Source organism: Tamandua tetradactyla, chromosome 1 (assembly GCF_023851605.1).
Source record: "Tamandua tetradactyla isolate mTamTet1 chromosome 1, mTamTet1.pri, whole genome shotgun sequence".
Classification (NCBI taxonomy): Eukaryota; Metazoa; Chordata; class Mammalia; order Pilosa; family Myrmecophagidae; genus Tamandua; species Tamandua tetradactyla.
Genome location: NC_135327.1, coordinates 170,204,274 through 170,337,665, shown reverse-complemented (window position 1 = coordinate 170,337,665; position 133,392 = coordinate 170,204,274). Strand labels below are relative to the sequence as shown.

The 133,392-nt window shown below is 52.2% G+C and overlaps 5 protein-coding genes, 1 long non-coding RNA gene, 1 other non-coding gene and 1 pseudogene across 12 annotated transcripts; 1 reads left to right on the top strand and 7 right to left on the bottom strand.

Moving 5' to 3' along the window:
* The first annotated feature begins 12,182 nt into the window (after positions 1–12,182).
* On the top strand, positions 12,183–38,171 carry KCP (kielin cysteine rich BMP regulator). Its single transcript, XM_077158929.1, has 42 exons — positions 12,183–12,261; positions 14,199–14,363; positions 14,458–14,553; positions 14,613–14,779; positions 15,323–15,512; positions 15,596–15,672; positions 16,393–16,477; positions 19,859–19,941; positions 20,187–20,280; positions 21,185–21,267; positions 22,582–22,675; positions 22,836–22,915; positions 22,992–23,085; positions 23,369–23,454; positions 23,531–23,612; positions 23,862–24,014; positions 24,097–24,203; positions 24,281–24,374; positions 24,997–25,170; positions 25,292–25,374; positions 25,544–25,643; positions 25,745–25,933; positions 26,091–26,261; positions 27,475–27,651; positions 28,388–28,473; positions 28,695–28,785; positions 28,927–29,009; positions 29,116–29,209; positions 30,779–30,952; positions 31,194–31,276; positions 32,008–32,128; positions 32,661–32,740; positions 32,946–33,045; positions 34,340–34,428; positions 34,775–34,883; positions 34,966–35,102; positions 35,374–35,546; positions 35,631–35,742; positions 35,832–35,933; positions 36,653–36,817; positions 37,251–37,557; positions 37,713–38,171. Exons 1-42 carry the CDS (start codon positions 12,183–12,185, stop codon positions 37,979–37,981), a joined length of 5,178 nt encoding a protein of 1,725 aa, XP_077015044.1. The 3' UTR covers positions 37,982–38,171.
* Positions 38,172–43,290: 5,119 nt separating this feature from the next.
* On the bottom strand, positions 43,291–45,203 carry LOC143655231 (uncharacterized). The gene is made up of 3 exons (XR_013162132.1): positions 44,510–45,203; positions 44,116–44,407; positions 43,291–44,024 (listed from the first exon to the last, which is right to left on the bottom strand). It is a non-coding gene; the product is annotated as an uncharacterized LOC143655231 (long non-coding RNA).
* A 959-nt stretch (positions 45,204–46,162) lies between these two features.
* Positions 46,163–48,803, bottom strand: SPMIP1 (sperm microtubule inner protein 1). The gene is made up of 2 exons (XM_077126604.1): positions 47,974–48,803; positions 46,163–46,434 (listed from the first exon to the last, which is right to left on the bottom strand). Exons 1-2 carry the CDS (start codon positions 48,392–48,394, stop codon positions 46,325–46,327), a joined length of 531 nt encoding a protein of 176 aa, XP_076982719.1. The 5' UTR covers positions 48,395–48,803; the 3' UTR covers positions 46,163–46,324.
* Positions 48,804–48,908: 105 nt separating this feature from the next.
* On the bottom strand, positions 48,909–51,730 carry ATP6V1F (ATPase H+ transporting V1 subunit F). The gene is made up of 2 exons (XM_077126640.1): positions 51,433–51,730; positions 48,909–49,401 (listed from the first exon to the last, which is right to left on the bottom strand). The coding sequence occupies exons 1-2, from the start codon at positions 51,588–51,590 to the stop codon at positions 49,200–49,202; spliced, it is 360 nt and encodes a 119-aa protein (XP_076982755.1). The 5' UTR covers positions 51,591–51,730; the 3' UTR covers positions 48,909–49,199.
* A 3,480-nt stretch (positions 51,731–55,210) lies between these two features.
* On the bottom strand, positions 55,211–84,192 carry FLNC (filamin C). 2 transcript variants are annotated; one of them, XM_077126508.1, is made up of 48 exons: positions 83,807–84,192; positions 79,247–79,495; positions 77,705–77,802; positions 77,406–77,556; positions 77,196–77,314; positions 76,876–76,953; positions 76,522–76,684; positions 76,145–76,345; positions 74,608–74,745; positions 74,144–74,270; positions 73,876–74,012; positions 73,438–73,631; positions 73,228–73,341; positions 72,026–72,169; positions 71,699–71,822; positions 71,359–71,519; positions 71,003–71,093; positions 70,754–70,923; positions 70,453–70,570; positions 70,099–70,361; positions 69,086–69,683; positions 68,255–68,428; positions 67,979–68,141; positions 67,547–67,707; positions 66,553–66,720; positions 66,347–66,470; positions 65,675–65,831; positions 65,409–65,598; positions 65,177–65,200; positions 64,818–65,065; positions 64,262–64,360; positions 63,840–63,939; positions 63,378–63,518; positions 62,965–63,093; positions 62,688–62,861; positions 61,884–62,045; positions 61,565–61,768; positions 60,904–61,056; positions 60,704–60,826; positions 60,360–60,599; positions 59,905–60,174; positions 59,663–59,800; positions 59,256–59,371; positions 57,903–58,035; positions 57,626–57,802; positions 57,207–57,425; positions 56,298–56,507; positions 55,211–56,150 (listed from the first exon to the last, which is right to left on the bottom strand). In XM_077126508.1, exons 1-48 carry the CDS (start codon positions 84,159–84,161, stop codon positions 55,963–55,965), a joined length of 8,178 nt encoding a protein of 2,725 aa, XP_076982623.1. In that variant the 5' UTR covers positions 84,162–84,192; the 3' UTR covers positions 55,211–55,962. The 2 variants fall into 2 exon arrangements, with proteins under 2 accessions (XP_076982623.1, XP_076982668.1); XM_077126553.1 differs by lacking the exon at positions 64,262–64,360.
* Positions 84,193–90,435: 6,243 nt separating this feature from the next.
* CCDC136 (coiled-coil domain containing 136) lies at positions 90,436–116,271 on the bottom strand. Of its 5 annotated transcripts, none has more exons than XM_077126398.1 (18): positions 116,199–116,271; positions 115,335–115,442; positions 113,494–113,745; positions 113,336–113,410; positions 108,327–108,650; positions 106,075–106,186; positions 105,343–105,511; positions 104,933–105,073; positions 104,429–104,587; positions 103,979–104,149; positions 103,410–103,595; positions 101,633–101,827; positions 100,765–100,998; positions 98,838–99,344; positions 98,227–98,448; positions 96,794–97,078; positions 95,789–96,103; positions 90,436–90,769 (listed from the first exon to the last, which is right to left on the bottom strand). In XM_077126398.1, the coding sequence occupies exons 1-18, from the start codon at positions 116,254–116,256 to the stop codon at positions 90,659–90,661; spliced, it is 3,624 nt and encodes a 1,207-aa protein (XP_076982513.1). In that variant the 5' UTR covers positions 116,257–116,271; the 3' UTR covers positions 90,436–90,658. The 5 variants fall into 5 exon arrangements, with proteins under 5 accessions (XP_076982513.1, XP_076982593.1, XP_076982606.1 ...); XM_077126470.1 differs by lacking the exon at positions 90,436–90,769 and adding an exon at positions 95,382–95,474; XM_077126478.1 differs by lacking the exons at positions 113,336–113,410; positions 113,494–113,745; positions 115,335–115,442; positions 116,199–116,271 and adding exons at positions 110,559–110,638; positions 110,879–111,010.
* Positions 116,272–122,224: 5,953 nt separating this feature from the next.
* Positions 122,225–126,644, bottom strand: LOC143681672 (large ribosomal subunit protein uL6 pseudogene; annotated as a pseudogene).
* Positions 125,055–125,126, bottom strand: TRNAP-AGG (transfer RNA proline (anticodon AGG)). The gene has a single exon. It is a non-coding gene; the product is annotated as a tRNA-Pro (tRNA).
* Positions 126,645–133,392: the final 6,748 nt, after the last annotated feature.

The window sequence follows — 133,392 nt, the reverse complement described above, 5'->3', positions numbered from 1 at the left end:
TTGGGCCAAGATTGCCCAGACACCTTGGCCATGGAGTGGGGTCTCCTCCGTGGGGGCGTCCTCCACAGCAAGCGCTGTCACTACGGTAAGCCACACAGCCGGGCTCCTGTCCCCACCCCACCCCCAGGTAAGAGAGTCCCCAGCACCGTCCTGGCCCCTGCACCCTGCCACCCCTCCCATCCCCCACCCCCCAGGTCCACTGACCCTTCAAGTGTCTCAGCACCAGAAGACAGAAAATTCCGCTGCGTTGTGGCCTGTAGTAATTTCCTAGGGCTTCCATAATAAATTATCACGAACAGGCTGACTTAAAACCGTACTAGAGGCCAGAAGTGTGAAATCGAGGCATCAGTGGGCCATGCTCCTTCCTTGCCTCTTTTAGCTCTGGTGGGTGCCAGCAATCCTCGGTGCTCCTTGGCTTGCAGGCACATCGCTCCAGTCTCTTCCTCCCTCTTCACATGGCCTCCTTCCCTGCCCCCACCCATGCTCTCTGTGTCTGTGTGTCCTCCCCTCTTCTGATAAGGACCCCAGTCATAGGGGATTTAGGGCCCACCATGCTCTGTATTTATTTAACTTGCTTATATCTGCAAAGACCTTATTTTCAAATAAAGTCACATTCACAGGTACCGGGAAGGTAGGTCTTACACACAGCTTTTTCGGGGTCACAGTTCAACCCACGACATGGCTCTATCTTAGACACTGCTGCCTGGTCCTTGGAGCATCTGTCCTAACCCATAAAAGCTGAGATGATCCCGAGGGCTGTGCAGTCCCACAAAGCTCCATCGAAGTTACAGCGTCCGTATAGCTCACTGGGGCCACCCTGTGGCCATCTCAACATGCTAGCCCTCCTCCCTGTGGCTCCTTTGTCCAAACTACCCTTCTTCAGGCAACTTCCCTGCCGCACCCTGCAGAACCTTTCCTGGAGAAACGCATCCACACTCTCTTCCTGTCCCAGTTAGGTGGCCCCAGGCATTACTGCTTCTGAGCAGAGCTGCCCCAGCGGGAAGCTGCTCTGCCCAGCTCAGCACAAAGTCTCCAGCACAGGAAGGCTGCCTCACCGACCCTGCCTCTTCCCCGACACACACTCCCACCTCGAGATTGGGGCCGCTGAGGCAACGGAGGGAGCGGGGTGACGTGGGCCTGTTTGCGAGTGTAGGCTCCGGCCTGCAGCACAGGGCCTAGGCGTTTCTCTGAGGGCGCTGGAGAAGTGGCTGCTTCTTCAGCCCAGCTGCTGGCAGCTCCCATTGCTCCCTGCTCCCCCCTTCCCCCACCCTGGCCCGCTCGGGTTTTTGGTCCTCTCTCCAAGTCAGTCTCTCCTCCGAGTCAGACTCCTGAAACTACTCAGGAGTCAGTGAGGACAGGCCTGAGGGTGGGTGGAGACTCCCAGGGGGGTGTCTCTGACCCTGGAGGAGCCGCGGGGCCTGGACCAACAGGTCAGCGCCTGGCACTGAGCAGACAGGGCTGGGGATGCCTGAGCCTGTGGGGGTTGGAGGCGGCGTCTGCACGGGTGCTGAGGTGTGAGGGGCTTCCATCCCTGCGAGGAAAGAGGGGCTACCTGTGCACAAAGTGGGAACGGGGTGGGCTCAGGGACCCCCTGCACACTCTGCCTGGAGTGGGGAGAGTTGGGGTGAGGAGGGGGGCCAATGAGAGTGCAAAGGCCAGTGTAAAGTACTCGGGCTCTGAAGTTTGGAAGGGGCCTCTCCTCCACTGCCCTTCTAGAAAACCGACCAGACTCCTAGGCCTGAGGTAGGTGCCCCGTTTATATTCCACACCCCCTGGCGAAACCCATTCTCATCGTGATCCCAGGCTGCCGCGTGTCCCCGAGTCTGGGCAGGGGACAGATGCAGCTCTCCTGGTCGTAGGGACTTCCTGGGCCCCATTTGTGAGGCTGGACAAAAGCGTATGATGTGAACCAACACAGTTCCACACTTGCTGGGAGGCTGAATTCTTGGGAGCCCTGCAAGTGGGGGCACGGTGGGGGTGGGAGTCGTGGGCCCCCAGCCACAGAAAGAGTGGAGTGGACTGGTCCTGGGTAGAAGGGCTGGTCTTGGGCAGCTGGACAGGGCCAAAGAGTCAGTCCAGGGTTGAAAATGATGAGTCTGATATATCTTTCCAGGTACTAGGGAATTTCCCTTCCCTTTCAGGTTGTAGTTCCTTTTTATCAAACGCTAGTAGTCTCACAAGATGAAAAATTGTCCCATTTAAATTAAAACTCTAATCAGATTCCCCTGAAGACCCCAACCCTTCCCTTAACCCTTCCCACTCTCCTTGCTTGGTCCACCTAGGAGGTGGGGGCAGGACAGGACCTTCCCCAGTGCTCCTTCCTTGCACCCCATCCTAACTTACACAAACACCTGTGCTGGAGTTTCTGGTTTATCTGCTCTGAGCAGACCAGTGGGGAAGCCCTAGGGTCCTGTTCTCTCTCAGCTAACATGAGTGGTAAATACTCAGTGTGAGCGTCAATGCCCCTCCTCTCTGGTGCCTATGCTATGGAGAAAGGGGTGCCCCCTACCTTTGCAGGGGTGTTGCATCTACCCCACAGTCTTCTCTAACTATCCAGAGACTGGCTCCATGCTCTCCTACATCCAAGGACACTCCTTAGGTCATTCTGGAAAGCTGGGACCTGGGTTCCTACCTTTTTGCCTCGATTTCCCCAGGTCCTCTTAATTCCACCTTAGTAGAAATTGTAGATCTACCAGTGACCTTCTGAAAGGGAACCTGAGATGGTTCTATATCTCCACTGGAATTAAAGTAGTATAATCTGAAGTAGATTCTGGTAAGTTAAGATGTCAATAATAAGTAATATGGTAAGCCCAAGGAAACCACTAAGAAAATAACTCAAAAATATAGTAAAAAAGTAATTAAAGGAATTAAAATGTTACAATAGAAAATATTCATTTATTGAACCTTAAGATCCTGGAAAAAGGAAAGAAGAATCTAAGCTCAATGGATTCAGATAGAAAGAAACAAAGACAAAGTTGAGATAAACAAAACAAATAAAAACAATGTGAAAATGAATGAAACCAAAATATTGTTGGTTCTTTGAAAGATAAATAAAATTGATAAATTTTTAACTAGACTATCCAGAAGGAATAAAACAAAGCAAGAGTGAGAGAGAGAAGCAAAATAAAATCAGGAAAGAGGGGACATTATTAACCTACAAAAATAAAAATGACTATATAAGAATGCCATAAACAACTGTATGCCAATAAACTAGATAACCTAGATAAAATGAACAAAGTCTAAAAAAAATTTTTTTAAATGCTTAGAGTCTTAGAAAGACACAAACTACCAAAACTGACTCAAGAAGAAATAGACAATCAGAATAGATCTTTAACAAGTAAAGGGATCAAATTAGTAATAATAAAAAAAATAATTACCACAAAGAAAAGGTCAGGCGCACATGCTTTCACTGGGTAATTTTACCAGAAATTTAAAGAAGAATTAATACCAATTTATCACAAACTCTTCAAAAAAAAAATAGGAGAGGAAAAAACATTTTCTAATTCATTCTATTAGGCCAGTGTTACCCTGATACCAAAACCAGCCAAAGACATTATAAGAAAAGAAAACTAGAGACCAATACGCCTATGAATATAGATGCAGAGGTTTTCAACACAATGCTAGCAAACCAAATCCAACCACACATAGAAAGAATTATATACCATGACCAAGTGGGATTTGTCCCAGAAATGTAAAACTCACTTAACATCTGAAAATCCAATAGGATTTCATGGTTAAAAAAAAAAATTCCACAATCTGGGAATAGAAGGGAATTTCCTCAACCTAATAGAAGGCATTTATGTAAAACTCAAGTTCACATCATATTTAGTAGTGAAAGACTGAATGAATTCCCCCTAAGATTAGAAATAAGACAAGGATGCTTGTTCTTGTCATTTCCAGTCAACATTGTATTGGAGTTCTAGCCAGGTAATCAGGCAAGAAAAAGAAATAAAACACATCCAGATTGTAAAGGAAGAAGTAAAACCAACTCTATTTGGGATGATATGAATATAGAAAATCCTAAGGAAGCCCTAAAACACTATTAGATCTAATAAAGGAGTCCAGGAAGATTTCAGGATACAAGATCAATATGCAAAAATAAATTGCATTTTTATATACTCATAATAAACAATCCAAAAATTAAATTTAAAAATTCCATTTACAATAACATCCAAAAATAAATAAAATACTTAGGAATAAATTTAGCAAAAGAAATACAAAAGTTATACTCTGAAAACTACAAAATACTGCTCAAAGAAATTAAAGAAGATCCAAATAAACAGAAAGGCGTCCCAAGTTCATGGATCGGAAGAATTTACACTGCTAAAATGGCAATACTACTGTGATAGATTAAATGATGTCTCCCACAAGAACATGTTCAAGTACTAAGCCCTGGTCCAGTGGGTATGGCCTCATTTGTAAATAGGATCTTCAAAGACTCTCTTAAGATGCAGCCAAATTGAATGAGGGTGGGCTTTAATCCAAAATGACAGAAGCCTGTATAAGCAAAGGAAAGTGAACACAGTCAATCACAGCGGATGGGCTGTGTGAAAGGGACAGAGATGCATCCACAAGCCAAGGAATGCCAAGGATTGTCAGCAAGTCACCACCGGGATGTTACAGACTTTGGAGAAAGCCCGATTCTGCCAGCACCTTGACTTGGGATTAGCTTCCAATCTGTGGGCTAATAAATTCCTGTCATTTAAGCCAACCAGTTTGTGGTATTTTATTATAGCAGTCCTGGCAAACTAAGATATTCCCCTAACTTATCTACAGATTCAATGCAATCCTTATTAAAATCCCAGCTTGCTTCTTTGCATAAATTGACAAGCTGATCCCAAAATTCATATGGAAATTCAAGAGATCCAGACTAGCCAAAACAACCTTGAAAAAGGACAAAGTTGGAAGACTCACATTGCCTAATTTCAAAACGTACAAGGATTGTTTATGTAAAGGATTACAATAGTAATCAAACAGTGTGGTACTGGCATAAGGATAGACATATAGACCTGTAGATTAATGAAATAGAATTGACGGTTCAGAAATAAACCCATACATCTATGGCCAGCCAGTTTTCAACGAGGATGTCAAAACCATTCAGTGGAGAAGAAATAGTCTTTTCAAAACATGGTGCTGAGAGAAAAAAAAAAGAAAAGAAAAAAAATGGTGCTGGATGATTGGCTACCAACTGCAAATTTTGGACTCCTACCTCAAACCCTATACAGAAATTAACTCAAAATGGATCAAAGACTTAAAGACTTAAATGTAAAAGTTAATAATATAAAACTCTTAGAAGAAAACAGGAGTATACCTTCATGACTTTGGATTAGGCAATGGTTTCTTAGATATGCCACCCAAGGAGCAAGTGATGAAAGGAAAAATAGATGCATTAGACTGCATAAAAATTAAAAACTTTTGTGCTGCAAAGGACGCTACTAAACACATGAAAAGGACAACCCAAAGAATGAGAGAAAATTTTTGCAAATCATATATCTGATAAGGGACTTGTATCTGGAACATATGAAGTATTCTTATAACTGAATAATAAAAAGATAAACCAATAAAAAATGGTCAAAGGACTTGAGTAGACATTTCTCCAAAGACATATAAATGGCTAATAAGCTCGTGAAAAGATGTTCAACATCATTAGTCATTAGCTGGCAAATTTCCCTCCTGGGCTGCAGAACCTGGAGGCTTGGAACTCTCTCTGGGAGCTTAACCCAAACGTCTGTGCCCACCCCTCAGGCTGGGGGCTCTGATATGGGGGTTCAGTCGCAACCTCTGCTCTGATCGCATTGGTCTATCGCAACAACAAAGCTAAACTGAAAAATGTACATGCACACTTAAAATCCCAGCAGTTTCGATCCCACAGGGAAGCATTAGGTTTCGACTGTGTGTAAACCTGTGAGCACTAACAGGTCAGGTGTGTGGCTGCCGTTGTGTGTGCCGGCTGGAGGGCTGTAGCTTGGCATACTGCTGGAACATCATAGGGGCGGCTCTGTCTGTGTGGGCACTTCAAGGTCCAGGAAAAGGGCCCCTTCCTGGAAGGGCACTGGTGGGTGACCTAATCCAAATCTGGCGGAGGCGTGGCCAGGGCTCTGGGATGTGTGCTGAGGAATTAGAATCTCAGATTTATGAAGAACAGCATCTTCCCTACCTCCGAGAGGCAAATTGCCAAGGGTTGTGGAGGTGTGAGCAGGTATCTTGCACAGCCTACTCCAAAATGCCGTCTCTTACCTCAATCCCAAGGTGTACACAAGTTGTGTGTGGCTGTGTGAGCCAGGGGAAGGGCATGGGAGGATTCCCTTTGATTACATCGGGGTCCGGGCCCGGTGGACCTGGAAAGGAGCTGGAGCAAACATCCCGATAAGCTTTGCTTTCATTCCTTTGCCGTACTTTACTTCATTTGTCACAACTGTTGTAATTTGAAAAAATATCAAATGAAGTACGAAAGTTTATTTACCAACCCCTTCTCTCCTTCCCTCTCCATAGTGACCTTTTGTTCCCAGCCAGCAAATCCAGATAGAAGCAACCTGCTTCTAATGACAACCTGAGGAGGTAAGGAATGGGAAGTGACTTACGTGACTCACACTGGGGCCAGGTGCCATGCATATACCAGGCACATGCTATGCATGCCTTGTCTGGTTGAACCCTCCCAGCAGAAGTGTGTTGACTTGAAACTGTTTTGTACCCCATTCAATATTGCTGGGTGGAATATTTTTGGTTAAGTTGTTTCCATGGAGATGTGACCCACCCAATTGTTGGGGGGTAACTTTGGATTCATTGGTTTCCATGAAGATGTGTCTACCTATTCAAGGTGGTGTTTACTGGAGCCCTTTAAAAGGGAACCATTTTGGAAAAAGCTTTAGAGCCCACACTGCCAGACCTTTGAAGATGCAGAAGAGGGAACCTTATGAAATGAGGAGAGAAAGCTAGCAGACCTCGCCATGTGCCTTCCCGGCTGACAGAGGTGTTCTGGATGGCATCAGCCTTTCTTGAGTGAAGGTAACCTCTTGTTGGTGCCTTAATTGGGGCATTTTCATAGCCTTAGAACTGTAAACTTGCAACTTAATAAATTCCCTTTTTAAAAGCTGTTCTGTCTCTGAAATATTGCATTCCAGCAGCTTTAGCGAGCTAAAACAATAAGGCAGGCATTTTAACTTCATTTGGAAAGTGTTGGCTTAGGGAAGTTAGGAAACTTTGTAGAGTAAGTGGTTAAGGTTGGCCTATAAGCCAAGGACCCACCAGAAAACAGAGTTTCCCTCAAAAGGCCTTAGCTAAAGAGAATTTAAAGAAGGGACTATTTACAGATCTCCAGACATGGTTAAGAGAATCAACAAGGGATGCTGAGGTACCCGGAGATTAACAAGAGCAGAGGAGCACAAAGCCTTGGCCACCCCTAGGGCCAAGGGGACAAGAGAAGGATAGTATGACCACAGGTGCCCAGTGAAAGCAGGAGGAGGCCGGGGGACCACTCTGCGCTCCTGCCCTCCGGTCACCTGCCGCTCCCTCTCATTGGCTGAATGACAGGAAGCCAGGGGACAAGCAAACCCAGGGATGCAGCCCACAGGGGGCAGAAAGGGATGGAGAATGAAGCGGGAGAGGAGTAAAAGGAGAAAGCCAGCACAGAACAGTGGTGAAACAGGAATTGAAGCGATAGCTGGCTGCCTTGGAACCCCGGGCCCTTTCTGCTGCTCCTCATAGGGTCACACGCTCCCCTGCCCATACATGTCCCTTTGGGAAATTTCAGTCTCCTTACAGGAGGCCATGTGTGCCAAGTGAGAACCTCAGAGGCGTTCAGTTCTTTCTGTAGCTCAAATGTCCCTCTTGTAAAGAAAGTACTGCCTCGTGCTCAGGAGGCTGCGTATGGAGTATTGGCCCAGCAGAGAAAGGTGAACCCTTTATTCCAAGCCAGCTACACCCCACCGCCATGTGCACCTGCAGGCCTGTGCTCACACCCTTCCCTCTGCCAGGAGTCCCGCTGCCCCTGCCCTTGGCCTTCTCGGGGTATCCGGGAAGAACCATGTGATGCCCAAGGCTGTGTCCCCGTACCTAGCATGGTGTCTGGCACAGCAGAGGCTCACTGTGAACCCTTGGCTGTGGAACTCAAATGCACTGCAAAATAACACCCTTTCCTCAGGGCCCTGGGGTTTTATGTCATAGAGTAAATTTTCCAGAAACTTCTCTACATTTTGTTGCAGATAAAGGAATGTAATTATTGGCTTTTCAATTTTCACCTCAGGGAGAGATGATGATTATGATAATAAAAAAATAATAATATATTTTGGGTGCTTAAAATGTGCCAGGCACCATAAAAAGGTTTTACGTGCCTTATCCCATTTAACACCTTGTGTTGGAACCTCTTGTGCAAACTGTCTCCGTTGCACCTCTTATTCCAGGTCTGTGCTGGCTTCAGGCAGCTCCACCCAGGGGCATCCCAGCAGCGTCTGGCCTTGGGCTCTGGCTGCAAACCGCCTTTCCTGGAGTTGTCTATCCCATGGCACTGGACGCCCATGGATACCCACGTGGGTGCTCACTCATGCCTAACTGGGGCCAGCTCTAGCCCACCTGGACCAAGGGGGCACAGATGCCAATGGATAAATGCTTCTACCTCCGCCCCTGGTGGACAGTCCTGGGCCGCTTTTGCTCGGTCCTTTCAGGGTGTTGTGGGGGGACCGGACAATCAGATGCCCACAGCAGTGGCCAACTCCATAACAAATCCCTTTATTGGCTCTCCATCCTTCCCTGTTTCTCTCTCCCTATCCCTCATTCCTGCTCCCTGGGTTCATATTTCAAAATGCTTTTGCATGAAAGCCTTTGTCCCAGGCTCTGCTTTCTGAGGAACCCGGTAAGACAGCCCTACAACAACTCTGGCAGAGACCCTATGATTATCCCCATGGCACAGCGGAGGGACCTGAGGCTTTGAAAGATTAAATTCCTTGCCAAGATCACAGAGCAGGAAAGGAGCAGAGCCACTGAACAGCTCAAGGAAGAAAGAGAGGGGGTGAGGTGGGAGTGGGAGAATGAATTGACCGGGAATTGTAATAGGACACCCGGCCAATGTTAAGTGTCCCTGGAGGTCTGTGGCTGAGAATTTGAGGTGACAGCTCACCAGGTGGCGCTGTTTTCTCCAGCAGTATTCCAGTGCTGGGATGAAGGCTTGGAGAAGTGGGTGGTAGGGCTGTAGCGGACGCTGTAGGAGGACAGGGGGATGGGCACATTAAGGGATCCCCAGAGCAGTAAGCAGCTGAGCTCAGGGTGAGGAGGGGTGGCTGGGAACCCTGGGCTCCCAGGAGTGATAAAGTTTATAGGGAGGCAAGTCCCCACAAGTTCTCCACCTTTGACTCCAGGAAAGAATGACCCCCGAAGCCACTGACAGCGCAAGCACCCTGTCTTGGAGGTTGAGTAGGGGAGTCTGGGGTGGGGTGAGGCTGTGTGGCCACGGGTCAGTGTGGACAGGACCGGCCAGCCCTGGGGTCCCAAGGACTTGGCACTGAATCCAGGCCCCAGTGCGACTTGAGCCTCTCTCAGATTCCTCCTCTGTGAAATGGGGAATAAAGGGACCCTACCCTGTGTGGTTGGGTTGAGGATTAGAGATAATACAAGAGAAGTGGTTAGAACTCATTCCTAGATGCCAGGTTTAGGCATGAATTTATATGAGCCCCACAAGCCTGCTATGAGGTGATGCTGTCAGACCTACACGCCACAGCTGTTTTCGTTTGCTAAAGCTGCTGGAATGCAATATGTCAGAAATGGGATGGCTTGTAAAAAGAGAATTTATGAAGTTACAAGTTTACAGGTCCAGGGCCATAAAAATGTGCAAATTAAGGAAACCAGTCAAGATGCCTTGACTCAAGAAAGGGCCAATGATGTTTCTCTATCAGCTGGGAAGGCCTGTGGGGATGGCTGCTAGCCTTCTCTCCTGAGGCTTTCCCAGGACCATTTTCCTTCTGCATCTCCAAAGTCTTTGGCTTTGTCCAAAATGGTTCCCTCTTAAAGGGCTCTAATAAGCAACCCTACCTTGAATGGATGGAGACACATCTCCATGGCAACCAGCTAATCAAAAGCCCCCCCCACAATTGGGTGGGTCACATCTCCATGGAAACGAACCATCAAGAAGATCCCACCCAGCAATATTGAAGGAGGATTAAAGAACATGGATTTTCTAGGGTACACAACAGTTTAAACCGGCACAACAACAACTAAGGTGAATTAGCCCCTGTGTTAGATTTAGTTGTCAACTTGGCCAGGTGAGCATACCTAGCCTTGTTGCTGCGGACATAAGCCAATGGTACGTGAACCTCATCTGTTGCTAATTACATCTGCAGTCGGCTAGGAGGCGTGTCTGCTGCAATGAGTGACGTTTGACTTAATTGGCTGGTGCTTAAATGAGAGATCGCAACGTAGCACAGCTAAACAGCTCAGCATACCTCATCTCAGCACTCGCAGCTCAGCCCAGGCCTTTGGAGATGCAGAATGCAGTCACCCCGGGGAAAGTTGTTGGAACCCAGGGGCCTGGAGAGAAGACCAGCAGAGACCATCCTGTGCCTTCCACAAAAGAAAGAACCTCAGTGGAAAGTAAGCTGCCTTTCCTCTGAAGAACAAACAAAACAAATCCCCTTTTATTGGAAGCCAATCCGTCTCTGGTGTGTTGCATTCTGGCAGCTAGCAAACTGGAACAGCCCCTGAGACGCTAACTGACCTGCCCAGGGCCCCGCAATGAGAAGCAGCAGGCCCAGCCTTACCCTGGTGCCCGCATCAGAGTCTGTGCTCTTCAGCTCGCCACCCCCAGCCTCCGGGGGCTCTGGCCTTATAACAGGCGCCCAGTAAGCAGAAACTCTTTTTTCTTAAACCCGGTGGGCACAAAGCTGCCACTTCTTTGTTCTTTTTTTCCAGTCGGCTGGCCCTAGGCTCTCCCCAGTTCCTGTGACCCCAGCTCGGGGTCTCAGGTTTGAGTCACAGTCATCCCTCCCCCTGCCACCAACTGCTCAGGCTGCAGATATTCCCCAGACTCCCTGGGAAGAGAAGCTGCCCTCTCTTTGCAGAGGCCGTGAGATGCCTGAAGCTGGGCTGAGGGAGACCTTTAGTCCCCACCTGGGCTGGGGGAAGGGGTGGTTTCGGAGCTTCTGGCCTGGGAGGTGCGGAGGGAGGCTACTTTAGCAGGGTTCTCAGCTCCGCCCTCCAGGGCCCTCCCGGCCTGGGAGCTGGGGCCCCTCTCCCGACCTCCCTCCGCCTCCCAGCTGCAAGGATGAGTTTCCCAGCCTCAGGGCCCACGTGGACAGTTTTCCTTACTTCCTCCCTTCGGCCCCTTCCTCCAGCTGAGTCCAGGGCCCGGCGCTGCCCTCTGCCCAGGCTCATCCCACAGGCCAGGCCCGAGCACTGGAGTCGGAGAATCACACTGGGACCAGCCAGTGGAGGGAGGCCTTGGCATCTAGGGTCGAGTCTGGGCTGCTGAGGCGAATAGGGGCGAGATGGAGCCCAGGAAAGAAACTTGAAAGTGGAGAGAGATGGAGTACTCTCGGTGGCCTGGATTTCAGAGACCCGGAGTAGCAGCTGGTGCTACCGGCTATTCATCATCATTTACTGAGCGCTCTCCGTGGGCCGGTCAACACCCTAAGTTCTTTATATGCACAATCTCACCTAAATGTCAGCCTAGAGGTTGGTAGTGTGGTCCTCAATTTACAAGCAGAGAAACCAAGGCTCAGAGAAGTTCTGCGTCTGTCTAAGCACACTTAGAATTGGCTGAGCAAGTTATTTGCACTCAGCTCAATCTGATTTTCTTGCAAGGTGAGAGCAGGGAAAGGTTGAATTGGGAACCTCGGCAGGGGTGGGGTAACAGAGAGGGGTAGGGAGACCAGCTGGCTGTCCCAAAGCCTGGGAGTGCAACTTTGTGCTTGTTTTCAGGTCTCCTCCTGGATCGTATGCAAGAGACCTCGCTCCCCCACCACCACCACCACCCCACTGCAGGGCTGAGCTGCTCCCAGGGGCTGCAGCAGGGCTGGGGTCAGACCAGCCAGAGACAGGGGCAGGGGCTGTCTGAGGCGGGCACCTCCAGCACGATGACAGCCGCCAGGCGCCCTCCCTGAACAAAGACTGGGTGGGAGGCGGCCTGGTATCTCCCCACCCCCCGCCCAGCGCCTGCTGAGCCGAGACCACAGACAGCGAGGCGAGGCGGAGCGAGCATGGCGGGAGCTGGGGCCGCTCTGCTGCCCCTAGTCCTGCAGCTCGGGAGTCTGGCGCTGGCCCCGGGGCCAAATGGAGGTGAGTCCAGTCGCCGAGGTCCTGGGGACCAGCCAGCGGGAACCCCACCTCTTGCCCAGCACAGGCTGAGGGAATGAGCTGTGGCCTGGGCTTCTGTTCCCAGTCTCTCAGCGCCAACCTCAGTCTACCCCCTGATTGGAGGGAGGACGGCGGTGGGGAGCAGGGGGGCTAGGACAGGGGGTCCAGGAGTGGGAGGGGCTTCCTGCTATGGACCTGGTTGGAATTCCTGCAGGCAACGGTGGGGGAGAGGAGTCCTGGAATCTGGGAATCTGAAGTTAATTATTTGTCTTGAGAAAGAGGGAAAAAAGGGAGGCTGGCTGTGGGAGCTGACTTTGAGTCTTCAGGCCTGGCCCTCCCCTGAGGTGGACAGGCAGGATCTAGGGGGTCAGGGGTGGGGTGGGGGGATATGAGAGGGCAGCAGAGGACAGTTCCACAGGAAGCGAACAGCCCTTGCGCCACCTTCAGGAGCTCTTCCTGCACATTTCCCCAGGCAAGAGTCTGGTCCCATCTTCATCTGAGGGTCCCAGAAGACCCCCCAGCTTCTCCCTGATCTCCTTATTGTGTCTGCTTCAGTTGTGGCCTGGAGAAAGGATCATTTGGAGGGGTGGGGGTGGGCATGGGGCCAAATGGGAGTTGAGCCTGGGTGGAGGGTTTAGGATGCAGAGACTCCATCCCTGGACATCCTGCATCTGATCAGGAAGGAAACTAGGTGCAGGGGCCAGAGATCTAGAGACAAATTACATTCCAGCGGACCAGGTACCCTGTGCAGGGGAGGGAGGGAGGAGCATGCACACTGGCTTTGAGTGTATGGTTGGGGTGCTGGGATGCCGGATGTGGGGCAGTAGGCAAGGCAGGCTGAAGGAACAGGGCTGCACTTGTGAAAGGATGCATTGGTGCTTGCACTGGGGAGCCTTCAGATGTGTGATTCCTAAAGGTTCCGCTGAGGGCAGAGGCGCAGATGGAGGCAGGGAGGCTGGGCAGGGAGCTTTGTCTTCAGCCTCCTGAATGGAGACAGAGGGGAGAGGAGAGGGCAGGGGAGGGCAGGGATGGGTAGGGAAGGGGAAGGAAGTGGACAGATTGGGAGACACGATGGAATTTGGGAGAGGTACAGAACAGGGCCGCTGAGCCCAAGGTTTCTGACTTGGGAAGCGGGTTGGGGGAGATGGCATTAACCAGGCCTGGGGATTCGGGACAAAGCAGGTTTGGAACCCAAACCTTATAGTGGGGGAAGGAGTGCGTGACACTGGCTCTCTAGCCCACAGGCCTGGGGTCTTTGGGAAACCCTTCCAGCCACCCCAAGCCTGGCTCACTGATGCGCTGCCTCTGTGGGAAAGGCCCTCTCCTCTGCCTCTGCTTCTCCTGCTGTCTCTCACCTCCTCCTCCAGGCCCTCCACCACCCTGCCGCACCCGCACTGAGGCGTGGCTGTGGGGGAGTCTATCCCCTCCTTGCCTCCTCGCCTTTGCTTTCCCGACTCTGCAGAAGTGAGAGAGTGAGAGGGGCCCTCCCGCACCCCCAGGCCTGAATGTCAGTTCAGAGGCCCTCTCTTCTCTAAGAAGCTGCCTTCACCTGGTCTGGGGTATGGAAAGCAATGTGGAGGCCCTGTCCAGCCCCTCCCCAAATCCTTTGGGAAATGCAGCCAAGACCAAGTTTTTAGAACCAACGCCCCATCTAGGTGGGCGCCCCAGGCCAGGAAAAGGGACAAGATTTGGGCCTGGGAGCAAGGAGAGCAGTTGTTCCCCCCTGTGCACATTCTCCGAAAGGGTGCCTTTCCTGACAGGCCCAGGTGGGCAGTCGGGGGGCATGCTGGCCCATGTGACCCCTGAAACGCCCCTCAACCCAGACCCCAGGCACCTTAGAGCAGGCCTGCCTTTCCCGTCTCTTACCCTCCCCTGCACTTCGGCCTGCAGCAGCCTTCTGTGCCCCCTGCACCCCCCAGGACGGCATGTTAACTCTCCCGGTGGTCCCCGGCCAAGAGCGAGCTGGATGGTCCTGACCTGCTACCCCCACCCCCACCCGACCATGCTTGGGGACCCCTGCAGGGTTTCGGGCTCTGGGGAGAGCCTGGCCTGGATCGTGTCCCCTTTCCCCAACTTCCCAGCGGGTCAGGGGAGCCCTGTGATGGGCCTGGGGCTCACACCTGACAAGGAGGTTCTCGCTCCTTGGGGAAGCTGGACTGGGCCATTTTGTCCCTTCAGGGCTTCCTCCTCCGGCTTCCATGTCCCTCCAGCTTTCACCCAAGCTTGCCCACGACCATGTCTCCTTCCCTGGCAGTGGGCGGACCGCGGATGAGGGTGAGGGCAGCGTGACACTCCTTCCCCGCAGGCCCACACGGGCTTCTTGTGCCCCTCAGGTGGGACGCACCCCCGGGAGCCCTCTGGACCGGCCGGCACCCATGAGTACCAGCAGCCAGCCCCAGTCCAGTCCTCAGCCCATGCTGGGGCCCCCCGAGAGCAGTGGCGCCCCCTGGAGGAGAGGCTGGGACGGCTGGAGGCGGAGGTGGCGGAGCTCAGCGAGCAGGTACCACTGAGGCAGGGTGGGGGTGGGGCCGGCTGGTGGAGGGGGACGAAAGGAGAGGGCGCCCTGAAATAGAGACTTGTGTTAAATGTGCAGGGCGTGCTCCTCTCTGAACAGGTCTTAACCCTGGTTCTTTCATATAAATGAAGGACCCTCCGGGGCATTTGGTTTGTCAGGCCAGATCTTCACATTCTTTCAGTTGTCTGGCTAACAGATGGAGCACCTACTACGTGTAAGGTAGCCTCGGGACAGATTTTGGACGACTAAAGGAAGCAGTCTTTAGCTTTAAGGGCTGTAGAATCCCCATGTGTCCAAAGGAAAGGTGGGAGCCCCATGCTCCCAAACATTCTGTCCACCTCTGAGGCACTGACCACGGTGACTTTGTTTCCAGCTGAATGCTGACCCGGGTGAGGGGGGACCTTCCTCAGCTCTGGAATTGTCAAATTTCCTTCTTGTCCTGCCCCCGTTTCCACACCCCCCACAAATCCACAGGAGATGGTGAGGGAAGATGAGCCAGCCCCTGCCCTCCCTGCCTCCTTCCCCCAGAACAAGGACCTGCAGGCGAGGGTGAGGCAGCTGGAGTCCTGCGCGTGCCACCCAGCCCCTCCCCACTGCTGGGGCCTGGGGGGCGCCTGGCCCGAGGGGGCTCGCTGGGAGCCTGACGCCTGCACAGCCTGCGTCTGCCAGGAGGGGGTCGCACGCTGTGGTCCCAAGCCTGGCCTGCCCCAGTGCCAAGGTGAGTGTTATCCCGCGTGGGGCCACCTGGGGCCTGGAGATGAGCCCCGGGGGCGCTGAGTGACGGTGCTACCTGCTCATCAGGCTGCAGCCATGACGGCCGGGCCTATGGCAACGGGGAGACCTTCTCCCCAGATGCCTGCACCACCTGCCACTGTCTGGTGAGTCCCCATGACCTGCCCGGATGTCCCACATCTGTCCCCCTCACCTGTCCGGCTCACTTCAGCTACCTGTCCCTCCAACCTGGGGTGTTGAACACCATGTAATAGGTTCTGCCTGCCCCTCACCCCAATCCTTGCCACCGTTGGCCCTCAGTGGATTCCACGTAGTTCTACTTTTTGAGCTCAATGTCCCTGGCACACAGCGGAGACCCCTTCAGGGCTCTCTGGACCTGACAAAGCAGGCTGGAGAGCGAGGAGGATGTAGTTGCTTCTTCCTACATCACCCCCCTCACCTGTGTGATGCTCACTGTCCTCACTCACCCATCTGCCCTGCATCCGTGTACGTGTCTACTGCAGACCCTCCCCGGTCTGGCTGTTCTCTGCCAACTGGTTCCACTCCCACCTTCTTCAGATCTTTCCTTCCTTAATCCTCCATTGAGGAAGCCCTGGATCTCTTCCTGGATAGCTGCACACTGGCATACTAGGGGAATTTGCCCCCACCTGGAAGAACTGACTTCCAGGGGCCAAGCATAGCAGGAGATGATGGGGTGCGGGTAGGATGTGTCTTTTCTGCTTTCAGACCAAGGGTAGCCCATGCACCCAAGCCAACTCAGCCTCTTGCTCGTCTGACATGTCCCAGCCTGGGGTGAGGTTTCAGTTCTGGAGACCCCCCATGCCAGGGTTTTGATGCTGTGCAGCCATCAGTCTGCTTCCCCACAGGAAGGGGCCATGACCTGTACCCTGAAGCCATGTCCAAGAGGACCCTGCCCCGAGCCAGGAGCATGCTGCCCACACTGCCAGCCAGGTTAGCCCCCTGCCGGTCCGGCCTCACCTCCTGCACCCATTCAGGTGGAGCCTGGTTGTGGGTGTGGGGTGCATGCCCAGAGGGTACCTGCCTGCCATCTCCTACTGGGGCTCGGGGAGTCCAGATCTGGATGTACGGGTCGACTAACATTGATTCTGGCCTGAGACTGAGCCAGAGGCTATAAGGGAGATAAGCACATCATCTTTTTCCTGCCCTCAAGGAGCTTTTAATCTGATTAAGAGGATAAGTTTATAGCTAACGCAATACAGGATTTAAGATCCAAGTGACACAAAGAAGGAGGTAGAAAAGCATAGCTTGTGGTTAGTTGCCAGGGGAGAGGCCAGTGGAAGCCCCAACCCCACCCACCGCCAGAGTAGGCAATCAGGGTGGGCTTCACGGACCAGAAATCATTTGAGCTGGCGCTTCCAGAGAAAGTGGGATTTCCCCAGCAGAGGGAGTTCCTGAGGGCTCTCTGGGCACAGGGACAGGGAAACGTGCTGCAGGAGATCTATTTGGGAAGGTCAGTGGGGAGGGGGCTGCAGTAAGTTTGCAGTTTGAACTTTCCTTCTGTGGGCTATGGAAGGTTGAACAGCTGGAGTGTGACATATTCAAGGAGGTGTTTTAGGAATATGCATCTGGGATGGGCTAAGATAAACGTAGACCAGTTAGGGGACTGCTACAGTAATTGCTCTAATATGGAGCCAGCAGTAGCAGGGGGCTGCAGAAGAAATGCATCTAAAGAAAGGCAGCACAAAAATAAAAATAAATTAAAAGTAAAAAAAAAACAATTAAAAAAATATATAGGCAGCAGCCGGTGACTGTTTGGATTCCATGGACTAGTGGAGACCTAGCTTGGGAAACTAGGAGGGCAGAGGTGCCAGTGGCGTGGAGAAAGCTGGGAGGGAGAGGAGGCAATGGTTCTGCTAAGGGGGGTTCCTAGCTCATAGACAGGGAGTTAGAGTTGCCAAACTTAGCAAATAAAAACAGAGGATACCCTGTTACATTTGAACTTCAGATAAACAACACCTTTTTTATTATTAACTTTTTTTATTGTATAGTATAACATATATAATAAGCAAAGAAAGAAAAAAGCAACAGTTCTCAAAGCATTCCTCAACAAGTAGTTACAGGACAGATCCCAGAGTTTGTCATGGGCTACCATACCATCAGCTCAGATCTTTCGCAGCAACGGAATGGCTTTTAAAAGGGGAGATTTAATAAGTTGCAAGTTACAGTTTTTAGGTCTATGAAATTGTCCAAACTAAAACAAGTCTCTAGAACTGTCCAATCTAAGGCTCCCAGGAGAAGATACCTTGGTTCAAGAAGGCCGATGACGTTCAGGGATTCTCTCTCAAGTGAGAAGGCACATGGCGAACACGGTCAGGGCTTTTCTCTCGGCTGGAAGGGCACGTGGCGAACACGGCGTCATCTGCTAGCTTCCTCTCCTGGCTTCCGGTTCATGAAGCTCCCGGGGAGGCGTTTTCCTTCTTCATCTCCAAAGCTCGCTGGCTGGTGGACTCTCTGCTTCGTGGTTCGGCGGCCTTCCCTGTTGGGGCCCGCTTGTGGCTGCTGCCCTTCCCTGTTCTCTCTGAATCTCCATCTTTCTCCAAAATGTTTCCTCTTTTATAGGATTCCAGTAAAGTAATCAAGACCCACCTAGAACGGGTGGAGACACGTCTCCGCCTAATCCAGTTTAACAACCACTCCTGATTGAGTCACATCTCCAGGGAGATGATCTAATTACAGTTTCAGACACACAGTACTGAATAGGGATTAGAAGAAAAGGCTGCCTTTACAAAATGGGATTAGGATTAAAACATGGCTTTTCTAGGGTACATACATCCTTTCAAACCAGCACAAGGAATAAATATTTTTTTATCATCACAATTGATTTTTTTTTCTTTTTTGTGATGAATAACATATATACCAAAAAAAAAGCAATAAATTTCAAAGCACAGAGCAACAATTAGTTGTAGAATAGATTTTAGATATGGTATGGGTTACAATTCCACAATTTTAGTTTTTACTTCTAGCTGCTCTAAGATACTGGAGACGAAAAGAAATATCACGATAATGATTCAGCAATCATTTGTTCGTTAAACCCTACCTTCTCTGTAAAACTCCACCATTACCTTTGATTTTTCTCCCACTCTTTAAGGGTGTTTGGGCTATGCCCATTCTAACTTTTTCATGTTGGAAGGGACTGTCAATAATATGGAATCGGGAGATGGAACTGGCTGATGTTCTGGAGAGGATGGGCCCTGTAGGTTTCCAGATTTATCTGGTCGAGGGACCCATCACTTTTTTGTTTTGTTTTGTTTTTTGGTATAAGTATATTCCATGCAATTCTTGGGATAAACTTATACTAAAAAATGCATTTTGTTATTTATCTGAAAATTTCACATTTAACTGCGCATCCTTTATTTTATCGGGCAACTCTACATGGGGAAGAATCTCGGCTGGTATTGAGAAAAGTAGGATGGGGCTCAGGAGAGCAGTAAGGTCTGGAAATAAAGCCTGGAAGTCTCAGCCAGAGATGAGGGGTGAAGTGCTGGAAGTTGATAGCTCTCAATGGGACACACACACACGCACGCAGTTTTCAGGACACGTGGTGCTTCAGAGCCACTGCTAAAATACATGATGCCTTTAGCAAAGTAGAAAAAGACACTCCCTTTTCCAGATACTTGACTCATTAATCTGTTGTCAAATGATTGAAATGTACTGATTACGTCAGCGTCAGTTACTGCCATCTGCTGGAAAATTACTGTAGTAAATATAAAAATCTATGATGTCTACCATGTGATACTGCCCTTTTGATGTGGCTCCTTCCTAGAGGGCTTTTGCCCCAGTCCTCTGGGTCTCTTACTTGGGGACTTGACTTTGCAGGCTGTGCTGGGGGCCACGGGGCTGGGGAAACATGGCACCCGGAGCCCTGTGTCACCTGCACCTGCCAGGTAAGGGCGTTGGGCCCTGGCCCCAAACAACATCCAGGTCCCTGCTGCTCAGCATCAGAGGGCAGAGGGCACTGCTGCTGCTGCCCCGACACTGGGTCCTGGAGCCTGCTAGGCCAGCAGAGAAATGTGGCTCGGGCAATGGAGAGGGAGGAAGACAGGGCTCAGTGTCGGCCCTACAGGCAGGGACCGTGCGGTGCCAGGGGCCCTCATGCCCAGAACTCAACTGCCTGGAGAGCTACACCCCACCGAGAGAGTGCTGCCCCGTCTGCCGGCCAGGTGACCACCCCCCAACCCCACCCTGTCCTGCTCCTCCATCCCCCCAGCCCTAGAAGGTCCAGTACCCACTTAGGGTCATGCCTTCCCTTGGGTAATGGCCACCCACCCGGCTCCCTGATGACCTGCCTGTCATCGTGGCAACCCTCCCCAGGCTGCGAGTACGAGGGGCATCTTTATGAGGAAGGGGCCGACTTCCCATCCAGCTCCAACCCTTGTCTGCAATGCTCCTGCCTGGTGAATGCCCCGCTCTGCCCAGGCCCTGCTCCTCCTTGGACATCCCCACCCCACCCTGGGCCGCGCCTGCCACTCTTTCAGCCTCCTTGATGCCTGCCTAGACAAGATGCCCTCTGAGGCACCCCCTCCATCCCAGCCCTTTGCACACTCCCGCCACCACCCCCGCAAGGGTGCCCGCCACCTGCCCGCCCCGCCCTTTCTAGGAGCCCCGATCTGGGGGCGTTACAGCCCTGGGTGCTTTACAGAGGGGCCGAGTTCACTGCGTGCCCATGAAGTGCCCGCCCAGCCCCTGCCCTGAGCCAGTCCCAAGACCTGGGCACTGTTGCCCAACCTGCCAAGGTGAGAGTCCCCCACCCGTCCCTCTGAGGCAACCATGCCATTTCTTGAACTCTAGGGTCATCCCGGCATAGTCTCTGACCTGGAGGCTGGGTCAGTGGGGGAACCATGAGGGCCAAGCCTGCCCTGCAGCTGGAATGCCTGAGCTCAAATTCTGCCTTTGTCATATGGTAGTTGTGTGACTCCGAGTCAGTCACCCTCTGTGCCTCCGTTTCCCTGTTTGTAAGGTGGAGATGATATTCTCGACCTCTCAGTGCTGCTTAGTCAGCTGCTCAGTGCAGCATAATCACTTATGCTGTGCATCTCAGACACACTAAGACGAGGGTCTGCTCTCAAGGCTGTTCATTAGAGGGTGACACTGACCCAAACCCATATCGGAAAAGAAAAATAAGGCCGCAGAGGTCTTCAGAGGAGTAGACACCAGGTACTATGGAAATTCAGAGGAAGGAGACCTAATCCAACTTGGGTGCTGAGGGAAAGCTTCCTGGAGGTGGTGTACCCTGAAGCTAGCTTTAAGGATGAATAGGCATTAGTGAGGTGAGAGGCTGAAAAAGGGAGAGGCACTCTAAGAAGAGGGAACAGTCTTGGAAGTGACACAGTGTGAGGTGTGTGTGTGTTTGGTGGGGGTGGTACAAGCAGGCACCAGTGGCTTGGATGGCTTAAAGCGAGAGTTGAGAAGTGGCCAGAGATAGGTGGGGAGGTGGGTGCGGCTGTGCTGGGCCATGGAAGGCCTTGACAAGCAGACTAAGGAGCTTGAGCCTTACCCCACCTGGGGCAGTGGGGAGCCACTGAGGGATCTAGGCAGAGACATGGCCTGATATGGTCTGGGTTCCGGAAGGAGCCCTCGGAGGGCAGGTGGAGAGGGTTGGAGGAAGGCTGCCATCGGCCTCCTGTCCACCCTCCTCAGGCTGCACGGAAGGCGGCTCTCACTGGGAGCACGGCCAAGAGTGGACGCCCCCTGGGGACCCCTGCCAGATCTGTCGGTGCCTGGTATGTCCTAGTGCTGCTCCTGGGCTGCCCTTGATCTTCCCTGCCTGCCGTATTCATTCCTCAATTCTGATGTACACACTCCCCGGGACATGGGAGGGGACAGAGAGGGGAAACCTAATCCTGGGTGCGCGAGGGCAGGGGCCGGGCCGTGATCCTCTGTACCCCCAGCTCTGCACACAGTAGGTGTTCAGCATGGGCAGAATTTGGCGAGTGGCAAAAGCTTCAGGGAGGGGCAAATGCAGTTTGACTCAAGGCAGCTAGAACTGTACTGTCCAATTTGGTGGTCACTGAGCACATGCTATGTGGCTGGTTCCAATTGAGATGCGCTGTAAAATGCACCCTGATTTCAAAGACTTAACATGAAAGAAAAAAGAAATGTAAAATATCTCAGTAATAGCTTTTCAGATTGCAATGATAATTAAATTCCAAGGCTACTGCAATGATACTTTGGATTTATTGCGTTGAAAGGAATATATTATTAAAATTCATTTCACCTGTTTCTTTTTTGCTTTTTAAAATTTGATCACTAGAGAATGTAAAATTCCCTATGAGGCTTGCATTTTATTTCTATTGGGCAGTGCAGATCTAGGAAGTCTCCATGGAGGAGGTGTTGTTTACCTAGGCCTTAAAGGGTGAGTAGGACTGAGCCAGGAGAAATGGGGAAAGACACTTCAGGGAAGGGAATAGTAAGGGTAGAGCCTCCGGAGATAAGGTTAGGGGCATGAAGACCCAGTGACCAGGCGGGGTGCACACTGAGGGGGATTGGTTTCACAGGGACTGCAGCCAGAACCAAGGAGCTTCTCAACAGCCTGCTAAGGGCCAGGGGCTGCCTTGTGAAGGCCATGGGGTATCCCCCACCCTGCAACTGCAGCCAGGGTCTTCCCCTCCCCATTCATGCTGACCAGACCTCCCACTCCCCAAATATGAGAAGAATTACAAACTTCCCAGGAGGAGGAAGCCACTTATGGGCAGCCCAGAGATGTAGGGGTGAATGTAGGGGCACGGGGCGGCGGGGGGGGGGGGGATTTGGGGCTCCATTTTGGAAAGCCTATGGGGGAATAGCAACACTCATATTCAGCAGCAGCTTTCAGAGGTGGATACCACACTGGGCATCTTATTTCATTTAATTTCCATCACGGTCTTATGAGGCTAGTACTATTATTGTCCCCTTTTTCAGATGAGTACACTGAGTCACGGGGAACTCAAGTGACATGCAGGGTTACATATCTAAAGCGCGGATAGTTGGGCCTCACAGGCTCTATCACTTGGCTGAGCCCAGACATCCCCTGCCCCTGCCCACCCCACCCCCACCAGGAGGGCCACATCCAGTGTCACCAGCGAGAATGCGCCAGCCTGTGCCCCTACCCTGCCCGGCCCCTCCCGGGCACCTGCTGCCCCGTGTGTGATGGTGAGTCAGTGGGAAGGCAGGGTCCCCAGCACGACCGGGAAAAGCGAAGTGGTTCAGGAAGCTGGTGGGAGGGCCCCGCTCTGGTCTCCTCCGTGCAGGCCGGGACGTGGGGGTGCTGCGGGGTCCCTGAGGAAGGCCTGAGACACCCTCTTCCCAACAGGCTGTTTCCTAGGCGGGCGGGAGTACCGCAGCGGGGAGCCGGTGGGCTCCGGGGACCCCTGCTCGCTCTGCCGCTGCGCTGTGAGTGCGGCTCCCGGCGGGGGCGGGCCGGGGCTCGGTGCCTGCCTCTCGGGCGCTGACCGGGCCCTGTTGGCAGAATGGGAGCGTCCAGTGTGAGCCTCTGCCCTGCCCACCTGTGCCCTGCAGACACCCAGGCAGGCCCCCCGGGCAGTGCTGCCCAGTCTGCGATGGTGAGTGTGGGGCAGCGTCTCGGGGAGAGGGGCAGGCACCGGCAGGAGAGAAGCCCCCCGCCGGGTGTCCCACGTGAAGTCCCGGGGGGAACCAAACTCCTGGAAAAACCCTTTATAAACCTAAGCTCCTGTCACCACAGGTGAGGGGCCGAGTCCTCACCTCACTTGCTCATAGCAAACCGGGTCCTGGGGTGGGGTGCAGGCTTCTGTGGAGGAGATGGGTGAATGCCTGGGGGGCCCAGCAGCCTCCAGCCCTGGCCCCACGCCCCATTCTCCCGTCCAGGCTGTGAGTACCAGGGACACCAGTACCGGAGCCAGGAGACCTTCAGACTCCAAGCAAGCGACCGCTGTGTCCGCTGCTCCTGCCAGGTTGGTGGCCCTGGCTGTAGGAGGCTCCCAGCTCTGCCCAGCTCCCCGAGGGCCTCTGATGCAGCCTCCTTCCTAGGCCGGCGAGGTGTCCTGTGAGGAGCAGGAGTGCCCAGTCGCCCCCTGTACCCCGACTGCCTCGGGCTCCCAGCTGTGCTCAGGTGCGTGTGTGTATGTATGGGGAGGGGGCATCCGGGAAGGGGTGCTGCCTCTACCGCAGCTGGATATGGAGGGCTTTTCTTTGCCAGGGAGGTGGGAGGTTGCTATGCCCATTAACCTTTCTGGACTGGGTTCAGAGGCTGCCACAGAGCTGGCAATGCGAGGGGCTTCTGTGGTACGGGAAGGACCGGGCTGGGTGGAGAGCTGTTCCAGTTGCCATGGTGACAGCCCCCCCCGCCCCGCCCCCACAGCCTGCGTGCTTGATGGAGAGGAGTTTGCCGAGGGGGTCCAGTGGGAGCCCGACGGTCAGCCCTGCACTGCCTGCTCCTGTCAAGGCGGGGTGCCCACGTGCAGGGCTCTGCTCTGCCCCCCAGCCCCCTGCCAGTACCCTGCCCAGCTCCCTGGTGAGTGCCCCAAACCCCATCCTGGTCTGCTTCCCTGCCTCCTTGCCCAGCTTACCTGGCCCAGCCTACCTGCCCCAACCAGGTGCCTGCTGCCCCAGCTGCGAGAGCTGTAACTACCATGGCCGAGTCTACGCCAACGGGCAGAACTTCACAGACGGAGACCACCCATGCCAGGCCTGCCACTGCCAGGTACCTCCCTGAGGCTCGCCACTGCCCTCCCACCCACCGCAGGACCCGCCCCCATTTGCCCTCTCCCCTGCTCCCAGGATGGAACTGTGAGGTGCTCCTCGGTTGACTGTCCTCCCACGACCTGTGCTAGGCCCCAGAGCGGACCCGGCCAGTGCTGCCCCAGGTGCCCAGGTGCGTGCTTATCCGGGCCCTGTGCAATAGCCACCGTAGAAAGCACTGGCCTTCTGAATTGCTTTCAGCCTGACACAGCTTGGAACTTCCTGGGAGTACAAGGTGTGGGTTGGGGGGAGAGTCCAGATTTGCCTGTCTCTTCCTCTCCCTGTGGCATCCTTTCCTTCCATGGCACATTTTCCCCTTTCCCTCTACCCCCCAGCTATATTCCTAGGTCTACACAGCCTTATACCACAGACACTGAGGTTGCAATGTAGGGGACTGGGTGCTGGGCTACAACACGGCATGAGCCCTGCCTCATAGAGAATCTGTGCGAGGGTGTGTATTGCAAACACACGCACACGCTGGATAAGCTCCTCCCCTCTTCACCCTCAGAGGCACACATAGGCCTGCAGGTAAATGGGTTCAAATACACACACACACACACACACACACACACACACACACAGGCCTGTGCAGAGAGAGCTGCATGCCTGCGTACCTGTGTGCAGATGTTTCTACACACATACCCTTTTCTTCTCTCCCTCTATGGGACACTTCTGCAGTGGTTCTGGCTGTCAACCTCTCATTCCTGGTGCTCTCAGTTTCCCCCTCATTCCTCTTCCCACTGCCCACTGCCCAGACTGCATCTTGGAGAAACAGACGTTTGTGGATGGTGAGAGCTTCTCCCATCCCCGAGACCCCTGCCAGGAGTGCCAGTGTCAGGAAGGCCATGCACACTGCCAGCCTCGGGCCTGCCCCAGGGCCCCCTGTACTCACCCGCGGCCTGGCTCCTGCTGCCAGAACGACTGCAATGGTGAGGGGGATGATTTGGGATGGGATGTCTCCTGGGGTGGCTTAACAAGACTCTGCAGGCATTTGGGGCTGGGAGGGGGTTTAGGGCTCTCTCCAGGGGCTATAGCTGCGCTCTGCTCCAGGCTGTGCCTTTGGTGGGAAAGAGTACCCCAATGGAGCCGACTTCCCCCACCCCTCAGACCCCTGCCGCCTGTGTCACTGTCTGGTGAGTCTGCAACCTGGGGGTCCTGGGGTGGGGGGGAAAGGAGCCCGGAGGAGAGGGAGCAGGACTGGAGGAGGGCAAGCTAGGTCCGCCAAGATGGGGGCAAGGTGGGAGGGTCCCCTAACCTCCCAGCACTGATCAGACCTGGCGTTGTCCTTATATCCATCTGCAGAGCGGCAACGTGCAGTGCCTGGCCCGCCGCTGCCCCCCGCTGCCCTGTCCAGAGCCGGTCCTGCAGCCGGGAGAGTGCTGCCCACAATGCCCCAGTAGGAGCCTCACCCCTTGGGCCCCTCCACCCCGCCGGGCGAGCCCTCTGACCCGCCTCTCCCTGCGCACCCCTCACCCGTGTTCTCGGCACGTGCTCCCCTCTCAGCTGCCCTTGCCGGGTGCCCGCAGCCCGGGGACGCGCCCCCTGCCGGCCACCAGGAGCACTTCTCCCCGCCTGGCGACCCCTGCCGCCGCTGCCTCTGCCTCGACGGCGCGGTGTCCTGCCAGCGGCTGCCCTGCCCGCCCGCGCACTGCGCCCACCCGCGCCAGGGATCCTGCTGCCCTTCCTGCGACGGTAATGCCCTGAGCGGCACCACCTCCCTCCCGGGGTACCGCCCCCGCCGCCGGGGGGAAACAGTGCCCAGTCGGCAGGGAAGTAGTGGGCCCCAGCAGACGGCCACCACGGTCCCCCAGCCCCTGCCCGCCTCTGCCTACCTTTCTTTCCCCCTTAGGCTGCCTGTACCTGGGGAAGGAGTTTGCCAATGGAGAGCGCTTTCCTTCACCCTCTGCCCTGTGCCATGTCTGCCTCTGCTGGGAGGGAAGTGTCAGCTGCCAGCCCAGGACCTGTGCCCCTGTGCAGTGTCCCTTCCCTGTCAGGGGTGACTGCTGCCCTTCCTGCGATGGTAAGGCAACAGGGAGGAGCCCAGGAGGGCTGGGTCAGCCTTATCTTTACTGTCCTAGGGTGGGTCTAAAATATTACAGTAAGAAAAAGCACTGGAGTAAAGACTGGATTTTTCTCCAGCCTCTAAAGCTGTTTGGCTGTGTGATCTTGGTCAAGTCAGATAACCTCTCTGGGCCTAATTTTTATTTTTTTTTAGCTAGGATATAACATTTACTAAGTAGCTATTTTATGACAGGCACATTTTACTGATGAGGGAACTGAAGTGGAGGGAAGGGGGATAGTAACTGATCTGGAAATAATTTTAATTCCTGAATTAAAGAGGGTTAAACTAAATCCAATTTCCTAGTCTTCTGTCAATCTTACACTGTACTGTCTTCACAACTTTTACTTTTATTTTTCTGTTTTCACAATGTTTACTATGTATATCTTCTACCATGTGTTTTTTGTTTGTTTTTTAGCATTTTTCTTTAAATCGACTTACTTTTTAATTTAAATTTATTTAAAAAGGAGGTTTTGTATATCAGACTATAAATGGAAAATTAAATTTATTTGGCAGAAATAGATTATCATATAAAATGAATACAATTCTTTAAATATATTAAATTCTAGTCACATAGGTTTGCCTGCTGAGGCTCTGACATTGTGACTTGCCTTGCCTTTGTTAAAAAGGGAGGTAGGGGGTGGGCCACCGTGGCTCAGCAGGCAGGGTCCTTTCCTGCCATGCCGGAGACCCAGGTTCGATTCCCGGTGCCTGCCCATGCAAAAAAAGAAGAAAGAAAGAAAAGGGAGGTAGGCTAACAGCCCGCCCCACCACCGCAGGCCCCTCCCCCTCCATGATTCATCAGAAGGCTGGAAAGAGTATTGGAAAAGCAACTCCTTGCACCTGCACCACCTAAAGTCATTTTGGGCTTCCCCAGCTCCGCCTGGGTTGGGAAAATTGCTGCCTTCTGCCTGTGGCCTGCCGAGTATTTGGCCCTTGGGGTAGATTCCTTGTGGGATTTTTCCTTTAGATTGGACAGGAAGATTTTTGCAGGCTGAGGAGGTTAGCCCATCCAACCCCTGTATGCAGCCTCCTTTGTGCACAGAGCCATTCCCCAGCTCCCAGTTGCTGTGTCTTGGGGCCTTGGACTCAGGCCAGGCCCAGGCTCAGAGCCAGGTGACTGCCCTCCTGTTATCCTTTGTTGCTCCTTCTCCCTGCCTCTCCTCTCTTGAAGGCTGTGAGTATCTGGGGGAGTCCTATCTGAGCAGCCAGGAGTTCCTGGATCCTCGAGAGCCCTGCCACCTGTGCACCTGCCTTGGAGGCTTCGTGACCTGTGGCCGCCACCCCTGTGAGCCTCTGGGCTGCAGCCACCCGCTCACCCCACCTGGGCACTGCTGCCCGGCTTGCCAAGGTAGGGCACTCCCTACTGTAGCTTGAAGGGGCTGCAGCCTCTGGGAAGCCCTGAGCCACCCTTATCCCTCCCCTGAGATAGACACACACAAACTCACATTCTTGTCTGTTCTCGTTTTTCTTCCATCATATCCATGCACTCCTCTCTGTCCCTGCCATCACCTCACACTAGACTGATGTACGCATCAAATCCTTTTGCTGCCAGAACTTCCTACTCTTTTTTTTCCCCATGAATGCTATGTTTAGAACTTCCTACTCTTGAATTGTCCCTCTGCTTCCCAAAATATGTCACCAGGCCAGGGCCTGCTTGAAACCATTACCCTTGAATTACGAGAGAGCAGACGCCCCCTCCCAGCTCCCTTGGCCCCGCCCTCCCGAGCCCAGCTCCTCTCTTTACTTCATTTTCAGCTGTGCTGATTTTCCTCGCTGTCTTCCTCCTACCCTGCGTGCACACAGTCAGTTCTCAGTAGCCCACCTCCTTGCCCACGCTTCTTCTGGTCTCCCTGCCTGGAACGCAGCCCTCCACCCCTGCACGCACGCGCAGGTCTCTCCCAGCTGCAGCCTGGCCATAGGCTCTGCCCCCACCCTTCACCTTCCAAGCCACTCCAGGCCACCCTCTCTGGCTCCCTGAGCTTTTGTAGAAATTCTCCCCACCTCCCGGGGTGGCCCTCCGTGTGTGCATGGGCGGGTGGGCGCTGTTGACGGCAGCCCTTCCAGTCCTTTCCCGGCCCTACCAGGATGCCTCTACCACGGGGTCGCTGCTGCCACCGGAGAGACCTTTCCCGACCCGCTCGAGCCCACCTGCTCCCTCTGCACTTGCCAGGTGAGGCAGCCCACTTGGGAATTTGGTAACCTTTCACCCCTTGATCCTTTGCTCTGTCCAGGAAGGGGTTGTCTCCTCTACCCATGTCTCAGGGGGATGTGGATTGGGTTTAGGTTTCCTGAACCAAGGGGTCTGGGAGGCTAAGACAGAAAAGGCTGGTTTAAGGATGTGATGGAGTCACAGAGGAGTGGAGAAGTGGCAGTGTGACCTCTCTCCCCCAGGATGGCTCTGTTCGCTGCCAGAAGAAGCCATGTCCGCCAGCTCTTTGCCCCCACCCCTCTCCAGGACCCTGCTTCTGCCCGGTTTGCCGGAGTGAGCCGCCTTCTACACGTCTCAGCTCCCCGGGCCCTTCCCCACCTTCCCCTCATCCCCTTCCCTCCCTTCTTGCCAGGCCTGAGGTTGGGCAGGGCAGGGTAGCACAGTCCCCCCACCTAGGGAGTGTGTCCCCCACAGGCTGCCTCTCCGGGGGCCGGGAGCACCAGGATGGGGAGGAGTTTGAGGGGCCTGCGGGGAGCTGTGAACGGTGCCGCTGTCAGGTATGCAGGGAGGGGGCAGAGGGGGCTAAGGGAGGGCTGGATTGCGGGGCCTCTGGGGTGCTCCAACCTCAAGAGAGCAAGTGACTGACCCGGCATCTCCCTGCAGGCCGGCCAGGTCAGCTGTGTGCAGCTGCAGTGCTCCCCGCTGCCCTGTGCGCTCCAGGTCTCAGAGCCTGGGAGCTGCTGCCCCCACTGTAGAGGTATGCCCAGCCCGTCACTTCAGCCCCCTGGCCCAGTGCCACCCCTTCCAACCTCCTTCTCTGGGACCCTTCACCTTTCTGGCCCTCTACACCTCAACCCCTGGAGCTCTCACCCTTGCCCACCTTCAGCTCTTCCCTGCCTCTCCCTGCCCCAAACCATGTCCATCCTTTCCATTTTCCCATTGTTCTCCCCTCAGAGCCGCCTCCCCCTTACCAACTACATCTCATTCATGATTATAATGAGAATTAACATGCACTGAACACATACTACGTGCCAGGCACTGAATTAAGCACCTTACACATATTTCAGCTTCACAACAATCTTGGTAGATGGAAACCATCACTCCTGTTATTTTACAGATAGGAAAACAGAAGAACAGAGAGTGTTCTAGTTTGCTAGCTGCCGGAATGCAATATACCAGAAATGGAACGGCTTTTAAAAAGGGGAATTTAATGAGTTGGAAGTTAACAGTTTTTAGGCCATGGAAATGTCCCAATTACAGCAAGTCTATAGAAGTGTCCAATCTAAGGCATCCAGGGAAAGATACCTTGGTTCAAGAAGGCCAGTGAAGTTCAGGGTTTCTCTCTCAAGTGGAAGGGCACATGGCGAACACGGCGTCACCTGCTATCTTCCTCTCCAGCTGCCCGGGAGGCATTTTCCTTCTTCATCTCCTGAAGTCCACGGAGTGGACTCTCCGCTCCGTGGTTCTGCGATGTTCTCTTAGATTCTCAAGCTTTCTCCAAAATGTTTCTTCTTTCATAGGATTCCAGTAAAGTAATCAAGACCCACCTAGAATGGGTGGAGACACTTCTCCACCTAATCCAGTTTAACAACCACTCTTGATTGAGTCACATTTCCAGGGAGATGATCTAATTAAAGTTTCAAGCATACAGTACTGAATAGGGATTAGAAGAAATGGCTGCCTTTACAAAATGGGATTAGAATTAAACATGGCTTTTCTAGGAACCATACATCCTTTCAAAGCGGCACAGAGAGATAACACGACCTGCCGGTGGTCACTCAGCTAGTAGGTGATAGGGTCAAAACTCGAATCGGAGCCATCTGGCTCCAGAACAGCGCATCACTGGGCCTCTGCCAGCCCCCTCCCTGCATAGTTTGCACAGAACTGTCACAGCGTCTTGCTTGACCTGTGAGGTAGGCAGGACAGACAGAATCCCCACTAACAGATAAGAACGCAGAGGCTTGGAGAGATCAAGGGACCTTGGGCGCACAGGGCCGGATGGTTAGTGAAGGAGCTGACATTCACCCCCCCGCATGCATTAAATGCCCGCACGTGCCCGGCACTGCTGCCTGGGCTGGGCTGTCGCTGGCAGTGCTGCACCTGGTACCTGGCTAGCAAGCAGGCAGACAGGGAGACAGGGAACCCAGGCGTCCCGACCCCGATCCAGGGCCCCCTCTGCACACTGCACACCCCACCCCCTCCATAGAGAAGAACTCTGCCCCCACCCACCTTCCCATCTCAGCCCCGCTGACATGCAAGGCGGGGGGCCAGGGCTGGGCGGGTGGGCCTCAGACTTCAGGCTTACCCCTGCCCGCTCGGACCACAGGCTGCCGGGCTCATGGGGAGGAGTACGCTGAAGGCAGCCGCTGGGTGCCCCCTGATAGCCCCTGTTCCTCCTGCGTGTGCCACGAGGGTGTCATCACCTGTGCCAGCATCCAGTGTGTCAGCTCCTGTGCCCAGCCCCGCCAGGGGCCCAGTGACTGCTGCCCTCAGTGCTTAGGTACAGGAAGCCCAGAGTGGGGAGAGGGGTGACAGGAGGCAGCACCTCCACCTCTGGGTCTGCCCCAGCCCAGCCTCCCTGCCTTTGTACTGGGCGGACGTCTCCCCTTCTTGTGCACACCCCAGTTCCTAGGGGCTAGGGGTGGGGCATGGAGGTCTCTTCCCTGTACCCCACCCTGTTCCCAAGAGGGCTGCTAGCCTGATGGCTCTCTATCCCCGCGCCACTCTTACCCTACCCCAAGACTGTGAGCATGAGGGCCGGAAGTATGAGCCAGGGGAGAGCTTCCAGCCTGCGGCGGACCCTTGTGAAGTGTGCATCTGTGAGGTAGGGTGGGGGCTGGGCACCGGCAGGGTGGGGGAGGCAGCAGAGGGAGGGGCTCCACCCAGCTGGATCCTGCCTGGAGCAGGCACTGTGTGGGGCGGTGGTGGGGTGGGGGAATGGGGTGAGAGGTGGGTGGCAGAGACAGGAATGTGTCCCTATGGTCAGGAGGGGTGGGGACTTAGGGCCAAGAGCCAAGACATGGGCTCAGTTCCGGGTGGAGGGCAGGCAGTGGGTGGGCCCTCCTGGCTGGAGTATGGGGTGGGTGTGTCCAGGAGGCAGAGGGGGAGCCACCTGGAAGTGACTGGGACCAAATCACGGCAGGCTAAGTGTCCATTCTGTTGGAAAGGTAATGGGGAGCCACGGAAGGGCTTTGAGCCCAGCTGCCATCACTGCTGGATTAGGCACTGAGGGTGGGGAGGTGGGTGGCTGGATTTGGCAGCTGATTACATGTGGCCTCAGGCAGGAGAGTGCAGAAGAGTGAAAGGTCATATGAGGGTTCAGGCCCAAGTGGCTGGAAGGAAGAAGGGACACCGGCTATCCTTAGGGCTTAGGCCACAGAGCCAGGAGCAAGTCTAGGGAGTTTCTCATTAGACTTGCATCTGATCTGCCCAAGGCATGTCCTAGGGAGAGGTGCAGCAGGCAGAATAAAGGAGGCCCTGGAGTCCAGCAGAAGAGGGGGGTTCTCAGCTCTCATGACTGGGGACCCAGCCACTGCTTATTCATTCTTCTTGTAGCTGCAGCCCAAGGGGCCCCCCAGCCTGCGCTGTCACCGACGGCAGTGTCCCGTCCTGGTGGGCTGCCCCCCCAGCCAGCTCCTGCCTCCTGGTCCCCAACACTGCTGCCCGACCTGTGCCCGTGAGTCCCTGGGTAGGGGGGGTAGGTCAGAGGATAAGATTGACCCCCCACCCCCACCCCCACCCCCACCCCCACCCAAGAGTGACATGGAAGAGCCAGCCCAGTTCTCCTCCCCAGCTCTTTCCTGCCTCCAATGGCCTGCTCTGGAAGCCCATTCCTGACCCGTGAGGCAGTGCCCCAAGGGACCCCTTGCCTTTGTGCAGCTGGGTGCAGTTTGTGGAGCAGCCTGCCCAGCTGTGCCTGCTGCTGGCTTCTCAGGGGTAGGGGATGGGGGGGGGGGGATGTTACAGATGAGGTTGAGGAAGCCACGCCTTGCCGGGTGCCAGGCTACCCACTTTGATAACCTAGCAAAGTACCTTTTCAAACTTCTTTTTGCTGTACCAAAAGGAAAGGGGATTTCTCCTTCCTGACATCTAGGTGCTAGGGATATGGGTATGCCCTGGATCCAAAAGGTCTGGGGACACAGTGGGTAAGTGAGGACAGCTGAGTTTTCTACCCTTGCTGCCCCGTACACCGTGTCTTATCTTCACAGAAGCACTGAGCAACTGCACAGAGGGCCTGCTGGGGTCTGAGCTGGCCCCACCAGACCCCTGCTACATGTGCCAGTGCCAGGTGAGCCCTCCCTTGTAGACCCCTCTTCTTCCTCCTCTGTGGGCTGTGGCCCCCAAAGCTCCGGGGGCCCCCACTCACCACAGAATTCACCCATTCATTCTGCATGTCAGATCCCCACCACGCTGCACTCCCACCTGTGCCCTGCTCCCTGCTGCCACCCCTCTCCCCCAGCTGCTAACTGTTGCGTTCGAACCTGAACCCGCAGGATCTGACATGGCTCTGCATTCATCACGACTGTCCCAAACTCAGTTGTCCCCCGTCAGAGCGCCATACCCCTCCTGGGAGCTGCTGTCCCGAGTGCCAGGGTGAGTGCCCAGCCTTGCTCTGCATCCTCAGCGCATGAGCCCAGGAGGGAGTCGGAAGGGGAAACACCCATGGGCCCAGACAGCAGCTTGGGGGATGGCACCCAGAATGCCAGGCTCGCTCTTCTGTAAAAATGAAGGGGTGTGGTGGCGTGGGAGATGACTCCCAGGGATGAACGTGGCCCTGGCACCAGGGGATCAACAATTCCATCCTGACCAAAAGGGGGAAGAGAAGTGTAACAAACAAGGTATCAGTGGCTGAGAGACTTCAAATAGAGTCAAGAGGCTACTCTGGAGGTCACTCTTACGCAAGCTTCAGTTAGACATTGCTACCTATCATAACTTGCCGACCCCCAACTACGACCATTCCAGCCAATCCTAAAGAACGCCTGGGGCACTATATAAGATTCTACAAAGGTTCCATGCACTAGGGTAACTTCCCAGAAATCTACAACCTCCAGATGGGTCCCTGGACCAGATAAGTCCTGAAATGCAGAGGGGCCATCCTCTCCAGAACATCAGCTAGTTGCATCCCTTTATCCCATATTACCAACAGCCCCTCCCACTTGAAAAAGTTAGAATTGGCATATCCCAAATACCCCTAAAGAGTGGGAGAAAAATCAAAGGTGATGCTGGAGTTATACAGAGAAGGAAGGTTTAACAAATGAATATGATTGCTGAATCATTTATTGATATTTCTTTTAGTCTCTAGTATCATAGAGCAGCTAGAAATAAAAACTTTAAAGTGTGGAATTGTAATCCATAGCAAACTCTGAAATCTGTTCTACAACTCATTGTTGCAGTTGAAATTTATTGCTTTTTTGTATATATGTTATTTTATATATACAGTTTTTTTATATACAAACAAGTCGATTGTGATGATAAACGCATAGCTGTATGATGATGTTGTAAACCGTTGATTGTATACTTTGTGCTCTTTGGATGATTACATGGTATGCAAATATATAAGATCTATCAATAAAATTATATAATTATTTTTTTAAAAAGTGAAGGGGCTGCTTGTTGGAGTGGAGAAGGGCCCAGGAGGCAAGGAATGAGGGTGCTTGAGGCCTGGCCTGCGGCTTCTCAGTGGGCTCAGAGACCCTAGACCTCCCCGCAGAGGCACTGTCCTGCTCAGATTGCTTCCTAGTCCCGGGGAGGATGCCAGCCTCCGGCCCTTAGGGCTTCCAGGGCCCTGCAGACATCCTGAGCACTGGAGTAGGGCCTGGCGGCTGGTAGGCCCTCTGGAAATTGGGTGAAGAAAAGAACTCTCCCATTCCCATTTCTTCCCCTTCAGAATGTGTGGTGGAGGCCGGAGGCCAGAGAGTGGCGACCGGAGAGAGCTGGCGGGACCCCAGCAATGCCTGCATCATTTGCACCTGCCGCGTGAGCTGGAATAGGGGTGGCGGGGGGAGAGGACGAAATAGATAAATACACAGATGGATAAAGAGGAGTGTCAGGGCCTCTCCACTAGCATAAATGGGGTTTCTGCACTAATTAGAAAATGGCTCACCCTCTGGGGGAGGGGGGCAGATGCACCCCAGGGTTGAGGCAAGGAACTGAGCTTGACTAGGCTTCATTCCCCACTGGAACCATGAGAAATGGGTGTTCTTGTGGTGGGCAAGGGCAGAGAGAAGGGGCTGTTGGCTCAGGCCAGTGAGCCCCCAGGGGGGAGTGTGAGGCCAGGGAAATGCTCTGAGGAAACTCCCAGAGCAATGCAGTATTTACCCAGCCGGGCCATGTCGAATGCAACCTGGAGGAATGCCAGCCCCTCACCTGCCCCGACGGCTGGACACAGGTGCGAGAGACTGGCAGCTGCTGCCCGCGATGCCAAGGTGCGGGCCAGGACCTGGGGGGCGGGCGAGATCCAGTGTGAGCGGTGGGCGGCTGACCCTCCCCCATTCCCCATCCCCCGCCCCACAGCCCAGTCGTGCGTGCACCAGGGCCGGGAGGTGACCTCGGGGGAGCTCTGGGCCGTGGACGCCTGCACCAGCTGCTCCTGCGTGGCCGGCACCGTTCGCTGCCAGAGCCAGCGCTGCCCGCCGCTCTCCTGTAGCCCCGTGAGTGCCGCGGACTACCTGGTGGGGCGGGAGCGGGGGCGGGGCACGCGGCAACCACCTGGAGGGAGGCCCAAGGGCAGTCCCGGGACTGGGGATGGTGCTGTTCCCGGCGCGGCCGCGAGGTGGTGCTCTGGCCCCGTTCGCGATCAGCCTGGGAGCCTGGAGTAGGAGCCCCTATAGATTCCCCGGAGATCTTCACCCTTAGGGAGGGGTCGGCGTGGGGCGTGCGGGGAAGGGCAGTGTGTCCGATGGTGTCTGGGGCTGAGGCCAGGACGAGGCCCCCGCCCTGAGCCCCGGCAGCTGCTGTCCCCGTTGTCTGCCACGGCCGGCTTCCTGCATGGCCTTCGGAGACCCACATTACCGCACTTTCGACGGCCGCCTGCTGCACTTCCAGGGCAGTTGCAGCTATGTGCTGGCCAAGGACTGCCGCGGAGGGGACTTCAGGTGGGCAACACCCTCTCCCTTCTCCCTAACCTCCTATGTCGCTCCATGCTGACCCCTGGTTCCGGGGCTCCCTCGCTCCCACAGCGTCCATGTGACCAATGACGACCGGGGCCGGAGCGGCGTGGCCTGGACCCAGGAGGTGACGGTGCTGCTGGGAGAGGCTGCCGTGCGCCTGCTGCAGGGCGGGGCGGTCACGGTGAGCAGCATCGGGGGGCCAGGGGAGAGTTGGTCCTTGGCTGTGCTCCCGGCCTGGACATCGCCCTTTGTCCCTCCTTTCTCCTCCAGGTGAACGGGCATTCGGTGGCCTTGCCCTTCCTGAAGGAGCCGCTGCTGTACGTGGAGCTGCGAGGACGCACTGTGATCCTGCACGCCCAGCCCGGGCTCCAGGTGCGGCGGGCCGGCCAGGTGGGGGTGGAGCCGGGGACTCCGCCACCTGCAAACTCGGGAGCCTCGGTCCTGTCCAGGCTTCTGCATCTGTGAAGGGAGTGGGGATACCGGGTCAGAGAGGCTGCAGAGGTGAGAGAGTTGTGCAGGATTCCGAGGGGAGGGGCAGAGGCCTCCTGGGCAGGGGAGGAGTTCTCAGTCTGACTTCTTTCTTTTTTTTTCCCCCCTCAGTATGGTTTCTAATCTTGGCGCAGACATCTACACACTATGGTTCTTTAGGCTAGTCACCAACCCTCTCTGGGCCTCAGTCTTCTTATCTGTAAAATGGGGGAAGGATTCGTGATAGGTGGTGGGGATAAACTAAATATGGCCTTTGAAGTTCCTTCCAACCCTCAGTTGAAGAGTAACTCCCTCACTCCCAACAAGGAAGAACAATTTGTAAATTCATGAAATAAGGCTTATCCACGCTTCTGATATGGACTCTGATCATGTTTGTGTGAACTGGGCTGCTCTGTCCCCTGTGAGGCCTGGGTGCCCATGAGAAAGTGAATCTCTGAAAGTGGGTTGATTTCACCTGGGAACCCAGTTCAGGGATGGTGACAGGAGAGGGTGCCCTGCCTCAGGAGCTTTTGCCTGATGCAGTGAAGGGGGCCATGATAGATCCTGGGCTTCTTGGGGACCCCACCCTCCTCCACTCTCCAGTGCCAGGCCTCTCTGCACAGGTGCTGTGGGATGGGCAGTCCCAGGTGCAGGTGAGCGTGCCCGGCTCCTACCGGGGCCAGACCTGTGGACTCTGTGGGAACTTCAATGGCTTTGCCCAGGATGATCTGCGGGGTCCCCAGGGGCTGCTCCTGCCCACCGAGGCTGCATTTGGGAACAGCTGGCAGGTGAGTGGGCACAGGAGCCGGGGTAGGGGTGGGGTGGAGAGGCACCCCTGAGTGTGTCTTAGAGAAGTCTTCTGGTATGGAAGGCGGTGGTGATACAGGATGGGCTTTGGGGCTTTCAGGAAGGTTTGGAGGCTTCTTGCGTGTCGAGGCAGGATGGTCTGTTGAAAGAGGCTTCATCACAAAAATCCCCTAGCCTAGCCCTGCTTTGCCATTTTCTGGCTCTGTGGCCTTGGAGAGTCACTTACCTGCTCTGGGTATTGGTTTTTCCATCCGTAAAATGGGGACAAGGAAAAGGCAGATGATGCTTTCTTTGCCATTCTTGTGGGGAGAAATACTTTCCTAAGTATTTGGCGGAAAGTGCTTTGAAGAATGTAGCATGCAAAGGCCAGCTTCCCAGCGATGCTGCCACATCAGGGTCTCTCTCCCCTTCTAGGTCCCAGAGGGGCCGGGGCCTGGCCCGCCCTGTTCTGCAGGCCTCGAGGTAGATCCATGCCGGGCTGCAGGTTACCGTGCCAGGCGAGAGGCCAATGCCCGGTGTGGGGTGTTGAAGTCAGCCCCCTTTAGTCGCTGCCACGCGGTGGTGCCCCCAGAGCCTTTCTTTGCTGCCTGTGTGTATGACCTGTGTGCCTGTGGCCCTGGCTCCTCGGCCGACGCCTGCCTCTGTGATGCCCTGGAAGCCTACGCCAGCCACTGTCGCCAGGCAGGGGCGACGCCTGCCTGGCGGGGCCCTACACTTTGCAGTGAGAGGGCAATGCTGGGTGCAGGTGGAAAAGGTCTGGGGCAGGGGGTGGCATGGAAGGGAAGGTCAGCCCAGAGGGGCTGGGTCTGGACAGGGCTGGCACAGGGAGGCCCACGAGGGGTGCACCCATAACCCTACCTTCTGCTCTGCCTGCAGCAATGGGCTGCCCCCTGGACCGTGGCTTTGTGTTCGATGAGTGTGGCCCACCTTGTCCCCGCACCTGCTTCAACCAGCACGTGCCCCTGGGGGAGTTGGCGGCCCACTGCGTGAGGCCCTGCATTCCCAGCTGCCAGTGCCCTGCAGGGCTGGTGGAGCACGAGACACACTGCATCCCCCCTGAGGCCTGCCCCCCAGTCCTGCTCACCAGGGACCAGCCACCCAGCGCTCGGCCCAGCCCCAGTCGGGAGCCCCCAGGAGCATCCTGAGCTAGGACAACATCCAGACCAGGACTTGTCAGACTGGAAGTCTCCCCTCAGTGCTCCCTGTGGCTCCTCCAGAGACCGGCTCCACCCCTGGCCAGAGCTGCAGGAAGAATGCCCTGTACAGGCAATGGCAGCCTGGTCCCTTGTCCTGCAAAGAGTCCAGTTTATTGAGTCAGAAGCAGTAAAGTCTAGGCCTGCCCTATGACTTCGTGTATGTGTGTTTCCTTCTGGAGTTGGGGGGTGGCAAGGGCTGCTTGCGGCATAGGCTTCAGAGTCAGAGAGGTGGGAGGTAGAGGGGGCTCGGCCCTGGACCTTGCGGGCCTTGCACCTGCACCTCTGGGTTGTCCCCACGTGCCACACCCTGGCGCTGCCTGGGGCACGCACAGTGGGCAGATGGGCTTGAGGAGGACCCAGGTGTCCTGGTCCCAGCCCCACGCTCAGGCTAGGTAGTATGGTCCGTGCTCCCCACGTGGGACCCTCTGTGGGGCCCTCTGGATCCATGTGGGTCCCTGCGGGAGCCGAGGATCCACGGAGAAGAGGCTCAGCCCATGCACAGAATCCCCTTCCCTCTAGGTTTAGAGGCGCTATCTGTCTGCTCTGGCATGAGAGCTGGTGAGGCACATACCCCATGCTTGGGGCGGGGGCATGAGGAGGCAACAAACTGTGACAAAGTACGGACATGTGCGCGCGCACACACACGCACACCTCCGAACCCAGAGGCATGACACGTGCATTCATTCAGCCACACAACCCGAGGGAGGCACGGGCAGAGACACACATACCGGTTGTGAAGACGTCATTAAAGGGTAAGGAATTTGGGGCTTGAGATGGGAGAAGCCCAGAAGTTGAGTCTTCTCTTTGATACCCCTCAGCTGTGTGATCTTGGTGATTTAGGGACCTTGACTACAAGCTGAGGGGGCCTCCATTCTCTTTGCCAGGCTCTAATAGTTCAACAAGTTTTTATACGGCAGGGACTGAAAGGCTCAGTGGGCCAGGACAGGACACCTGCACTAAGGGTTTCCCACCCACCCCCCTTGTTGTCTTTAGCGTTGCCTTTAATGGGAGCTGCGTGCCCCGCTCGCTTAGCTCTGTTGCGTGGGGCTTTTCTCTTTCCTGCCCAGAAAGGAGTTTCCTTTGCTTTCTTCATGCAGTAGCTGGGCAAAGCATTATCATGACCACAGAGGAAAGCAACATCATGGTCTCATCTATTCATTCCCTCCCTTTAGTATAACTTGTGCAACTTGCTTCCTCATCTGAGGATAATAACATTATTTCATAAGCCATGAGGAGTAAGTGGGCAGCACTCAGCTTGTGACAGCGTGGAGCAAGCCACTGAGCATTGCCAGCCAGCGGGTCACCTTTTATTGCCTGTAATTGGCATAACCCAAGCTCAGGGACCCACATTTCCCCAGAGCCCTTTTACTGCCATCTGTCAGGGCAAGTGACTCTCTGGGGCCCAGCTTCCTGATCTGTAAAATGGGGGGTGGGGGGTGGGCGGTGATAATAGTACCTACTGCACAGCATTGCTGCAAGGAAGAACTACACATACGGAGCACGTGGGGAAGCTGTTGGTGGCTGCTGCTGCTGCTATTACATGCCCATCGCATGCAGTAACAAGCTGATGCGTAATGCATATGCTCATTCAGGACTGCAAACAAGCACACACTCTCACTCTCTAGCAGGGTCAGACTCCTCACCCACCACTGCCACTCTCATCACCAAGAAACCCGTATCAGAGTCAGGCTAGAGTGTCCATGGGCTTGCCTGCTGTCCAGGCCCTGGCTCGGGTGTCAGGACCCTGCATTATTGAAATCAAGAGCCTTTGTCTCCTCCTCGCACCTGACCCTCAGCTCCCAGGCCGCAGCCCCTCTCAGTCTCCAGTGGCAGCTTGAGAGAGGAAGAAGGCACAACTGCCCTGGCCTGCGCACCCATGCCCCATGGAGCAGGCAGCCACACCTGGGGGCCTAGGGCTCCCGTGTATCCCCTGCAGGCCTGGGCCAGCTCTGGGCTGTGCTGTGGCAGGTGAGGAAGGGGGAGTACTGTCTCCAAGGGGGGAGGTGGAGACCTGACTCTACCTTGCCCCTCCAGGTCCAAGAGGACCAGGGCTGTCCCCAGGGGCTGGAGCTGCCCACTGTGCTGTTGGAGTTGGAGTGGTGCCAGTGGGCCCAGGAGCAGGCAGGGCCTGGCCAGGGACAGCACATGGCATAGGGCAGGGTGGGTGCCCCCTCACGCCCTGGCACCCTAACTTCCTGCAGCTCCTGTGGGACTTGGAGCTGCTGACTGGGGTGGGGCTGAGCCTCTTCTGGCCCCCCTGGGCCCCGTTCTGCAGCCCGAGGGACCAGGCCTAGCATGCATGGAGCCAGCGTGGCAAGCCCTATGGCAAGATGGGCAGGAACTCTGAGCAGCTGAGGAGCGCGGTGAACAGGGGCAGAGCTGAGTGTAGGGGGCGAGGCTGATCGCAGTGGTGAGGCAGCATGGAAGAAGTGTGGGCTTCAGAGACAGGTAGATCCAGGTGCACGTCTCAGTTCTGATGCTCCCTGGGGAACCTCAGCTATAAAGCGGGGGACGATAATACGACATGCCTTAGCGAGCAGGTGGGCGGATGAGGTGAACCCATCTGTGTAAAGGGGTCATCCGCATGTGGCACACTCACACGCATCACAGGCTTCCTGTGCCTGGCACACTCATGCTCATCGTGTACCTGCTGCTTTTATTCCATATTGAGCAGCAGTCTAGGTCAGACCAACTGCCTGGTGATATCCCAGAAGCCTTTCGACATGACAACTGCCTGAGAGGAAGGCAGGCCCGTCAGGGTCCCAGAGGGAGAGGCTGATGCCCTCCCCGTGGCTGGGCTGACTCCTTCAAGGGAGTGGGGGAGGGGTGGGGGTCTCTGGTGACTGGCCCCTGAACTGAGACCCAGGGATGTGCATCCCTGTACCGGTTCCGCCCCCAGTGGCCAAGTCCTTTTCAGCTGTGCCAGAAGTGATGGTAATGGTGACACTAAGGAAGTGTCCAGCAATGCTGACAACCAAGACTTCCAACTGGGTCAGTGTGAGGAAGGGGCTGTGCCTCCCTTTCTCCAGATTGGCCCAAAGGGATGCAGAGTGGATGGAAGCTAGGAAATTAATTCCTTGGGTATTGGTTATCTATTGCTGCATAACAAATTACCCTACACTCAACAGCTGACAAAATGTTTAGTCTCATGGTTTCTGTGATTTAGGAATCCGGGAGTGGCTTAGCTGGGGGCCTCTGGCTCAAGGTCTCTCCTGTGGTTGCAGTTGAGTTGACCAGAGCTGCATTCTCATCTGAAGGCTCAACTGAGGAAGAGGGATCTGTTTCCAAGCTCATCCAAGTGGGGGGTTGAGGGAGAGATTACACAATAAAATCTAGGAGGTGGGAATTACTGGGGCCATCTTAGAGGTTGCCCACCACACTGGGGGATGATGCCCTGTGGCCTCTGATGGCCGTCAACCCTTCCAGAGTCCCAGGCTGTGCCCTCCGCCCCAGGCTGGGGGCTCCATGAGCCAGAACCATCAGCTTTCAGAGGGGTAAGTCTTTCTCCCAGGGAATCCTGACTATCTCTTCTGCATTGCTATACAAAGCATCCAAGCACTGGACCTTTTTTTTTTTAATTAATTAAAAAAAAAATTAACACAACATTTAGAAATCATTCCATTCTATATATGCTATCAGTAATTCTTAATATCATCACATAGATGTATGATAATCATTTCTTAGTACATTTGCATCGATTCAGAAAAAGAAATAAAATGATAATATAGAGAAAAAAATAAAAATAAAAAATACAAAAAAAAAAACAAACTATAGCTTGGACCATTTTTTCTGCTTCTCTCCGTGTCGTGTCTCAGAGCCCTCCTCCATGGGCCCTCACTCAGTTGTACCTGTGGTTGCTCCTTAGCCCCTGGAAAGGGTGATTTCTGAATTCCAACCCCTGGGACTCCTGTGGTGGGTGTAGGGGGTGGGTGAGGCCATACTGAGCACTGGGGCAGGGGAGGCTCAGCAGCCTGCTGGAAGCTGCAGGACTGGCAGACAGACCCCCTCCCTACTCCAGAGCCCACAGGCTCCAAGAGGCCCTGAAATAGCCTTTGCACTTATGCAGGAGGCCGGCGGTGGGCAGACGCGGAACTGGGTGAGGCCAGGAGTGATGTCAAGCCAAGGTTGAAGAGCCCAGGCTTGCCTGCATGGCACACCCCCCGTACAGTGACAGGAGGGTGGGGCAGTCAGGAGAGCAGGGAGCCCCTGGCCCTGGGAGAACCAGACTAGATTGGGGTGGGGGGCAGGAAAGGCCTCACCCGAAGTCCAAGGTCTTCAGTACACTTTTCTTCACTCATTCTTCATCTCATACCTTTTCATAGAGAGCCAGGGGTACCCAGGAATGGCAAAGAGGTTTGTTTGTGTGTGTGTTTGTTTTTTATTAATTTTTAAATGTTTTTTTAAAATATCAAAAAACACCAAACAAATGCAAACATTCTTAACTTTTGAACATTCCGTTCTATATATATAATCCGTAATTCACAATATCATTACATAGTTGCATATTCATCATCATGATTTCTTGGAAGATTTGGCAAACAGGTTTTACTTTACATGCTAATTTCACCTGATTGGTTCCAACTGTCCCAGGCATTATGTCCAATAGGACTCTGAGGCTACCTGGGGCTTAGGAGAGAAAGTGCAGGAAATAACTGTCAGTGGTTGCCCAAGGAGGGGGAGGGGAAGAGCAGCTGCATGCCACCTATGTGCCACCCCTGTGCTGGGCACTGGGGAGATACAGGGAACAAGACAGGCTGTCCTCCCTGTCCTTGAGGAGATCACAGCCTAATGAAAGTGACAACAAATAGGCATTAGAATTCAGGGGCATGGATGCCGTGAACCTTGAACCTGTTCATTTAAATGAAACAGACTCAAACTATTTGGTAAATAATAAATCTAGCAAAGCCATAGACTTCAATTTTTCTAACATGCATGTTGAGATACGAGTTAAGTGCCAGAGATTATTTTCTGATTGACAGAGTTTAACTTATAAGTATTTTGTTTTGGGGGGAGACAAAGATATCAAAATTATTACTAGAAAAATAAACTATGTAGTAAGAAGCACATCAGAATTGAAGAAGAGTTTGGCAATTATTTCTGAAGGCTTGGGAGTCTCATAAGACTCCTTTGTTCAAAAAACTCTTCAGGGCGGGCCACTGTGGCTCCCTGGCAGAGTTCTGACCTGCCATGCCGGAGACCTGGTTTCCATTCCCAGTGCCTGCCAGTGTTAAAACAAACAAACGAACAAAACTCTTCAGAACAGCTTTATTTTCACAGAGAACATATCCATACTGGAAAATTCACGTGAGTCTCTATGTTGCATAAGAGAGCAGAATGGAATAAGACCTTATGAAATCAGATTCTTTTAACTTATTTTATGGATGTAGGATGACTCTCCTTCCTGCACAGCTGCAGGGAAGCAGGAATATCTTCATCTCTTTTTTTAGATTCCTTTTGTTAATTAGGAAGACTTGCAGTCTTTCTAGGCCAGACCCTGCCCTAAAATTTCATTTCTCAGACATCATTTGATTTTGCTCTCAGAAACAAAGAAGGGGCTAAAGGGGATTTCCTTAACAACAGTTAAGTAAAGCACACATATTGGGGTTCTTCTTTTGGCCTGAATTGGTCACGGTGGGGGGCCCTTATGGTGAGGGACTGATGGTCCTGGCAAACCGATCCCTCCTCCCCCTGAGCATCCTTTGGGGGCTTTGGGAAAGAGGGTGTAGAGGTTCCTTGGGGTGGCCCCTTTGACTGGGAGCATGAGGAAGACAGGGGCTGACTGTGGCAGGCAAACCAGACAAGCAGGCACGTAGCAGGTGTGTGGATACGGTAGAATGGTGAACTGTGACAGCCTTGAAGGTCAAGCACCAGCCCTCAGGTCACCCATATACCCCTATGCTCAGGGGCTGCGACATGAGTAGAGAAGCCCCCAACACTGGTCTTTCTCCCTCAGGTTGCTTGGAAGGGCTGAGCCCCAGCACCAGCAGTATTTCTGGGGAACCAAGAGCACAGAGTTAAAGGTGAAAGGGTTGAGGGCCCTGACTAAGGCCTGTCAGACTGGGGGAAGTCGGATTAGAACTTGCCTGCGGTGAGACTGGGGAGCACAGATCCATAACCTCTTCCAGCCGGGTGGAAGAAGCGCCATTTATACCACATAAAGTGGGTTCAACAAATTCAGGAATCAGGCAAGAGCCACCAGGGCGTGGTCACCCGCTGGCTTCTTGAGGTCTCCCTGGGGGCAGGGGTCCTGGCGTGGGGATTCCCTCACAAACGTAGGCCCAAAGTGCTTTTCCTTTCCAGGACTGGGCCCAGAGGGAAGAGACGAGCCAAGCAGAACCCAAGAACCAAAGACCCCTTCGACGGCCATCCAGGAGCCTACAAGGGAAAGAGCGAACTCAGGGAGCCACAGGACCCTTGGGTCTGCCCTCCCAGGGCCTGCTCGAACCCCAAGAACCCCCAGCCAGGCTGGGTTCGAACCTAGGCCAGGAGAGAGCAGAACTTCTCAAAGCGCTGAGGATGGAGACACCACAGAGTCAGAGACGAGAGACCCCTCAAGATCAGGAATTAAGGGTCTCTCAGGGTCAGAGGGGGGATGGCCCGCAGAGTGAGAACAAAGCTCTTCAGAGTCAGGGAGAGAAGATATGCCAGGGTGAGAGCAGGGAGACCACTCAGGGTCAGAGCGGACAGGCCCCTGCAGCTGAGAACAGAGAGGCTCTTCAGGGTGACAGAGGAAACAGTCCTCAGTGTCAGACTGAGGAGACTCCTGACGGTCAGGGAACGAAGGCCCTTCCGTTTCCCAAAGGCCCTATCCCACAAGCCTGGCCAGGAGAGGCGCCCACACGGTCCCCAGAGGAAGACCCCCTGGACCATTCCAAGGGCTTATGCAGGCCCCTGGAAGAACAGATCCCACAGCCTGAGGGAAGGGAGAGCCCAGGCTGCGGGAGGACCACCCAGCTGATGCAGGGAAAGACAGACCGCCAGAGACAAGAGTCCACACAGGCCGTAAGAGTGCTGAGAGCCGCTGGGGAGAAGCCCTGGGCTCCTCTTCTGCTATCGAGGCCCGAATCCCTGATTAGACCGTGGTTCCCAGGCCCAGGAGCGTCCATGCTGGCGGCGCTCAGCCCCGGGGACTCTGGGCTGCCCGAGCTCTCTGCAGCTCTCCCGGGGGACCCAGGGCTGGTGCGCGATCTCCATGGGTTGCAGGAAGCAGAAGGCGGCTCCAGCCCTGCGGAGAGCGCCCTCGGAGAGCGGAGGGGTGGGGCTGAGACCCCCCAAGCCCTCAAGGGCCGCACGGCCGGAGCCCGGGGGCAGGGAGGCGACGTCGGCGGGGGTGAGCGCGGTGCAGCAGGAGACGGCTCTGCGGCGGCTGCGGGAGCTGCTCCTCACCGCCCGGCGCCGCCAGCAGCAGGACCGCGAGCGACAGCGGCTCCGGGTGCGCCCCCGCCGGGCCGGGGCTGGGCTGGGCTGGGCTGGGCTGGCCTGGCGGCCGGCTCTCGGAGGGACGGCCGGGTCCGCTGACAGCCGCGTCCCGCAGGTCCTGGAACGCCTCTGCATCGCCAGGAGCCGCCACTCCCGGATTCACCCCCTGGGCCCCTCACCCAGCCCCGCTCAGCTCCTGCCACAGGCAAGATCCTGAGGGGAAGGGGGAGAGGGGACGCGTGCACCTCCCACTTGCAAGGAAAGGTTACGAGGGCAGGGCAGGCGCGGGTCTACCCGGTTGCTGGGCCCTGCTCGCTCCATCAAGCCCGGGGGCGGCAGGAGGTGTGGGCGAAGGCGCTCAGCGCTCTGCCCTGCCCCAGGAGGACGCGGCTGGGCAGCGACGAGCCCTGTGAGAACAGCTGCTGCAAGTGCACGGGGAGAGGACACGCGCCTGCGGGCCCTCAGGGCCAGGTGAGGGAGCGCACGGGGGTCGGGAGGAGTGGTCCTCTTCCCTGGAATCTGAGATGACAGGCCTCTCTTTTCCCAGGAACACCCACAACTTCCAGGAACTGCTGTGGTCCCCTGGCACTGAGGAGCCCGCCCCCGGGGAGTACAGCTCATGCTTTCCAGCCCCCTTCTAGTCAATACTGGACCCTCAGAGGCATCACTGAGGAGATGAGTGTTAAGAAAAAGCAAGAGGGCAACCTGGAGTTCAGGTTGACAGCCAGTCAGAGTAGTTTTCACAAAGGCCCAGAATGCAGCCCGAAGGGCTGGAAGAGACAGATATGCAGAGCAGCTTTGTCCCCACCAGGACAAAGAGACAGGACATTTCTTCTTGCCTCCCCTGAGCCAACCTGTCCTGCCCATGCAAGGTCAGAGGGCCAGGTCCTGGGGGTCAAGCAGTGCAAAGGCCCCGTTCTTGCGGAAGAATGAATCAATGCGGCACATCTTGCAGGAGACTAGTTTTTGCTTCTCTGTGGGGCCTGGGGAGAGACATTCAAGGGCAGGAATAAGTTTCTGAGAAAGGAACTTAGGGAAAAGCAGAGTCCTGACTGCCTGCATAGCTCTAGTAATTTGCTCATGTTGTATCCACTTTGCAAGTGTGAAGAAATAAAAAAAAAAAAAAAAAGAAATATTTCTGAGGAGCAGGGGCTTCAGGAGAGTAGAGAGCTGACTGGGCATCCAGACATAGTGACAGCAGAAGCATGGTCAGCCATCCACAATCATTACCCCCAACCCCAGAATCCTCTGCTCCCTGAGGCCTAGTCCTTTCTGTCACAGGGACAAAGCTAGACTTGTATGGGTAATGGGGCTTCCTTCTACCTCTGCTCCTCTTCTGGGGCTCTTTTGTGTGAAAGTTGCTCCCCTTATTCCCCCTTTAGGGCCCTGAGGAAAGTGAGGAACTTGCTTGGCAAGACATCAACTGTGACTTCCACCATGCACCTTTCCTGTACCTGAATTCAGCAGCTGGAAAAAGACAGGACTGACTAGTCTCACTTTAAATTCATGACCAAGGGGCATGCAGTAACACCAAGCAACCCTATACTCCCAGCATATTCCTTTCCTCCCATTTTACTCACCTCAAACTACCTCACTGCCTCTGCTTCTCTCCGTCTCAGCTGATGACCCTGACTCATCCTTTTAAACTCAGTTTGGTCAGTCTTCCTGCCAATGGAATTCCCCTGCCTGCCTCTGTGCTCCCACCTCCCTCCAGTCAAATTCCAGCAGTGTGTGCTCCCCTAGGTGATCTCACCCAATCTCATGGCTTTCAACACCACCTACATTCTGATGCTCCCACAAATTGGCATCTTTGTCTCAGACCTCTCCCCTTAGGTCCAGACTTTTATACATAGCTGTCTCACCAACATCTCAAGCTTAACATGGCCCAAACTAACCTCAGCTCTCAGATATCCTCCAGCCCTGCTCCTCTCCCAGTCTCTCCTGCCGCAGCCACTTCAGCCCCAAAACTTACTCTTACATCCAGTACATCAATAAGTTCCACTGTTTCTTCCTCCAAAACATTCTGAATCTATTTTCAGCTCTACTGCTAATCACTCTAGCCCAAACTGTCACTGTCTCTTGCCAGGATAAGATAGACGCTCAACTCATGTCAGTTTCTACTCTTTACCCTGAAAAATATATTACTTACAGAACAGTCAGGGTAGTATTATTTTTTTTAAAGTAGTCAGCATCATTCACCTGCTTACAACCCTCCACTGACTGCCCCTTGCACTTAGCATAAAATCCAAACTCCTCCTTCTTGTCATTAAGGTCTCAGCATAAATGTCACCTCTTCAGAGAAGCCTTGCCTGACAATTCAATCTAAAGAACCCCCCACCCCAATCACTCTGCAGCTTCATCACAGAATGTGTTCCTCTCAGACATTTTCTGGCTCTTATGTTTCTGGTCCGGACCCTCAGCACACTGAAAGTTACGCTCCACTAAAGGGCCTGGTCCCGACTACAGCCTGGCACACAGCAGGTGACTAACAGGTTGATGATTTCCAGGAGGTTGGGGCTCACCCAGCTGCCAGCCATATGTGAAGTTGGTGGTGATGGGGAAGCAGTAGCGCATCTCTGGCCTGTCCAGTTTTCGGGTGTTGAGGTAGCAGTGGCGCCCCTGAGAGTCGTGGGAGATGCCTTCGTACAGCAGGGCCCGCGTGGCAGATGGTACTGGGTACATTTCTGACTGAATAGGAGTCTCCAGGACAGGGCTGGAGGGCTTGGAAGGGATTACTTTGGGGGCAGGTGGGGGTGAGAGCGGGGCTTTGGGGTGCAGGGTGGGCAGTTTGAGGGGTGGGCGGGCAGCAGCCTTAGCCTTCTGCTTGGCTTTCACCAATGACCCGTATTTGCAATGCCACTCACAGCGCAGCCTCTTCTCCCTCAGATACTCCTCCTTCCAGAAGTTTTGCCGCAGTGTGTCCATGTTGAGTTGCCGCGACATGGTGGCAGGGAGAGAGCAGTACCAGGGTGGTCACAGCTGAGGGGTGAGCACAGCAAGGGCAGGGGCTTTCCTTCTGACAGCCAGGGTCGCTGCCCAGGGACAGTCACCTGGCAACTAAGCCTCACCTCACACAGGGCCAGGGTTCTACTTGCCATGCCTTCAACAGAGCTCACAGGCCCTGCTTTCTGAGGCAGCCTCAGGCCAGGGCCCATTGATATTAAGAGATCTGACGCCCAAACCCCTTGCAGGACCCAGGCTCAGTCCCTAGTATGACAAACTTCTGGGGTTCCCATGCTTTCTGCTCCACTACCTTGGGGTTAGGTCCCCTCATCCCCTCCTCACCCAAAGTAGACTGAAGTAGGGGGGACCATCCTTGAGCTCTGGCCTCCTGCACAATCTTCCTGGTCCAATTCTTCCATGTTTGGGTCTTTAATATAACCTTTTTCATTCTTGCCAATCTAACCTCCCACAACAGCCTCATCCTATATACGTCCTTTCTAGCACCAGCCCTCGGTTTGGAGAGAAGCACGAATATTACTTTAATTTAACATCAACAATGACACTGTGTGACAGCACAGGAAAGAGGTAGTGGAAGAGGGGAGATGGTCAAGCTTCCTGTTCCCTGATCAGCCTTGATTTTATTGGCAGAGTCCCAGCAACCTACAGCACCTCACTTAGCCTCTCAATGGAGGGGGAAGGGGCAGGGAGTTGGAAATCAGAGGCTGGAAATGCAGAGAAGGGCTGATGGCAAGACCAGGGGGAGGCCCGGAAATGAGAGAGAGGTTGAAGGGCTGTGGGGAGTCCCCTAACGCAGGTCTTCGGCAGTAAACATGCCCCTGGCTCTGCGCAGGATGGAGTCCTTGGTGGCATCATACGGGTGCTCCTTGGATGGGATCTCCAGAACGGCGGGAATGGAGCGCTGGTGGGCGTCCAGTACGTGCCGCACCATCTCTGCGATGTATTGGTTGATGAGGATGATGCCAATGTCGTCCCGGTTTAGAAACTGCCTGTTGGAAGGAAGAGGAAGTCCAGGGCAACTTTCAGGGCTCCTGCCTCTCTGCTGCCCGAGCAGCCCACTCTGGGTTGGTGGGGATGGACTGCAGAGGGAAAGGAGCAAGGCCCAGAGAGCAGAGGATAAGGGCGAAATGTTACTACACTAAACTCTAAATTCTATCAAGAATCTATCTTGACTCTAAGGCTAAGAGCCATGTCTCTCAGGGTGTGCATATACCTCCCCTGCTTGGAGGGCTTCCAAGTGAACTGGTAATGAAGATTCAGGAGCATGCCAATGTATTCCATATGCTGCCTTTGTGTAAGGAATGGGGAGGTTAAGTATATATGTGTGTATTCCCTTGTATTTGCATCAAGGAATACCCGAAAGATAAGGAAGAAATTAACTACAGTGGGGAGGGGGCAGATAAAGAGGTAGAAGACGACTTGAGCAGGAGACTTCTAAAGGTATACCTTTTTAAAATTAATTTGCAAGCCACATAAACACATTAACTTTTCAAAGGAAAACAAACTTTTTTTAAAACAGGGACTGAGGAAGGCGGTGCGACAGTGGCTCAGCTGGCAGAATTCTCATTTGCCATGCCGGAGACCTAGGTCTGATTCCCAGCACCTGCCCATGAAAAAAAAAAAAAAGGACTGAAGGCTTCAGGACTATATCGATGAGGATGGGAAGTTTGGCAAGAGAAAAGAATACAAAAAAGGAAGAGGAAACTCAGTAATGAAGGAATCATACTTTCCATACAAACAGAACCTGGCTCTGAGATTATCCTTTCTCGTGATCAACTCTTCACCCCACCCTCACCCCGCCATTCATTAATTTATTCATTCATTAAGAACTATTTACTGAGCAGCTACTCTAAATCACTAGGCTTGGTGAGGCTTGATAATCTCCAAGGTCTCTCTAAGGTCTCTCTTGGTTGGAAATATGGAAAATTCATGACAAACTTAGTCTGACAGACTGCTTAGAGATCAGCAGATGGCATCCTCCCAGATCAGGGACTAACAGACCTCAGACAGCAGGAACCAGCCTCAGCAGGCAGCTCTGGGCTGGACTGTTTAGGAAGAAAACAGGTGGGAGTGGTTTACCCTGAGTCTTGGCCAGGGGCTCTAGAGAAGGGGTGAGAGTAAAAGTAGGAGGCTAGAACCCTCCATTCTAGTCTCCAGGGGATACCTCTTGGATTAAAGATCATGCCTGCAACCACATTTTGAAGGTGTCACTCTTTACCCAGGGCAGGAAATGAGGACTTAAAGTGCAAGAGAACTCCCAAGGTCTTAGCAGAAAGCCAGACAAACTCCTGATATTTTAACCACTGTGCTCAAGACTAATGGGAAATTCCAAGTCAGACAGAGGGGAGCTGAGCAAGCATGGTGGGTTCCGGGCTTAAGAGAGGCAGAAAGGACTGGGAATGGGTTCAACTCCCAGCTCTGCCTTTTCCAACTGGTGTCGTAACTTCTCTGAGTTTTCGTTTTCTTATCTGTAAGTGGGAGTCATAACCCCTACTTTCTAGAACGATTGTGAGCCTCTAGGGAAGATGAAAGTACAAGAAAGCCCGAGCCTGTCACTTAGTGTAAGGTTCCTTTAGGAGTAAACTCGCAGAGTGCTTAGATGCTGGGAGCCGGCTAACAGGTGCGGGGGAGGGGCGGGGGGAGAGGGAGCCCTATCCCCGGGCTGAGCGCTCTGGGCGCCTATTATGACAGGGGCAGGGTGGGCCGAGGGGCGGCGTCCAGCCCGTCACGATCTCTGCCCCCTTCTTTCCTGACACATAGTCATGTGAAGGGGGAGCTCGTGGAAATGACAGAGCAGAGCCCTGGTCCCCAGTTCCCACAAAAGGGAACTTGGGGCGCTGAGAGGGCGGAGACTTCCGCTCTGGAAGGAAAGACGGGCAGCTGGGACTCCCCGGGTCTGGAAAGCTCAACGCAGCACCGGCCCGCCCCGGTGTCCCCGATACCTCCGGCCACTTCTGCCCTATCCCCATACGCCCGCCAGGCCCCTGAAGGTCCCGTTTAGGCCTCGCGGGCTACCGTACCGGAAAGTGTCTTCGATCTCATTGATGGTCGTGTCCTTCTCCACCACCAAGAAATTAGGGTGGCGGTTCTTGTTAAGCTCCCCTATGCCGCCCAGCAGAAAACCAGTCACCGTGTCCTCGTCTCCGATCACAGCGATTAGCTTCCCTCGCCCTGCCATCCTTACACTCAGGTACAGTGCACCCGACGTCCAGAAGGAATCGAAGCCCCGCCTCCTCAGGCCGTCCCCTTGTCGGCCTCACCCCCAGCCTGTACACATGCGCAGTTCTCCCTCTCCGCCTTTCGGGGCCTGAGCATTAATAGCAATGCGCCTGCGCCATAAGGAGAGGTCCTTATCAGGGGACTACGATTCCCAGCAGGCTGCGAGGCATCACGGGCTCGCACGAAGAGGCTTCTTCGTTCGAGGTTTGTGTCTGGAGTGGGTGGTTCGTTTAGTCTGTCGACTGGCATAGTGAACCTAGTGCTGCTGGACGCCGATATCACTCGATACATTTTTATTCAACTAATAAAAGAATGAACAAGCTAGTGATGACACTGTCTACTGATGAGAGTCAGGTGAACGGGCAATTAGGAAGCAGTATGGTAATTGCTAAAAAGTTCATGGAAGCACATACCGGGGGTAACTAACCCATGAGGGTGTGTGTGTGTGTTGGGGGGTCGCTTAAAGAGCACTTCCCCAAGAAGGTTACTTCTAAGCTGAGATCTGAAGGAGCAACAGAATTAAAGGAATAGGATAGAGGGTAAGAGTTTTTTACGCCAGAGAAACCACATGTGTAAAGGCTTAATGGCTAGAGAACAAAATGCCTCAAGAAAATCCATCTTGAGGACAGTGGGACGCCACGGAAGGATTTTAAGCAAGAGGGTGATATGGCTAGATATGTTTCAGAGGGATCCCTGTGACAATGGTGTGCGCAAAAGCAAGACTGAGTTGGGAGGCCACTGTGGTAAGAGATAATGGTGGCCAGAACTCAGCTAGTGGTAATGGGGAATGTGAAATGGATGGAATCGAGGGATGTTTAGAGACAGAGTGGACAAAACTGGATGTGTTTGGGGAGTGGTGGAGGTAGAGATAGAGAGGCCCAGGGGACTTCCAGGCTCCTGGCCTGTGCAGCCACATAGATGGGAATGACTTTCCTGATAGTGAGGTGAACAGGGTGAAGGGAAACATCCACTCTTTCCTTCTTCTTTTCAACAAACAGGCATCCCTGGCATCTGGCATGTGATTTGCAAGTTTGTAGTACATGGAGTGTGGTCTAGTGGTTATATGGGCTTGGGATTTGTGCACACCTGGTGTTCTAGTTTGCTAGCTGCCGGAATGCAACACACCAGAGACGGATTGGCTTTTAATAAAAGGGGATTTATTTTGTTGGTTCTTCAGAGGAAAGGCAGCTAACTTTCCACTGAGGCTCTTTTCTTACGTGGAAGGCACAGGATGGTCTCTGCTGGTCTTCTCTCCAAGCCCCTGGGTTCCAACAACTTTCCCCGGGGTGACTTCTCCAAAGGCCTGGGCTAAGCTGCAAGTGCTGTGATGAGGAATGCTGAGCTGCTAGACTGTGCTACATTGCGTTCTCTCATTTAAGCACAAGCCAATTAAGTTAAACGTCACTCATTGCAGCAGACACGCCTCCTAGCCGACTGCGGATGTAATTAGCAACAGATGAGATTCACCTACCATTGGCTCATGTCCACAGCAACAGAACTAGGTGCTTTCACCTGGCCAAGTTGACAACTGAATCTAACTACCACACCTGGATTTGCAATTTGGGACTCATCACTTAAATTCTTGGGGCCTTGGTTTTCTCAGACACTATTATGCCCAGAGCTGTTATGAGGATTAAGTGAGAATGGACCCATGAGTGCTCAGTACCGTGAATGGTACTTATGACTCACCCAGTACACACTGTGGTTCACTGAGAGCAGCTGGGCGAGAGAACCATGAACACATCACCCAACTGTTGGAAGGTGAGAGAACCACAAACACATCACCCAACTGTTGGAAGGCAGCTGAAGGTAAAGAGGCAGAGGGCAAACCATCCAGGGAAGCCCTCACATTTGGGAGAGAAGAGGGAAGGTGGACAGAGAGCAAGAGGGAAGTTAAGAATGGTGTGTGTAGAAGCACCCAGCTTGGTGTCTGGCACAGAACTGGCCTTTGATGGTCACCAGCATTGGGTACTTCACTGGCCTTGTCATGTATAAAGTAAGGAGCTGGGATAGCCCCACAGTCATCACGCCCTCATTCAACCAGCATTTATCCATTTATCAAATAATAGTGACTGGGGACTGAGGATACGAGTGATAAAACACGATTCTCTTCTCTAGGAACTCACTGCAAGACTGAGAAGAGGGTGAAAAATGGCAGGCAGGGGTTGGGACATACATATAGTAAAGAGAGGCTCTGGAGGAATCTAGAGGGGTTGGTTTCTAGAGCAGGGAGGGGAAAGGTGTCACTTCCCCTGAGGTGGAGGGAAAGGGAAACTTGGAAGAAGGCAGGCAAACAAGTGAGTGAAGAGGTGAAGAGGAGGGGGGTTAGGAGCTGGAATCATGTAAGTTTTCAATCTTCTTTGGAAGACCCGCCACCACGTACTGAAGGTTCCGGAACTGGTCTAGAGTTGGGGTTTTGATTGAGTTGAAATTGAACTCAATTTATTGAAATTATATGTTTTTTTGATTTGCCTACTCGGTTGCTCATTCATATGTTCACTGATCATACACATTAGACCTTCCAGGGTCAGGGGCCTCACAGTCTTCTGGGGGAGGCCAGTCTGTAGGTAGCAGGGTCACAGGTCGGATGGTAAATGCATAGTGCCCCAGTACATATGGGAGCTGATCCAGGAGGGGCAGGGAGGGGTCCTAGAAGACTTCCTGTTGGTTAGGAAAGTGATGAGGGTGGAGGCGTAAGGCTGTTTCCAGGCAGGGAGCCCAAACAGCCCCACAGGGGGAGGGTTAGAGGAGGAGAGTGTGCTAGGGAGTGGACACACTGCCCAACTCACGGGAGGATTCATGAATGAACGAGTCAGGAGGCTGGAATCTGGTCTTGGAAGACTTATTAGTGACTAGATTTTAGCCTGAAGCAGGAAAGAACCACAGAAGGGCCCTGAACCAGAGGGACATAATTTTGTTAATGTGATATCCCTCTGGCTGCAGCATGGAGGGTGGGCTGGAGGGAGCTGGCTGCAGTCAGAGGAAACTATTTAAGAGGCTGGTGCCTCTTAGTTCACTGAGCAAGCGTTGGTTGGGGTTGGAGGGTAAGGATGGAACAGCCCAGGTTTGACTCAAGAACTGCTTGGAGTGAAGGTTCCTTGGTTTGCATGTGGCTCCACCTGCCTACCAGCTGAAGAACACTCCTGCTTGAGTCAGCGCAGTTTTAACATCTAACTTGAAGAACATCCTTGAGGTCAGGTTGAATTTACACTGGCCTCCTAGTGGTTAATGGTCTTCTAGAACACAGTGTCCACCCCCCTCTTCCATCCAACAGCCCTCCAGCTATCTGAGGATCAATCCCATGTTCCTAAGCACCCCTTGTCCCGGGGTTATTTCAACCATTCTGCTCTCATCCCAGACCTTGCCAAAGAGATGGCCCAGAAGAGCTGCCCTCTGCCCCAAGGCCTTTCCCTCAGCCCAGATCCTTCCTCCAGAGAATCAGCCAGCTGGCCTCAGCCTCCCTGGGGCCTGAGTCAGTGTCAATAGTGTCCATAGGTGAGGAGGGGACCAGATACAGAGCTCACACCCACAAGGAACGCAGAAAGCACACCCACAAGGAACAGCCACAAGAGCCTCTGCGACAGGCCGCACTTTATTTGGGTCTGGAGTTTTCCACCTAAGCAGCTCCCAGGTGAGCCGCAAAACATGTGCAAAAGTCCCCCCAGAAAGCTGGGCCTTGCAGTGTGTAAAAAAGGCCCCCCATGGGGCAGAGCTGTGCAACTGTAAAAAAAAAAAAAAAAAAAAAAAAAAAATACCCAGAGAGTGAAAACAACCCCCCAGGAAGCCTGGCTTGGGCAGGTACAAATTGCCCCATGTGCTGCCTGCTCTGGATCTGTTTTCTTCTCCAATTGTGCTTTCTCTTCCAAGTCCTTAATGCTCTGGGGTTGTAGCCACCAAAGGGGCAAGGCACAGTCTTCAGGGACAAGGTGGCCCGGCCAGCAGTGCGGTTTGAGGATGATCTTTGTCACACAACCAGACACGCCCCCCTCCCAGCACACACATGCATGCCCCCTGGTCTCAGCCCCATCAAAAAACTTAGGGTTTCCCTGCCCCACCCCCATCCAACCCCTTATGTCACAGCCTCTGCCCCTGAGCCTGGCCCCAGTGGCCTCATGTCACATTCTAGGAGAGGGACACTGCCCTGAGACAGACAAGGCCTCAAACCCTGAGGGCACAGTGGGATGGGGAGGCTCTGCCATTCTTTTCACACCCCAGGCAGGAGTGTGTAATGTGTGATTCTGTGCGTGTGCAGCTAAATGTGCCACATTTGTGTATGTGAGAGTGTGTTTGGCTGAGGTGGGGGCCAAGGCTGGGGGAGGCACTTTTGGGGTTCAGGGTACATTGACTTTGAAGGGGCTTCCAGGCACACTTTCGTCGCCCCACTTGACAATGAGGATGTAGTCCCCTTTCTCCTTGACGGTGTAGGTGACATTGTACACCCGGTTGCCCATGTGCTTCACGTACACTTCCTCACAGGGGGTCTTGGGCCCGTGCACACCCACCATCATCATGTTGGTACCTGGAGAGGGAGGCAGAGAGGGACGGCTCACACCAGGGATCCCACCCCCTCAGCAGCCCACAGCCCGCACCCCACCGCTTCTTGCCCCCCATCCCACAGACATCCCCCTCCCTGGGAAACTGCTCTCCTCTCCCCTCGCCAGCCTACCTGCTTTGCTGCAATCTACAGTGAAGGAGTTCTTCTGGCCCACAAAGGCCTGGGACAGCCCAGGGCCCCGTGTCACCACCTTGCTGGCATCCGAGGAGAACTTGGGGATGGAACTGTAGCTGGAGCCCCGGCTCGAGGACGACTTGGTCACAGTCTCCACCAGAACCGTGGATGTTTCATGAAGGCTGTGGCCACCAGAGAGCCGGGGACCTGATGGGCAGAGTGGGGTGACCACGAGCCCAGTCAGAGGGGCTTGCTGCCCTTGCCTGGGCAGGGGGGCCCTTGGCCAGCACTGACAACCCTGCGTGACTCGGGGTCCCAGGCCACACTGCCTGCCCTGTGAGCCCCACCCCTCTTCCTCAGCTGCAGCATTTCAGGAGAGGTAGCTCCATCCAAACAAGTACCCAAGCTACTGGCTCCACTTCATGCTTTTTCCTGATCTTGGGTTTCTGATCCCTTATCCCTTCCAGGCTTTCTTGGAAGACTCAAGTTAAGTCAGGGTAGGAAAGAAGTCTTTGTTTAAAAGGAAGATATACCCAACTGACAATTCAAATAGCTTCAAAAAGAGAAGCTTGTTACATATTTAATGATCTTTGTCTTCTTGGAAGCAAGAACGATGGGAAACTAAGAGGGAGAGAACTAGAATGCTTTAGTAAAACTAAAGCATGGAAGGCACTGCAGGTAAAGGTATGGACAACAATAAGGAGGAATTTGATTGTTGAAAATGATTCTACATAACCCTGTAAGATGGTTTGCTGGTAAAGCCAAGCCCATCTATATTCATGATAACTTGCCCATGATATTTGAGGCAGATTATGGACTGACATGAATGGCTTTTGGCCACTGATCCAGGTTGGGTGGGGCTGCTGGCTGGGCTAGGTGGCTCTCCTACCACCTTGGGACACTCACCTGTGACCTTGGCCTTGAAGGGACTGCCCACAATGTGCTGGGGGCCACCGTACTTGATGGCAATGAGGTAGTTGCCAGGTGCCATGGGAGTGTAAGTGACCACGTGGCCCTCAGGACATTCCCGACAGTCCAGCTGCACCTTGGAGGGACCATCAATGGTGACGGACAAGGCTCCTGAGCCAGCATTCAGGGTGTTCACAATGAACTCTGAAGACACACCTATGGGGATAAAAGTAGCAAGGCTGTAGCCGGACAAGCTTCCGGCCCAGAGCTAGACTGGGCCCAAGACTTCCTGAGCAGACCTCTGTGAGAACTCTGGGGCCCAGGTCATCACTGGCCCTGCCTTGGGGCAGGGCAGTACAGGACAGTTGGCTGAGGATCCCCTATAACCACACACTTCCCCAGCAACGAACACTCACCAGTGGTGCCTCCTTCAAGCCCTGGGCCATAGGCTGACACCAGGCCTGGGTCTCCAGCCTGGCTCTGTTCCCCTACACGGATCTTGAAGGGACTACCAGGGATATGGGCACCATTGAACTTGACATCGATGGAGTGGACGCCATTCTCGTGAGGAATGAAGCGGATGGTATGCTTGTCTGTGGGGCAGAGGATTGGTAGGTGGGCCTTCGTCCTTCCCCTCTCCTTCCCAGAGGGCTCTGGCCTGGGCAGGGGTGGGAAGGGGCAGGGCGAGCTCACCACTGTCCAGCTCGGAGATGTAGCACTCCTCCACTGCACCAGAAGGTGTGTGCACCCTAGCATCAATCACGCCCCGCGCCCCATTGAGCTGCACTGCAAAGGATGCCGGCTGGTTTACCTTGAGCCCCGTCTCCTGCAAAGTCAAAGAGGAAGCTCAGGCTCCTGGGCAGGCCAGATGGACTGGTCCTCTCAGCAGCCCAACACTGCCCTCGCTGTAAGCCCAGGACAGACGCTCCCACCTCCCATTCCTAGCCCAGCCCTTGTCTGCCAGCTCAGCATGGAGGGAAGGCTCTCAACAGGACTGAGGTGGGAGGCATGAGACAGGATCTGGGTCTGTGAGCCTCCACATCCACCTGCAGTGAGGTGGGGCACCAACCTAGCTGTGCTAGGCATGGTGGGGGGTGAAAAGAGGATGTGCCCCTGTCCTAGTTGAGGAGGTGAGGCCCAGGAGCCAGGTCTAGAGGAGATGGGGCGTGGGGAGAACTGGAAGAAGAACAGGGAGGGCTCCAAGGGTGGATGAACATGAGGCCAGAGACTAAAGGACAGAGCTGGTTCAGGGAGGGAGAGGAGCTGCTCAAGGGCTCCCTGAGGGGGTCCCAAGACCATTCTCAGTGGACACCTAGGAAAAGCCTTTCCTTTGTTTTTATTCTGGGCATAGGGAGAGGGCTGTGGCCTCACTTAGCAAGCTCCTTCACAGTGTGTCCCCTTAACATGTACACATCAGGTTTATATAGGTCAGTTTCATTTGCTGAAAACCTGCTTTGCACAAGTTCCCATAGGATATAATGAAAAGAAGATACTGTTCATTGCTCACTTATCCAGACACCACCTATCTAGAAATAGGCAACACGAGAAATGCAAAACAGGCCTCCAGCAGCCAGAAGACCCAAAGCCCAAACTCTCAGCCATGTGCATTATACATCCAGATATACCCCTGGGGGCCTCTCCTAGGCCTTATTTACTCCTCTTTTGTATTTCTTTTATACTCTTATTCTAATAAGTTTTGGCATCTAGTTTCTTTAGAATTCTCAGAAGGAGGTGGAACAAATTCCCACTAACAAGAAATGACAGGTAACAGTAAAGACAAAATCTAAAAAGCAGAAACAAGCTTCTGAAAGGCAGGAACAAGTTTGGAGACACGGAGGAGAGGAAAATTTGCAGAGCCAAGGGGGTGGTCTCAAGGCTTGTCTTCTTCTCCTACCCAGGGACCCAGCCCTGTGCAGTACAGACAATGGCAGAGAGGAGACTTCTGTCCAACTGACTGTTCCCAGTCACTGCTAGACTCCTGGCCACAGAAGCCACCCTCCTTGACTCCCACCTATCTCTAAGAGCCCCATCCCCGGGGACACACACCTGGAGGCTGGTGACTGTGAGACGGCGAGCATCATCCGAGAGGGAGGCCACAGGCACCACAAAGGGACTGTCTGGGATGTGCTCATCGTTGAACTTGATGGAGACCTCGTAGTCACCTAGGGAGGGGAGGCCAGTCAGCACAGGCCCCAGGATGCGAAGGCAGAGACGGACCCACCCCCAGCAGGGCCTCGTCCCAGGATGAACTAGGATGATCCAGGGCTCAGCTCTGAAGACAGACATAGGTTCCCAGGGGTGTGGGTGGAGGGAGATAAGATAGAGAAAAGGTAAGGGGCCCAGGTGAAGGGGGAGTTATGCACCCCCAAGCAAGCATCTCCTAGTGGCTGGTGAGCAGAAACCCTGCCTGGAAGGTCAGGCAGGCCAGCACTTTACCCGGTGTGGACACCCACCTGGTTCCTGGACCACATAGGAGACACCGCAGGAGCCGTCTTTGCGGTCCTCAAATGCAATCTCCGCCTTGCTGGGACCCTCCACAGCAATGGACAAACCCCCAGCACCAGCTTCTCGAGTCCAGATGCTGAACTCAGCTGGAGACAGGGGAGGAGGGCAGGGGTGGCTCTTCAGCACTGTCATCCATAACCCTGGCTGCCCTGGCCCCAGCCTGCGCTCCTGGTCACCCTGCCCCCCTTACCTGGCACGCCAGCCACACCGCGCTCCAGCCCGGTGCCTCCAGCCCGCACCTTGTGGGCACCACCTTCACCCAGGGGCCCCACCGTGAACTGAAAGGGGCTGCCAGGCACATGCTGGCCGCGGTACTTGACGGTGACCGTGTGGGGCCCCATCTCCTGAGGCACAAAGCGCACGCTGTATGCGCTGTTCTCCCCCTCTACGATCTCCGCAGCTTCCATCTTGCCTGACGGGCTGGTCACCTGCGCGGTCATATCCTGAGAGCTGGCCTCACCTGCGGGGTTGCGGATGGTCAGGGACACGTCAGGTCCGGGACCTTCCCTCTCTTGGTTAAACCACCTCCTCTGTTTGGACCAGCCTTGGCCCACTGGAGCAGGTGTGTAAGGGGCTCGGCCTGGCCGCCCAGCCCCTCCCCACCTGCCCTGGAGAAGGCTCCAGCCCAGCCCTCTCCCTGCTCACCCTCCTGCCGGGTGATGCTGCCGAAGGAGCCCAGGCGTTCGCGGCCCAGGAAGTCCCCGAAGACTGCCGGGAAGGGGTCTCCGCCCACCTGGGTGGACTCCTCCACCCGCACCTCCCGCTTGGTTTCCCCGCCCCGCGTCTTGCTGATCTCGGTGCGCTCCGTGCGCGTGTACGTGTGGCTGCTGCGTGTGAAGGTGCGCGTCAGGCGCTCCTGGGCAGACACCATCTGGAACCAGTTCCCTGAGAAAGGGAGAGGGGGCGTGAGGAGGGAGCACCGAGACCCCGGGGGCCGGCTCTGGGGGCCAGCCACAGCCCTTTCCCTGCCACCCCGCCCAGGCTCACACCTGGGATCTTGAGGTTGAGGTCGCAGGTGCTGCCGATGGTGGCGATGGAGGGTGCCTGCCTGCGCCGTGTGATGCTCTCCTTCATGCGGCCCTCGCCAGTTACCTTCACGGTGAAGGGGCTTCCTGGAGGGGGAGGAAAAGCAGGTAAGGGCTTCCCAGCCTCTGGGGTCTCCCTGCCTGGCTCCAGCCCGGAGCCTTACCAGGCACATGCTTGTCAGCAAACTTGATGTTGATGATGTAGGTGCCAGGCTCGGTGGGGCAGTAGGTGACTTTGCATGTGCCATCCTCCATGTCCTCGCAGTTGATGTCCACTTTGCTAGGGCCTTCAATACTCAGCCCCAAGCCTCCATAGCCTGCAGGAGGGAAGCAAAAGACATGTCTCCCTTGGTCCTTGCTGCCCACTGCCACTCTTCTCTCCCCTGTCTAAACTGCAGACTCTGCAGGCAATGGGCACCCGATCTGTATTGTGACCACTACGCATGGCGGCCTGGGGATGGACAGGTGCAGTGGGTCCAATAGGGAACGTAGCAGGAAAGGAAGGGTGAGCGAGGCACTGACTGGAGGGCCGGGGGCAGGCAGTCTGGGAAATTCCCTGAGGTTGGCTTCTTGAGTTTCAGTAAGAGAGGGAGAAATGGAAGTTCAGGAAAGATGAACTTTCCCATAAAAGCTAGGGAATTGAAATTATGGAGTGCTCTCCCCCCACACCCCCACCCTGAATGTGAATCCCAACAGAAACTGGGCCGGGAAGTTCAGGGAGAAGGGTACAGCCTGAGGGAGCTAGCCAGCAAAGAAGGACAGTCCTTGTTGGAGGCACCAGCAGAAATGGGAGGCCCCCTTCAGAGGCTCTGGCACGTGAAGTACCTGCATTGCGTGTGTCCACGATGAACTCCGCTACCTGGAAGGTGTGTCCCTCGGACAGGCCTTTGCCCCAAACTCGCACCTTGCTAGCATCTCCGATCTCAGATGGCCCCACGAGGATCTTGAAGGGGCTATTGGTGACATGCTTTCCACTCTTGCGCACGCTCACCACGTGCTCCCCCACCTCCTTGGGGGTGAAGGAGATGCCTGTGGAGATGGGGGCATCAGGCCTGGGGCCCTGGGTGTGGCCGAACAGCCCTGCCCCGCCTGCCCACCCTTAGGCCTCACTCCCTGAGGCCAAGCCCGCTGGCCACGTACTCACCGATGTGTCGGTTGGGCAGGCGCTTGAGCAGGCAGGGCTCCTCGTTGCCCGACGGCGCGCGGATGCTGGCGGTGAGCAGGCTCAGATCGCTCTCTGTGATCTTCAGGGACACGTCCGTGGAGGTGCCCACGTTCAGCTGCGACGTCCTCATCGAGTCATCCCCTGGCAGGGGAGTTGGGGTGTCATGCAGGCCCGGCCCTCGAGGGGCCCGACAAACCTCCTGGGCTGACCCTGCTGGACTCCACAGGCACACAGGGCCCAGGCCTGGGAGAGCTTGGCCCTCCTTCACCCAGTTGCTACCAGGGATTGGGATGGGCCCAGCATCCCAATTCTCCTCGGAGAACCTCTGTGGATGCCTCTTTCCTGAATGCATTGAATCCCTAAAAGAACCTCATGTGTATTTTAATTCTGAGTCATGGTTTCATGGGAACAAAATGCTAGGCTGGACCATACAGAGCTGAGCTACCCTCTCAGCTCCACCCCTCAGAGGCTATGCGGCTTGATCAAGTCTCGGGACTGCTTTCCTTCTCTAACAAAAGAAATTACCCTGGCTTACTACAAAAACTAAATGAGGTCACGTGTTTCAAAGTATGATGGGTGGTTGGATTTTTCTTGCTTGCTATAGAGAATAGAGCATTCTTTGCATTTATCAAAAAATGGCCTCTTCCACCTCGAGGGGCCTCCTTCCTAATGCCTGGAGTGCCTTGGACACACCAGGCTTGTACAACGTCGTATACTGACTGGGTCGTGCATGTGTGTGTACGTGTGCATGTTGTGGGTTGTACGTCCACCTCTCCACCCCACCTGTGATCTTGGCTGTGAAGGGGCTCCCTGGGATGTGCTTGTCGTCAAAGCGCACGATGATGCTGTAGTCTCCAGGTGCCGTAGGCAGGTAAGACACAGTGCAGGTGCCATCCTTGTTGTCCTTGCAGGTGATCTCTGCCTTGGATGGGCCCTCCACGGCCAGGGACAGACCCCCTGCAGGTGGAGGTGGGGCTGCGATCAGAAGTCCTGCCCTCGCCCTGTGCTGCCCGATCTCCCACCCCATTATTCCCCAGCCCTGCCTGCAGCTCCCCCTCACCTTCCCCAGCATCCTTGGTGACAATGGTGAAAGTGGCCGGCTTGTTGACCATGCCATGGCTCAGGCCTGGCCCGTAGGCACTCACATGGCGACTGTTGATGGCGTCCACATAGAACTGCAGGGGACTTCCTGGGGTTGGTGCCGAGAAAGGAGGCTGAGTCAGCCGTGGGAACAGGGTCTGCCTGAGCCAACTGTGGCACCCCAGCACCTTCCCAGCAGCCTCCCTTCTGTGTTCCTTGTCTCTACCATAGGAGAGACTTTATTCATGGAAGGAGGTCTGCCTCCCACCAGGATGCAGGCTCCTCCAGGGTCCAACATGGTGTTCAATAAGTATTGTTAAGTAAAGGAGAGTAAAAATGAAGCCACTGTTGGCCCGTCTCCCCCAGCCCAAATTCAGTGTGGCCCCAGCTCACCAGGGATGTGGTTGCCGTCGTACTTGATTCCCATCTGGTGCAGGCCTTTCTCGGTGGGCGCATACCTCACCGTGATGGTGCCGTCCTTGTTGTCAGTGATGTTGGGCCGTGCGGTCTTCCCGGAGGGCATCCGCACCTCCCCTGTGGGCTGACACAGTTAGCCTGGGGCACCTGGTTTCTTCCACTACAACCCCCTCTGCTGCCCCAAATCCCCACTCCTGTGTAGTTCTATTTCCACCCCAGAGGCCAGGTACCAAGAGAGAGCCTAGGACGGTGGGATGAACCCTGAACTGCAAAATAGCAGGCTTGACTCTCAGATTCTAGTTCTGCCCAATTTGCTATGTGAATGTGGCAGCTCATCTCCCCTCTCTGGGCCCCTCTTTTCATTTAAGACAAGGGGGTGAGCCTGGAAGGAGATTTCTCCCCACTGAGCCCTCATGCTCCAGGAGCCCAGGGCAGTACCTGTGAGCTCCCCTTTCTGCACGGTAAAGGGGATGACCAGGTTGAAGGGTCTCAGCATGGACTCCATTGGCTCTGCGGGCACTACTGGCTCTTCCGTGGCCTGTGACAGGTGAGAGGGAACAATCATTGGCTGGGGAAGGCCTGGGGAGCTTGGTCTGAGCTAGGACTGAAGTCCAAGAAAGTAAGGAAAGAACAAGATGATCAATGGTGAAACCAGGACAGCAGGAGGCATTTCAGCTGTAAGAGAAGAGGTGCCATGCACAGCCCGGTAATCCCTCTGCCCAGCCTAATTTCTGCTTACTCCCCAAGATGGTCCCTGCTCAGGCCCCAGCCCTGGCTGCTGAGGAACAGAAAGACAAAATGAAGGAAAGGGGCAGAAGAGAGGAAGAGCGAGATCTCGCCCAGGAGGGAGGTGGCAGTACCCAGTGTGTGGGGTAGGCGCCAGGCCGGTGAGGCACGTAGGGCTGGTGTGGCTGCAGCATGTCAGAGGGCTCCTCCACGTGGGGCCTGGGGTCACACGCCTGGGGTATGGGGCAAGGCACGGAAGAGCACAGATGTGGCAGGCTAGCCCATGCCAGCTCAACAAGGACCAGAAGCTGACTCAGGACTGGACTGGCTAAGAATGGTCCAGGGACCTGAAATCCTGGGCTGCACACAAGGTGGGGTAGCTGTCTTGGGTACTTCACCCTCTAGGTGACCGTGCAGGGCCACCTCTAGGGAGCTGCCATAGGCCTGAGGGTCAGGGAGGAACACGGTAAGCTCTGCCAGAGAGAGTGGACTGTCAGGGGGTCAGAGGCAGGGCTTTGCTCATCTCCTACAAGGGAGGCTGCAGGAAAAGCAAAGGCTTCATTTTGGAGCACCTGGCCCCAGAAGCCATCAGACATGGGGACAGGGTTCTGGGATTCCTTGCTGCTGCTAAGAGGGCCCAGCCCTACCTCCCCAGCCCCCACCTAGCCCTGCTGTGGCCTTGGAGCTTACCAGCACGTGGAAGGGGCTGTTGGGGATGTGCTCGCCTCCAAAGCGGATGGTGATGACGTACTTGCCCGGCTTGGGCGCTGTGTAGTAGATGTCAAAGGTGCCATCGTGGTTCTCAACCACGTCCACGTCGAGTTCCGCCCCATCCGGTGTGGACACTGTACACGTCACCTTCCCCTTGCCTGCTGCCTTGGCATCCACCGTGATCACCGTCTCTTCCCCAATCTGGATGCGGGGCCCCAGGCAGGCACCTGACCCACGGAACAGTCAAGTCAGAGGGCTGTGGGGGCTGAGACCCAGCCCCTCTCCATTCCCGGCTGACCCCACCACCCGCCCACAGCAAGAAGAGCAAGGGTACTCACCCAGGCCATGTCCTCCAATGGACACTGGAAATAGAGAAAAGTGTGAGGCTGCACAGCCCTCAGGATGGGGCAGAGGGGAGGGGCTGGGAGGGGCAGGGGACAGGGGGTAGGGGCTGGCAGGGGTGGGCTCTCTGACCAGTAGTAACCCCCTTGCTGGGCAAGGGGCCTGGAAGAGTTTTCAGGAGGTGTTGAAGGGTGAGCAGGGGCAGGGGACGCCGGGATAGGTGCCCACCTGTGACGAGGCACTTGCTGGCATCCCCCGTGGGCAGGGCATGGATGCGGAAGGGTGAATAGGGGATCTCGTCCCCACCATACTTGATGGTGATGGTGTACCGGCCGCTCATGTCTGGCAAGTAGGACACGGTGTAGGTGCCATCCCCATTGTCTCGGATATTGGCCTTTTTGGGCTTTCCCTCCGGGTCCTGGGGGAGTAGCAGAGGTCAAGTCCTGCCCATACCCGGGGCCTGGTGTGGGAGGAGAGGCTGCACGTGAACTCACCAGGATCTGGACGGTAAGCAACCCCTCGCCAGCATCCCGAGCATCGATGGTGAACTCCACAGGCAGGCTGGCAGGGATGCCAGAAGCGTTGAGGCCGGGGCCGCTGGCCCGTACCTTGCTGGCATCGTGGGCTGGAAGCACCTTGATCTTGAAGGGGCTTGTGGGGCAGAAGGGATGGACAGTTGGCTGGGGGTCATGGCAGGGGACATCTGTCTCATATTGAGGCTAGAGACCTCCCTGCATACATGGGCAGGAAAGTGACTGTGGGATAAGGAGGAGAGACCATGTATCCCCGGAGCCAGATGCCATCCTGAGCCTTGGAGAAGGTTCACACATGGAGCCCCCTGAGCCTGGGCATGTTCTCTTCTATCCCCAGGAGGATGCTACAGTTTGTTTAAAGCACAGGGCTCAGAAGGATGCCCTCTCCCAGGCCTGCCACACGTCTTCAAGGTGCTACTTTTGTAGTTACATGTGGCAAAAGCCCAGCTCAAGGAGAGGGGCTGGGTAGAGAGGACTGGGCAAGAGCAGAATGCACCAGCTGAGACAGGAGGCTGGGAGGTTGAGACATGGGGAGGGGCTCGCCCCAGGGCCCAGCAACAACCCTGTGGGTGGGACCCAGTGGGAGCTCCTCAGAGCTCAGCCGCAGCACAGGAGACTACAGCTGGTCCTCACCTGCGTGGCACCTCTTGATCAGCATACTTCACAGCCACCGTGTAGGGTCCATCAGTGGCTGGGGTGTAGTGGACAGTGTGGGTGCCATCCCCATTGTCACGCACCTCCACAGGCTCAGCCACACCTGGGCAAGAGAAGCAGAGTGTCAGCAGAGACTCCAGGCACCCCATCCTGCCTCCCTCCACCCTGCCCCAGACGTTCCATACCTGTGGGGCCCAGTACAGCCACCTGCAGGGGGGCCCGGCCGGCTTGGCTGCAGTCCACTGTGAAAGTCTGGGGTACCCGGGCCCTGACGCCGGCCCCCAGCCCCGGTCCCGAGCACTTCACTTTCCCAGGGTCCACCACATCCTTGACCGGCACCCGGAATGGGCTCCCTGCAAGGAGATGGGCATCAGCACCTACCCACCTGCCTGGGAGGACCTGCTCCCCAGTGAGGGACCAAGAAAGAGCCCCGGCTTTGAAAAACCCACAGGGAGGCTAAGTCAACATGTGAAACTGTTGCTCAGGAACTAGCTAAGAAAACATAAACAAGAACAAATGAACTTGGCTGCAGACTGAGGCTGGGCGAAACTCTCACAATTGGGTCACAGCCTTGGAAGAAGGCCTGCCTAAATTAATAAGATGTTAAAAATGGAATAATTTTAAGAAAATGTGTTTTTGACATTGTGGTTAATAATAATATAAAAATGTGAAATCAGATAAGTTAAGGGGAACTTTTAAAAAGATCAGCAGGCCCAGGTTATGTGGTGATTGAAGGCTGAACACACCCAAGCAGCTCCATCCTGCAGGAAAGCAGGAAGTTCTTTGCTTTGCAGACAAGAGCAACTGGGCACAAGAGGCTGTCCTTGTTCAGGCAGCCAGTGATCTGGACTGGGTGCGACTGGCCAAACCCACCATGGGTGGATCTGCCCATACAGGGCCTGGCACTATAGCAAGGACACCATGGCCATGGAGGGGCCCTCAGTAGCCAAGGGGCTGAGATAACAGAGCTGGGTCCCTGGGTCACATTAACAGCAGCCACCCTATGGCCTCTTGGCCTTAGCCTTCGGCACCCAAGCTTGCCTCCCCGCCACCTCCCCACCACGGCTGGGCTGTGCCGCAGCCTGCTCTAGGGTGCCCTTTCTCCAAATCTTCACATCCACCCTCCTTCCAGTTTCCTCTCACTGAGCCTGCTGGCCTCCACCTGCCCTCTCTGCACACCTGGGATGGGCCGCCCCCCGAAGGTGATGTTGACATCATAGTCTCCAGGGGTAAAGGGGATGTACTCCACGGTGCAGCTACCATCCTTGTTGTCCTTGCAGGACATCTTGGCTTCGGAGGGGCCCTCGATGGCCAGGCCTAGGCCTCCGGTGCCAGCACCCCTGCAAGATGACAACCCCTCAGTTCAGTGAGGTCCAGAGAACGGAGATGGAGGGGCAGGTGATGGGGTCATGGGGGACAAGAAAAGGAAAGCAGACCACTGAGGGCTCAGCTGAGGAGGGATGGGTGACAGAGGTTGACCTGGGATACTGGGGAGGTTTGCTCCTGGGGTACCCCTTGAAAAGACACACATAGAAGGACAACGGGGCAGGCAAGTGGCTGGGATCAGGGTGGCCACAGTCTTAGGGTCAAGTTTAGGAAGGGGGAGGATACCTGGTCTCCACAGTGAAGCGGTTGGCCTTGTTGACCAAGCCACCCTCCAGGCCTGGCCCGAAGGCCCGGACGCGGGTGGGGTCACAGCCCTCTGTCACGCCCACTCGGAAGGGGCTCTTGGGCATAGCCACCTCATCATACAGCACCTCCACCAAATGCACGCCTAGAAGCCAGGCCACAAGGAGTCAGGCAGGCTGTGTGTGCAGCGCCCCCAGTCCTGCCTCCAAGAATGCGGGGACCGGAACCCCTGCCACGTCCCATCAGCTGGTCACTCACCCTCTTCATAAGCGGTGTACTGCACTCGGTAGGTACCGTCTCCATTGTCCGTCACGTAGGTGTCCGTCTTAGCGCCCGAAGGGTTGCGCACACGTGCGGTCACGTGGTTTCCACCCGTGGCTGTTAGGGACCTTGCGTCCACAGTGAACTCTGTGGTCACCTCGCGCAGGACGCCTGGGCCCAGGAGTGGAGTGCTCAGCACCCAGTGAGGGCAGCCCTCGCCCAGAAGTGCGCCCCACCCCAAGGTTGCCCTCCCCAACCTGAGGCTGCCCCTCCTCTGGGCCATGATCTTTCCAAGCAGCGCCCCAGCAACCCTCTCTCGTTCCTGAGACCTCCCAGGCCTGGGCTCCCACGGCCCTACAAGACCTTAGCTCTTGACACCTCACAGTGACACCTCTGTTCATCACCCCACCGGGCTTTGGGCCCCTTGAGCGCGGACCTGGGTCTTATGCCCCACCCGGCCTGCCCCCCGACCCTGGCCCCCCCAGCAGGCGGTCCACTCACACTTACTGAGCTGAGAGGCACCGGCTCCTGCCTCCTGCCTCCCTCTACCCTAAAGCTTCTCTTCTGCATCCTCTGCAGGGCTCTAAGCCTTTGGGGATCAGGATCCCTTAATCTAATGGCAAGTTGAGGATTTCCCCAGAAAAGTGCCAACGGACAGACAGATTTAGCCTCAAGAACAGAGGCAAATCTCCCCTTCATGCCCTGGGTTCCTTCTCTGGAGCTGTCTGAGCCCTTCAAGTGCCTCCCTTCACCCAGGCTGCTCCCCTGAGCCCTCAGCACTGCTTCCCTCCCTCCCCCCTGACCACCCGCTCCTCTTCTCTCACTCACCATGTGGCTCCACGCCTGGCCCCGAGACTTTGATGCCGCTGGTGTCAACAGCGGGCTGCACATGGACGCGGGTGGGGAATTTGGGTACAGGGTGCCCGCCGTACTTGATGGTGATGGTGTAGGTGCCAGGGAAGGCGGGGCTGTAGGTGATATGGTAGGTGCCGTCCGCATTGTTGTGGATCAGCACCTCGGCCTTCACGCCAGCGTCCGACAGGATCTCGATGGTCAGCTCAGCGTCGCCCGCCTCTGAGCAGTCCACAGTGAAGGTGGCCGCCTCGCCAACCTTGCCGCGCTCCAGGCCCGGCCCGCTGGCCCGCACCTTGCTCGGGTCGAACACGGGCCGGATGGTGGCCTTGAAGGGTGAGCCGGGAATGTGGGCTTCGGCAAACAGGATGTTGATGGTATACTCGCCCGGCTCCGTGGGCAGGTAGCTGACAGCACAGGAGCCATCACCGTTGTCCTGGCACTCAATCTTGGCCTCGCAGGGGCCCTCCACAGTCAGCCCCAGGCCTCCTGTGCCTGCCCCCTTGGTGTCGATGGAGAACGGAGCTGGGGTGCCCACCAGCCCACCCTTGAGGCCTGGGCCATAAGCACAAACCTAGGGAGAAGGGCAGGCATGTGGGTTCCCTATGCCGACCTCTTCTACACATCCCCTCCTAGCTCCCCACCCAGTTGAGCATCTCAATTCTAACAGCTACTACAGACTGAGTACCTAGCGTTAATCCTTAGAACAAGTCCAGGTGAGGAAACGAAGGCCGAGACAGGCTAAATAATTTGCCCCAGTTAATGGACCTGAGATTCAAGCCCAGGTCTGATTCCAAGGCTGGGTTCTTTATAACCAAGTTGTCTCAAGGGCAGGTCCGGGGTGGGGGGAGGGAAGGTCTCCTTGGCCCTGGGTCTTCGGCTATGCCCACTCCCAGCTACATAAGCCCCTCTGGCCTCTGCCCCTGCGATTCATCCAGCTTCCCTCCCAGCCCCCAACTCCCAGCTCCTGCCAGCCCTTAACTCCTCACCTTGGAGGGGTCAGGGGGCAGGACACCCTCCACGGCAAAGGGGCTGCCAGGCACTGGGTGACCATCATAGGTGATGTCCACCTTGTAGGGCCCCTCCTCGGGGGGCATGTAGCGCACAGCCTGGGCCTCAGCTCCACCCCCGGGCTCCAGCTTGCAGGGGATGGGTCTTCTGGAGGGTGAGGTCATCCGCACATCGAGCTGGCCCTGACCACCAGCCCCTCGCGTGTTCACGGAGAATGCCTGTTCTTGCCCCACAGCCACCTCTGCGTAGAGGGCAAGGGACCATGAGCCGAAACACTGGCCCGTCCCACCCCAATCCCCCCTTGCTCCCAGGGCAGCTCTTGTCCCACTTACTGCTGTTGAGGCCTTGAACTTTGACTTTGCTGAGGTCCAGTGGGGGGGCCACATTCACCACAAAGGGGCTCTTGGGAACAGGGTCCCCACCATAGGTCACCGTCACTGCCATGTTGCCCTGTTGGGTGCAACAGTAGGTCAGAACTGAGTGGTTCAGACAGCTGGTGCCAGCCCAGCAAGAGAGAAGACAGGGAGGCAGGAAAGAGCCAAGGATCCAGAACCGATCCTGGGAGATTTGCGGGACCACCCAGGACTCAGGTCAGCCAGGACGGGCAGGGGCGCGGGAAGGGACGGGGCACACCTGCTGGACGGCGGTGTACTTGACAGTGTAGGAGTAGTCGTGGTTGTCGATGATTTCAAAGTCCCGCACAGCCTCACCCTTGGCTGCCCCAGCAAAGTGCACGTCCAGCTTGGCCTTGCCAGCACCCTTGGTCAGCACCGTGAAGTGAGTGGGCTTCCCAACTTCCACACCTAGGGAGCCCACCCAGAGGTGGTGGTGAGGGACTGGCAGCCCCAGCCCAGCGTGCCCCCAGCCCCGGCCCACACCTACCTGTGCGGTTTAGCCCAGGGCCCTCGGCCTTGACCTTGCTGGCATCGTGGGACGGGTCCACCTTGATGTGGAAGGGGCTGGCAGGGATCTCCTGTTTGGGGGAGGGCTTGGTCAGGGCTCTAAGACGGGGCGGCACCTCTGCATGGGCTAGATGCTGAGGCAGGGTGTCCCCAGAGGCCCCGTGGGGACAAGGGCAGCGTCTCAAAGGGCCCCCTTTGTTTTCTCCTTTGCACACTGCCCACACCCAGGAAGTTCTCAATAAATGCCTGGGGAGTTGCACTTCCCCAGCCCCCAGATGACAGCATCACAAACTACCTGGGAGGTGCAGGCTGCCAATGAGGGAGGGACCAGGGTACCTGGTTGGCAAACAGCACCATGATGGTGTAGCGGCCGGCCCCCGGGGGCGTGTACTTGACCGTGAAGGTGTCATTGTCGTTCTTGATAATGTCAAAGTCTATGTCAGCCTCTGCAGGGCCCACCACGCCAGGGGCGCACTTGATGCCAATGCTCACATCCCCTGCGGAGAGGCAGTCACTGATCATGAGCGAGGTGGGGCTCAACAACTCCCCTCACCTGACTGGTTCCTCCAAACCTCTGGGAACCGGCTCCAGCCAGCCGGAGGGGCAGCCCCACCCATCCAGGCCCCGCCCACACCCAACCCCGGCCCCGCCCCCTTTCCCCGGGCTGAGCTCACACCTTGCCCCGCCTCGCTGCAGTCCACCGTGAAGTAGGTGGGCTCGTTGGCCTTGAGGCCCGTTTTCTCCACACCAGGGCCGTACACCTTCACCCGCTCGGGGTGACTGCCCTCTCCCACGTTGACCTGTGGGGAGGAGTCGATGCTTGGCGCCGTGTCCCTCCCTCACGGCGCCTCCCCTCCCCCAGCACTACCGGCCCCAGCCTTGGGCCAGTTTTAGCCTCTTGATGGGAGCCTTGAGGTGGGGAGGCAGGGACAGCCACGGTCTCAGGCCTGGGGTTCCGCCCTCCCTCTGGCTGTGGGCATGGGGCTGGGCTTGGAGGACGAACCCGGAAGGGGCTCTTGGGCACGTTGACGCCTCCCCAGGAGATGATGATGGTGTGCTTGATGGGCTTCGTGGGCACGTAGGAACAGCGGAAGGTGCCATCGCCATTGGGAATGACCTTGATGTCGATGGGGCAGCCGTCTGCATCCTGTGGACACCACCCAAGCAAGGTTCACAGTGGGCTTTGGCCTCCTCTGAGCACCTGCACCCTCTGCTGGCCTTCAGTAAAACTCCACCGGACCTCCTTACCCATCCTCCAGCATGCTCAGCATTACCTCTACTCTCACGCTCAACGCCCCTCCTCCACCCTCAGCCCCTGATGTCAACTGTGCCAGCCCAAATGCCAGCTCAGTGCCATGTGCTCTAATAGCCAAAGCCCCCCCGGCCAGGAGCCAGGAGACCTGGTCTCCCAGCCTAAGTTTCCTCATCTCTGAAATGTGTTGTTTGGGGAGAAGCTGAAAAAAAGAGCCTTTTAAGAAGAATCATCCTCTTTGTCCCTCAAGAATATGTTCATTAACCTCTAGGGGTCAATGGATACCAGTTGAATAATGTCTTATTCAATCAAAACATCTTTCCATTGCAAGGTTATTAGCGTAAAGCATAAGTTTTGTCTTTGTAATTGGTAAACTATGTTTTTGTTTGTTTTTTGTATATTCATCATCATGATCATTTCTTAGAACATTTGCATCAATTCAGAAAAAGAAATAAAAAGAAAACAGAAAAAAATTCATACATGCTATACCCTTTACCCCTCCCTTTCATTGATCAATCTACTAAATCTATTTTAACATTTGTTCCTCCTATTATTTATTTTTAATGCACATGTTTCACTCTTCTGTCGATAAAGTAGATAAAAGGAGCATCAGACACAAGGTTTTCACAATCACACAGTCACATTGCGAAAGCTGTATCATTACACAGTCATCTTCAAGAAACATGGCTACTGGAGGACAGCTCAACATTTTCAGGCAGTTCCCTGCAGCCTCTCCATTACACCTTAATAAACCATGTTTTAAGATTATCATCAATAAGAAAACCCAACATTTACAACTTTCCATAGTACTTGTGGACCCCTAAGAATCAGGTCTGACTTTCGATGCTGCTACAATTTTCGGCCTGGAGGTCCCTACCTCTAGCCTGCTCCCAGCCCTCTCAGGGTCCCTGCCTGGGGCTGTGAAGGGCAGCAGAGATTGGGCAATACCTCACCTGGGCATAGAGCTTCAGGTCTCCTTTGCCAGCTGCACGGGCATCAATGGTGAACTCAGCGGGCTTGTCCACGATGCAGCCGGTGGGCTCCAGGCCAGGCCCAAAGGCCTTCACCTGTGCAGGGGCAAGATAGGAGGGTGTGAGTTGGGGGCTGGAGGAGGGCCAGCCCACCACCTCCCCAGACCCGGTATGTAGGAGCTGCCGACGCACCTTGTCCGGGAAGCAGTCTGGTGGGGCCGGCTGGATGTGGGCAATGAAGGGCGAGTCGCGGATGTCCTCGTCGTCACAGATGACGTGCACGGCGTACTCCCCGGGCTCTGTGGGCCAGTACCGCACATCGCAGGAGCCATCCCCTTTGTCATCACACTCAATCTTGGCCTGCGAGGGCCCCTCAATGGAGAAACCTGGGTGCAAGGCAGGGAGGGTCAGGGCACAAAGAGGCATCTGGGACCCACAGATAGATGTGGGCCATCACTCCCCCAGCACCTACCCCAGCCGCCCCTGTGTCCCATCACCCTACTCATTCCATCATTCAATTGCATGCTTGCCTTCTGACCCATGTCCACACCTTCGGGCCTCCTGCCACTCCCCAGGGTGCCCCCATTACACCATGGCCCAGCATTCCCACATCCAGCATCAGCTACTCACCCAGTGTCCCCACCTCCGTGCCAATGGCTTCCACCACAAAGTCGGCTGACTTGCCCACCTGGCCAGTCTCCAAACCAGGACCCCAGGCCCGTACTTTCTGTGTTCCTGCCTCTGGGCTCACCTGCACCTCAAAGGGGCTGGGCAAAGAGGGAACAGGTGTCAGTGCTAGGAAGTGCTCCTGCCAGCTCCTACTGCTCCTTGCTGCCTCTCAGTCTTACTCTCACCCAGGGATGCCCAGTTAGGAAGGCATAGGGTGCATGGCACTTACCTGCGAGGGATGGCATAGCCGCCCCATGTGATGGTCACCACATACTTCCCAGGCACCACGGGGTAGTATTCGCACTCAAACACTCCATCTCCAGCCTCCCGCACCTTCACCAGCTCCTCTGTGCCTTCTAAGGAGATGCAGGGGATGGGTTCAACCATCTGCAAGTCCCAGCAATTCTATCCCTTTAGGGAGCCCCCCGGGACCCAGGCGCAGTCTGAGGGCAGTGCTGCCAGTGGGCAGAGTCGAAACTAAGGGAAACAAGTAGGGCTGAGCAAATCATCCCCAGCCTACAGACTGGGAAACTGAGGCAGAGAGAGACCATGTGCCTGAGATTCTGCAGATTCTGTTTCTTGGCAGGGGAGACTCCCAAGGGGCCATAGGGCCATCTGTCCCTGCCCCCAGGGAGTCAGAGCCATGGGCCATATTTCCTCCCTGCTCCCCCAGCCCTGGGCTCCAGCACTCACTTGGCCCCTTGACTGTGACCTTGAGCTCCCCGCTGCCAGCGCCTTTGGTGAACACCTTGAAGTCTGCTACCTCCTTCACGCGCACGCCCTTGGGCTGTAGACCCCGCCCAGAGGCGCGGCAGGCGTTGGGGTTACAGGCTTCAGGGAAGAGAATAGGGTAGGTTGGAGGGTGCTGTGGGACCCAGGACTAGCCTCAGAGCCTCAGCCCCTCACCACTCATTTCCACCTCATAGTGCCCAGTCCTCCTGACCCTCTCACAGGCTCAGGACATGGTCTTAAGCAACCTGGTGCCTGCTTGGGAAGCCATGCTGGGCAGGGACCTGACTTCAGGCTTTAGATCAGGCAGGTTGCAAGAAACCCTCCTGGCTGGGGTTCTCAGCATCACTGCCATTGGAACAAAGGTGTGGCAGAGCCTGGGCAGGGAGTAAGGCTAAAGGCAACAGTGAAGGGCCCTTTACACACCCAGGGTAGGCCTTCTCAGAGCCACCACAGTGGCCTTAGTAATCCCGTCAGGCCACAGAACACTCAGCAATGCCATGGAACATGAGAAACATCGTATAGCCTGCAGCGTGCCACAGAACACAGGCAAGGCATGGAAATCAGCCCGCCATGGGCCCTGACCTTGGCCCTGAACACAGGCAAAAGAATGGTCATCTCAGCCTTCCAGGGAACACACAGAATGGCATGGAACCCATGGAATGTCACAAAAACAGGCCATGACAGGTAATCGAGGCCCACGTGGAGCATGGAGCCTGGGACTGGCCATGGAACACAAGCCATGGTGTGGAACCTAGGGTTTTATCACAGAAGTCATTAGGCAAGTGGCAAAGAAACTAGATTGCCAGAGAACACAGACTATGGCCTGGAACCTGGGGCCTGTCTCAGAATGCCATGGATGGGGCAACACCAGCTTAGCTGAAGCCAGTCAGCTATGGTCATGCCTGCCGCTGCCTCTGCTGGAGAGTACGAACTTGGTGCCACTCTCCTGGGCTGGTGGGCGATGGGCACGCAGGGGGCGAGCGGCAGCAGGGGTGCTGAGTGGCAGGGACAGAACCAAGTGGGAGGAGTTAGCCATGGAGGGGCCTGGTATACAGGTGCTCACCATATGTGCCCCCCCCCATGGCCCTGTCCTTCCTCTCAGCCCTTCCATGGTGGCACCTGTGCTGGTGGCCCTTCAGCGTGACATCCTGACATTTCTCTTATCAATTCCAGGTACCTCGGGGGTGGGAGTTGAGAAATGACCAGGGCAGGGTCTCTCCAGAGCCCCATACCCTGGTCATCCTTCTGCCCAATTTTTTCTTCTTCTTGCGTGCATGGTCCGGGAATCAAACCCAGGTCTCCCGCATGGAAGGCGAGCATCCTACCACTGAACCACCCATGCACCCCCTTCTGTCCGTTTTAAGCCTTCAGCAGCTACCCCCCACCCCCACCCCTGTGGGTTTCGTGCCTCATTTTCCATAAATCTTCAGACCTGGAATCTGATGGCCTGGCCCTGCCCAGTTGAAGGTGATTATAGGGATGGGTGAAGGGCCCTTACCTTCTGCCACGTGGACAGGGAAAGGACTGCGGGAGATGGGGGCACCAGCGAAGGCCACGTGCACTGTGTGTGGCCCCTCCATCACAGGCCTGTATGTGCAGCGGAACGTGTTGTCGCCCTTGTCCTCGAGGGCCACCTCCACTGTGTCCCGCCGGCCCTGCGGGTCCACGATCACCACGGCAACATCACCAGTGCCAGCCCCTGTCAGGGACACCGCCATCAGCGCCCACTCTGGACACACACAGGTGCCCAGGGTTCCCTCATCACGACCCCCCAACACACACCCTTGGCTGGGACCTCTGCCTCAGTCCCCATCCAGCCACACCCTCACACAGTCGGGGCTGACCACCTGGCATCCCCTCAGGGCCCACCCTTACCCGCAGTGTAGATGTCAAAATAGGTAGGCTTGTTGGCCACGTTGCCCACAGGGTCCAGGCCAGGCCCGCGGGCCGACACCTTGTTGGCATCCCCCAGGGCCATGCCCACATTCACCTGAAAGGGGCTGCGTTCGATGTTCTGGCCAGCAAACAGCACGGTCACCTGGGGGTCAGGGGCCAAAGGTTAGCTTCCAGGGGAGGGCAGTTCTGAGAGAGGTTGGAGAAGCATAGCAAAGCCAAGGAGGAAGAGAGGTTGCGGGCTGGTGCACGGGGGGGAATGCGCTGAGAGAGAGTGCCATTCGGCCAGAGGTGAACAGAACCAGGAGGAGAGTGGGGGTGACTCCCGGAAGATACCTTGTGCAAACCAGCGACCTTGGGCACATAGGAGACAGCATAGGTGCGGTCCTTGTCATTGTTGGGAACCACCTTGGCCTGTGGGGAAGGAAGAAGACTGTAAGTCAAGTGACTATAAGCCCCTGAACCCAAGCCCCCAGTGGCTCCCCAGCCCCACGAGGCCCCACAAGGCCCCCGTGGTGGCACCGTCCCCAGTATACACAGCAGAGCAAGTGGCTTTGGCAGCCATCTCTAGGCCATCCCTGCTGTTTGTTGGCCCTGGAGTCTCTGGTTTCACCCCCACACTGATCCCTTTTGCTCCCCCCATGGCCTCTCCGTACCTCCTCGGTGTGGCCCTCAGGATCCTCGATGTAGACCAGCACCTCACCTATGCCAGCATCCACTGTCTGCACAGTGAAGTGGGCGGGCTGCAGCACAGTGTTGCCCTGGGGCTCAATGCCTGAAGGAAAGAAGGAAAAGCCCAGGTTACTTAGGGAGATCCAGCATCGTGCACGGCTGCCAGGGGGAGCTGTCAGGAGCTGAACACCTACCAGGCCCATAGGCGATGGCCTTCTTGGGATTCAGCTGCTTGGATCGAACAGGGGCACCAGGTTTGAGCTTGGCCTTGGGGAACTGGGACAGGTAGGTCATGACAGAATGCTCATCCACGTTGGGATCCACAATTTCCTCGGGGGCAATCACCTGGCACGGAAAGGGACAGAGTTCTATGGCATCCACTTAACCCAGAAGACCCTGTTCTCGCCTCCACACTGACCAGTAGTGCACAGACCCAACACTCGGCCCTCCCATCCTTATGACAGCTCCACCCACCCACCATCTGCAAGAGTACCTGGGGTACTCCGAGCCAGTCGTCCGCCTGCTGCATGGCCTCCCGGGCGTTCTCCACGGGCTGGTTGGGGTCCCAGGCCTCCCAGTCGGGGCAGAGACCTGGAGAAATGGTGGTGGAAAATGATGATTTGGGGAAAGCAGTCACCCAGAATGTAGAGCATGTGCTCATCCTACACCCTCACAGGCTGTGGGTGCACACACCTGTCCACCCATCTCTAGGCCCAGTCAGGCTCCTGCTGCTTCCTAGTGTTGTGGCCCATCAGCCGGACGCTCATCACTGATTAGGGCACAGCCCTTCCTTGCACCAACAATGAGGGCTTTCTGTCCTGCTGACGCAGGCTGGCACCAGCCCTGCCAGCCAGCCTCTGAGCACCGAACCCCATGAGGACACCCTCTCCTAGACCTCCCCCGGCCTCATTCCAGCCGCCTCAGGGGTGGGCAGAGGAGGTCAGAGTCCCACCCATGCCTCTTACCCAGCCCCTCAAAGGCCTCCTTCAAGCTGCCTCAAATCATAGGTATCTAAGCACTTCTCTCTCCCTTTCTAACTGTCCACTTCGGGTAAATGAGGCATTGAAGGGCCCATTGGAAGAGGATGAATTCTCTACAGCCACCCAGAACCCAGCCCTCCTAACACCGAGGCAGTCCTGGATCACTCCTGTGAACGGGGTGTGGGATTGAGGGGGTCCTGGTCCAGACCCAAGCTGGAGGAGAGGGCAATGTTCATTGGTAGGGAGGGGCCCGGCTCAAAGGCAGGAATCCATGACTGGCCGGAACAGCTGAGCTCACTGCTGGCAGCCACACCAGCTATGGGCAGTGGCTCAGCAGCTGGGAATGCTTCCCAGGCGGCCGGTGCCCCCGCCTCCCACCCCCTGCTCCCCGGATGACCCCAGGATGGGGGTGAATTCTCCCAAGGGGGCATGGCTCCCCAAAGGCAGGGCTGACCAACCCAGGGTGGAAGAAGACCCATCTTCTCAGGAGATGAGGGTCAGAAAGGAGGCTGTCCATGGAATGAGGCTGTGGCCTGGGATGCCTTGGTTTCCTCATGACCCTGATGTGCCCCCACCTGATCAGGCCAGGGCCTGCATTGAGAGGGAGCAGGGAAGCTGTCCCAGAGTCCCATATAGGAGAAGTTTCTCTAGGTCTACCTTCCTGCCTTCTCGTTACAAGTTCCAGACATGCTTCCTTTCTTTTGAAAGGTCAGCAGAGATGGTGTCCATGTAGCAAAGTATAAAGTCCATGGAATACGAAGTCAAGACCCAGACCTCCGGGTTCAGTTCTGCCACAGATAAGCTGTGTGTTCTTGGACAAGTCACCAGCCCTCTCTGGATCTCAGTGTTCTTGTCTATAAATGAGGGTTCTAAATCTTTGCCTGGCACCCCTTCAGCAAGGGCCTGACTCTAGCAGTGATTTTCAACTAGAAGAGAGAGGAAGCCCCAGAGGGGATTCTGAGGTATGTATTCAGACAACCCCAAGCCTCAGTACAGCAGCTCGTCCCAGTTCTCCTGGGCTAAGCGCTGTGCGATGGACCTGCTGGTTCACTCACCAGGGGCACAGTTGTCCACCAGGGCGCCCAGTGCTTTGCCATCCTGCCAGTCGCGGTTGAAGTTGGTGATGGGCAGCTGGGGCACCTTGTTCTGGATCCAGCCGAGGAGACGCTGCTTCGGTGTTTGCTTGCGGGCATCCTCGTCCTCCTCATCCTCCCACATGGGCATCGAGATGGAGTAGTGCAGGATCAGCGTCCAGATCAGGCCCAGGATCAGCTTCAGGTTCCCATCCACGATGGCCTTGCTGTCTACAGAGGGGACAAGCTGGGCTCAGGAGGGCCCCACCCTCTGCTGCACTGGCCCCTGCCCCCGAAGCGCCTCCCTCACCTGCCCCGCTGTGGGGATGCTGCTGCTCAGGCAGCTGAGTGCAGGGATCAGGTCTTTTCTGCAAACCTACCTTCTCTGCCCGCCAAACTGCCTCCCTTCGGTAAGACCTAGGCCAGATTCTAACTCCTAAATGGACCCCCACCCTCCAGAATGAGATTACTTCCTTCTGTGTTCCTGAGGCAGGTACTTTCAGCCATATTACAGCATTTGATTCTGCCTCTTAGCATGCTCCAAGTCATCCATGTAATTATCTGTTATTTGTCTGGCCCTCTGCATTGTAAGCCTCTTGGGGGAACATACTGGGTTGTATGTTTTAACAGTTTTATTAGGTATATTTGACATATGATAAACTATACATATGAAAGAGTACAATTTGATAAGCTCTGGCATATGTAACTTACCTATAAATCCACCTCCACAAATCAAGATAGTAAACATATCCATCACCCCCAAAGCTTCCTTGTTCGTATCCCTTGGTAATCCCACTCTCCTGACCCTCTGCCCCTTCCTGCCCATCTCTCCTAGGAAACCACTGATCTGCTCTCTGTCAGTACAGACTAGTTGGCAACTTGTAGAGTTTCATATAAATGGAATTATTCAGTATTTACTCTTTTTTGTCCAGCTTCTTTCACTCTAGACACTGGGTTTTATCCTTCTACATTTAAGGGCCTGGAACTTAGTAAGATCTCAATAAATTCTGGTTGAATGAATATTTTAAAAACTGTTTCCACCCAAATTCTACCCTGAATGCCAAAAAAGGCTTTTGAACAAAGGGGTACTGAGAGGAGAGAGAATATAGAGCATGCTCAGTTAAGGCCTGGAAATCATGTCCTCAAAATCAGGGGGCCAAGAGGATTTCATAAGAGCTAGGGGGAATGTCACCTGGCTGGACTCAAGCCTCTGAAGCTGAGGGATACTGTGGACCAGAATTGGTACCCTGAGGTTGTGGGGCCTAGTTTTCCTTTAGTAGCCAAAGGGAAATATCCAGGAGCTGGGGTGGCCTAGAGTAGAGATCTCTGGAATCCATCTTATTTGTAAAGGACAATGTAGGTCTGAAATCTATCAGCTTCTCTGAACACTGCTTTTAGGAAGTTGGGAGCGGGTGGAAGACCCAGCCTTGTTTACTGGTGTTGCCAGAGAGCTGAGAGAGGGTGAGATTCGAGGCTCCCTCTTACATCTTTCCTGCCCTCCTTTTCCCAGATCTTTGAGGAGGGAGGAATTAGACCAAGGGCCTGGGAAACTACGGCATCCCCCAGCCCACCCACCTGCCTTGGGGAGGGGGAATCTCAGTCTCCCTGTCCTCTGGCTGACAGGCTCTGGCCCCCTGGCTCCCCCCACCTTTCACTGATTCATCCTTCCTTCCCCAGCAGCGCCCCAGCCAGCCCCCTTTCCCCCTGGCTCCACTGCAGCACAATGGTTTGGCAGCTTTCAGATTCCATGACACACTCGCTCCCGGCCTCCCAGTGCTTTCCTTCTTTCTCAAACATAAACAGGCCTATAACACTTTCACACAGTCTTGACACCCCAGTGCCCCCACAGCCTCTCGCCACCCTGACAGCCTCCAAAACTGGTGCTCACATATCCAGAAGTACCTCTTGGAAGCTGGAGACAGACCCCTGAGAGGGCGGGCATGGGAGGCTGCCGGGCTGGGAGGAGTGTATGTGTACGTGTGGGGGACGGTGATCACTCACAGTCACAGAGAGCGAGGTTTCTCCCCAGCAACTGGCCCTGGGCCAAACAGCAAGTGGTCCACAGCCTGGGGCAGGAGAGGGCCAGCAAGGGGCCCAGAGTCCCACTCTGGGGGCAATGCCCTTCCTCTCCTCTCACTCAGCTTAGGCTTCCTCCCTTATATCCTCCCATGCCACCACTCCTCAGCCTGCCTGGGGATACCCCCAAAGGGGGCGGGAAAAGTCAGACAGCCAGTCCTTGAGGCTACCCCAGGATTCAAGTAGAGGGGGAGGAGGAGAGAGAGCTGGGCTGAGGGAGGGGCTGGGACAGCTGCTGTCCCCTCCAGCCCCTCCCTCGGCTGTTGGCCCAAAGAGAAGGAATAGCAACTGGGGAACAGCTGCAGGACAGAGCTGCCTCATAGGCCCCTTTGTTTGGAGGGGCTGAGGGGGCAGTGGGGGCCATACGGGGGTGGTAGGCATAGGAAAGGGGACACAGTTTCTCCAACCCAAGCTGAATACCCCCTCCTTCAGGTGGACGTCCCAGCTCCCAGCTCCCACCCCAGGCCTTGACTTCCCTTCTAGAAAGGGAAATAGTGTGTCTTTCTGGCCTCCCACCAATGTGCTCAGATGCTCAATTTTAGTCTGAGACAATGTCTCCTCATTCCACCACTAAAGGGGACAGCGGGAACTAGAGGAGGCAGGAGGCTCCCACCGGATGGGTAGCCCTTTACATCAGCTCGGAGTCGTCTGAACCCCCTCCCCTCCAGCCTCAGCCTCTCTGCAGCTGAACTGCTGACAGTTTATCTCATCAGCGCGAGGACGCCACTTGGCCGGAACAGGGAACAGCTCCCCTTCCTCTCAGTGGGAACCGAGGGAGAGTCTCTCCCACCCCCAAACCAGCTTTTGCTCCTTCCTCCTCTACTCTGAGCCCGCCCCTGCACAGTCGAGCCAAGGGGGCTGGAGCCAGTAACCATCAAGGGGGAGGGGAGAGGTGTGCTCTGAAAGGATGAGGCCTAGAGATGGGCAGTGGGCTGTCCCTGCAGCCCCCAGAGAGGAGGGGAAGTCTGAGCAGTTTCCTTTAATATCTCCTCTAATAGCCTCGAGCTGTCCCAAAGACCCCACTTGGGACAGTCAGTCTCGCCTTTCCAATCCCAGGGTACAGGGGGTCTCCTTACCCCCACCCCCATTCACATAGCCCTCAGCCCCACTACAGACACCAGCACCTCCTCCCCCACCCCCTGCCCTCAAGTTTGTCCTTCTGGAAAGCTCAGAGACATCTGCTGTGTCACGGAGGCAGGGCTATTTCCAGGCCAGAGCAGGCGGGTGGGGTGGGAGGTAGAGGGGGGAGCACTGGGGTAGGAGGGGGTAAGGTGGAGGGAGGGGCCTAGCAGGGCAAAGGGCCCTAAACTGACCTCAGCTGCTAATTCAGGAGACCTAGAGATGGCCCTGAGGGGGAGAGGGGGGTGGGCATTCAATGATCTGGGTATATCTCTTGGAGCAGCGAGATGGGGGGCGGGGAGGCTCTAGGTTACCTGGCCCTACGTGAAACTCCCCTCATGAGGTCCCGGGGTGTATCCCCACAAGGGGCCCGTTCATGTAAATCAACGCAGAACTCTTCAGACCTCACCACAGGGGTGAGAGGTCTTCCCCAGGCCTGGAAGCCCGCTTGGATGGCTGCAGGGTTGTGAGGGGAGAGGATACTTCTTGCCACTCAAAGCCCATCCTTGGCTTCTTCTCAGCTGTAAAGCCTAGAGTGCCTCCCCACCCCCACACAGCACTGACACACCTTCCAAATCTGGTTACACTCAATGACTTCCTCCCTTCTACAGGCTTTGTCCTCCCTCCCCTCAGTCCAGACCTTTAGCTGCAGCCAATCCCGGGCTGAGGGGGAGGGCTGGGGCAGGGCCTGCAGGGGTGGGAGCCCCCCTCCCCAGCAGACAGAAGCAGGAGGACAGGCAGGGGTTAAGGCTCCCTGCGCTCACTCAGTGCCTTTTTAGGTTTCTGAGGCAGGGCCCTGCCTGCCTTGGCCCCCCAGCCTGAGCCCAGCTGCTGAGCACATGCCTGCCCTGGGCCTCGGCGGGAGCGGCGGGGCCACCAGCTCGCCTTCAGCCTAGAGCCGGGGAAGCTGGGCATTGGTTGGGACCTGCCCTCATGCCCATCTCCCCAGGCGCAGGTGCTGGGAAGCTGGGAAGCTGTGTGCTTTGTTTGGGGGCAGATGCCCCCAGGAATCCGCAATAGGCACTAGCCCTGTCCTTTCAAACCAGGGGCCAGGGTCCTGCCGCGGAAGAAAAGTGGACTAGGAGGGGAGGCGGAATGGCTGGAGCGGGTGTGGGGAAGCTGAAGCTGGAATGGTTAGGTCTGAACTCGCCTGGGTGCCCCGGGTCCTGAGAGGGGTGTGAAGGCAGAGCCCGGGCGAGTCCCGACGGTGCCACGGAGCTCCCCGCGCGCCCACCCAGCACCTGTGCCCCGCTGCCACGCACGGGCCGGCCCTCAGGGCACCGCTCCCCTCCCCTCCAGCTCCCCCCACCCGCCCCCCGTGCCCGAGCCCTCGGCGCCAGCACTGACCGATGGACACGAGCTTGATGTGTTCGCGCTCCAGGAACTCGAGGGCCACGGACACGTTCTCCAGCTTCATCTGGCGGAAGTTGGGGCGCGGGTGGAACTTGCGGTACATGCGCTTCTGGCTGAGCACCTCGAGCAGCGCGATGAGGCGCAGCCCGTCGCTGAGGTCGCGCTGCAGGTCGGTCAGGCGCTTGCCCACGCACTTGAGGTGCTCGTTGCACCAGCGCGTGAACGTGTTCTGCTGAATCTTCTTCCACGGCGCGTCCTCCGCCAGGTCCTTCTCCGTGGACGGCATCTCGTCCACCTCGTCGCCCAGACCGAGGCCCGAGGCCTCCGTGTAGCCGCTGTTGTTCATCATGCTGGCGCGGGCCGGGGCAGGGGCTGCGCTGCGTGTCTGGTCGGGGTCCGCGGCGGGGTCGGGGCGGCCCGGGGGGTGCTGTCGGGCGCTGTCGGGGCGCGACCGCGGGGCTCGCCGCTCGGCACTGCGCTGCTCTCCAACTGCTCTGGCGCCCCTGGCTGGCGGGGCTCGGCGGGCTTCCTCGGCTCTTCGGCCTCTCTCTGTCTCTGTCTGTCTGTCTCTCTCTCTCTCTCTCTCTCGCTCTCTCTCTCTCTCTCTCTCCGTCCGGGGGCGGAGCGGTGCTCGGGAAGTGCGGGCCGGGCCGGGGCGGGGGGTTTAAGAAGCCCCCGGGCCGCGGCCCCCCTGTCTCGCCCGCGGCCCCCGGGTCCACGTCAGAGCGCCGGCCTCCCAGGAATGCCGCCCGGCCCGCGGGTGGGGGCCACGCGGAGCGGAACGGCCCCGCCTCCCCGTCCCCTCCTTCCCCTCCCCTCCCCCACGCGGCCCGGGCGGCGGGAGGGGAGCTGGGGCCTCCCGCCCCTCCCCCACACCGGCCCGAGTCTGCGGACCAGGGGGGCTGGGGTCCCCGAGGAGCCGCCGCCCTGGGGAGGTGGATAGCGGCCCTCGAAGGTGGAAGAGAATGAGGGCGAAAGTTACCCATCCTCACCCAACACCCCTAAACTAAGCCTTGTCAGTCAGAGATGAAATGTGCTCCACTGCAGAGGAGCTCAAGAGATAAATGGGGAAACTGAGGCCAGTGGTTAGAGTGAAACATACACACACACACACACACACACACACACACACACACACACACACACACACGGATGTCGTGTTAGAATTTCTGGATGAGTTGGTGGAAGTGCTGTTGACCGGACCTGGGAGTCCTGGCTTCTAGCCCAGTGTATTGTCCACCTGTGGATAGGGAAGGGAAGTCTGTGAGCTTGTGTAGACCTGGACAGAGAGGAAGCAAGGACACTGCCCAGGCCACTTAGGAAGAAGGCTTGGGGATGGTGGACTCCGCGGCAGGGGGTGGGGGGCACCTCCCTCATTGCTCCACTTTACAGGTAGAAAGGCCTCATTTGGGACCCAAACCCAGAGGCAAAGACTGAGGCTGCTGCCCCTGACTCAGTGCCCCTGCTGCCAGCCCCATCTGGCCTCATCCCCTCAGAATGAAGCTGAGCTCAGGAAAAAGGTACCCAGTGAGTTACACTGTGCCACCCCCACCCCCACTCCGCCCCAGCTCAAGTCTGACTCAACCAAGGTGATGAGTGGGGAGAGAGAGACTGCCTCTTTAGTGCCAGAGAGCCCCCTGGGCAATGTGCCCATTTTGGCCACAAGGCAGATCACTCTAGGGAGAAGGCGGATTACTGACAGAAACAGGGAGAGCCCTGCCCAGAGCAGCCAAGGGGGAACGTGACTGAGGCAGGTGGGCAGCGGTAGAGTGGTCAGGGAGAGCCCGAGGGAGCCAGCCAGGACGTGCTAGGCAGGGCTAGGCTTGGGGTAAGCCAAGGATGGCTGGAGGCCTGGGGAGTGGTGAGGGTAGGGAAACTGAGGCATCCACACAGAGGAGCTGACCTGAGATGAAAAAAAAAGAGCTATAGGATATATTTTTATAAAGAGAATATATATTCTGCGATTTTGTAGCATACATGTATTCCATACCTCCTGGTCTGCCTTTTATGGCCATCCTTCCTCAGCTTTCCCATCCCTCCTGGACCCAGTAAGTTTGGGGTAGTGAATTGGTGAGAGGTTCTGGAAGAAGTAGGCAAACCCTCACTTCATCAACAGGAAACTGAGTGGGTAGGAGACCGTGTCTGAGCCTGAGAAGTGTCTTGTATGTGATACAAGCCATGTATGTGATAACAACTGAGAAGGTTTAAGAAGGTTCTGGGACCTTATAAATGACTAATTCTACCTTTTGCCTCTCTTTTCCCCAGGCTGGGTGAAAAAGAACGAGCTTGTGGTTATCTTTGGGGCTCTCTTCCCAAGAGCAGAATGAGGGCACTCTTCATTAAAGAGCTGAGGGAGAAGTTTGGGGGTTTAATGGGGGCAGTGCTTATAGTGAAAGGGGTCATGAGTGATTTCTGTTCGTTCTCATTAAATGAGGTTGCTTGGTTGCCTGAGTAGGGAGGGGGGAGGAGTAGAGAAGGGCCCAGAAACAGAAAAGGGCCAGGCTGTGTGTGGCTGGGGTGGGGGGGCAGGCTATGGGGGCCCTGATAGTGACAGGCGAGGTATAAATAGCGTGGGCCCTGCAGCTCATGTTCTGTCGGCTGCCTGTGACAAGGTGCTCAGGAATTCTACTCTCCTGCTGGCAAACCCCTTTCTCCCCATCTCCAGTGCTCTCATTACCCACAAGCAACCTTCATCCCGTGGCCCAAAGCACCCATCAGGCACCAGTGCTGCCCATCTACCTGAGAGGCTGAGCTCTCCTGTGGAGAGATTCCCAGTTCCTGGGGGAACATAGCTGGGTCTCACCAAGGAACTGTGTGCCAGTGTGTGCGTGTGTGTGTGCGTGTGTGTGTGCGTGTAAGGGCAGACTTCTGGCACCCAACTCTGAGGTGCCAGGAGCTTAGGGTTCAATGATGTTGTCTTGAAGCTTTGGTGGAGAAACCGATGTACAACTCTGATAAAGGCTGGATTCCCTTGTTGAGCGCAAGGGATAAGCTGGAGTTGCTTGAAGCTGACAGCCTCTTTATAAACCCTAACGGCTCCTATTCCTGTTTTGTGGGCATTCCTTGATGTTCCTGAGTCATTTGGGGGCCAGTGTTGACAGGGGAGAGTTCAGACTGATGCCCACAAGTGGAGAGATAACTCTCAAGGATAGCCCCCCATGCCTCCCCTGGCTCTCCCCCTTTGACTCATTGTCTCATTCCAGTAGAGAGCAGTGTGTCTGCCCCAGGGGAGTGAGAGGAGGGTACAGAGTGCCCATGGATGGTTCCCGTCACCCCCCCATCCCCCGAGAAACCTGAGCCTGTTGCTCTCCAGGATAAATCGGGGCCTGACTCAGGCTCCAGCCAGCCAGTCACAGTCAGCCTGACCCTGGCGCAGGCTGGTGACTCAGCCCCCGATATAGCCCATGAGCCCAGGCCCCAGGCCCAGCCACATGGGCCGGAACAGACCGTGCACAATGTTGGTCCTATAGCCTGCCAATTGGGCTCCTCTCCCCAAGGAAGGCTGATAGGTTCCTCCCTGAGCCAGGCAGGGGCACCCAGAGGGGCTTACAGGGGGTTTTGTCAGCTGAATATTTGGGGCTGCATTGGTTGGAGCCATGGGCATTTATAAGCCTGACTCACCACCACCCGCTTGTCTCAGGAGACCAGGCTACCCGGTCTTTCACCTGACCCTGCCTCTGCCATCAAGGGGACTGCTTGTCAGCCACTGACACTGGCCTCATTTAACTCGGACTGAGCAGAATCTGAGTAAGTGGGTGCAATGGGCCATGTTTGAAAATCCTGCTGTTCTGGAGCCGTGGTCATTTCCACAATCACCTGTGACGATACCAGGCTGGTATCACAGCAGACACCCAGAGCAGGCACTCTGACCAAGCCACACTACTGATTATGGTGCTGACCCAGGTGCCAGGGACAATGGAAGAGTGGAAAGATCCACAGGCTGAATTCCAGCCTCTCTACTTCTGGCTCTGTGACCTTGGGAGGTAATGTAACTTTTTGTGACCTTTGTTTTCTCATTTGTAAAGTGGAATTAGTCACACTTTCATCTGATTTTTTAAGATGTGAAGATGAAAGGAGATAACTGTAAAATGATTGGCTTGGTGCCTGTCAGTTTGCTTCGTCTGCTGGTATCTCGGGGATGGAGTGAGCCAGGTTCTTCCTCACAGTCTGTCTTTCCACCCCTGTAGAGACCATTGTCAGGATCTCTACACTGGTCCCTCCCTCTCTTACCTAGTAAATCTACTTCCTAACCTTCCACCTGCCAGAATCATAACTGGCAGCGCTTCTGTCTTTGGAAGGGTGCACGCTGACCGAGGGCAGCAGGTCCTTGAGAGGGGTGACAGCTGGCATGGTCGTCTTGGGAAGGGAAAGCAGAGGGGACTGGTCTGCAGGGAGGAAGCGGTTATGCAGAGGGCGGCAGAGGAGAGATAGAGGCTCCCAAGCCTTGGTACCACCTGTACCTGAGGCCTGGCTACATACCTGCCCATGGATTCCAGGAGACACCCTTGTAGACTTAAAATCAATTCCCCCCCCCCCTTTTTTTCTTAGGCTAGCTGGAGGGAATGTTTCACCCACAACAGAGACCTGTTTAATATACTTTGGTAACAATATATCAATAAGACCAGGAGACATCAAGTTCAAACCAGATGAAGAGGATGAGGTTCCACAATAAGCCCAGAGAGGCTTACACTCACATAAAGGCAAGTATCCTAAAGGGAAGAGTTCTGTTTTCTAAGCCAAAAGACATGGGGAAACCTAGGACCACGTCCCCATCGACACCCAGGCTCCTTGTTCAGGCTGGGAAGGACCCGATAATGTCCTGTCTGGAGGTTAACTGCCTGCCAGACCCTGGCCTCCATCTTGGCTTCTAATTCCAAGTCTAAGTAAGTGACTAAGCAGCTACAGGAATCTTCTAGTAATTTTCACTGTGTATGTTCTGCAGCCAACTGGTGGCTGGAGTAAAGCAGACAGAACGCAGGGTCTCCCGCCACTCAACAGTGAGTGAGTGTAATGACACCAGGCAGGTTGTGAAGGAACTTCTTTAAGTAGATGACAGTTGAGAGCTCAAAATCAAATATACTTGACTAAAAGCAGAGCTTCTCAAACTTTATTGTGCATACTAATGACCTGGGGATCTCGTTAAGATGCAGATTCTGTTTCAGTAGCTCTGAGGTGGGGCCCGAGACCTCCTTTCTAACAAACTCCCAGCTGATGCCGGTGCTTCAGGTCTGTGGACCACACTTTGAATGCAGCAAGTGGATAGACCACCCTAAGTCAGCACTATCTTTATAGAGTCATTTAGCAGAAAGGCAAAAGGGACGAGTGGCCCTGCCCTCATTTTGGCTTAGAGCCATGTTCATAAGGGTGGAATTTCCAAGGGCTGGTCAAAATTTCAGCACTGGCTCCAGGCCTCCTAGGACGGACTCCAGTTAAGCCTTCTTGCTCCTTTGAGCTGCATACAATTTAGAAATATCCTACTCCTCAAAGTCCTTTTTGTTGCACCTGGGAAAGGGCTGGGGAAGAAATGGATTTAGATCTTAGCAGGACCCACCGCTGTATATGCTCTATAAGCATATGTTGCTTCAGATATTTGGATGAATGAAACTCCCATGTCCTATAATAGAAGAGGACAGGAAGAAGGGTCCCAAGGAAACGATTAGTCATGGGGGCCATTTGTCTGCTGTGGCTTAATATACTTGGGGTCATATGAAAACATTTATGAATGAGAACAAATCACAAGAGGGTTCCACAGGCATGAAGGTAAACAAGGACTCTCATGAATTATCCTAGTTATTGTTTATCCCACTTAGATTCATTCTTAATCCTCTACCCTGCTCTGAGCTCCAGGCTGATCTCTCAAGATTACAACACCTGGGCACCTTTGCTTTCTGGTTCCCAGTTGGGTTCAGCCAACGGGAGGCAATAACAGGCAACTGGCAGGAAGGAGGAGAGGGTGGGGGATAAATGACCTTCCTACATCATCATGGGTCTGGCAGGGCCTGCATTCCCTATGGCTACCATTCCTGTCTGGGGCCCCCTTTTCAGGGCTCCGGCTCTTGCTTCCTCCCCTTCCCTGGGGAGGCCTGGGGTAGTAACAGCATCCACTGTTGCGAGTGCCTGGGTACTTGCTGATCACTTAAAGAATCTGCTCAGTATGTTGAGCCTTCATTAAACTCTCTTCATTTAAACCTTTTGAGTGTGTCACCTGTTTCTTATCAGGACACCAACTGAATAATAAGTCATTTCTGAAAGCAAATCCCTTGAGACATCATAAGGGCTAAGCCATGAAGGCTTAGACAGATCTTAGGGGATTCCTCTCACAGTAGCGATAAATGTAGGCACAGAACCAAACGGGAGGTTATGTGCCCCCCCTTCACACAGTACCAAATTCATTCCATTTTCCATGCTCAGTTGAGTTCCTTGAGATAAGGTCAATAAGTATAGACCCATCCATCTGCAATTCAGCTGGCAGCACAAGGAGCCAACCTTATTTCTGAGGTCATTTGTAGGGTGAGAAATCATATTAAGAAAGTCAAACTTTCATGTGAGGTACCTAAAAGGGAACCACTCTCTTCTGGTTGTGCTGTGAGGCATTATCAAATAAAAAGTCACAGAGTCTCATGTAATTAGGTTGATATTTAATTACAAGGAACCTGGGTTCTTATACAAGGCAGGAGATGGGTGCTAGTAGCTCCCCATGAGCCTTTCCAGCCTGGGTGTCTGAGGCTGGGGAGATGGAGAGACATGAGACATGGGGGCGGGGTGGGGCTCTGGCACAGTGCGTCCTGCCCAAAGTTGAGGGTGCTGAACTGGGGATGTGCCCCCTCGGCTGGTCCAAGTCTGCCGTCACTCCATGAGGCAGAACTCTGTCTCCTGCGGTCGCATGTTGGGTAACACATACAGAGCCACGGCGGCAATAGCCAAGAACACCAGAGGCTTCCACATCCCAAGCATGTTCTGTGGGGACCAAAGGAAAATCATGAGTGTCCAGTCTTTTGAATCCTTCCCTAAATCAGAAACTACCTGCCTACTGATGCTGGAGAGTGGCACCTCAGGAGCATCACGGACCAGTGTCTCTTGCTTCCTGAGTGGCTGCTGGGGATAATGTGGGCTCTCATTAAAGCCCCAGCCTTACTAGGTATCTGGACCACCACATGGATCCCCTGAGGTGATTCCCATCAGATACACCTCAGTTTCTCCCTAGGGAATGAGAACACCAGTTCCTATGTGTGGAGACAAGCTCAGGGGCCAGACCTCAAAGATTTTCCCAATGGTTGCAATGAGAAAGGGGTGAACGCCATGGCAGCAAAGAAGAGGGTAAATTTGGGCCTTTGGGGGAAAGCAGGAGTATCCCATTGGCTTTATGGAGAAATGAACTCAGAGTCAAGAGCAGGGAATAAGACTGAGGGGGAAATGAACAAAGTGCACCCAGGAGTGCAGCTAAATATGAAGTTCTTAAGGAGCCCAACCTTTGGTAACAGCAACATCACTGAGGCTGGTTAAAGGAAATTCAAGGAAATCTGTTACTGGGAGGGAAAATGTCAGGGTCTTTAAACACTCCCCAATCACCAAGTGTGTTGACTGACTTCCTGGGGCATGTACTTGAGAACGTGCTGAGGTTTCTAGACACTGCTGACCACTGGTAAATGCCACTGATTTGTGGGACAACAAATGATACCATCAGAGGATACCGCAAAAGCATCCTTTAGGGAATATGAAATCTTGAATAAGAAAACACACATTTGGGGAAATAGTTCCTACTTTCATTGCTTTTAAAAACTGTATTACTTGACAGAACTTGGATACTGAGCCATAAACTTTGGCTTAAGGTAGCAAAATGATGGCTTTAAGTAAGGATGGAGTATATTGCATTAATGCTAAGAATGCATTCACTCAGAGAATAATTATCTAAAAGATAATTATCTTAAGCCAACTATAAAGAGCAAAGAAAATCTCCCAAATTCCTGAAAACTTACTAAGAAGAATAGAAAATATAAATGAAAAGCAAAACAGTGTTGGAGGTGGACGAAGAGTAATTGATAAAATAACAGGAAATTTTCTTTTTCTGAATTGATGCAAATGTTCTAAGAAATGATCATGATGATGAATATATAACTGTGCTAAAAAAAGAAAAAAGAGTTAATATTGTATGTTGATTGGTTTTATTAATAAAAATTAAAAAAAAAACAGAAAATGGAGCTAAAAATAATACTTGCATGCTCAGATGTTTATATTAATTAAAATGCCAGTCTGTTGTTTTCAAAGGAAGAAAAAGCTGAAATCCATTAAATGTGAACTGGTGCCCTTTACGCTGGGCAAAGGCAAGATTCTTGGGTTTATATATATATATATATGTAAAATGCTGAGAACAGTGCCCAGCACATAGTATACATTATGTAAGTGCTTGCTTTTTATTATTTATGTGGTATCTATAATTTATAAAGTGCTTTCATATATAATAATAGCACATTTGATCCTCACAAAAATCCTATGAAAAGGGCAGAGGTTTTATCACCTTTTGTTTATATTTGAAGAAACGAAAGTTTAGATTATGTATCTTGCTTACTGTGATAAAGCCTGTAAGAAGTAAAGACAGAGCTCAGTCGAGTTCTTCTGACCACTTGTCACTTTCTACCATACTATATTACCTCAATTCCTGGAGAAGTGGTTACAGATTGGGATTTAGTGCTCTGGGCATAACAGCCTCCACCAAGGGGACCGTTAACCAGGAATTCCTCCCATTCACCCTGATTGGGCTTGGCTGAGTGTGAGCTGGCAAAATGTTATGGCTGAATGCTTTAGGTTTTTCCTTAAGAATACAGAAATCTGGGAGTGTGTACAGGGGAGAAATAGGTATAGGGAGAGACCCCTGTCATTAAAAGAGTTAAAGATTGTCCCTGGGGAGTAATAGATCACCTAAAAGAAAGAAGAAAGAAAAAGGATTGGAAAATTTTAAAAAGTGGAAGAGGGGAAGAAATGGTGAGCAGTGCCAGTGACAAATACTTCAGCTGTCACCTGAACCTATGCATTAAACAGACTACACTTCATTTTCAGGGGATGGAAGAAGAGACAGGGAGAGGCAGGAAGGGCATGAGAAAAGAGCCAAAACAGGCTGAGAGAGAACAACTGATGGTTTCCAGAAGGCAGGCGGAACCCCAGGGTTCTACCTTAGGCTGCAAGATCACGTTCAGCCTCCTGGATTCAGTGTCTTGTGAAGAGACCAAATTCCATGAACTGAGGCCAGCTGGAAAGTGCCCAGAATGTATCTGTCTGGATTCCCTCAGAATACTTACATCTCTGGTTAATGGAAACTTTTCACCAAAACCACATTCCCCCTGTAAAACTTAGCCTGGGAAGCCAATTACAATGAAATCTGGCCCCTGAAAGGGATAAACAGAGAGCTATAAAACATTTTCTTCTGGCACTCTTCTGGTCTTTCTGGAGGCCAGAAGTCCCAAACCAGAGAACTTTTCAGTAGAAAAAGCATAATATGGTAACATCTCAGTTCCATTTTCACATATGAAGGACGAATTGGGGCCACCATTACAAAAAACAACCCTGGGAGGATCACAGCTTTCCAGGCCTCCTCTTCCCATACAACTGAAACCCAATGAGAGAACGAGAGGAAAGGATTCCTTATCCCGCCATTCTAGGTAGCAAAAGTGGTGAAAGCTTGGCTCTGGGGTTAACCAAAGACAAACACAGCCTAGGCCAGCCTTGCAGACAAACATCAGCTAATATGAAGTAGCCTGGCAGCCTTGAAAGTAACAACAGTGCTAGGTTTGTCTAGTATTTTCCCAGTTGAGGCCAGAAACTCAATCTATGTTTCCTTATCCATTAGGAAGACACGCTCAGAGATTTTACAGGTTTTATAGGAGCAGCTCCAGAAGAAGCCAGGACTAAAACAGACCTAAGCAACACCTGTTATTAAATGGTAGCAGCAAGAAGCAAGCAGCTGAGAAAAAAGGGAAAGGGGAGAGGCCAGGGCAACCTGTACCCTCCCTCCACCCCTCAGGAAAGGAAGCAGTACCAATACCTGCGTTAGGACGACGTCTCAGCCCACCAGCACCAGAGCAAAGCCGATATGACCACCAGGCCGACGAGAGGCAGGGAGAAGATGGGGGGATCGGGGGCAGGGGATGGCTGCAACATATCAAATGAGAAAGAAGCACGAGGGGAGACCAGGCGATGACCAGTGGTGAAAAAAGACATATACACATGAAGCCAACGGGATAATGAAGATGATAAAGGGAAAAGAGAAGGGAATCAAGTTAAAAAGCAGGAAATAGAGCAGCAGTATTTCTTTTCTGCTACGTGGGGTCTTGGTTTCCCACACTGGTAGCCTGCAGAAGATGCAAAACGGAGTGGTTGAGCAGAAGCTTAGGTCGAAACGAGCTGGCAAGTTCAGCTTCCTGGCTTGTCACATACATCTCATAGCTTGTTAAGCAGGGGTTGTCTGCACCTAGACCTTTCCTGTAGGTCAGTGATCTAGAAAAGTGAAGCTCCAAAAAGTAAAGTTGGGCTCCCTTAGAAGAGGACACATCTGTTTCCTGGATGGCTCTAGGAAGAGCAAGTCTGTCCCCTCCTCCTCCCACATCAGGTCTCTTAGTATTTTGGCCTCTGGTCCCTACAGTCCCCTAGGAGTCTAAAGCTATAGTTATGAGACAGAATTCACTTTGACAAGCTAACAATGGAGAAGGCTTAGTTCTTTGACTGCACAGTCTTTCAGAGAAACTCGATCTGCAGGTGGTAACGCACATGCCCGTGGAGCCTCCTGAAAAAGATCTGGCCCCCCAAGGCAAAGGGACACTTCCATATGTACACACAAGGAATGTACTGTACTTTGAAGTAGGAAATCTAACTTTTAGAAGTGCGGCACCTATGATAAGGAAATGTAGAAGGCGCTGAACAGCATGTGGTGAGACACGGTGAGTTCAAAGAAACATAACCCTGCGGAAGGCACTGCAGTTGCTCCTACTTTTTACATCCTAAGTGATGGTCCCACAGGTGAACAGAACTGCACACTGGATCCTCTGCCAGTGCTACAGACTGAACTGCTGGGAAATTCCAGACATCCTGAGTTGACTGGGTCAACCTACCACAAGAGACTTATTTTCCTTTCCCAGTGTTCAGAGCGACAGACAGCACCTTTATTGCAAGCCGAGGGCTTATTCGGGAAGCATTCAAATTCTTCAGGGATCCAGAGTCCCCAGTTAACATCAACCAGGGCAGAAACTGAGCCGAGATGCACATGTACAAATGTAGCAGAGATTAAAATGCTGTAATATTTCTGTACAGTTGGTAAATAGCCCTGCCGTCATGGCGCATGCCCTAGCTCGCCCCTACTCCAAACTCATGAAGATCCAGCAACTAAAGGATTAGGGCAGGTCTCCCTGGACTAATCAACATCCCTGCAGTACACGAGGTGAAGTATTTTGACTCTCACCCCTGACCACCCGCAGCCCCCACCTGCATGGCCTGCATATATAGAACACAACGGGCTCTGTGAGCCCCTGAGGAAGAGGTTTCTTCCCCTTTCCATGCCCTGAGCGTGCAGAGCGCAGCAGCAGCCAAGGTCATACCTGACAGGGGGTCACAGGAATACAGGCCGAGAGGAGCGTCCTGAACAAGGCCTCCCACTGCCGATGCCCTCAGTGAAGTGCTAAGGAGAGAGGTGGGGGACCCTGACATGAGTGACTAACAGGGCTACCATATAGAGGAAAAAGCTGGTCTTTCCAAGACAGTTTCCCAGCAACATGGTCTATGCCTGCCGGATCCTGCGGAGACACCCTCTCTCCGGTCTCTTCCCCTTTTCCACCTGCCCCGAGTGCTGTGTACCAGGACTTGCTGTCCTCTCCTCCTGGAAAAGTCCCTCCTAGGGGAGGCTCATGCCAGAACACTGGGGAGGGGGTATGGGGGAGGCCGAGCCCAAGAGCCCTTTCCCCGCTGGATCCAGCCTCTGGTGCAGCTGGTTACCTTTTTGTTCTCTGAAAGGCTGAGGGGGTCGTTTCCCTCTGAGGTTTCAGGGGAACAGTCATCTTGGCCCTCATCTTCCCTACATTCCTGCTCTTCAAACTCTTCAAAGTCTTCCTCCACATCTCCATCTGACTCCGTTTCTGTTAGCTCTGGTGGCTCAGGAACTACGTCATCCCACGGTTCCTCTGTCGTTTCCTCTTTCTTTTCCTCCACCTCTGTTTTTTTCTCCTCCTTCTCCGCTTTCTTTTCCTCCTCTCTTACTAGCTTGTCTAATTCCTTCTGGCTGGCCTTGTAGTACAGCACCACCTCCAGACTCTGCAGGGTGGGGGGAGGGGAGGATGGGGGACGCAGTTACACATGAAGACCCCTACCCGTATTACAAGGCATCCTATCTCGAGGAGACTCTACTTCCCAGCCTGTCATGGTGCAAGGGCCCAGCACTGTATTCTGGGACTTTGAGTCAGTCTCTCTGAGTGTAAAGTAGAGAGCAGCCAACACAGATATTTTGTCTAGCTTCTCTGGACCAATACATATTTTGCCAATAACCCTTTGCAAACACCTACCAGAGCTAAAGACTTTTTGGGCCAGGCACCTCAACTGTTGCTTCTCATCCCTTGCATGGCAACTCCTAGTCGTCTACTTAGTAGCATACAACTACTTTGAATAAATTCTTCTCTCTTCATGTGTCTGGCCCTTCTGCTGGGCACATGACCCAGGAGGAACAGGGATCCTAGAAAATGGGACTGGGCTCATTGAAGCAATTGTTGAGCCTGGGGGCTGTAGCCTCTGGGGATTGTGCCCCAAGAAGTGAGCTGTCTGTATTCCACTTTCCTCATGGTTTCACAGGAAAAATTTCTATTCAGATGGAACTACTTGAGACATTTTGAGAGACCCAGAAGCTTTTCTACAAATATTTTACCTGACTGAAATGATGGTGGAAAGGGTATTTCTTCAAGGGCCTCCCCCCACCTTGCTGCTTATCTGGCTACTAAGGTTACAACTCACCTTATTTCTGGCCTCAAAGCTGCACTCAGACTTGTCCGGGCTTGGCGTGGTTATCTTTTTATTTTTAACCCCATTGGCATTCTTGTTCATATTCTTATTGCCGTTCTTTCCCCTGGTCTCTTTGGGAATAGAAGGCTTCTTCTCTTTGAGTTGGCGAAGCTCTTCCTGGCAGCACTGGAGCTGTCCTTCCAGCTGCTCCTGGACTGCCAAGAGCCGCCCCTGCTCATCCATGCTAGTCTGGTACTGTAGCTGCAGCTCCCGCAGCTTGCTCTGCAGTTCTTTGATCTGTAGGTAGCGGAGGGAGCACTTACCTGGAGCCAAGGCCTACCCTGTCAGCCTGGGTCCTACCTGTGTGCCACTGCCTCAAAAATCTCCCTGCTTCAGCCCAGGGAAAGCGGGCAATAAAACAGACATTAAACCACAGAAAATGACCCCCTAAAACAGTTTTACATATAGCCTCTCCTTAACTTAGGGCACCTGATGATTTACATCTACCCGGAACAAAAAACGATGATTTCAATTATGCTTTTCGCTGTGGCCTTTCTGGGGATCAGCTATAGGGCTACCTACTCTATACCTCAGTGCTTTATTACATGGTCCTTTTTAGTGAAAACTCCTACTTCACCCAACCTATTCCTTTAATAGGTTCAATTACCTAAGGAACTGTGTTGTATATTCAGCAGAGTGCTGGAGATCATATGATCTGGTCCCTGCACCTCCCCCGGAAACAGGGGAAAGTTACAACCCTGCTCCCTCAACTCTGGTTTTGTCCTTCCTGGCTGATGGCAGTGCTTCATGATCTCCTCAGCAGGTACCAATATTAATTAATCCATATGCAGGTGCACTGTGAACCTCTCCCTTGGGCATACACAGTGACCCCCACTGGCCTGTGAACTACTCTTGGCCAGAGATAATGCCCCATTCCAAGTGCCTGCAGTCCACTCTTCTCAGCATTAGGAAAGACCAAAAAGAAGGCAGAGCCCTGACCTTGAGGTGTTTACAATCTAGTTGGGTGACAAGACAAATGCACACAAAATAAGTAAAGAAAATTGGCAGGTGAAAAAATACAACTATAAAGAAGTGCTCTAGGACAAAAAGCAGTAGAGTGAGAAGTGGCAAAAGGAAAAGAACAGAAATCACTCCAGGAGAGGATGAATACATTCCTCACCCTTAGAGGATGACCGGTAAAGCTCAATATATTGGGTGCTTGAGAAATGTACTTTGACTGACAAGATGCAGTGGGGTAGCAGACTGCCCAACATCCTAGATTTCTGTCTCCATGGTCTGTCCCACCAATGAGGAAGATGGCAAATATCCAGAGCTGGCAGACAGTGAATTCCCCTCCCTCTTACTTTATCCTTTTTGAAATGGATACAACCTCCTCCGACTCTAGAGACTCCTAGAAAAAATCCTGCCTCCCTGATAGGAGTTACCTCGTTCTTGTCGTTTTGGGGGGCAACAGGCTTCCCAAGGCTTTCTAGGCACTCCTTGAATTCCTTTTCGCAGGCATCCAGCTCTTCCTTCAGCTCTTTCTGTTTGCCCAGCAACAACTTCATCTGCTGCTGCAGCAGGCCGTGCTCCTCCTGGCTGATCTGGTACATGGCCTGCACTGCCTGCAGCTTGATCAGCACCTTGGCAACCACGTCCTCAAAGTGCTGTGGAGGGGGCAGTGGGGGGGTAATAATGGCCCCCTGAGAAGAGGTTGCCCTCTGCCCCACTCTCTTTGCTAGGCCCTTCCTTGGGTACAAAGCAATGGCCATGAGGGTCTGAAGCTGCCCGGGGGAGTATTTCTTCCCATAAATAGCACCATGGCTCTGTTGATGAAAAGTCCTGAATCTTAGGCCTCTATCCAGACAGGAGCATCTCAGATTAGACAGGATGAGAGGGAGGCAGGGGCCACAATGGGGTAAAGTGTCTCCTTTGTTGCCAGTGAGTTACCCAGATCAGCTTGTGACCCCGTTCCCCACCTCATTTCTGCTGCCCACCCTCTGGGAACTTAACAAGAGCCCCACTTTTCCTGCCTGGCCTGTTATCTGGCTGTTACCTCTATGTCTTCCGGCTCAGCAGGGCTGATGTCAATGCTGCTGCTGGTGTAACTCTTGTGATAGGTGTCAGAGCTATTGGTGCTATCATAACTCTTCTTATAGGTGATGCTGCTGCTGCTGGTGCGGTAACTCTTGTTACATGTCTCGCTACTACCTGCACTACTGTCATAACTCTTGAGAAAGTTTTCGTTGCTGGCCAGGGTGCTGCTATAAGATTTGTGACAGCTCTCGTTGTCATCAATGGTGCTTCCGTAACTCCTGTGACAGTTCTCACTGCTGGCAGCTGTGCTGTCATAGCTCTTCTTATAGGACTCAAGGCTCATTTTTATAGAAGGGGACTGGTCTTGGAACAGCTGCATTTCTTCCAGGCAGAGCTGCAGGTCTGCCTGCAGCCTCTTCCGCTCTTCTAGGAGCCTTCCTTGCTCCTGCTGCAGCAGCTCCTGCTCGGTCTGACCGGCATCATACATCGCCTGCAGAGTCTGCAACTTGGCGATGAGCTCTTTGGACTGCCAGGGATAAGGGTGGGAAGACATTACCATTACTCTAAGATATTTCCATCCTTCTTGCTGCACCCCTCCTGGTGTAGACGTCTGAGAGCACTCAAGAAAACTGTATAGCTACACTTCATTTCTACCACAGTCTGGGTCTTGGACCTAGAAGCCTACAGGAACTAGCATGTGTCAGTTTCTTGATCATTTGAGAAACTCTTCCCTGGGAAAATACTTCACAATTTCTGGGCTCCCATTTCTGCTAGTTTCTGCATTCTGGTACATCCTTCTCTCCATGGAGCAGTGCTAAAACATCTCAAGAGCACCCTGGCTCCCTACCGCACCATCCTCTTAGTCATGTGTACTCTTTATCCTGACTTTCAGGCTGTCTCCTCACCCCCACCCAACTCTAAAATCAGCCCTAGCCTTGATCATAAGTATACTAAGAATTCCTTCTTCGGAAGATATGGACTCGGAATCAAAGTCTTACTACTAGTCCTTGCACCGCCTGCCTCAATTCTGAATCTGGCCTCTGGGTATATTTCCCAGGCTCTCTGGAGCTGGGAAATAGGTTAAGACATTTCATATGTGGTCTGGGTCTTTATTACCCAGGCTTTCAGTCGGGTATCTGATGCCCTAGGAATGTGACCAGGTCTTCCAGCTTAGACTTCTGCTACTCCCTGTCCAGTCTAATATCTGAATGAACAGGTTTAGCCTAAATTGAAATTGAACCTGTTCTTCCTTGCCCACAGACACCTCAGGCCAAATTTATCCCCCATCCCTGAACAGACTTGCACTGAAATCTCTGTGATCTCCCAGGCATGAGCCCTAGCTGGGGCTTGAGAAGCATCAATTCATTCTCTGGTCTAACCTCCCTGATCTGGCTGTATTACTGCCACAAAAGTTCTAATGAAGATAGTGTGGTGAGTTCTTAGAACCCCATTTGCTAGGACTTTTGCTCTTAGAGATGAATGGCCTTGGATTTGCCTCATGCAGAACACCAAAAGGTCACAGATTTTGATAACTGAGAAGTATACTTTTCAGCTCATGAAAAAAGGGTGGCACATTTAGAGGCAGTCCAAAGGAACCCAAACAAACACTAAATTAATAGGACACATCTAGAAAATGAAATGTTAAAGGGACTGAGTTATATCATCAGGAGATTACAGACTTCTGGGCCATGCCAGTCCTGTTCAAAGTTTGCACAGTGCTTCAACGGGCCAGGCATGGTTGGGGTTCTCAGACTGCACGCTACAGCCACAGCTTAGTGGAGCTCGTGAGTGACCATGGCTGGAGGCTAGGGCTGCAGCCTCATCCTTACTCCTGGTCAGAAGGGCCCTCCTAATTCTGACCCTTTTGTGGAGCCCCTTTCCCTTCGATGCCGCTGTCCTTAGGAGAGCTACCTCCCTGGACAGGCACTGCCTCGTGCTATGGTTACCTGACTCTGACCATATTTTGAGGAATTAGGTGATTTGGAATCTTCAGGATTCTTCAAAACTTCTTGGAAATGAGAATCTTTTCCTGTGAAAAGTCGCAGCTCTTCCTGCAGCTCTGTTTGTTCTTTCAGTAAAACTTCTTGATTCTGTACCAGTTTTCTCTGTTCACTCTGCATGGTTTGGTAGAGCAGCTGTAGCTCACATAAGTCCTGCAACTTTGTAAGTAGCTCCTGACTCTGTGAGGTAGAGTAGAAGGAAGGAGGCAAGGACTTGTAGTGGTTAAATGGAAAGACCTTCCACATCTTATCCCTTCTGGGGACCATCCCCTTAAAACCTATGTCTACTGTGCACAGACCAATTGGAGATGGGGGTGGGGGTGTGCAAGAAGGGGGCTTTCTATGAAGACCAGCTAATTGAGCAGAAATAATGTCTTATGCTTGAATGTATTTTGTAGTTTTCAAAGTACCTTCAAGCATATTTTCTTTAGCTGGATTAAACATCTAAATATAAAGCGCTGCCCTAATTCCAGAGTATAAAATCTATCTTAAGATGTAAAGCCTGGGCAGGCCATGGTGGCTCAGCAGGCAGACTTCTCGCCTGCCATACCAGAGACCCGGGTTCAATTCCCGATGCCTGCCTATGCAAAAAAAAAGAAAAAAAAAAAGATGTAAAGCCTTATGAGATAAAAACCCTAATTAGCGATAGCTCTGCTTTTTGGTTTGGGGAGACTGGTGAGAAAGTATGGAGTGGCTGGTTAGGAAAATAAAAAGTCCAATCCCCACCCTTTTATTTTTCTCAGGTCTATTTACACCTAGGAAGCACTCAAAGCAGCTTCTCCATGGTTAGCAGCCATTCCCTGGCTGTGATTACCTTATGGAAGAGACCAGATTTGGGAACCGGGAACGTGAGCCTGTGCAGCTCTTCTTGCAGCTGGCCCTGCTCCTCCTGCATCCTCCTCTGATCCTCCAGGAGCTCGCACTGCTCCATTTGCAGCTGCCCCATCTCCTTCTGGCTGGCCTTGTACTTTTCCTGCAATTCTGTCAGTCTGGCCAGCAGTACATCACACTGTAGACGGGGTTGGGGTGTGGAAGGTGTGGTTACTCTGTAAGGTAAGCTGCCTAATCTTGCTCTGTACCGGGCAGCTAGCAGCATGCTTCACCTGCTTCTTGAGATTCACCAGGATCTTCCTCCTGCTACAGTCACCATGGACTGCTCCCAAACCATACTGTACCTATATAGATCAGGCCTGGATGCTGAATGGGGCACTCTGCAGGCTGCCCTTTTGGACTGTTGGTTAGTTGTGTTATAATTTCTTCTACTGTTTCCTTCTGAGAGCAATTTGAGAGGGAATGTTAACAATGCCCCTCCCCTCTCATTTCCCTACCTCCCTTTTCTCTGGCCCTTTCCTTTGGCATACCACTTTCCCACCCTGATGGGAGTTCTAGCTCCTGTTACTCCCATTTCCCCCCATTGTTTTTAGACCTACTGATAGTTCCTTACCAACATGGACTTAATTTCCCCATTTTTGTTTTCATAATTATCTCTTAAAATCTTTAGGAAAGTATGAGCTGTTGCTGACTTTGCATTGACAAGACTACATCATCCTGTGATTCCAAGAACTCAAATCTTCTAATATCTAACTAATTTTAATGCTGTTTTATGATTAGAAGAAAAAGTTGGCACTATATGCCAGCAGGCTTTTCCTTTTCCAGCGTCTTCCACCAGGAGAGGAGATGTTCAGGTCAGGGTATAAATAGCCAGGTAACCCCCGGGCCCCTATATTGAGTGGGAGAAAGGCAACCGTGAGCCTGGATATAAAAACACAGGTAGACCATTGTGGCAGCCCAAGTAACCTTCCCAATCCTGTGTCCTCTGAGGTTTCCCAGGGACAGAGCCTGCTGGTGGTGGTAGCAGGAGCTACTATGGATTCTGGCAGAATGTGACTATCTTTTGAGAATGTTATGTCTTTTTTCCAGTGCACCTAAAGACTTTTCCATTTCCTTTCAGTGACTGGGAGCTGAAAGTGCTCAACACAAGGTAACTGATAATACTTTGCATTTTATACACTATGCAAAAACAGAAAATGAGGAAGGCCTTATTTATCATTACCATGATTTACTATGTCAAGGAAGTGAGATAAGAGTAGCATTCTGTTCAATTTAAAGAGGGTAAAATTCAAACAGTGAATTTAACTACTAAAAAGTCACAGAATAAACACATGGTGAAACCTAGGTTCTTCTGAAACGCAACAGCACCCTGAATATAAGACCATATCCCCTTATAGTCTGCTTATGATCCAATCCACTTCAGGAAACTCTCTTTTTTCTAGTTCTGACAATAATACCTGTGTATGTGGAATTATGAGTATGCACTTCTCTATGACCCACCAGACACCACTATAGTTCTAAAGTATGTAAATGCCTACACAGATGGAATGCACATGTGGAAACTTCGGGTGTTCCAACCGTGATCCTACCCAGCAGTGGCTCACAGTTTTAAGGCTGACAGCATGGGGCTCTGCTTCTGTTTTCCACACTCAGCGGTGACTGAATGAGGAGCCCATCAATACTTCTTCACCTTTTGCCACTAGACCTCCTTCCTCCCAAGGAAGTGTCTAGGAGGTCTCCTCTCTCTTAATTACGGTTACCTTATTAGCACATTGTTCCTTGTTCTCTGGAAGAGGCTGGCTGGCCTTCAGCTGCTTCAGCTCCAGCTGGCAGAGCAGGAGGTCCTCCTCGAGCTGATCATACATGTGCTTCTGCCGCTCCTGTTCATCTCTGCTGGCTTGGTACAGCTGCTTCATCTCCTGAAGCTGGGTGTGCATCTCTTTATTCTAGGTCAGGAGAGGCAGGCCCTATCATCACTCCAAGAGTTCCTGCTGCTGCACTCTCTCCTATCATGCAGGGACTAAAGGGATCCTCCCCTGTCCTTTCCAGCCCCCACTTCATCTTGAGGGGGAATAACGGACATGGACCATTCCATAACCAGCTCTAAATGCAAAGCTTCTGGGTTTCCTTTTTCTAGGCTGACTGTCTGATTCAGAATCAAAGGAAGCTGAGAACGTCGTGACTCCCTGAGATCACCTAATAAGCACCTCCTTATCCCCCTCACCAACAGCTACTCCACTAAACACATCCTGTTCCCACTTCCTCCACAGTGTTACCCTCGCAATAGTCTGCCCTGTCAAACTCACCCTCACCTGAAGCTCCTTTTTACCTTCTCACTGCTCTCTTGGAAGCAGGCCTCGATGTCCCTGAGGCGTTGCACCTCCGCCTCGTGGCACTGCAGGTCCTCCTGCAGTTTATGATGCACTTCCAGCACCTTTTCCTTCTCACACACGATGCTCTGGTACTGAAGCTGCAGCCTCTGGAGCCGGCACTGTAGCTCCTATGGTGAAGGGCAGGGGTGAGGCAGGGCTGGAGCTTTGGGCAGTGCCGCTGAGATTCTTAACCCACTCACTTTTCTGCCCAACTCTCAGATGCAATTGTCTAAGAATTTACTCCTCCCCGCCTTTCAGTTACTGGTTGTCCTCTTAGCCAATGTAGTAGTGTGGATGGTTGGAGTCTTTTATCTGTGGCGCTGCACAGGTGATAGCTGATCTACGCTCCCCCACCTTTTCTAATCCTCTGACAGCCCTGAGCTGCCCCCTCACCCCTGGTTAGTTACCTTCTCGTTTTGGCTCTCTATGACTGTGGGTTTCATGACTCTGAGCTCCCGGAGCTCTGTCTGAAGTTGTACCTTCATCTTCAGGAGCTCATTCTGCTCATTCTGGCTAGCATCATACTTTTCCTGAAGGGCGCAGAGCCTGGTCTTCAGTTCCTCGTTCTGTTGTGGGGAGGATGTAGGTAGAACAATTATTCTCAAGAAACAGCAGATCCTGATCTCTCCACATCAGTGTGGTTCCTTTAGAAATGCATTTATCCTGAGGAGCTCCCACAGGCCTATTGGACTATCTTCTCTGAGGCAGATACTCAGTAATAATGACCACCCCACCTTTTCTAGAATGCGATGCTCCTATGTGACTTCCCAAGTTGGTCTCCAGTGGACATATCCCTGGTTCAAGGGCAAGAATAAGCACAGCCTTATTCTCTGCATTCATCTTCCCAGGAAGCAGTGGCTCCATGGAGGCCCTTCTGCCCTCCCCGACACCCTTTCCTTGTCAGGGCTTACCTGGGCAACACTGTGGGAGGTCTGGAATCGAAGCACCTCATTCTGCGCACACTTGAGCTCCCTCTGCATCCTCCTTTGCTCTTCTTCACTGACTCGACGCTGATGCTGCAGCTCTTGCAACTCACAGCACAACTCCTGACACTGTGCAGGAAGTGGAACAGGAAGACTGCTTTACTGCAAGCATCACATGGACTCTAAGATCAGGCTTGAGAAAAGAACAGCCTTCCTTTTATTGGAATATTTACATCAGGCCAGGAAATGGGACCCCAGCAAACTGTCTCCTGCCATAGCACATACCTCATGTACCAGCTCTGTGCCTAAAGACCAGGAGGTCCCTCCTACCATAGGCCAGGAGAAGGTAAAAGAGAGACGATGAAAGGTGCCTGCCTTCCCCACCCATCACACCCTACCTTGCTCTTCATGCCATGCATCTGCTCCTCAGCTCCCAGGAGCTGCTGTCGCAACAACTGGGTTATGGGATCAGGCTCTAGGAAGTCCATTTCTGAAGTCTGCGACTCTGCTGATATCGTATTCCTTAGCGTATGGGATTCCAGCCACCTTTCTGTTGCTCTTCTTGTTCTGTAATCCAGAAGCCCAGAGCTATGTTGGGAAGGAGCTTTGCCTGGCACCACCAACCAAGCGGGCTTGGTCCTGATGCCTTCATTTTAGGCAAAGGGTAGTAAGGTGCCTCAGATAAACATGCTTAGAAGATTACAGAAAATGTCCCCAGCATCTCAACCTGCAAAGGTACATTTGACTCTGTGAGAGCCTAAGAGTACCAGTCTAGTTGGGATTGATGTTAGATCTGGTGGCAAGCCAGCTCCAACCTGGAGGCATTATGCTGTTAAGATGGAAACTGCAGACAACAAAGAAATCACTGCTGATCTACTCTAGGGCAGAGCAACCCAAACCCCAATGCCTCGAATGGAAGCAAACTAGAATTTAGAACTCACTCAACTCTAGTCCTGAGATAACTGGGTTGGATCCCTATATCTACTTCCAGGTGGTATCCTTATTCTTTGGAAACCATAGAAAAGACCAGCTCTCCAGCAGCAGAGGGGAAGCATCTATGTTCACTGCCTGTCCTCGCGGTAAAGCTCTAAGGAGAGTCCTACAGAGCCCCACTCGCCACCTGACTTTACCTCTCACTTTCCAGATCTGCAAGCTGCCCCGTGAGGCTGCTGTTACTCTCCTTCAGGACCCGGTACTCCTCATTCAGAAAGTGGCAGCGTTCCCGCAGCTGCTGCAGTTCTTCTGCAGAGGCCAAGCAGAGAGAGGGGAGATCCTAAGGAGAAAAGCACTGAGGACCAGCCCCCAGGTTTCCTGCCTAGAAATCTGAATAGCTTGGAATAGCTATTGGAATAGCTCCTCTTTTCTGAAGATAGAAAAGAGATACCACAGGCAGAGGCTTAGAAGACAGGGCCCAGAAGATTCCATGCAGCAACGGGTCTTTGTCTTCTTTCAGGTAGCTGCCCTTCTCCTCATTCTCCAGATGTGACCTGTGTGCTAATTTTCAAAGCCCCAACCAAGGCAGAACCTTGAAGTTCTAGGAACCTTTCAGATTGCAATTAAGTGTTTGGTTTATTGTGTTTAAAGGTTCCTTTGAACTGTTTATGATTACCTTCCTATTATGCTTTTATCAGGAAAAGCTAAGATGTCACGTTTCTAGTCTTGGCCTTTCAGAGATAGTCCAGGCATTTTGAATTTCCTTTTTCTTCCTGTGTCACTACCCAATACGCTAATCTGCATGTGGTAAGACATTCTTTCCAATGGTCTTATATCTGTTGACAGAAAAGTCGATCCCAACCAGACTCACATATCACCCTCAAGCATGAGAAGAGAGATCTAGTTAAAATGCCTTGGCACATGCCCTCAAAACTTTTTAAAACTGTGATAATACAAATACCCACATCTGTTTTGTTTCTTTGTGATTAGGAATCATTTTTCTTAGAACATTAGTTCTACTGATTTTTAAGGAACACTAACTTACTTTAATTAGAATACAAGACCTATCTTCCCTGTTCTAAGAGTCAGTGCCCTAAAAGTCACTTCTAAGGTTTCCTCTTTATTCCAATCAGAATTTCTTAGAACACTGCAGATTACCACTGAATAAAGGGAATGAATCTTTAATGAAAACCAATCATGTGCTAAGCATTAGACTGGAAGGTTTCAGCCTCAGATTCAGTTAATGTGTAAATACTTTCACATACTAGGCATTTCATTTAATCCCCAAAATAGCCCTGTAAGGTTTCTTTTCCCCTCAATAAAACGTTTAATTTTAGAATAGTTTTAGATTGCAGGAAGGTTACAAAGATAGTACAGAGAATTCCCTGTGAGAGTTCTCACCCAGTTTCCCCTATCATTAACATCTTAAATTACCGCAGTACATATTACGTTTGTCACAACTGATACATTACCATTTACTAAACTCCAGACTTTGTTTGGATTTCACTAGATTTTTCCCTAACGTTTTTTCCCATCCAGCTGTAAGGCTTTATTAATATCGTTCTTACAGATGTGGAAACTAAGGCTCAGAGAGAGAAAATAATCAGACTAAATTCATCCTACTAATTAATGGAGCCAGGATTCTAGACTCAGGTCTGTTTAACTCCAGCCAAAGCCTTTCCACTGTGTTAGCCTGCCTCTCCTAGTATCACCAGTGCAAAGGCTCTTCTGGAAGGCTTGATGCTGGCAAAATCTACAGTTCTCTGACTCCTCTGCTTTGCCTGGCCTAATAAAGGTCCTCCATTACACCCAGATCATAAATCTAGCTTCAGAATAAAGGCAAACGCTCTGATGTCATGAATCCTAGCAACTAGCCAGGAGACTCACTGTCTCAAAGCAGAGCTCTAAGCTTTTCAGTACCTCCTGTATTTCTACAAATAACCTCTCTTTCTCTCCAGCTGGCTTGTGCTCTGATTTGTCACCCACTGAAGCTTCAAGTCTGGGGAGGGCTAAAGAAGTCTAAAATTTAGCATCCCAGAACCTGGGAAATAGGACCAGAGGCCCACCATAAAGCCATCCAGGCAAAGCACCAGGATGCCAGACCAGCAGAGTTTCCCAAGGTGAAAGGCTCCTCCACGTCTATCCTAGAACTGGAAACTTTTCCAGGAAGGGCATTCCCACAGTCAAACCAACAAACACCCAATGTCCTGCTGAGGAAGAATTCTCAGGGTATATCTCCATGGTGTTATCTCTTAAACCACTCTGGACTGCTTATGTGACACCTGGATAGGTTTTTCTTCCTTATAGTCTTGAATTCAACCTGGAGACATTTCCTTCAGGTTCCTAATTTATAATCTAAGACCACCTGCTACCATCTTCTTGTACATTGTCTCCTCTCCTCTGTTTGCCCTTATTGACTGACAGACCTGGAGGAGGGCTGCTCTCATACCTTGCATCTCAGTGATATCTGAGAGAGTAAAACTGTTGGATGGGTCAGAGCTCTTCATCTCCAGTTCCGCACGGAGGGAGGAGATTTCCATCTCATACTCCCCCCGAATGCGTTCCATGTCATCGAGTTCGGTCTGCATTCGGCACAAATCTTCCTGCAGGGATGCTATGTCATTCTCATGTTCAGATGTGGAAATCTCTGCCGCTTGCCGCAGAGTGTGGATTTCAGTCCGGGCCAAGTGCAGCTCCTGTTCTAGTTCCTTAAGTTCATATTCTTTCTCACGCTCCAACAGTGACATTTCCTCCCGTAGAGACCGCAGTTCTCCTGCAAAACCCAGAGGAAGTGATGGTCAAGAAGATAAGTGAACAAATCTACCATGTCTTGGAGGCCCAAAGTTAAAGGTAGACCTATTTCATCTCTGGAAAATCCTGACAATCCAGTCTCTACCCCACCAGAAAGGTACAGCTTTACCTGGTATGGAGTAAAGGAAATTCCTAACGGGAATGGAGTGTGAATCTATGTACTAAGGTGCAACAGAAAAGTAGACTTGGAGGCCTGGCCCCAAAAGGAACAATTTAAGCTACTGCAAATATAAAAAGTAGCAAGCACTTCTAAGGACTCACCAAATGGTTAAACACAAAACCTAATTTATAGTATTTTACTGATGTGCTGTCTTTTCTAAAAACTCCCTAAAAAACATGTACAGACTGTTCTTAGTCTGGGAGCTCCCATGAACCGTCTGTGGTAAGTACTGGCCTCCAACAATGTGGCTCTAGAGTTCACAGCGGAAATTCAAATGTAGGTTCATCACATAGTAACCAAACATGGGAAGATAACCTAAATGCCCATCAATTAAGAATTGTTTCAACTGATGATGGTTAAATAGAATGTCATGCATCCATTTAAAACAAAGTGGTATATCTTAGAGAAGACATGAAAAGGTTTCTATAATATGTTAACCAGAAAGAAAAATGACGTGTAAAACATCTGGCATCTCATTTTTAAAAAAAACATTTTTATGTACGATATATAAACACAAATGTACAAAGACAAGGAAAACATCTGGCATAATCTATTCCCCAAATCACAGAGAGTGGCTGTTTCTGGGGAGCACAGGATAGCATGTGATGAAGACTTCTACTTTTCACATCATATATATCTGTACTGTTTAAAGTTTTACTTGCCTGAATTTTAAAATTAAAATATATATAATTTACAATTATAAATATATATACATAATTTACAAAAGAAAGGAGTCAGAGCTTAGAACTCTGTATCTGTGGAGGCTCTGAGGGTTTTTGGACACAGATACCCACCTGGGATCAGGAGAGCCTAAAAGTGGAAAGAGAGTAAAACGCACAGAGAGCAGTAGAGAATTCAGGATTTGAGGCCAAGTTTAGAGAATAATGAGGATTGGATTGGGATCTTCTCCCAACTCTCCTGTCCCGAATTCCTACTCAGAATTTCATCCAGATTTCAGCTTTCTCTCTAGCTACCTCTCCCTAAACTAAGTGAAGTCCTCTATTAAATGCTCTCCCAGCACCTTGCTCTCTGCAGTATGGGGTGTGTGTGTGTGTGTTTATATATACACACATAAACAATATTGGTCTTCCCCTCACTTGATTGTAAGATTCATCAAGGCAGGGAACATGACTGTTTCACTCACCATTATCACCCCAGGAGCTAGTATTCTGTCTGGCATGCTGCAGCTTGATAAATACTTGCTGTATTTATGAATAAATGAGGTAGGGTTTCATCCACTCGGTAATCTTTTACTATCTACTTTATGTACAGAATTATATATTTGAGTATTCTTTTAACAAATTTGTTCAAAAATAGACTTTGAGAAGAAAATATGGACCATAATGCAAATATAAATGATGAGTGGACAAGAAGTCCAGGGAAGGCCTCCAGCCCCACCTCCCAAGCTCACACTGCAGCTCCAGGCACATCTCTTGCCAAACCTTCTTGCTTTAGAATGATCCTAGCTGCCTCCTCTCCCTGGCTCATTCAACAAGTATTTATTGATCATCAACTCTGTGCCAAGCCCAAGGAATTCTACTTAGATCCTTGGACTTCCTCCCTTTGAAAGGAAAAAACTCCCTGCCTCTTGGAGGTCACAGTCTAGTGGAAGAAAAACAAGAATCAACTGCCATTAGGATAAAGAGTCTGCGAAGGGTTTCCTGCGTGGAGGGCTGAGGGCAGGTCAACCTCCACTTCTCTAACACACACTTGATGTTAGGGTTCAGATCTCCCTTAGGTTCTCCTCTGGACGTCTGGCCCCTAAAAAATAATGGCCTCCTCAGCTCGACCTGGGAATGGAAGAAAGTGCCAGATGAGGAATGGTCTTTCACAGCCAAGGAAAGAAAGCTCACAAAGGGACAGGGCCTGCCTTGGTGGAGGGGCGGGGCTTGGAGACCTGAGGGGCGGGGCTTATCTAGAAGCTGGAGGGAACAGAGCTGGGGGGTAGTTGGCCAGGCGCCCGTTGACAGCGGGGCTGGGGACGTCGGGGCGGGGCCGAGAGCTCCAGGGCAAAGTCGACTTTCACTCACTGGTTATGGCCTCCATCTCGCCGCCCCCCGCAAGTGATCTCCCTGGTGGGGGCGGGGGGGCCTCCCGCCGACCGGCCGGTCCCGGCCCCCGAGGGGCTGTGGCCGCCCCGAACGGCCTCTGAACACCAGCTACCTCTGGCAGCGCGCGCGCCCCCTCTCCGCGGAAACGGGCAGCCCACGTGCGCAAGGACTCTTACCTCTCGCGGGCGGGGCTGGGGGCGCTGACCGCCAGCCCCTAGTCTACATTAGCAGCCCTAGACTATGATTCTATCTAATCCTAGAAACAACCGTACTGATTAGGGAATCGCTTTAGATCTTTATTTTCTCACGTAGTTTCCTACGTGTATCTCCACTTTGATTCTCTTTTTTCCTATTTGAAAGGAAAAATGCCCCTTCTCCAAGCAAAGGTTTTTCACTTTTTCTGCTCTATCGGATCTTTTCCTTTATCATACAATCAAGATGCAGTGTTTATTGCCTATAAATAAATATCCTTTCCAACTGCTATTATCCAACTATTATCTATTTCTCTGCTTCTCTTCAAAATAAAACTACTGGAGTTATCTGTATTCACCTTTTCCATTTCACCTCCCATTTCTGCTTCAATACCAATCCAAATAGGCTTCTATTTTCACTGAAATGTCTCAGAGTCCTCCATCTTGCCAAATCCAATGGGAACCTTACTTGATTTAGCAACTTTTGACTCGTTGATCGTTATCTCTCTGCAGCATTTTCTGCTTTTGACAGGAAATGCTTCAGGAGTTCCGCCTACCTCAGTCTCTGTTCACGTCTCCTCTTATAGCGGGCCTCTAAATACTGCGGTGTTCTGGGACTGGACCCTTTCCTCTCCCCTTTCTATGTCTCTTCCTGTGATCTGATCCCATGGTGATCTCCCATGGATTCTAATATCATTTATGCTGATGACCACCAAATTTATATTTTAAAAAGTACATAAAATACTCTAGCCCTGGCCAAGACCTTCCCATAGCTTTCCAATATACTTAGAATGAAAGCCAAATCTCTCATCCAGCCTAGAAGGCCTCTGTAATCTGCCTCTTGGAGTGCTTTACCAGAGCCCTTCACATGCACTTTGCTTTAGCCACGATGGCCTTCTTTCTGTCCCTGTAAGTCACTAGGCTCGTTCTGCCTCGGGCTTCTGCAGTTGTTTTTCCTTCTGCCTGGTCTTCTTATCATTCAGCTCTTAACTCACATGTCACTTTTTCAAAGAGGATTTTTCTAACTACCTATCTAAAATAAACTCCCATCCCACCCCATTTTTCTATATTGTATCAGTATATTGTTTTTATAGCATTTATTGTCACCTGAACTTGTACTGTTCATTTGGTCATTGGTTTATTTTCTGCCTCTCCCCATTAGAATGTGCTTATTTAGAGCAGAGATCTGGTCGGCTTATTCATTGCCAATCCTCCAAGTACACAGGTGCTGAATAAGTGGTTGATAAACAAATGAATTAGTCCTACTTGACACATAAACCCAGTCTCAGAAATATTAAAATGACTTGCCCAAGATCATAAAGCTTATAGGTGGTAGAGCTGGGCCCAATAATCTAGGTGCTCTGAGGCCAAAGCCCACTCTTTTCCCTGTGCAACAGATCTCCTGCCATCTCTTCCCCTCCACCCTTTCGTTGTCTACTTTTCCTGCATCTACCTTCACTAACATCTGCTTTCCCTTCTCTTTCCCTCCCCCTCCTTCACCTTTGCTTGCTCCTCCCTAGGTCTGCTTCCTGGCCTCCCTTTTTTCCCCATTTATACTTGTCTTTTGGTTTGATCTCACTTCTCCCTGGTGTCCCTGCTGTTTTCTAGGGCAGCTCCCCCAAACTTTCTGGAAGCCCACAGAAGTAACAAAAGCTGCCTCTTTATTTGGTGGTGCAATGAAATGTGGGACGCTTGCCCTGCTGTTTCCCAGAAACAAAAGGACGTGGGTGGTGGAAGGAAGGGATTTCTGGGAGCAAGAACACATTCTCATCTTCTCCCTTTAAATGAGGCACAGAGTTCCTCCGGTCACTTCTCATTGGCCTGCTGCCCATTTCCATGGTGCCCTTGCAGGGACAGGAGAAAGGAATCTGGCCTGGAACACAACCCTGATCATCTTACACCTGGCACTGAGCAAGAGAACAAAGGGATGTAGGAGTGGAAGGAGAGCGCTGAAGGAGAGAAAGAGTAGAGAGTTAATTAGAGGGAGGTTAAGAGATGGGAGGGCAAGAAGGGGAAGGGGGAGGTCAGAAGAGTCAGGTAGACATGCAAAGAAGAAAGGAAATTAGGTAAAGGAGAAAATGGAGAGACAAAGAGAAGAGAGAAGGGTGAGAATAGTAGAGAAAATTTAAGTAAAAACACTGAATTAGGTTATTTTTTTCTGCCATGCTTCAAACTGTCAGGGGAAAAGTACTTGAATGGTAACATAGGTGGCCACCGGCCCTCCAGTCCTAGACCTGAAAGTTACCTTGGAGCTGCTGGATCTGCTTGGTGAACACCTCTGCCTGCTGGGCACTGGCCAGCCGCTCATCCTCCAGGAGACCTGCAGAGAGAGGAAGGAACAGAGTCAGACAGGAGCACAGCACCTTTGAGCCCAGGCCCTCAGTTCCCGACACAAGCACTCACCCTGCAGCTCCAAGGAGTCATCCTCATGCTGCCCGGCCAGTTCCCGGGTCTCCTCCAGCTCTGCCACCAGCTGGAGTACCTGAGCCCTCAGCTCCTCCAGCTCCGTCTCCGTGAGGCTTAGGCCCCGGTGCTTGCCAATCGACAGGGAACCCACACTGCCACCTTTCTGCTCTTGTTCTTCCTCTTCTTCCACCTCTTCTTCCTCCTCTTCCTCCTCCTCCTCTTCATAGAGAGCTGGGAGTAATACCTCCCCTGGGAGAGATGTCCATCTCATCAGAGTAAGAGCCAACTGCTTTCCCACAGTCCTTTAAGCCCTCAAACTCACTACCCCAAGGCAGAGATAGTATAATAGTGCCATCTGGTGTCCCCCACAGAGGGACAGGACCCAAGCTCATGATGAGTCATTGGGTGTGAGTGTCAAGTTTGGAGGTAGCGCTTCCCAGGCCCTTTGCACCTGCACCATCCTACCACTGCCTTTGGGCAAGTGGATTAGCCTGCTGCTGGCTCAGTCACGTGCAGCTTGCACAAGATACTTGGTTCTTCTAATCCTGATCTTTGGATAGTGGGACAAGTGGCCAAGAAAGAATTCAGACACTGTGCATGTCTTTAGGTCGAATGAGGCAAGAGTTATGCTTCAGAATTTGTAGACAGTTAAAAAATTATCTGGGTGGCTTGTGAAAAATTAGTCTTTCTATAATAAGAAAGCATTTCAGTAAGAAAAAACATCCAAATAAAATGATTCATAGTGTTTTACTGGACAAACTTTGGGGCCCTATCAAACGTTATGTTATTAAGTAGCTTTTTTGAAGTTTTCGACAAGGCTGACTCAGCCTTCTTTTCCCTGCTGGATGCCATGAGGTCTCCTCTCCTCTACCTGAGTGTTATGACGCCCCACCTCCTCCCTTGCTGACCATAAGGCAGTTCTCAGGGGAAGTCTTAGATTGTCCTTGTGTGTAAAACAAAGCTCATCATTTTAGTGCATTAAGAACTTGGGGTGATAGAGCCTCAGTCTCTGGCTAGTAAGCATCCCCTCCTTACTGCAATGCAGTTACTCTAAATAACAAACTCTTGTCTAGATAGTGATCGTTTGCTTTGTTTTAAATCCCTGAATCTCTGGTCTTATTTTCTCCAATCAGCATCCTGAGGTTCACCTGGGTCCCCTTGCATCATCTGTTCCTGTTGGGGACAGCAGGGTATGCAGAGGGGCCTGGGGACACTTCACAGGAAGTCCTGAAAAACAGACCAGTGTCTTTCCAGGGGACAGTGTGGGCCGCACCTGACAAATCACATGCGTGTGGTGGGATGTTGGCCCTCTCATCTGCTCCCTTCCTAGGCCCTCTCTTTCAGGCAGTAATCTGTCCTAGAGAACCAACGCCACAAAGCTTCCATCAGAAGTTGATGGTGGTGGCACCAGAAAGACAGCTCAGATGCCCACCCCCTAATTTTTTTTTTTTTTTCCGCATGGGCAGGCACCAGGACTCAAACCCAAGTCTCTGGTATGGCAGGCGAGAATAAGGCGAGTCACCACTTATCACTGGGTGGGTAAGCAGTGATAATAACCCCCTGCTGAAAGGCTGCGTCAGAGCTCTGACCAAGCAAGGCCTCTTTCTTTGTCTGCCAGCTCCCCTGGGACACACAGCCTGGTTAACGAGGTGACAGAAGCCCCAGAGGGAGGCACCCTGGATTTCCCTTTAAAGCCTGAGCCCTGGGGAGAGGGCTGAGGTGAACTGAGGAAGGGCTGTGTCCCACTTGGGAGCTCTAGGGGTCAGAGAGGAAGTGAAAGGGAAGGGAAATTGGGCGTGTGTTGGGGGATGGGGTGGAAGCCTTTCGGGAAAACTCACCCTCCATAGCTTGCATTCCTCGGCGTTCCAGGGACCCCCAACGTTGGCCTCTCTTCCTCTCACAACCCTCGGACCCCTCATAGGAGCCTAAAGTAGTTACTGTTGGTCCTGTGCACAGTGAGAGGAGGGATTGTGGAATGTGAGGGCTTGCTGGGGGCTGGGGTGAAGGGAGAAAGATAGAGGGACATGCCATCTAACCCTTTGGAGCCCTGGGATTTTTAATCCCAGTGGAGGCCCCTGACTCACTCTTGTCCAGCTCTGCAACTCGACCGCCCTACCTGGGGCGCGCTCACACTCGGGCTGCCAGAACCCCCAGCTCTGTACTGCCCAACCTCATCCGCACCTCCTCCTTTAAGCTCCTCTGTCTTGCACAGTCAGAAAGAGGGTGTGTATATATTTAGCCCGGAAGGGATAGGGAGGAGGTAGGCAAGATAGAAGAGTCTAAAAGGCTGATGTGGCGAAAGGAAGGGGATGGAGGTGATGGGGGAGAGGGCTAGGGGAGGGAGCTGGGGCCGCTCCCATTCTCTCAGGGGACCTCGTCCCTCCCTCCTTCGCCCCGCACTCCGGAGCCTCCGGGGCCATTGGGTGTTCAGGGTCTGGGCACCCAGGGGCTGTGAGTATTATCGGGGCTGGAGAGGCCAAATGGAGAGGACTCAGGGGATGGACTGCCAGGGAGGATGCGGCCAGTGTGTGGAAAATGGAGACCGGGGCCCGGGGGGAGGACCAGGATGGAGGGAGGAAGACTTAGGGAGGAAAGGTGAGGAGCAGAGGAAGGAGGAAGGGAGGACCTGGTGGTCTAGAGGGAGGAGAGATGGAGACGAGGAAGGAGTGGCGGTGGTGAGCAGGGAGGGGGGCGGCTCTGACCTGGGCCCGGGCAGCTCCAGCCCGCGGCTCCCGCGCCGGCCCCGGCGCCCGCCTCCATGGCCGCTCCCTCAGCAGCCGCCGCCGCCCGGAGAAGAAGCCGCAGCCGCAACCGCCGCCGGAGAGGCCGGGGACCCGGAGCCCGGAGCGCCGGGAGGAGGGAGGGCGGGCCGAGGGGGCGGGCCCTGGCTGGACCACCTGACGCCGAGCCCGGCCGGCTCCGCCCGGAAGCCCGCCCCCCCGGCCGGCTCCGTGACTGGGCGAAGCGAGCGGGCGCGGCAAGGCGGGCGAGCCCCTCCGACACGCCCCGGTTCCCGCGCTCAGGGAGAACCCGGAGCCGCCGGGCCCGGACCCCCGACGCAAGCCAGCCGGAGCTTACGGGCTGCCACGAGTGGGAGCCACGAGTGGGAGCCACAAGCTCCGCTGCTTCTCGCGGTGGGCCCTGCCCCGAGTCGATTGCGCGCGGGGGTCCCTGTGCGCCCTGTGTCGGAGCCCGGTCCCGTTCAGTGGTGGTGGAGGGAAAAGGCAAGGATGGATGAATCCTCCCGGCCTGTTTCCTCCAAGCGCGCAGACACTCGCGCACACTCCCCACCCTCCCTCACCAAGGAGGCCCCGCGCCCTCCACGTCCCCGCCGTCAGCGCCGACCCGGGTCCGGGGCGCGGGTTCCCGCGCTGCAGGCCGCGACTTGCTGGCCCCAGCCCAGCGCCCTGGCCTCTCGCGCCCCAGCGCAGCCCGCTGTCGGGAGGAGGGAAATTGAGGCCGGGATATGCCAACAGCGGGGCCGGATTCACTTTGCCTTCCCCGAGCTCTCAGCAAGCCTGAGCCAGGGGCCTTTTTAGTAGGGGCTCCTTAGTGACCCCACTTGGCCCTCCTCTCCCTGCTGCCACTCCCATGGGCCTCGAGTCACGTCTCCTACCCCGCCCGGCAGCGTGCTCAGAGTGAGCAGTGCTGATTTTCACCCTCATAGAAAGGTTTGGAAGCCAGTGGGCATATGTCAATTATTCAATCATTGATTTAAGGAATGTTTACATCTTCTCTTCAGGTCTCAACCCCAAAAGAAGTGAGGACACTTCCCAGCACGTTCAGAAAATTGTTGGGAAATTCCTAAGCTGGGAAGACCACCAGTCTCTTCCCTTGCTTAGCCCCTCACACTGGCCCTGGACGTATATTGTCTGTGTTCACTCCTACAGGTTCCCAGGTTCCCAAGTCCTCCGTATCTGAACATTCTGTTTCACAGAAAGTAAGCCTTTCCTTCGTTTACTTTCCACCCCTCAGTTTGGAGTCACCTCTAGGCAGCCTTCCCTGAGGCCCCGGGCTACCCCAGGGAGGTGCCTTCTGTGTTCTCCGGTAATACCCGGTCCTCCTTTCCTCTGTTGCAGCACCAGTCATTCTGGGTTGTCAGAATCTGGTTTTTACATTTCTATCTGCCCAATGTCTTGAAGGTAGGGAAGTATCTTAAGTCTTCTTTGTATCTCCAGCACCTGACAAAACGCCTGATAAAAAGGAAAAAACTAATTAAGGTAAATCTCCCAAATTTACCATTAATGCCCCTGTCTTATCATGGAGCATAAGACTTCACACTTACAGGGTTAAATGTTGTCTAGAAATGCTGTAAGTCTGTTCATCTCTCTTTCACCCTTCTCCCCACCCCCAATTGTGGTTCTCAGAGATGAGGAACAGAGAGATCCAGGGTGTTTTCCTGAAGAGTTTGTGGGTAAGGTGACCCAGTCTTGGGAAAAGACTGCTGAGAAAGCCCACCTGCACCCCTTCTAGAGGGCCAGGTGCAGACATCAGGCCTGTCCAGATTTGAGGAGCTGGGCTTTTGTCAGGGGTGGTGGAAAGGAGCTGGCAGTGGTAGTGGGATGCATAGAAGCCCTGGGAATGATGGAGACTCCTGCTGGAAGCCGGATGACTGCGCATTCTTCCCTGCACACTCCTTGTTCCAGCTCAGCCCGCAGGGTCAAGTTAGCAGTTGGCCTTGACTACTGACTGTGACACTCTAATCTCTCCTCAGGGAGGGCTGCTGATTCTGAGGATCAGGACTAATCTCTCTCTGGCTTCTGGTTCCCCTTAATTTGGGAATACTCAGAGGAAACCAAAACCAGTCTATTCTCAGGACCTAAACTTGGGCAAAACCTGGCCAGACCAGTACTGGGTTGAAGGTGGGAGAGGGTTTAGGAGGCAGAAGAAAAGGGTTTAGCAGGTATGGGTGTGGGGAGGGGGAGATGGACTGTGGTCCAGGGGTGCATCTCAGAAGAGCCCAGGAGTGTTGGAATGTCAGCCAGATGATCATCTTGGGCTGGGGGTGGAGGTTGTATGATCCAAATTAATCCTTGTAATCCCTGGATTCAGGACTCACTTCCTTCCTAATCCCATCCCAGCAGATCAGCCTTCCTGAGGACTGATAGAGCCATTTATCCCCTTTCCCCTTATTTCTAAATGCCTAGATCCTTTCATTAAAAAAAAGAAAAGGTGTAAACATTCAAAACATGCAGAAAATTACAGTAAAAAGAATAATATAACTAATATCCCTGTGAATAGGGTGAAATTCATGAGTGAATTTCATGAGTGAAATCCAACAAGTGTTAATATCTTTTCATTCAGAGGCAGCCTTTCTGTATGTGTTTTTACAGCTTTACTGTATATGTGTGTATCCACAAACAATACATAGTATTGATTTGTATGATTAAAAACTCTAAATGGTGTTATACTGTACACATTCTTCCTCAAACCTCCTTCTCTTCCCTCAATATTTATTTTAGATTTGTCCGTGTTTTTATACATATTCTTCCAATTCATGAATTTCAACTGCTGCATACTATTTCATTTTTTAATATACCATAATTTACTTCTTTATTCTTCTGCTCTTGGACATTTAGGCTACCTCCAGTATTCCATATTATAAATAATGCTGCAATGGACAGTATTGTGGATGCCTCCTTGGATATATGTGAGTATTTCTCTAGAATAGATACCTAGAAGTGGAAGTTCCAAGTCATAGATTATGTACATCTTAAACTTTGCTTTTATTGCCAACTTACTCTATAAAGTAGTTGGACCAATTTATACTCCACCAAAGGAGGCTTACTTTCTTTTTTTTGTCCCTAACCTCTACTGATTTGGAAATTTACACATTCTATTTCTACTGTTGTAGGATTACTTTTTTCATTTGTTTGTTTGTTTGTTTTTTTAGTGATTACCTTTTAATATATATTTTTAACAATCTTAAATCTAAGGTGAATCAATCATTATTATCATCATCTGCCTGAGTAACATAAAGACCTTAGTAGAGTTAATTCTGCTCTTTCCCTATGATCTGCCACATTTCTATTTAGTATTTTACCTTGTTTCTAATCCCCATTAATTGTTGATGTTGTGGTGGTGGTGATTATTATTATTATCATCTCTGGGGTTAGTGATTATTTGGATTTACTAACATATTTATACATTTCTTTGTTCATCATTGCTTCTCGCACCTCATTCCTTTCTTCTTGGTTCAGTTTCTTTCTTATGGAGGCTATTCTAAGGTAGCATTTAAGTAAAAGTCTTTGAGCGGTAAGCATTTTCAGTCTTTTGTCTTAAAGTGTCTTTATTTTACATCCTGGAAAAGATAATTAAGTGGGCTTAGAACTCTATGTTTACAGTTCTTTTGGCTTTTTGAAGATATTCATTTTTTCTATAATTTTTCATTGCTAATAAGAAGTTGGCTGCCAATATAATTGTTTTCTTGGTTGGCGAATATTTTCTTTCTGGTTGATTTTAAGATTTTCTCTTCCTTTTCAGCATTCTGCATTTTTACCCCAATGTGTTTATGTGATTGGGACTTGGTTTATTTTCTCAACTTGAGGACCTGTGTTTTTCTTCCATTTTGGAAAATTCTCAACTGTTTTCTATTGGAATATTACATTTCCCCTATTCTCTCAGTCTCTTTCAGTAACTTTTATTAGATATATATTATACTTTCTCGTTCTTTCCCTCTTTCTTTGAACTATTCTTTCATATTTCCTATGCCATCACTTACCCACATTTTGAATGATTTCATCACCTCTATTTTCTTTAATTGAATTCTTTCTTTAATTGAATCTAATCTGCTATTAAATGCATCAAGTTTTAGTTTCAATGGTTGATTTTCGTTTCTTGACATTTTATTAGTTTTTTTCAAAAACCTGCCTTTTTTCATAGTGCCTTAGTTTTACATTACAGTTAATTTTCCTCCCTTTATTTTTTCTTTTTATGTTCTACATTATAGGAAATTTCAAAATTATATGAATGTAGGAATACAATATTGAACATCCATCATCCAACTTCAATAATTATAAACTCACAGGAAATCTTGTTTCATCTAGAACTCCATCCGAAGTCCACCTCAAATATTTTTAAGCAAATCCTAGATTTCATCTATATTTCTTTTAAAAAACCTAACCATAAATAATATCAAATAACCAGCTGGCTGATTCGAATGATTTAAGTAAGACCCATACCTTGTAACTGGTTGCTATCTTACTTTAACCTCCTTCATTGAATGTATGGGTTCCCTATTTTTCCTTGTTTTATTTTTGTTAAAGTCCTTAAATATAGCTTTTTTTTAAAAAATAAAAGCAGAGCCCATAGGCTTTCCTGATGGATTGGATATGGGATGTGTAAAAGAGAACTCAAGCTGAATCCAAGTTTTGCCTGAGAAATTGAAGTTGTTATCATGTGAGATGGGCAAGACAGGAAAAGGTTGTGGATGTGACCTGTTGAGTTGTGTTGGTCTATTAAGCCAGCACTACCCAAATGCAGTCCATATACCTGTTGTGCTAGTTTGAAACTGTCATGTACCCCAGAAAAGCCATGTTTTTTAAATCTTCATTCAATATTGCTAGGTGGAATCTTTTTGATTGCTTCCATGGAGATGTAACCCACCCAATTGCGGGTAGTAACTTTTAATTAGATGGTTTCTATGGACATGTGTCTCCACCCATTCAAGGTGGGGTTGCTTACTGAAGTCCTTTAAGAGGGAACCATTTTGGAAAAAGCTTTAGTACCAGCAGAGCCCAAACAGCCAGACATCTTTGGAGATGCAGAAGGAAAATACCCCCGGAGATGCCTTATGAAATGAAGAGAGAAAGCTAGCAGATGTTGCTGTGTGCCTTCCCAGGTGAGAGAGGATGTCCAGAAGCCAAGACCCCAGCAGACACCAGCTACATGCCTTCCCAGTTGACAGAAGTGTTCCATATGGTATCAGCCTTTCTTGAGTGAATGCAACCTCTTGTTGGTGCCTTAATTTGGACATTTTCACAGCCTTAGAACTGTAAACTTGCAACTTAATAAATTCCCTTTTTAAAAGCTGTTTGGTTACTGGTATATTGTATTCTGGCAGCTTTAACAAATTAAAACCCCAGTGCTGAACAACAAATTGTTGAACAAAGGTTCAAATGCTAAGAGTAAATATCTTAAGCTGGAAGTAGAAATTTGGTAATAATTAGACAAGGTATGGTAGCATATATGGTATTAAAGTGGGACAGAATAAGATATGTAAATGTTACCAGTTTTTAGAAATATTATTGTTATTATTATTACTAAGAAGACCTTACACAACAGCAATCTTGTTTATCATGAATACAAACTGACTACATCCTTAACCCTCACTAAGTCAGTACATCAACTTTGTTCCACATCATAGGTATTTTTCACAAAAAGTTCTGATACACAGACAAGTGACTCAGGCATTAAAATTCATGGCTCAGCAAAATTACAGACACTTTTAGCATCTTCCCAAAGTTCCATATCTGAAGATAAACAGTTTCATGCATCACCTGACACTGGTGCTATAATATTCCTCATCTGAAATAGCCTCCATGAGAACCGAATTCAGCCATTTCCCCCTTTTAAGTCTTACTAGTCCTATTTAGGACAGAGGATGTTTTTAAAATGAAAAAGAAAAAAAAAAGCCTCAAATTAACAGATGAATTTTAATGACTCTTTTAAGACCGCAAATAGGTCTAGCATCTTGTTTCCATTGCTGCAACTTATTAACCATGATCTGTTAATCATGATCCGTTAACTTATGAACTGTTCCTTTTGCAGACACATAGATACCATCCAAAATTTTTCTCGTATCTTCGTTTTAAACCATTGTGGCTTAAATCACATTGTGGCTGAATCAAAGCAGCTTTTTTTTAAATTAATTTTTTAAAAATATATAACAGCAAACAAACACAAACATTCTTAACTTAGGATCATTCCATTATACACATATAATCAGTAATTCACGATATCATCACACAGTTGCATATTCATCATCATGATCATTTCTTAGAACATTTGCATTAATTTAGAAAAAGAAATAAAAGACAACAGAAAAAAATTCATACATACCGTCCTTCTTACCCATCCCTTTCATTGATCACTAGCATTTCAATCTACTAAATTTAACATTTGTTCCCCCTATTATTTATTTTTATTCCATATGTTCTACTCATCTGTTTATAAGGTAGATAAAAAGAGCATCAGACACAGGGTTTTCACAATCACACAGTCACATTGTGAAAGCTGTATCATTATACAACCATCTTCAAGAAACCTGGCTACTGGAACACAGCTCTACATTTTCAGGCAGTTCCCTCCAGCCTCTCCATTACATCTTGACTAACAAAGATGACATCTATTTAATGCGTTAATAATAACCTCCAGGATAACCTCTTGACTCTATTTGGAATCTCTCAGCCATTGACACTTTATTTTGTCTCATTTTGCTCTTCCCCCTTTTGGTTGAGAAGGTTTTCTCAATCCCTTGATGCTGAGTCTCAGCTCATTCTAGGATTTCTGTCGCATGTTGCCAGGAAGGTCCACACCCCTGGGAGTGATGTCCCATGTAGACAGGGTGAGGGAGGTGAGTTTGCTTGTTGTGTTGGCTGGAGAGAGAGGCCACATCTGAGCAACAGAAGAGTTCTCTTGGGGGTGACCCTTAGGCCTAATTTTAAGTAGGCTTGACCTATCCTTTGTGGGGTTAAGTTTCATATGAACAAACTCCAAGATTGGGGGCTCAGCTTATTGCTTTGGTTGTCCCCACTGCTTGTGAGAATATCAAGAATTCAACTTGGGGAAGTTGAATTTTCCCCCTTTCTCACCATCCCCCAAAGGGGACTTTGCAAATACTTTTTTATTCACTGTTCAAATCACTCCAAAGCAGCTGATTTTGATACAAGTTCAATGTCATTTCCTTCACAAATTAACTCATCTTTCTGGGCTTGAGCGACTGAACAAGCAACACCTGGCCTCATTCGAATTCTGTGGGTATATTTTTCACCCAAGAAATGTTTGATTTCAACCAGAGACCCAGTCTCATGAATAACAACATTGGTGGGAAGTGAGCATACACAGACCTCACCTGGTAACAGAAACCCAGTGTAGCACCCTGGCCATGTGCTCTACTTGACTGCAGGTAGTGTGAACCACAGCCAGCTCCTTTCTATTTCCCCACCATTTGTCAACCGGAAGCATCTTCTTTTTCTTCCCAAGTAGACTGAGTTCTACATTGATGTGGCTGAAATCACTTCACAGAGTTCCTCTGGGGCCCTTCATAGTAACTGTGCATCCCTTCAGGGTGATGTCTACATTTTCTGGAATGTTAACACTTTTGACCTAGGCAGGCACTGGGAATCAAACCCGGGTCTCCAGCATGGCAGGTGAGAACTCTGCCACTGAGTCACCATGGCCCTGTGTACTGATTCTTGCTTATGGTGTCTCATTTCCTTGTCTGATTCATAATATTTTATTGTGAACTCTTCTGCAGTGGGACAGGGGTGTTTGTGTGTTTTTCCCATATGCCCTGGGTTATGAAGCTCATGTGTGTTACTGCATGGTATTCTCTGCTTGGGAATCTAGCATTATACAAATAACATAATCCAATACAGATGGAATATATGTACTTGGTTAGGACTGGCACTTCAGTTTCTCAGAGTTGATCTGTGTTTCCACCTCTTTTCTCTGTTTCCTTGGACTGGAGGATGTAGTTTTTAGTCTTCTTTTCATAGACAAGGTAGCTCTTTGATGTTCTGAGCTACATGCAGAGTATTCAATTCCAGCTTCTGTCTCTGCTAGTTGAGGTCCCATATCCTGTAAGTGAAAGCATTGAAATATATTTCCAGGTCCCTGGGCATATATCTGGATCTGAAACCCACCATGGGTCACTGTGGCATCCTCCTCCTTTATTTATTTATTTATTCGTTTATTTTTTTGCTTTCTTCCTTAATTCTAAATTCTAGAAATTTCTTTTTTTTTTTTTTGGAGATTGTTCGTATTTTTAATTTCTAAGTTCTATGTTATCCTATGTTTCTGGGCTTCAGGGAGTATGAGGGCATTAGGTACTTTATAATTTGCAAAGAGCCCTCACATACAGTTTCTTATTTAATCTTCCAAGCAACCCTGAGAAATAAATATTATTGTCCCCATTTTGCCAAAGGGAAAACTAAGACTCGGAATTGCACCTGTAATCATAGCTTTTGGACTTCAAGCTCTGCGCATATCATAGCTTGGGTTTTGCATGAGAGCTTAGTTTTTCCTGGCTTCCACTTCTTTTTTGTCTGAGGGCCTTTGAGAGGTTGTCTTCTTCCTAACAAATTGCTGCCCTCTGGCTCTAAACTTCCAGGTTGAGCCAGATACCATGCCAACCCCCTCCTGCTCAGTTTGGTCTCAGTGGAAATAATGGGGTAAATAGAGGTCATGACGAATAGTAATCCTGCTGCCAGCTTTTTATCAGGGTCCCTTAATCACACACTATTAGACTATCTCCTACCGGGGAAGGAGCAGAGGTGAGTCTGGGGGTGGGAGGAAGCAGAAAGCAGAAAAAATAAATCTTTAAAAAAGGAAACTGAGGGCTCGTCCGGGATTTGAACCCGGGACCTCTCGCACCCTAAGCGAGAATCATACCCCTAGACCAACGAGCCAGTTATAAGTATGCTTCCTAGCCTGACCACATGTGCCTTTCCTGCCACATCAGCCGCAGTTCCTATAAACTGCTTCTCTCCTCCTCCTTCCAAACTGGCTCCCGGCCCAGGCCTACTGCTCTCCAGCAAGCCTCGCCCCGGGGCTCTGTCCTCCCTGGGTGCGGGGTCACACACAGACGGCCTATTCCTCTCCGCAACCAGCCAATTCTCCCCAAAAAGAGAACCCCAAGAGGAGTTCCTGGAGGTGGGGCTGGGGAGAAGGAGCCAGGCTCTAGCAAACACCCCTTTCCCGGGGAACCCCAGGGCTGAGTGAGCCAGTCTGGGCGCTTCTGCACCCAGCTGAGTCATCCTTCCTCCTTAACCCAGGATCACACTGCCCCCAAAGACCCCCCAAACCCATCCGACTCCCAGGTGTGAGCCCGGAGGACTGTCCCAGCTCACCCTTGACTCGGTGATATTTGCTAAATTACTGTTTCTTCATCGTCACTTGGGGGAAGTTACCCCTGCTCTGTCTGTCTTACAGGATAATTGTGAGGAGCAAGAGAGACTTAGGCAAAAGCACTTTGCAAGTTGTAAGGAATTGTATAAAGGAGACTGGTTGTTATGGCAGCATGAAGCAGGGGAAAATACACAGCAGGAAAACTGCCATTTAGCCTACGGTGGGCCAGCCATTATGCTCATATTTAATCTTTACAACTTTGTTATATAGGTGTCATCCCCATCGTAAGATAAAAAATGTTGCCTGAATTCAGCTTATAAGAGTCATATTTATCCGAATCTGAGGTTTTAAACGCTGTACACACTGCTACCCAATTAAGGCTCTGAGAGACTTTCTAGAAAACCACACCCTGCAAGTACTCCCTTCCCCCCAGCCTGCCCTGCAGGTCCCATCCCGGAAGCTGCCCGGAAAGAAGCAGCTAAACAAAGCTACAGATGGTCAGGTTGGGAGTCCTTCAGGCTGGGAGTTTCCCAAATGGGAATGTAGAGGGGAGGCCACGCCTCAGAACTAGAGCCTCGTAGGGGTCCCCTCTGGGCTGGGCCAAGCAATTGTTCACGTGTCCACTGGACCCACACCACATCCATCATGCTGTCTCTGGAGGGGGTGCCCTTGGGGAGGCTGGGAGCTCTGTGGGTCCAGGGACCTGTCCTACTGGTCTTTGGGTCTACCCCTAGGTCCAGACCTTGCAATCCTGCCAATAAGGCAAACAGTTTCCAAGCATTTATGCATTCCAGGCCCTGCGTAAGTGCTTTTCCAGCATAATCTCATTTAATCTTCATAGCACAACTGTTGTTGTGGTCACTGCTTAGTGAATGTCTGGGGAATGAATGAATGAGTGAATGAAAGTCTCAGGGGTGCACAGAAAAAGTCAGTAATGGTAAGAGATAGGCAGGTAAATCCACATCACTTGGCTTGCATTAGAAACCACAGACCTGGAAAAACCTTCTACCTTCCATCCTTTTAACAGTCTCCTAAAGAACCACTCTCTCTTTAGGGTGGGCGGGGAGAATGGTCCTCATTTTAGAGAGTGAATTGAACAGCATTCCTTTGTACCCCGGGGGTGGGGGATGGGGGATGAAGGATTATTATTTCCATCCAGGAGTGTCTAGAACAGGCAACTGACTCTGCCCACTGATCTTGGCCAGAGAGAAAGGCAACAGCTCATCTATTCTAAAACCAAAAAGACTTTTTTTGGAAGCTGTTCCCCAGCTTTATACAAGCTTATAAATAAAAGCACTCTCAACACGTCATCCCATTACCTCAGCACACATTCCTAAATTGTTCCTCTCGGTGGGTGTGCCAGGGAGTGATGCTGCTCAAAGTTAGGGCTCCAGGGGGACTTCACAGAAAATGTTTCAAGGCTGAGAACAGTGCTGGGTCCCAGCCAGTGCTTCTCTCTGGGGGTGCTGTTGGAATTTGAGGCAGTATAGTTCTTTGCGTGGGCCTGTCTGGAGCAGCGTCCTGCCCACTAAATACCAGTAATCCCTTCTCCCTTGTAGGACAGTCACAGACCCAGCCCCATCCTCCCCGCCCCTCCAGTCCCACCACTTCCAAATACCTCCTGGGGGTAGGAGGGTAGGGAGAGGAATACTGGCCTGGTGGAAATCCACTGGCAGTTACTTTGTTTTTGTTTTTGTTTTTCCAGGCTAAAAGCACCCTGGCCTTGCTCTGTGAGTAGGACCTTAGGCCCTCAATCACTTGTTTGTCTCTGTGTTTAAAAAACCGCAGGTAAAAGTTTCTGGGGAGAATTGTGGCTCTACTTTTGGGAACTTCCTGGGCTTTCCTCCCAGGGCTGAGGATGGCTTTTATAGGCAGGCAAATCCTTGAATGATTCTTCATTTTCACAAGAGCATGTCGACCCTTCCCTTATCTCACTGCTTGTCTGGAGGGCCTTATGCAGTGATGTATATTTACCAGACAGCGTTATCACAACACAATGTCCCAAGCTCGTTGTCACCTGTATTTATCAAACCACAGCAAATAGGTAACACTGGGGAACTGGGTGGCTGGGATCCAGGATGGGAAGGGCACATATTTTTCTCTGTTATTCATTGCTATCTTTTGAATTTTGAGCCCTGGGTGTCTCTCAAAAAAGAACTTACATTTTTAAAAAATTAAGCAGAGAGAAGCAATAATTACAGAGGATAGGGAGAAATGCATTTCAAACCTTTAGACTGTTAAAATATCCTCTGGATCAGTGCAGCTCAGCAAAGCCCAATATTCGCGATGCTTCCAATGTATGCACAGCTTGAATCATATTTTGTGTTATGTTAGAGCCATGCTGAGTTGTCAGTCATAGACCCAATTCTGTGAACGTCCCTGGGAAGATATTCTTGCCTGTCATAATCCCAAGAACAGTTGGTTTGCGTTTACTTTCTGGACACTTTGAGTTATGTAAATGAGTAGCTACAGGAAGGCTCAGGTCTGAGCACACGGCTCATCGGTAGCAAGTTCACAGGGTGGTCATATTCCAATTTTATGCCTGACTCTTTGATTCCCTGCGCTATTTCTCTTTCTTCTTTTGCTCCTACTCTTGATCAGTGATTTCTTCTCGAGCCCATGTTCCTGCAAGCCTCCCTTCAACTATTTTGGGAGAAGGTAGATAGAAGCAAATAAACTCCTAAAAAGAAAAAAGAAAAACCCTGAAACTATTCAGAAAATATCCACGTTTCTAGGACTTTCCTTTTATTCTGGGCAATTAGAAGGGCTGGAAAAGCAAATTTCCCCGTGACAGTTTTCCATCTGGTTCTGGGTATTTGTAAGTCTAAAACTAAATCGATGGGGTGGCCTAGGATGGGAAGGGATTGTCTGGAAAGGTGTCAGGTCAGTACTGGAGAGGCTGAAGATATGGTTGCCTGGGCTGGGCAGTGGGAGTAGAAAGTGGGGTTGTGAGGGGGTATGGTGCCCGTGCCCTGGGACTGCCTTGGGCTGCAGGCTCCCATCAGAACCATGCACACAGGGGGTACCTGCAGACTTGCTCCATTCTGACCCAAGCTAGCACATGGGCCATGGGCCCTGTCCATGGGTAAGCACCTTAAGCAAGAGCTTCAGAGGTGGCTCAGGGTAGCCTCTAGCCCTGGTCCTATGGTCCGGCCGAGTGCAAGGGCTGAGCTGATTGAGTGTTATAATCCAGGTCACGGCAGTCTGGTGGGGACCAAGTGGACTTTCAATTCCTGAAACTTTGGCTGGCCCTTTCAGGCAAACCCTGCCAAGAATCCTACTTACACGTGAGGGTCTGGGGTGTGTGTGAGTGTGTATGTTGTGTGTGTGTACACACACATGTGCATGCACATGGGAATGTCAGACTTTCAGGAATGGCTGACAAATCTCCATCCAGCCCTTCCAGCTCAGGATTCAAGAGAAATTAAGATGTATCTTGGTCAACCTGGGATATGGCTTTGTTTGTTTTATTTTAACTCAAATTGGTATCAGAGGGGACTGTAAGGTCTGCAGAAAAGGAGGGAGCTGGCTGATGCCACAAGCCTCATCTGAGTCGGGTACCCAAGGCCCTGTGAGTCAGCTAACCAAAGGAGACTGGTTGTCTAGTGGTTTGGGAAGCTCTTGCTCTGTAAGTGTAGAAAAAGGAAATAAGCCAGTATATGATCCCTAAGAAAAAGCCATGCCACTTATTTCCTTTTTAAACATTTAGGGCTAATAAGATGGCTTATCAAAGCAATACTCCAAGAGGGAGATTATTTGGATTTCATGGTGGGGGAGATTATCTGGATTTTATGGCGGCATTTGACATATTTGTGGACCGAAGTTGAATACCAGCTGGATGATAGTAGGGAGATGCAGAAGTGACTGAAGAATGGTGCTCAGAGATGTGAACCAGGAATGAGGTCTTCAGTGGAGAGCCCCAGAGCTGTAATATCTGGTTCTGTCTAATGCGTCCATAAAAAATTTAATTGAAGACAAAGATATTGTGAAGAAATAACCCGCTTTCCTAGCAAAGAGGGTTGGCATCGAAGGAAGGAGGAGGCTCACTATACATATGGTTTCTTTCTCTATTGATGCTCTTAGAGGAATAAGATAATTTCTATCATTCACTTTGGGCTGAGCAGATAGTCAGCCACGCTTGTATATTTACCCTATTCCCTTGCCTGGAGGGGAGTGTGGTCACAGGGAAGTGGGAAAGGATTTATAAATAAGTTGGCTTCTTTCTGAGCAACGCCAGTTTCCCTTGCTTTCTAGTAAAAAAAAAAAAAAAGACCTCTTGATAAGTGCCTGTGTTAAGGGTGAACAGGCAAGGGGAGGGGTTTCAATTCCATCCTGGACTAGCGAGGAGAGGGGAGCAGCATGGCCCCTCCTCCAACTGTTTGCTGTGGGCTCCACATCAGAGACAAAGTGGGAGAATAGCCAGGGTGAATATGCCTCGGGGATGTGCAGTAGCCAGGACTGGCCAAGACCTGCACACCCATGATTCCTGAAGCATAGACATCCATGGCTTTCTTTCTTTCCTTTTTTTAAAAGTCCAATTTTATTGAGCTATATTATATATTCACATACCTTATAATCATCTAAATTCCGCAATCAGTGGTTCACAGTATCATCATATAGCTATACATTGTCATCACAATAGATTTTTTAACATTTTCATATCTCAAAAAAATAAGAATAAAAGTAAAAATGAAAGTAAAAAAAGAACACCTAAAGCTAACATTTAGTTTATTTTTTGTCCTTATTTTTTTTCACTCATCTGTCCATACACTGGATAAAGAAAGCATCAGCCATGAGGTTTTCATACTCACATGATCACAGAGTAAAAGCTAAATAGTTATATATTCGTCTTCAAGAATCTAGGCTACAAGACTTCCAGGACAAGATGGTGGCTTAGCAATGTGCGCATTTTAGTTTGACCTCCAGAACAGCTACTAAATAACGAGAAACAGTACAGAACAGCTCCTGGGGCCACGTCAGTGACCGGACACACAGGGTACCCCAGTCTGGACCAGTTGGACTGGCTTTGAGCCCCCACAGAACCGTGAGTTCCCCAAGACACAGTGGCTGGCACCCCTCCCCCACAGGCTGCTTCCCAGAGGGGAAAGGAAAGAAACTTTACCAGGAGCAGGGGCTGAGCCCAACCAAACGGCAATTGTGGAACTAATTAACAAATTCTGACTACTAAAAATAGGCCCCCAGCTCAGGTGAACCTGGTCAAAGTGGAGGTCGCTCATTTTTGCCCTGGCGCCAAGGGGGCAGGGCTGACGGAAAAGGAAAAAAAAAAGAAACAGAGGTTTTTGTGGCTGTGTTTCTACAAAGGCTTGACTACCTTTGGATACAGCAGCAGGGCTTCTCAGGCTGCAACTGTCCCAGGCATAGGCAGAAATAAGCTTATTTGAGGGCTTGTCTGGAGCCTGTGCCCTCCCCAGGGGAGGGGTGAAGTTCAACTCAGGTGTAATCCCTCCCTTAATGAATTCGGACACCAGGGCTTGGTAATGTGAAGCCATTAAAACCAGCCTACAACCCTCTCCTCTGTCTCCACCACACCCCTGGCTGAGAGAGTCTGCCAAAGTTAAAGGTACCTCATAATCTTATGCTGGTGGGACTAGCAGGCAGACAAGCACCTCATACTGGGCAGGATAAGAAAAACAGAGTCCAGAAACTTCACAGGAAAGTCTTTCAACCTGCTGGGTCTCACCCTCAGGGAAAACCGACGCAGGTGACTCTTTCCTCCTGATAGGAGGCCAGTTTGGTCTGGGAAAATCTGGCTGGGGTCTATTATACCTACATAGACCCTCCTAAGGGTGGGGGGAGAAAGGTACTGTACAAGCAGGGCAAGAAACAAGAAAACAAGAACTGAAAAATTCTTCTCTCTTAAACAAAACCTAAGCTAGAGGTCCAGATAAAGCTGGACTGAATGCCAAAGAACAGATGGACAACAAATTCATCCAGCAAGAAAACCCTAGATAAAAGAAGTGAAAGCAATTCAGAATAAATTAACTAAGGTAATTAAATGCCTAGACACAAGCAAAAAAATAACAAATCACACTAGGAAAATTGAAGATATGGCCCAGTCAAAGGAACAAACCAACAATTCAAATGACATATAGGAGCTGAAACAATTAATTCAGAATGTACAAACAGACATGGAAAACCTCATCAAACACCAAATCAATGAATTGAGGGAGGATATAAAGAAGGCAAGGAATGAACAAAAAGAAGAAATCAAAAGTCTGAAAAAACAAATCACAGAACTTATGGGAATGAAAGGCATGATAGAAGAGATAAAATAAACAATGGAAACCTACAATGGTAGATTTCGAGAGACAGAACATAGGATTAGTGAACTGGAGGACGGAACACCTGAAAACCAAGAAGAAAAAGAAAATATAGGGAAAAAATGGAAAAATATGAGCAGGGACTCAGGGAATTGAAAGACAATATGAAGCACACAAATATATGTGTTGTGGGTGTCCCAGAAGGAGAAGAGAAGGGAAGAGGAGGAAAAATTAAGGGAGGAAATTATCACTGAAAATTTCCCAACTCTTATGAAAGACTTAAAATTACAGATCCCTGAAGTGCAGCATACCCCAAAGAGAATAGATCCAAATAGACATACTCCAAGACATTTACTAATCAGAATGTCAGAGGTCAAAGAGAAAGAGAGAATCTTGAAAGCAGCAAGAGAAAAGCAATCCATCACATACAAGGGAAGCCCAATAAGACTATGTGTATATTTCTCAGGAGAAACCATGGAGGCAAGAAGACAGTGGGATGATATATTTGAATTATTAAAAGAGAAAAACTGCCAACCAAGAATTCTATATCCAGCAAAATTGTCCTTCAAAAATGAGGGAGAAATTAAAACATTTTCAGACAAAAAATCACTGAGAGAGTTTCTGACCAAGAGACCAGCTCTGCATGAAATACTGAAGGGAACACTAGAGACAGATATGAAAAGACAGAAGAGAGAGGTGTGGAGAAGAGTGTAGGAAGGAAGACTATGAGTAAAGGTAAAAAGAAGGAAAATTAGATATGACATATAAAATCCAAAAGGCAAAATGGTAGAAGAAAGTACTATCCATGCAGTAATAACACTAAATGTTAATAGATTAAACTCCCTGATCAAAAGACATAGACTGGCAGAATGGATTATAAAACAGGACCCATCTATATACTGTCTCTACTCAAAGGACATGAGGGCAAGGACACAAACGGACATTTGCATACCAATGTTTATAGCAGCATTATTTACAAATACCAAGAGATGGAAACAGCCAAAATGTCCATCAATAGATGGGTGGCTAAACAAACTGTGACATATACATACGATAGAATATTATGCAGCTGTAAAACAGAATAAAGTTATGAAGTATGTAACAACATGGATGGACCTTAAGGACATTATGCTGAGTGAGATTAACCAAAAACAAAAGAACAAATACTGTATGGTCTCACTGATATGAACTGACATCAGTGAATAAACTTGGAATATTTCGTTGGTAACAGAGACCATCAGGAGGTAGAAATAGGGTAAGATATTGGGTAATTGGAGCTGAAGGGATACAGATTGTGCAACGGGACTGAATATAAAAACTCAGAAATGGACAGCACAATACTACCTAACTGTAATACAATTATGTTAAAACAGTGACTGTGAGAATGATAGAGGGAGGAGGGCTGGGGGCATAAATGAAATCAGAAAGAAAGATGATAAAGATTGAGATGGTATAATCTAGGAATGCCTAGAGTGTATAATGATAGTGACTAAATGTAAAAATTAAAAAAATGTTTTTGCATGAGGAAGAACAAAGGAATGTCATT

Bases quoted from the DNA above. Each gene is read 5' to 3' on its own strand.
- KCP (XM_077158929.1), top strand. From the start codon at position 12,183: ATGGCGGGAGCTGGGGCCGCTCTGCTGCCCCTAGTCCTGCAGCTCGGG. The intron at 14,780-15,322 runs GTACCACTGAGG...TCCTTCCCCCAG, and splicing joins TGGCGGAGCTCAGCGAGCAG to AACAAGGACCTGCAGGCGAG. The intron at 28,786-28,926 runs GTGAGCCGCCTT...TGTCCCCCACAG, and splicing joins CTTCTGCCCGGTTTGCCGGA to GCTGCCTCTCCGGGGGCCGG.
- SPMIP1 (XM_077126604.1), bottom strand. From the start codon at position 48,394: ATGTCGCGGCAACTCAACATGGACACACTGCGGCAAAACTTCTGGAAG. The intron at 46,435-47,973 runs GTGAGCCCCAAC...GTCTCTCCCCAG, and splicing joins CACATATGGCTGGCAGCTGG to GCCCCACAGAGAAGCAAAAA.
- ATP6V1F (XM_077126640.1), bottom strand. From the start codon at position 51,590: ATGGCAGGGCGAGGGAAGCTAATCGCTGTGATCGGAGACGAGGACACG. The intron at 49,402-51,432 runs GTACGGTAGCCC...TCCTTCCAACAG, and splicing joins GAGATCGAAGACACTTTCCG to GCAGTTTCTAAACCGGGACG.
- FLNC (XM_077126508.1), bottom strand. From the start codon at position 84,161: ATGATGAACAACAGCGGCTACACGGAGGCCTCGGGCCTCGGTCTGGGC. The intron at 65,832-66,346 runs GTGAGGACCAGC...CTGCCCCACAAG, and splicing joins GATCAAGAGGTGCCACGCAG to CCCCTTCAAGATCAAGGTGC. The intron at 64,361-64,817 runs GTAAGCTCCAAG...CCCATACCCCAG, and splicing joins ACAGCCCCTTCCACGTGCTG to GCGTGTGACCCCAGGCCCCA.
- CCDC136 (XM_077126398.1), bottom strand. From the start codon at position 116,256: ATGGAGGCGGGCGCCGGGGCCGGCGCGGGAGCCGCGGGCTGGAGCTGC. The intron at 113,746-115,334 runs GTGAGTTTTCCC...CATCTCTCCCAG, and splicing joins AGGAATGCAAGCTATGGAGG to GGGAGGTATTACTCCCAGCT. The intron at 104,150-104,428 runs GTAACTAACCAG...CCTTCACCATAG, and splicing joins TAGAGAGCCAAAACGAGAAG to GAGCTACAGTGCCGGCTCCA.